The sequence below is a fragment of the Emydura macquarii genome, unplaced genomic scaffold (assembly GCF_026122565.2).
Source record: "Emydura macquarii macquarii isolate MOO-44397 ecotype Brisbane River unplaced genomic scaffold, CSIRO-AGI_Emac_v2 contig_2246, whole genome shotgun sequence".
Taxonomy (NCBI): Eukaryota; Metazoa; Chordata; order Testudines; family Chelidae; genus Emydura; species Emydura macquarii.
This window is the reverse complement of record NW_027132383.1, coordinates 1,855,153-1,986,347: the sequence shown is the minus strand read 5'-3', so window position 1 is coordinate 1,986,347 and position 131,195 is coordinate 1,855,153. Positions and strand designations below refer to the sequence as shown.

Here is a 131,195-nt window from a genome sequence, read left to right as displayed (position 1 = left end):
AGAAATGATAACGGATGCCCCATCCTGGAGTAGCACCAGCCATCGCGCCTGGTTTTGTCTCCATGCTGGCTGAGGGACAAGCAGGGAACTGTTCGTTTTAAAGCTGGATGAACGAGTTCCTACCAGTGAAGGGAGACCTGGTGCAGCCAGCAGGATGGAGACACCCTGGAGGGGAGATGCCGGCAAACAGCGATAGCCACGGACCCGCCGGCGCTGGAGACAGGCGCTGCTGTGAGGAGCCAGCCAGAGATGGCCGAAGGAGTGGACGAGCGGAGTCCTGAGCGGCGCAGCGGGGCCGGTGACTGCACGAGAGGACAAGTTTGTGACGCTTGGGGACAGAGGGAACAACCCCGAGCCGTGCCGCAGGGCGGGAGCAACCTGCACACGGAGACAGGGCGCCGGGAGGCAGAGGCAGGCCATGCCCGCCGGGCAAGCAGCCCAGCCCCGGGCTGTGTAACCGGCCCAGTCTGGAGTAAAGCCCCGGCACCAGTGGGCCGGGCGCGGGTAACCCCTGGCTGAGGGACCCTGGGGCGTCAGTTAGTCGTGTCCAGTGTTGCTAGAGAAACGTCTGTAACCTCGGGAAGACGTGTCAGACCCGTGGACGGGGCATCGGAGGCCCTAGGCCAAGCAGCGCGCAGAGTTTAACGGCCTCCGCCCGATCCGCCCGACCCGCCCACCGCGTCGCTCGCGGCCCCTGGAACAGCCCGACAGGAGCCTCGCCGGGGAAATCCAGTAAGAATCCACGAAGCGGGGGCCGGGCATTTCACACGCTGCGGACGAGCCAGTCCTTTTCCTGGCCTGGGACCGCAGCCGAACCCAGGAGCCCAGCCCCGGCCCAGTGCTTCCCCATCCACCCTGGCCCCGTCTTCCTCCGGAGCCCAACGGGAGCCCGTCCCAGCGTCCCGCCCTCGCTGACGACCGGCTGAGGCCTGAGCCTGGCGGCCATCTGTGGGAAGGAGAGTTCTGGCCGCCTCGGTGACCCCGTGGCAGGCGGGCAGCTGTCGTTATTCCTCTCCGCCTTGGGGCAGCTGCAGAGCCACGTGCACCGAGCAGGGGGAATGGCTCCCGAAATGCCCTGCGGGACTGGCCCAGCCCACCCGGACCCCGTCACCTCATCACATCCTGCCTCAAACTCTCCTTCGCCAGCCTGCCTCTGGAAAACGTGGCCGTGTAGGCGGCTGCTGGCTGAGATCACTGCCTGCCACGCTTCCCTGGCACTCCCCCGTCCGTCCGTCCGTCTGCACCTGATGCCTCTTGTCTGATCCTTCGTCTGGAAGCTCTTTGGGGCGGGGGTTGCCTTTTTATTCTGTGCCAGGCACAGTGGGGCCTGCTCCGCAAGCGGGACACTCCGGCACCACGCGACACAGGCAGTAAATCATCGACATCCCCCGGGGACAGCGCTGACCGAGGGGTGCGGGAACGGTGCGCTCCCCCGGGGGACAGGGACACGTTTCAGCGCCCCTGTCCCGGGGACGGGCCCGGGGTGACACAGGCACCACGACGCACAGTGAGCGCCGGGGAGAGTCTGCGCTCACAGAGCCCTCGGTGCCGTGGGTTGGGGGATCCGGCTGCGTCTGGGGACTCCTAACACTTTGCGCAGTCCTAGGGCACTCCTGGATCTCCCCCCTTGAAGCATCCGGGTTCCACAGTTTACTTTGCCCCACTCCCTTTCAGTGGGGCTGTAGGAGGCTCCGGGCCAGGGTTAGGTCAGGCTGTGGGGGGAGGTCAGGGCACATCTGGCTAGCGGGGCGAATCTCATCCATCAGCTGTTCTCGCGGGGCCCCGGCCACGCTGAGCCCCGCCCACCGGATCAGAAGACAGCATCCGTCCATCCGTCCGTCCATCCATCCGGCGTGGGCTCGGCCCCAGAACTACCCCGGACAAGGCATGACTGGACCCTGTGACTCAAATACAGACCCCTGCCCCCCCACACCCAATGGGAGGGGGCAGCAGGGAATCTCCTGCAATGGAACGTGGCCAGGATGCGGGTTCGCACCAGGCTCCCGGGAGCTTTCCTGGCCCCAGAGGGTCAGGGGCGCTTTGGGACGCCTCCTCCAACAACCGGCAACCCGACGTCTCCTCGCCCCTCGGGCCTGGATTCCCGTGGACCAGTGAACGCCGGCTGGTGCATAGGCCACCCTGCGTCCCTGGCTGCGTCGTCTCTGCTGCCGGGGAGCCCCGTGGGGGCTGGAGCCTGCAGCCCCGTCTCCGAGAAGTGGGGCCATGGGGCTCGCCCTGGCGGAAAGCACGGCCCTGGGGCCGAGCAGAGCAAGAGGAGCACTGGGCTGCCAGTGAGGGGGGGACGCTGGAGGCAGGCGTGGGGCTCCCGGGCTGGGAGCAGCCGTCTGGGGCTGGAGCGAAGACCCGGAGGCCAGTTCTCGGGGGGGCTCAGCCCTGCCTCCCGTTCTCCTTCCCACGTGGAGCACGAGACGTCCGAGCCTGTTCCCGTCCGAAGCCCGGCTGGGCTGAGTCTGGGGGCAGCATGACGCGGGGCAGGGCTCCCCACCCGGGAGCTGCAGGCGGAGCGTGGCCCGTCTGGGGCTGGCCGCTGCAGAGGCCCCCCCCTCACTCTCTAGCGTCCCCCTCTGGCCAGAACAGGAGCAGCACGCAGCAGGCGTCTCGCCCAGCTCCGCTCACCCACCTGGGGCTGGCCGCACTGCCGGGGGCTGGCCAGCACAGGCAAATGATGGGCACGCTTCAGCCCTGCCTGATGGATGCTCCTCAATCCCAGACCACAGCCCCCTGCTAATCCCAAACCCTGCCCCCCCCCAGCTCTGCTGGTGCCCCTCAGTCCTGACCTGCAGCCCCCCTGCCCCGCCACTACTGCAGGTAAAACGAGGCCCCGCCCCCCAGAGGCTTGGCACGCAGAGTGTGGGGACGCCCCTGCCCGGCTCTCCGAGGGCTGGGTGAGATGAGACGCGTCCCAGGCCTGTGCCAGCAGCTCACGCCCGCAGTTACACAAAGCGCTTTTGCTTTGCTGTTTGCTTTTATCTGGGTTAATCCCGCCTGAAGAGCTGACGGCGGCCCGTGGCTCCGGGCCAGGGAACAGGTCCAACCGGCTGGGAGCCTGGCAGCTGCGGGGCGCCGCTCAGCGTCTTAGCAGCTCCTGCCTCTCTGGGGTCCCAGCGCTGGGGGGTGGGAGCTGCCAGAGCAAGCAACTCTGGCCAGCCCTGTGAGAGGGGCCCTGGGGCAGCAGGGGTGGCCCGTGCCCGGGACGGCAGGGCTGGTGCTGTCCCAGGACTAGGGGCTTAGAGCAGCACTTCCCCTCTGCAGCGTCATCCCAGCCCAGTCCCCGTGGCTCGGCGTGGGGCCAGGATGGACGAGGGGGTAAATTCCCAACGGCCTCGGCTGCCGTCACCCTCCCAGGTTCCTCATTCCAGCAGCCAGGCGAGAAACAAATAAACAGAGCCATAAAAGGCCCTGCGGCGCCCTGGCTGGCAGCCACCAGCACTCAGCCTCGCTCAGCGCCTGCAGGATGGGCCCGGGTGACTCAGCCCTGGAGCGACCTTGCCCCATAGGCCTTTCTCCAGGAGGTCCCTGCGCTCGGCTGCCTTCAGGAGCCAGTTCTGCCAGCATGAGGCCTCGCCCGCGGCATCGGCTCTGCCCTGCTCCCGTGCCCACGGCCCCGTTCTTGGGTGAACTGGGCCGGGTGCCGCCTGCCCAGCCCCTGCGCTTCTCCCTCGGCTTCCCACCTGCTGGCGCCAGCCCTGAGACCCTCCCAGCCCGTCCCCAGTTCTGGGGCAACACCCCTGGCCTGCTGGACCGCGGACCTGTTCCCAACTGCCCCTCACTGCCACGGCCTGCAAATCCGTGCCCTGGATGTCTCCTCCCGCCTCCAACCACAGCTGCCCAGCTCCACCTGCACCCCCCAGGTTCCACACCCGCCTCCCCAGCCCACACCGGGCTGCACATGCCGTGGTCACCCTGTGACCCGTCCGTGCCTAGGGCAGCCACCTGAAAATGCCAAGGTCAGGGCAGGCTGCAAAAGGAGAGCAGATTCTCCCAGCGCTGGTGGGTGGCACTGAAGTCAGACTTCCCAACCAGCCGCAAACTGCACTTCTGAATCCCCACAGAGGCCAGTACACAAATACACACAGCCCCCTTTACTGCGTCGCAGCTCCAGGCTCCCAATCAGACACTGGGTCCAGTAAAGAGACCAGTTATTTAAACTCTCTGCTCTGTACTACAAAGGTTCCCTCTGACCCCAAAGGGTCAGCCACAGCTGAGCAATATAAGTTTGGATCTTACCCAAAATCCCACGCTGCCAGCCAACCCTTTAGTAACTAAACTGAAAGGTTTATTGTAAAAAGAAAGAAAGAAACAACCGATGAGAGAAATGTGAAAGGATGAAAGCAATCAGACACATACAATTGATTGGAAAGTTCATATCTATCAGGTTTCTGGTAGGATTGTGGTGTTTGCAGGCTTGTACAGTCCCTCTGGTATAATCCAGTACCTGTGTGGGTCTCAGTCCTTTGTGTCACAGCTTTAGTTCAGTTGTAGATGAGTTGATCCAGAGGTAGCTGGAGACTGAAGACAAAATGGATGTGGGGCAGCTGCCTTTTATGTCCTTTGGCCCTTGCCATGCGGCTTTACAGGAATAAGATGGAGTCCAGGGTCACATGAGCAAGTCCTGGTGACTCAGCAGGTGTATCCCTGGCTTCTCCCCCTGGGCCCCTTGCACCTGGGAATGTCTCAATGGGCCATGAAGCAGGCTGGTGCTGCAGCCACCCTGCCTGGGGTGTCGCCCAGACACACAGCACAGTTTGAAATACAGACACATCAACCATCTCCATCACTTCCATTACACACAGAACACATGAACATGGACATCCTCACCTGACTTAGCGCATCACAGCCTTTCCAACGTACCCCACACGGCACAGCCCACAGGCGTTATGATGATTTTGACACACTGATGTGCCCCCCCCAATGCAGTCAGCGTGACACCCCCTCTCGTGAGCACGTCCCGCCCTCCCACCTCGCCCTGGCTCTCCAGGCCCTGCCGTTCCCTCCTGGCTCCCATCCGCATGCTGCCTTCCCTCCACACTGCACTGCCTTGCCCCGTCCCCACTCCGCCCCACCTCTGCCCGCCTGGAACGAGCCCCCGTTCACCCAGAACAGGCTGGCTGAGCATGTGGCCTCCTCTTTGCTGCTGGGCCACAGAGGGGATAAGAACCTACTACTGCTACCTAGTAGCTGCCTCGCCCTTTCGCTCCAGTGCTGGAGGCGCGTGCGTGTGGTGCGGGAGGGCTGGGTCCAATTGGTTTTGTCCCTGCCTCTGCCCCCCATCGCTGCTCTTACACTTCGTGCGAGGAGCACAGTGCGACGGGGAGCCTGGCGGGGGGGGGCTGGGCGTGCGCTGGCGCTGCAGAGATTCACGGATCCCAAGGCCAAACGAGACCCACGCCAGCTAGTCTGAGCTCCTGCTCCGCTCAGGCCAGACCCCTGCCCCCCCCCGTAAATACTCCTCAGTGCAATGGCTGCAGTTGCCCGGCTCCCCTGGCCGGCGCTCCCAAAGTGCTTCCCAAACAGCGACTGTTCCTCCGGTGTAACCTGCCACGCCCGCCCGGCGGGATACAGCCAGGGCCTAACCGGGCACCGGCACCGCAGCACTTTGAGCCGGGCCGGGCCGCGTCAGAGCCCGGCATGTGGCCAGAGGTCGAAGGAGGGCCACAGAAATGCTCCGTGGGCTGGAGAACAAATCTTCCCAGGGGCAGGGGAGCTTCGGGGGCTCAGCTTCTAGAAGAGGACGGAAACGCTTCCGTCTCACTGACGTCTCTGAGCTCATCCTCAGGGAGTGAGGTGCCCTGGCCTGCGATGTACAGGAGGCCGGACTAGATAATGGTCCAGGAAAGCTCTGCGAAGCCGGCTCCCGGCAGGCCAGGGCAGGGGCTGTGGTAGTTCCCGTGGACATCAGCTGCCTTGTTAGTGGGATGGATTCACGGGGCCGGGTTTTTGCCCCTCGGTTTCCAGGCAGTTAGCACATCACTGTCCAGGATCCAGCCCCCCTGCCGCTCTTCAAAGAGCACAGACAGACCGGCAGCTTTCATCGCTCCCCAAAGAACGAAACAGCAGCAGGGGATCCCTCCTGTCCCCATGTCCCAGGTGCTCAGCCGTGGGGAGGAGCTGTGTGCCGTGTGGTAGCTGGGTCGGCCCCAGGGCACTAGAGACACGGTGGGCGAGGACCAGTGCCTGCTGCTGAGAGAGGCGAGCTTCCGAGCCACGCAGATCTCTTCCTCGGGGACCGGTCCTCAGAGCATCCCGGGTCTGGTCCACACGACAGCCCTAGCTCAGTGTAAGTGCATCCCCAGGGGTGTGACAAACCCACACCTGCGAGTGCCGTGGTTACACCGACCTGACCTGACCCGACCCACCCTGTGGCTAGCGCTGTGCCGACAGGAGAGCGTCTCCCGCCTCTCGGCGTAACCCCGCCGAGGGAGCAACCCTCACCCGTCACTGTAGAGCCTCTTCATTGACATTCTGCAGCAGCGCCGCCGAAACGTGGCCATGCCACGGCTAATACCCGCACGTTGCAAGGGCCAGCCCCGGAGAAGTGGCCCATTAACCCCAGAGGGCCATGCCAGACACGCAACTGCAGCCGTCCCCTTCGCCACAGGCGCTCACTGCGGGTCTCATCCTTGTTACTGGCCCGCGAGATCCCCTGCCCGGGGCAAGTCCCTTACCCGCGGGGCTGGCTGGGGCCTGCTGCGCATCCCACACGGCACGGGGGCCCCCCACCCTTCTGGGCCTGCCGGCCCATTGAAACCCTCCCCCCTCAGCCCAGGGGCTGGGGCTGGGCGCCTCCCTTTGAGCTGCCACCTGCACAGCCAACACAACCTCTCAGGAGAAAACTCAGCGCAAAACCTCCCGAGAGCAGGCCGGGCCCCCAGATCCTCTGCTGGGTGCAGCCTGCCGGCCTCCCTGGGGTTGGGATGGGCTGGGACGGGACGCCAGGCCAGCGTATCGGTCACCACATGGACCAATGGCACGGCCAGGGGCTGGAGCATGGCCTGCAGTGCTCTCCCAGGCAATGGGAGCCTGCAGCTGCCCCCCCAACGCACCTGTGCCCTGGTTGGCTCTCCGCCCCCCCCTCCAGCTCACTCCGCCCGTGCCACCCTGCCCGGCCGCCCTTTGCCCGCCTTTATCAGCTGCTGGGAGGAGACGAGCTGACGGCTGCACGGTCCCAGGGACCGAGGGAGGCGCCTAAACCCACTGGGAGCCGACTCTTGGCCGGGCGCACTGGCTGCCCTTCCAGCGTGGCACCTGCCCTGCCCTCCGTGCTGAACTCAGGCGCCCCGGGAACAAGCAGGCCAAAGGGGCGAGGCGGATCCAGCTGCACCGAGTGGCTGGGAGAGGGAGGGGGCAGGGCCTGCCCGCTGTGAGATGGGCAGAAGCCCCAGGGGGAACCAGCCTCCCCCCCCGGGCGGGTGGGCGCAGTCACCCAGAGCGTTCCTCCCCCCCAGTGCCAGGAGAACACGGGACTGGGGACCGACGAGCGAGGCAGCAGTTCTGCAGAAAAGGACCTGGGGGTAACAGTGGATAAAAAGCTGGATATGAGTCAGCAGTGTGCCCTGGTTGCCAAGAAGGCTAATAGCATATTGGGCTGCATTAGTAGGAGCATTGCCAGCAGATGGCGGGAAGTGATTATTCCCCTCTATTTGGCATTGGTGAGGCTGCATTTGGAGTATTGTGTCCAGTTTTGGGCCTCCCACTACAAAAAGGATGTGGACAAATTGGAGAGAGTCCAGCGGAGGGCAACAAAAATGATTAGGGGGCTGGAGCACAGGAGTTATGAGGAGAGGCTGAGGGAACTGGGCTTGTTTAGTCAGCAGAAGAGAAGAATGAGGGGGATTTGATAGCAGCCTTTAACTACCTGAAAGGGGGTTCCAGGGAGGATGGAGCTAGGCTGTTCTCGGTGGTGGCAGATGACAGAACAAGGAGCAATGGTCTCAAGTTGCAGGGCAGGAGGTCTAGGTTGGACATTAGGAAAAAGTTTTTCACTAGGAGGGTGGTGAAGCACTGGAATGGGTTACCTAGGGAGGTGGTGGAATCTGCATCCTCAGAGGTTTTTAAGCTGCGGCTTGACAAAGCCCTGGCTGGGATGATATAGCTGAGGTTAGTCCTGCTTTGAGCAGGGAGTTGGACTAGATACCTCCTGAGGTCCCTTCCAACTCTAATATTCTATGATTCTATGATTCTCTGCTCTTTCCCCCTTCCCCGGAGTTACACTCACATGCCTCGTTCTGGCTGCTGATGCAACTTGGCCTCCTTCCCTGAAATGTGACCCCCCCACCCCCCAGCAACAGCCTCCAGGCCCCACGGACTCCGTCCCCCTTCGCAGGGATACTTCAGTCCCAAAGCCCTTTCCAAAGTGGGACAGGACCATTGCTCTACAGGCCGGGGGCTGGCCCAGGCTCCAGCAGCACGTCATTGGCACCCAGGGCTCCTGGCTTCGTTCGGGGCGCAGCCGTTCTGGGTAGCAACACCCCTTGGTAAAGTGCAGCCTCCCCACCATGCCCCATGCAGCACGGCCTCTCGGAGCCGGCAGGCAGGACCTCGGAAATGATAGCTCTGAACGGCTCCAGTCAGCTCAGTGAGGTGTTAACTCTGAAGCCTAATGATGGCCCAAGACTAACTTTGCTCGCTGTAGGTTATTTGAACCGAGACACCCCAGTACAGTGGGCCCATAACTGAGATCTGGGCCTGCGTCCCCACTGCCTCCCTTGCCCTCTGGCCCTGGCTACAGAAAAAAACATTTCAGAGCCAACTGTGAAGAAAAAGGCCTTAGATAGTCCTTGGCCTGCCGGGCAGGCTCTATGACCTGCAGTAAATAAACGTTCCCATTGCCCCGGGGAGGTGGGGATAAGAATCACCGACCTCTGTGCAGAGATGGGGCAGCTCACCCAGCGAGGGGGCTGCCAGGGCAGAGGCAAGGACAGATTTGCGCTGCTTTCGCACAGCCAGCCCCAGCGCCTTCTCCTCCACTTGTTCAGCTACGGAAGAGCCAAAGGAGCCGGGCGCCCTGGCTCTGCTGTTCGCAGGGAAGCCAGCTGTCCTGGCCAGCCGCTGGCAGCTTGGCAGGGATCTTTGCAAAGGCTGAACTCGGGAATTCCTGACCTGGAGTGGGCAAATCCCTTGGGCTCTCCCTCGATCTGGTGGGCGGCTGGGCAGACTGGACGATGTGAACAGGAGAGGGTCCAGCTCTGTCTCCAGAGCCCCACAGCTGTGCCACAGGGGCTGCAGCTAGCCCGGGTCTGCCATGGGGACCCAGAGACTTCTTTCCATGGTTTGAGCTGGGCAGCACGGCGGGGACGGGACGTCACGGAGCCCAGGGGTCCTGGCAGCCTGCAGGGATGGGCAGGGCCGACCCGTGCAGCGCAGCATGGACGGGGGTCGGAACCGTGTTCCCAAAGCAGCTAGCAGCTCTGGCCTTTGGCAGCCCATGTGTCAGACATGGCCAGGCCCATCGCCCCTGCCCTTTGGTAATCACGCCCGGCTGCAACAAGGGGGGGATGGGCAGGACCCACGGCAGGGTCCGTGGGACCCAGCCCCAGGCAGCACGGCAGCAGGTGCCAGCCGAGAGCAAAGCTGCCCCACTGAGCAGAGAACGCAGGGCTCAGGAGTGGCCAGGCCTGGAGGGACGACCTGTCCAGAGCAGGGTCTGCCCGGGGCGGGGAGGATGAGCGCTGCCGGGGCAGGGCCTGGTTTAGCCTTAACCTCTGTGTGCTCAGGTTCCCCCCTTGGCGAGCGGCCGTGGGGCTGGAGGGAAAACAGCAGCAACTCCTTAATGCGCAGCCTAGACGGTGCTTTCCTCTGCCCCCAGGCCGGCCATTGGGGTGCTGTCTCTGCACAGCACAGCCCCCCAGCCTGATGGCACCCCCCCCCCCGCACCCCGAACGCTTTGGGCCGCGGCCCAGTGCAAGGTCAGGCAGTCATGCCCTGCAGCTGGCTCTGTGCTGCGGCAGACGCTTCTGGCCGCTTCTTGCTGGGTCCGGATTCCGACTGCGGTGGAGAATTGTGGGGAGGGGCAGGCAGGGCCCAGGCGGGGGGATACGAACAGTCCCCATGTGTCCCTGCGCTGCGCCAGGGGATGCTGTGCGGCCGGCAGGGCTGGCACTTCCCCAGCCACTCAGCCAGGAATTCGCACGGCTGGGCGCAGCGGGAAGGACAGCCCAGCACAGCCCGGCCCAGCGAGGCTCATTGTCTGTGGCCAGGCAGGCTGCACGGAGACAATGCGGCTCCGCTGAGGAGCCTGGTGGGAGCGGGAGCTGGCTGGGGCGTCTCAGAGAAGGGGGCCTTGGAGAACCCAGGCCTGGGCACGCTGGCGGGGGGGATGGGGCAGGGACGTTGAGGGCTGAGTGAGAGGCTGGGGGGAATGGGAGAGCAGCCAGGGGAGAGGTGCCGGGCGGTGCCTGCATGGGGTGGGCCGGGGGGTTGAGTCTGGTGTGCAGTGAGCCCTGAGGGCGGTGGGGGGCCTGCAGTAGGGCAGGGGTGGGGGCTTGGCTCCCAATGACAGGGCCTGTCACTTGAGCTCACGGGGATCTCCCTCAGCTGGCACGAGTAGTAGGTCCCTTATCCCCTCTGCGGGCCCTGCCCCAGGGGGTGCCATTGCACACTCCCAAAGCCAGCGCGTTACGTTAGCTCCTGCCTTGGCTCAGCCTGGGCCGGGAAGGCCAGCGCATGTGACAGGGCCGTGGCTCTCATGGCCTCTCCCTGGACCTCAGCCCCGCTGTGATGTTCTCCTCCCGCAATCCGGACTGGCGTGTAGCTGTCTCGCCCCAATTCTTCACTCTGGGGCTCCGACTTACCCCACTTTGCTGTGTGAAGCGCCCACTCCCGGGTCAGCCCATGCCCAGCCTCCTGCTGTCATCGGTCCCTGACCAGTGAAGGAGCACTTTTGGCCTGCCACTCAGGGGATAGACCCCCAGCAAACACCCCCAGTCCCAGATGCAACCCCGGGAACTGCTGTCTTGCAGGGTTCATTGCTGCACATGGCCCCTGCAAGCTCATTACATTGTCTGTCAATGTATCAAAGACATCGCTAGGCACCAGCTCTGTCCCGCTACGTGAGGTCTCTGCACACACTGAATCCACATGCCATGTTTTAGATACAACGAACAAATAAGCTTATTGACCACAGCAAGATTTGAAGTGATTCCAAATCCAACAAATATAAACCGAAAGATTAATCAAGGAGTCAGTCACGATGAACTAACAGATAACGCGCATCTAAACTCTGAGCACTCCGGTCTCTCTCAGTCCCTAACACTAGCTTCTCTGTTGTCTATTAGCTTCTACCCCAGGCTGGTTGCGATGCGTCTTGCAACCAGGCTCCCCCTCCCTGTGGGTAGGTGCCAGTCCTTGATGTTGCTTGGGAGAAAGATTCCAGGGGAGCCAAGAGACAAAGACGCTTCTCAGCTTTTAACAAACAAGTTTCTCCAACACTCCCAGGGGTCAGGTGATCTGCCCTGTCCCGGATATGGGCCTGATTTCTTCCACTTCAGCTCACAGGTGCTTGGGCCAGTCCATTGTTCCTGCGTGCATGCCTCTGCGGGGCGTGGAAACACAGCCTGTGCTGTCTGCCTCTCTTCAAACCATGTGAGACACGTTTGGGGACAGGACACAGCCGAGTTTCAGAGCTGTGCATACGTGTGACATTGCAGGAGACACGCTACCAGCACAATCACGTTCAGTGTGCCAGGAGCATTGCCAAAACACCTCACACGGCACACTTTGCATCAGACAAAGCACACTGACACTGTACGGGTGAACATGAATGAATAAGGATGTACATGGGGTACAGCGTGTCACACCCCCGCCAACGCAGAGTAGCTGCGGCACAGCGTTCCAGCCAGAGATTATTGCGGCTGCAGCTGGGGCCGGGGCCAGACCGAGCTCACCCCTGCCAGGCACAAAGCCTGGGCAGAGCAGGGGCTGAGATTCCCACTCCGCGGGGTGAGGAACGGCCCAGGAGGAAGCGCTGGAGAGCTGCAGTCGAAGGGGAAAGCCCCAGGCCGGTTCCCAGCTGCCTTGCTGCCTCTGAGATCAGACACTGGGGCTCCGCAGGGGCAGGCGACTCACTGCAACTGTGAACGGAGCAGCTGAGACGGGAGTTGTGCCATGCCAGCCCTGTGCAGCCCAAGCGCTGAGCTGCAGGGTGGGCTCCACCGACAGCATCGCCCAGCGTAAAGACTCCAGGATCAGCCAGCGTAATGTGCCGTGCATGTCGGGTACAACTTCCACACAGGGCCACCAGACACTGGCAATCAGTTCATTCAGCCTCACACCCCCCGCTACAGTGAGGCAGTATTTTACAGATGGGGAAACTGAGGCACAGAGCAGGAACAGGGCGCTCCCAGCGCCACACAGTGAGTCAGCGGCAGCGACATGTGTAGAACCCAGGAGTCCCAACTCCCAGCCCCTTCTGCACCCACTGGCACGCCTTCCCCTCCAGAGACGTGAATAGGACCCAGGAGTCCTGACCTCCAGGTGTCCGCTCCATGCCTCCTTGCCCCACCTGTACTGCGTGGAGACGCACAGTGCCCCCCGCAGGTAGCAGGGGCTTGTGGAGCACTAGGGGACTGAGCAGGCAGGTAAACTGAGTCTGGGAGCGGGCCAGATATGGGCAGACCCCCAAGGCAGTCAGCCTGGGCAGCGATCAATGGGGCAGACAGAAGCCACACAAGAGCTCCTTGCCTGGGCCCTGGGGCTGTGCCCTGCCCCACCCCGCCCCTCCTGGCACACATCCCGGCCTGTAAGGAGACCTCGCAGCCAGCACAGCTGCATTGATAGAAGCCGAGCCCTTCGCCAAGCCGGGTCTTGGGTTCATGCCTGGCTCCCTCTGCCACATCACCCGTGAGGGTAAATGCCAAGGGAGTGTCTCAGGGCGTGACGGGGCGGGGGCTGGTCTGTGGCTCCCGGCTGTATGGAGGATGGAAGGAGCAGCGCTGCTTAGAATCATAGAATATTAGAGTTGGAAGGGACCTCAGGAGGTATCTAGTCCAACCCCCTGCTCAAAGCAGGACTAACCTCAGCTAAATCATCCCAGCCAGGGCTTGGTCAAGCCTCAACTTAAAAACCTCTAAAGATGGAGATTCCACCACCTCCCTAGGTAACCCATTCCAGTGCTTCACCACCCTCCTAGTGAAAAACATTTTCCTAATGTCCAACCTAGACCTCCCCCCTGCAACTTGAGACCGTTGCTCCTTGTTCTGTCATCTGCCACCACCGAGAACAGCCTAGCCCCATCCTCCCTGGAACCCCCTTTCAGGTAGTTAAAGGCTCTCCCACAAGCAGGTTGTTATGGGGCCCAGGGAGGCTCCTGGCGCGAGAACTTACCCTGACCATGCCTACTAATAACCAGTGTCTCCTTGGCCCTTTAAGGGGTGGGGGGGAGCCCAGAGCTGGAGGGGGGGGGGGAATTCCAGAGGCAGGTGATGTCACTACCCAGCCCCCTGTGCTGGCAGGGCCTGCCTTTAACCCTTTGTATTTCTGTCCTAGGCCGCACATTTCACCCCGTCCTTACACTAGAGCATGGAGGTCTCAGGTCTGGGGGAGCAGAGTACGCAGGGCCCTGCATCGCTCCAACGCAGCCCCAGCGGCAACGTCCCAGAGCCGCTCGGGTCGTTAGGGAGCGGCCGCGCACATCCACCCGTGCTGGGCTGCTCCACTGTGGTTCCCTGCGGCTGGCAACCTGGGCGTGAAACAGGAGCATGTGTGTGAGTGTGTGAGTGCGCACATGCGAACACGGGTGTGCCTGTGTGTTTGTGAGACAGAGACGTGGCCGAGCGCCAATCCCTGCTCCCACACCTGCCAGGAGGTGGTGCCTGTGTGAACCCCCAGGCAGGGGATCTCCAGTGACCCCACATGATTGGTGTTACCCCCGCCCTCCGCCTGTCACAGGAAGCCTGCCCGAAACATGGGGGGGGGGGTTATCCTCCTGGGGCCCCCAACAGAACACAGCCTTAGGGGCTCAGAGCTGAGGCAGAGGCCACACCCTCCCCTCCCGTGGGCTCCGGGTGCCTCCCCATAAGCAGAGCCTGGCCCTGATCCCAGCTGTCCTGGCAGGCCCTGTTACCCCCCCTCCCCATCTCCTCCCGCTAGGGTGTGTGACCCATAGTCCCTCTGCCCAGCTCCCCGTCCCTCCCTGTCTAGGGATGGGGCTGAAGGGACTTGCTGGGCTGCCCGGCCCCCTGGGACTGCAAAGACGCCTCCTATTCACAGCCTGGGAAACCTGGCTTCCTTACCCCACCAGTGATGCTTCGGTGTGTAATTCAGCAGCGTAACAGTGCTGCCTGATGGACAGTTGGGGTACTGCAGCGTGGGGAGGCTGCTCCGGCTCTGGGGTCAATCCCAGAAAGGGGTCAGCACGCAGGGAGGGAATTCAGGAAAGAGCAGCAGGAACCATTGGGCCCAGCAGCAAGTGGGGGGTCAGGGGAGGATGTAGGTCAGGCACCCAAGAGTACAGGCCTGAGAGACTGTGGCCCACGTGGGCTCAGCCACTGGCTAGTCAGGTGCAGAAGCCACAGCCCCACCCGTCTGAACCGGAGAGCCAGGCCCTGCAGAAAGGGCCACGTGCCTCCCAGCTGCAGCACTGCTCCCCTCTCAGTGCAGCTGGATGAGGGGTCGGGAATGTGCCTTGGAGGGACCTGAGGTGGGGGGCTAACTTCACGGTGTGGTGGGGAGCCCCACCCCAACCATGTGTAAGCACCTAGGGGGCACAGGGCGATAAGGAAAAACCAACGTGGATTTGTCAAGAGCAAATCATGACAAACCACTCACATTTCCTCCTTTGACAGGGTCCCTGGCCTCGTGGAGGGGGGAACTGTCGACGTGCTAGGGCTTGATCTGAGTGAGGCTTTTGAGACAGTCGCCCATGACATTCTCACAGAGAAAGAAGGGCACTGTGGCTTAGATAAAATACCTAGAAGGTGGGTGCAGAACTGGTTAAAAGGCCGTACTCAAAGCCGTGTCATAAATGGTTCTCTGCCACACTGGGAGGGCGTAGCCCCCGGGGCTCAAGTCCTAAGTCCGGTCCTGGTCAGTGTTTTCATGAACAACCTGGATAAGGGAGTGGAGAGTGCGCTTGTAACATTTACGGATGACGCTACGCTGAGCAAGGCAAGCACTTTGGAGAGGAGGGCTAGAATTCAAAACGACCTTCACAAATCAGAGAATTGGTCTGAACTCAGCAAGATGAAACTCAATAAAACAAGTACAACGTACCACTGGGAATGAGCGACGGGCTGGATCACTTGATGATCACCTGTTCTGTTCATGCCCTCTGAAACACCTGGCATGAGCCTCTGTCAGAAGACAGGACACTGGGCTAGATGGACCATTGGTCTGACCCACTCTGGCTGTTCTTATGTTCTTAAGGGAAGACAAGACGTAACGGGCTGAATCTGCAGCAAGGGAGATTGAGGTCAGATAGTAGGAAAAGCTTTCTAATGCTAAGGGTAGTTAAGCTCTGCAATAGGCTTGCAATGGAGACTACGGAATCCTATCATTGGAGGGCTGGACAAACACCTCTCACGGATGGTCTAGGTTTACCTGGGCCTGCCTCGGCATGGGGGGGGTGGAGTCAGTGGCCTCTCAAGATCCCTTCCCGCCATAGGTGACGTGAGGGAGTGCAGGGCACACAGAGTCACATGCCCCCCAGATTTCTGCCAGGGCAGGAGTTGGGCTGAGCACAGCTAAAGGACACCAGCAGCTAGTGCTCCCGCTGAGCCCCACTAGCTGGCACCCAGAGCAGAGAAGCAAGACCGGGCTGGCAGCCCAGTGCCAAATGGGGCACGGGGAAGCCTGCTGAGTCCGTCCCTTAGCCGGCAGCGGCAGTTACCGGCTCAGGTCCATGTCTGGACTAGCCTGCCTGGAGGGCATAGAAGGGACACAGGGCGTTGGGACAATGGGGAGGGGGTGAAGGAGCAGGGCCCAGGGGTGATGGGTGAGGGTCTAGAGGAGGTAGCGGGAGCCTAGGGGGATCAGTGGGGGATCAGGAGAGGCAGTGGTGGCTAGGGTGCCAAAATACAAGTTCACCCACGGTGCCATTTCCCTGGCAGGGTCAGCCTTAAGGGTGAGTGACGTGGTCAGCGGCACAAGGTGCTGTGGTTTGGGAGGGCACCGTGGTCAAGAGAGTATTGCTGGAGGGGGTCTTGGCAATCACCAGGAAGTCATCCCAGCCGGGGCTTTGTCAAGCCGGGCCTTAAAAACCTCGAAGGATGGAGATTCCACCACCTTCCTACGTAACCCATTCCAGTGCTTCACCACCCTCCTAAAGTTTTCCTAATATCCAACCTAGACCTCCCCCACTGCAACTTGAGACCGTTGCTCCTTGTTTGGTCATCTGCCACCACTGAGAACAGCCTAGCCCCATCCTCCCTGGAACCCCCTTTCAGGTAGTTGAAGGCTGCTATCAAATCCCCCTCATTCTTCTCTTCTGCAGACTAAACAAGCCTAGTTCTCTCAGCCTCTCCTCATAAGTCTTGTGCTCCAGCCCCCTAATCATTTGTGTTGCCCTGAGCTGGACTCTCTGCAATTTGTCTACATCCTTCCTGTAGGGAACAAAACTGGACACAATACTCCAAATGTGGCCTCACCAGTGCCGAATAGAGGGGAATAATCACTTCCCTTGATCTGCTGGCAATGCTCCTACTAATGCAGCCCAATTTGCCGTTAGCCTTCTTGACAACCAGGGCACACTGCTGACTCATCTCCAGCTTCTTGTCCACTGTAACCCCCAGGTCCTTTTCTGCAGAACTGCTGCCTAGCCTGTCAGTCCCCAGTAGGGATGTAAAAATTAGTTTAATAAAGAATCCGTTTAAATGTCCTAAGAACAGAATATTTAAATGGTTAAATGTGGGGGGGAGGAAGCCATGTTGAGCTCGACTCCTCACTGCCAAGCCAGAGCTGCCTAGCTGTGGCTCACTGACCACGTGTGCAGAGCCGTAGCTGGGCAGCTCTCACATGGGGAGCTGAGCTGAGACCAGCTGCAGCTCCACCCCGCCTACCCACCCCTCCCTCCCCCCCGGTCTCTGCACTTCCCTGCCAGCAAGAGCTGTCTAGCTGCTCGTTTGTGGGGAGCCGAGCCCAGCTACTACTCCCCCCCCCCAAGTTAAAATGGTAATCATAGAATCATAGAATATTAGAGTTGGAAGGGACCTCAGGAGGTATCTAGTCCAACCCCCTGCTCAAAGCAGGACTAACCTCAGCTATATCATCCCAACCTCAGCTATATCATCCCATTAAAATGTTTAAACAGCTGATTACCGTTTAAATGTTTAGGCTTTTACATTCCTAGTCCCCAGTCTGTAGCTGTGCATGGAATTCTTCTGTCCTGAGTGCAGGACCCTGCACTCGTCCTTGTTGAACCTCATCAGATTTCTTTTGGCCCAATCCTCCAGTTTGTCTAGGTCACTCTGTACCTATCCCTGCCCTCTCCAGTGTATCGACCACTCCCCCTAGCTTAGTGTTATCTGCAAACTTGCTGCAGGTGCAATCCACCCCATCCTCCAGATCATTAATGAAGGTGTTGAACAACAACACCCCAACAACAGTCCAACAACAACACCGACCCCTGGGCCACTCCGCTTGTTACCGGCTGCCAACTAGACATCGAGCTGTTGATCACTATCCGTTGAGCCCGATGATCTAGCCAGCTCTCTTTCCACTTTATAGTCCATTCATCCAACCCATACTTCAACTTGCTGGCAAGTATACTGTGGGAGACAGTATCAAAAGCTTTGCTAAAAACAAGGTATATCACGTACACCGCTTTCTCCACATCCACAGAGCCAGTCATATCATAGAAGGCAGTTAGGTTGGTCAGCCATTACTGGTCCTTGGTGAATCCATGCTTACTGTTCCTGATCATCTTCCTCTCCTCCAAGTGCTTCAAAATGGATTCCTTGAGGACCTGCTCCATGATATTTCCAGGGCCTGAGATAAGACTGACAGATCTGTAGTTCTCCAAATCCTCCTCCTCCCATTTTTTTAAAGATGGGCACTATATTTGACTTTTTCCAATCATCCAGGATCTCCCCTGATCACCACAAGTTTTCAAAAATAAGGGCCAATGGCTCTGCAATCACATCAGCCAACTCCCTCAGCACCCCGGATGCATTGCCTCTGGCCCCATGGCATTGTGCATGTCCAGCTTTTCTAACTAGTCCTGAACTTGTTCTGTCAGCACTGAGGGCTGCTCACCTCCTCCCCATTCTGTGCTGCCCAGTGCAGTAGTCTGGGAGCTGACCTTGTCTGATAGAGAGAGGCAAAAAAAGCAGAGTACACTCTTAATATTGGCATTCCTTTATACCTGAACCTTATTTTAAATCTCTACTCTAAAATGAAACTATTAAACAAATTAGCTTTAACTTCTTTCCTATAAAGAAAATGTAAAATCCCCAAAGCCCTACCTTGCTAAATTGTCCACTCCATCTCCAGTCAAGTAACAAAAACATCAAGTGACACCGCATACTTAAAACCATATGGAGTCTCAAACTGAAAACAACCCAATTAAAGCAGAGCTTAATGTGCAAAGTGTGCAGTAAAACTAAAATTCTCATTTCTTACAATCTTCGTAAGAAAGTAACCCAAGCAGTGTTATCAAACACTGGTAATTTCTGCAGTGTGATACTGCAGTGTACAGCCAGAATGATGATGATCAATTCTTCAAAGCAACCATGTATTAGTAGGCAAAAGAAATCGTAAGAGGTCTTTGCTCACAAAAGGTAAAAATACAGAACGCAATGCTAATTAAAGTGAAACTGCCCGTTAACAGATGTATATAGGTTATGAAGTTTCTTTAATTGTGGAGCTACAACAGCTGTTCGGTGCTAGTGCCGTCAGCATCACCTCACAGGAACATGGATGCTCCTGTGGTCAGAGCATTGGACTGGAACTAAGGATCTCCTGGCTCAGTTCACAACTCTGCCACAGAATTTGTGTGTGATTAAGATCAAATAACATTATTGGTTTGTGCCTCAGTTCCTCATCTGTAAAGTGGAAATCAATAATACTTCCTTATTTCACAGGAGGTTTGTGAAGATAAGCTCATTATTATTCACAAAGACTCAGATGCTACAGCGGAGCAACATCATTACCCAAGGAAATTATGTTTTATCATTCAATTCTTTCAAAACTAATGTCTTCATGCAGAGTTATGCATCACATTGTGACTTTAATCAACAACAAAAAAGACCAACGTGACACCACAATCTGCTGTTGTTTCAAAGACGTATGGAACAATGTCCATTACACAAGAGGCTCAACTATCTGGATACAAGCCCTCTTGGATGGCAGGTAGGTGCTAAATTTGGGAGGGCAGATATTGTAAACAGGAAATGAACACAAAAACTAGAACTGTATTTAAGATGGGCCCAGTGCTGTGAAGTGTTGAGAATCCCTCAATCACACTGGCACTCATGATTTAAACTTCCGATCTTTTCTTGCTGGCGCCACAAGCTCCTTAGCTGCTTCTGTCTTCAAAAATCCAGCAAACTCAGCACATCATTTTATAGCTGAAGTGCACAAATAGCTCAGCTTTCACCTAGTCCACTTGAAGCCGATTCCTTTAATCAGTGCACAAGATCTTCACAACACTGAAAATGCGTTCCAGAAATGCATTGCTGGGCGGTATGGCAAGCACATGCTGCACAATTCTAAGTAATTTCACTGCCTCGCAGCACTTAAAGAATTCTACCCATATCTCAGAGACACTGAGTCGACTGTGGCGCTCTTATTGCTGCTGACACAGTACCAATTCAGCATCATTTGTTGAACTCTTTAGGATCGGGAGCACATCATTCAATAAACACATTTCTGTAAATAGTTCATCTCCGTCCACTTCAATGTCCAAGTTTGTAATCAAAGCACACAATTTATCTAGCTCAAGAAGTCGGTCCAGACTGAGTGGCGCACACAAATTATAGAAAGAGTTTTCGCTGAAATCAAACCACTCTTCCAGGTACTGTAGCACACGCATGTGAGCCCATCGGGCATCTCCAGCACATTTATTCTGCTCGTTAGGTGGTAGTTTCTTCAAGAACTGTGTCACTTGTATCCACAGAAGCCTTTCTCTTGTCAATTCTGAATCTCTCGTCTCAGCTTGTTGAATGTAGCATACAATTCCATTACCTGAATGTGATCACTTTCAAGAACCTTTATGGTGTTGTTAAATTGGCTCATCATGTTCTGCACAAAGTAGATGTACAGCTCAGGAAGTGTAATAGTTTCACTGTCGGACACTGCGTCCTCTTGCTGAGAAAGAAAGGCCCATATTGCGCAGCTCACATTTTCCTTTCCTTTTCTCACAAAGAAAGATTTGAATGCAGCCCAATTCTTCAGTAACATATCTACAGCAGGAAAAGGGTTAGAAAATGTGTAGGTACATGGTGTAAGATTTCTGAATACTCTGTCTCCATGAAGTCAAAGAACTCTCTAAGTTCACTGAGATTCTTTGCAGTGGACGAGAATTCACCGAAAACCTTGATGACCAAGTACTCTACATCGTAAGAGGGCATTTTTAAGACATGTTTCGCTGTATTGTGTATTACGTGAGTGCTGCAAAGCCCTGGCACAAGGTTTGGTAAATCCAACATTTGTTTTAGGTGCATGAAAACCGACTTGTTTTCTCCACAATTGACAGATGCATTGTCTGCTCCATATGCCACAATTTTATTACGTATCAGACCAGCATTTTGAAGACAACTTCTTAAGTTGTTTGCAATTGCCTCTGATGTTTTGTCTGCATCCTCAAAAAGTCTATAATAGACGTGCAGCTTCCCTTCTCTTTATTAAAATAGCGGACAACAACTGGGAATAATTTTGTGTTTCCTTTATTAGAAGCATCTGTTGCTATTGAGAAAGGTGTTGATCCAATGTCTTGCACAGCCAGTTTCAATGAATGGGGTGCTAATACATTATTGATCAAACCTCTGCTTTTGTTCTTCCACAGTGAATTTTGGATGCTATCTTGGAATCAGGGAAAATGGAGTGATACAGCTTATTTCCACAATCTTGAGAACGGTAGCTGTGGTGGCGTTTAACTCCATATGTTAAAAGCAATTCAGCTGGGCACATATGTTGCTCTTTGGAGGTATCAGTCTCTGTGAAGACTTTATCGATAGTACTGGACCACACCTATGCTTGAACTTTGATTTTGTGACCCTTTGTTTCTGCATGATGCCTGATAGCTTTTACAGAATCAAACTTAACTGTGAATTGAACATGACAAATAGAACAATATGCCGAGTCTTCACTTGCCTTTGTGAGCCAATTCTGATATTTGGGGAGTTGCAACCATTCATCTTTAAAAGAGCACAGCCTTCGAATCTTTTTCCTTTTGGGTTCTGTCATGATCTTAAGTGATCTAAAAGTCAAAAAAGAGTTCTACAAAAAGTGGAAACTAGGTCAAATTACAAAGGATGAATATAAACAAATAACACAAGTATGCAGGGAAAAAGTAGAAAGGCCAAGGCACAAACTGAGATTAAACTAGCTAGAGACATAAAGAGTAACAAGAAAACATTCTACAAATACATTAGAAGCAAGAGGAAGACCAAGGACAGGGTAGGCCCATTACTCCATGAGGGGGAAAAACAATAACAGAAAATGCGGAAATGGCAGGGGTGCTAAATGACTTCTTTGTTTTGGTTTTCACCAAGAAGGTTGGTGGCAATTGGACGTCTAACATAGTGAATGTCAGTGAAAATGAAGTAGGATCAGAACCTAAATTGGGGAAAGAACAAGTTAAAAATTACTTAGACAAGTTAGATGTCTTCAAGTCACCAGGGTCTGATGAAATGCATCCTAGAATACTAAAAGAGCGGACTGAGGAGATATCTGAGCCATTAGTGGTTATTTCTGAAAAGTCTTGGAATACAGGAGAGATTCCAGAAGACTGGAAAAGGGCAAATACAGTGCCCATCTACAAAAAGGGAAATAAGGACAACCCGGGGAATTACAGACCAGTCAGCTTAACTTCTGTACCCGGAAAGATAATGGAGCAAAGAATTAAGCAATCAATTTGCAAACATCTAGAAGATGATAAGGTAATAAGTAACAGTCAGCATGGATTTGTCAAGAACAAATCATGTCAAACCAACCTGATAGCTTTCTGTGACAGGGTAACAAGCCTTGTGGATGGGGGGAGGTGGTAGATGTGGTATATCTTGACTTTAGTAAGGCTTTTGATACTGTCCCGCATGAAATACAACCTAGATGGAGCTACTATAAGGTGGGTTCAAAACTGGTTGGAAAACCGTTGCCAGAGAGTAGTTATCAATGGTTCACAGTCATGCTGGAAGGGCATAACAAGTAGGGTTATACTGGGATCAGTTCTCGGTCCGGTTCTGTTCAATATTTTGATCAATGAGAGTACACTTATTAAATTTGCAGACGATAACAAGCTGGGAGGGGTTGCAAGTGCTTTGGAGGATAGGATTATAATTCAGAATGATCTGGACAAACTGGAGAATTGGTCTGAGGTAAACAGGATGAAACTCAATAAGGACAAATGCAAAGTACTCCACTTAGGAAGGAATAATCAGTTGCACACGTACAAAATGGGAAATGACTGCCTAGGAAGGAGTACTGCAGAAAGGGATCTGGGGGTCATAGTGGACCACAACCTAAATATGAGTCAACAGTGTAATGCTGTTGCAAAAAAAGCGAACGTGATTCTAGGATGTATTAACAGGAGTGTTGTAAGTAAGACACGAGTAGTAATTCTTCCGCCGTACTCCGCGCTGATTAGGCCTCAACTGGAGTATTGTATCCAGTTCTGGGCACCACATTTCAGGAAAGGTGTGGACAAATTGGAGAAAGTCCAGAGAAGAGGAACAAAAATGATTAAAGGTCTAGAAAACATGACCTATGAGGCAAGATTAAAGAACTGGGTTTGTTTAGCCTGGAGAAGAGAAGACTGAGGGGGGACAGGATAACAGTTTTCAAGTACATAAAAGGTTGTTACAAGGAGGAGGGAGAAAAATTCTTCTTCTTAACCTCTGAGGACAGGACAAGAAGCAATGGGCTTAAACAGCAACAAGGGAGGTTTAGGTTGGACATTAGGAAAAGCTTCCTAACTGTCAGAGTGGTTAATGACTGGAATAAATTGCCTAATGAGATTGTGGAATCTCCATCACTGGAGATTTTTAAGAGCAGGTTAGACAAACACCTGTCAGGGATGGTCTAGATATTACTTACTCCTGCCATGAGTACAGGCGACTGGACTAGATGACCTCTCGAGGTCCCTTCCAGCCCTATGATTCTATGTCACCTCTCATTAGTCTGACTCAGCAGTTTAGCTGCCAGATAAGAGCGTCGACTGTGGACGCCACATGCTAACACAGATGACTGTTGTTACCTGCTGGCTAGATATGTAACTCTTCAAAGGCCAGTTGCTCCTCACTGCTTGTGGCTGCGCACTAAAAATGTAATCAAAGATTTAATCAAATACATTGTTTTGACAAATATATTACACTAATTTCAGGTTTTATTTGTTACAGGAGGCTAGGAAAAGATATAAAATTGCAGTAACTGACTTTTGACATCCGGTCAATACTTCTGACCGAAGACTGTACAGGTCCCCTTCAAACTGTACTTATATTATATTATCCTCTGTAATTTGTCATGAGCTATTTTTGTGTTTTCAGGGCTAAAGTTAACAGAGGTGTTTTGACCAGCGTGTGTAATATGCAATTCTGGAAGGACACCTCTGTGTATTTGCACCAGTTCTATTAGCAGTGCCCTGGGAACAGCATTGGCTGCTGCAGCTAGCACATCGCACACAAAACGGCATGCTGACGGGTTCCCCCTTGTCTATGTTCACTAGAGTATTACTGAGCCACGACAAAATAATGTGAAAACCATAAGATAACAACTTCATTTACATTTGATCCTAGCTGCTCTCAGGAGTAACAAATCAAGGCAGGAACATATTGACCTAGTGAGTTGATGTACTAAGAGATTATGAATTTGAGACAGTGAAACACCCGCCCAGCAGAGAGCCGGCATCTTAGCGGAGTTAGAAGGGAGCGCATAACCCGACCGGGCAGCCCCCGCGCAGAACAGGGTTAGATGTACCCGGCAGCGGGGCCCTGCCAAATCCCACTCCCTTTGGGTAGACGTGAGGCTCAGGACACTGCGAACGCCTGCCCGGTGATGGGTTCGGATGTGTCACTCTGAACTGCCGGCGTGTGACCCTGCGGGGCCCCCCCAGAGGGCTGCGGGGGTGAGGGTGGGAGCGCTCGGGGATTTGAAGGGGTGCAGACGTCGCCATCCTCATGTCTGCGATCCTGGCTGAGGGCAGCGAAGTAGTGGGGTGCCGAGCTCACCTGGGGGGGGGGGGGCAGCCACACCCGCGGAGAGCCCTGGGGCCGAGCCCCTGGTGCAAGGCGCTGCTCGCTCCGGGGCCGGCTCTGGCACGGGGCTGGATGTCAGCGGCCGCCAGGCGTTTCCCGGGCTGCGAAGGGGGCAGGGCCCGGCCGGTCGGTCCCGGTTCCCCTCAGACCCTGCAAGCGACGGACGAGCTGGGAGTGGGGGCGGGGTCCTGGGCCGGGCTGAGGGGCCGGGGGGGTACAATGGGGGGGCGCGGCAGGCCCCCAGGGTGAGGGCCGGGGTCCGGGCGGCTGAGGAGGCGGCGCCTCAGGTGACGCTTCTTCCCCCATCCCCCCCCCGGGCGGGGCGAGTCTCCCCGCGCCGCAGCCGCCAACGGCACCGCGCCCTCAACTGCCCGCGGCCCGGCTGGCTTCGCGCGCGCCTTTCCCGCCTCAGCCGCCCCGCCCCCCGCGCCAGGCAAGCCGGGCCGAGCCCCGAGCGCCCGATGGGCTGCTTCAGGCCTGGCGAGTGGAGGGCCCGAGCGCTCGATGGGCTCCGACGCCATTTTGCCGGAAGTGAGAGAGGAGCGGACCGGAGCGGACCGGACCGGCGGAGGATCGGGAAGGCAGGAGCGAGCCCGGCCGCGGCGAGTGAGTCCGGGTCAGGTCGGTGACTCGCGGCTCTGGGCCGCTGTCTGGGCAGGAACTGGGCGCGGAGCTGCTCGTCATCCGCGGCCGGCCGGCCGGCGCCCATCGGCCGCTGGGGGCCCCGGATCGGGCCCCGGGCGCAGGGCTCCCCCCCCCCCCGGGTGTGTCGGGCCCGGGCCGCCCCTCGCCGTGGTGCCGGGCCTGGCTGGGCTCGGCGCTGCGCCGCCCCGGTGGTGGGAGGAGCGGCCGGTTCGGTTCGGGCGGCGGCCGCGCTGGATCCCGGCTCGGGTTCGGGCCCGCCCCGCTTGGGAGCGCTGCCGGGCCGGTTCGGGGTTCGGGGCCCAGAGCTCGGGGCTGCCCGGGCCGCAGCTGACGCCGCCTCTCTCCGTCTTGCAGAGGCGTCGCTCACCGCCCCGAGAGCCGCCGGCGGGTCGGGGCAGGGCAGGACGGACCGAGGATGTTCCACGGGATCGCAGCCACCCCCGGCTCCGGGGTGGGAGGTGAGTGCGGCCGGCCATGGCTCGCTCCCACGGACACCCGGCCTGGCCCGGCCCGGACTGATGGCCGCACAGAGCATCCTCTGCCAGCCCCGGCCCCTCACTCCTGCAGGGACCCGGGCCAGCCGTGGGTGGCTTCCTCCAGGACCGGGCCTGTCTCTGCCCCTCGGCTCCCCGCGCAGAGCGGGCCGGGTCCAGCCAGGACACGGGTTTATTGCCAACGCTTCGTTATTGCTGCTCACCCCAAGAGCTGAGCGCCCCTGGCTGTGCGGAGCTACTTCTCCTGTTTCCGTTTGGAACACACCTGAAATGGGTTTGGTCTCCCAGCTCCCCCCCTGGGACGCCCATCCACACCCTAAAGCTCCCTGGGCTCAGGGTGGCGGGAGGCTGGGGGTCAGGACAGAGATGCCACGGCAGAGCTGTGCATGGGGGGCACAGGGCCTGTCTCCACCTGGAGCTGGCTTTCCGCAAACACCTTCAGGGCCCTTACGACGTGGACGGTGAGCAGTTGTTCTCCGTGTCCACTGAGGACAGGCCAAGAAGTAACGGGTTTAATCTGCAGGCAGGGCGGTTTCGGTTCGCTGTTAGGGGCAGGTTTCTAATGCTGAGGGTAGCTGAGCTCTGGGACAGCCGTCCAAGGGAGGCGGTGCAATCCCCGTCAGTGGTGCTTTGAAGAACAGGTTGGACAAACCTGTCAGGGATGGTTTCGGTTTACTTGGTCCTGCCTCAGCACGGGGCTGGACTCGGGGACCTCTCAAGGTCTCTTCCAGCTTTGATTCTCTGTGATTCTCCCCGTGTGTGCCGTACCTGGTTCCCTGCCTAGAGCAGTGCTTGGTGGTCAGCAGGAGGTGTTGGGATGGAAGGGCTCTCAGACGGCTTCAGTGTACTGGAGCTGGTTCTAGGGTTTCTGGATGCTAAGAGCAGCGAGTGGGTGAGGAGCTGCCACACTAGGCCCTCATAAGACAGGGTGACAAGGAAGGAATTGCATTGTGAGTATTGCTGGAAGGCCCTCGGGGCTCCTGCTGCCGGATCCATTGATGGGTTTCCCTCTTTTTCAGCCCCGGGGAATAAGCCGGAACTGTACGAGGTAAGTAGCACATTTCCTGTCGTGTTCCCTCCTTGTTCTGTCTTTGGCCAGGAATCAGACAGACCCACCACAGACCGTCCAGTGTAAGTGGGGTTTGTGCAAATGGACACCTACCCCTCAGTCCTAGGGGCATTCAGGGACCCCAGAATCTGAGGATACTCACAGCCCCGTATTTCCATCCCATTATGGGTTCCTCCAGGAATCCATCTTCGCTGCCCCTTGGAGCGGACGCAGGAGGTTACGTACCTGGCAGCGCCATGCCCCCAGCCTGTCCCTGTGCGTGGATTTCAGTTCAGAGGCTGTGACGTTACCTGACGTGCTGTGTGTGTCTGTCCTTGCAGGAGGTGAAGCTGTATAAGAATGCACGGGAGCGAGAGAAGTGAGTCGACCCCCAGCAGAACGTGTTTCCCTGGGGTCACGAGGAAGGGGCCCGCATGTCCAGGGAGTTCGCTGCTGTCTGCAGTGAGGTCCTGGCTGTGGAGATGCTGGGGCTGGTGGGGAAGGGAGCTCTCTGTTCTGATGGCTTACCCCTGCCAAACCAGAAAAGACCTAGAGCGCTTCTGTCCTGACTCTGCCATTGGCCAGTGCGGGCTGCTTCCGAGGATAAAGGAGTAGGTGGAAACGTCCCCGTGACCTGCAGCGCTAGAGCCTGGGGGTGTGGCAGGGTGAGGGGAGGGGGCCCGTGGGATGTCCACTCTCACAGGTTTCTGCCCTCTGGTTTCAGGTACGATAACATGGCTGAGCTGTTTGCTGTGGTGAAGACGATGCAGGCTCTGGAGAAAGCTTACATCAAGGACTGCGTCACCCCCAATGAGTGAGTTCCTGGCTCTGCTTTTGTTTCCAGCCTGGCTCCCCTGGGGTGGATGGGGTCCCTCAGCGAGAGCTGTCTCCCTCGCTGTGTCTGGGGAAGGGGCGTTAGAGTCGAGCAGAGTGACTTCTGCTCCCCATCGCTCCCTTGGGGAGGGAAGGTGCTCAGGAAATCATCAAAACCCCCAGTTACGTCCCCCTGCCCCCCATTTGCTGGGGCTAGGCAGCATAGTTCCATCCAGTGAGGGCCTCCAGTCTCAGGCCTTGGGGCTCCCACCCCTTCCCTGGGGGCTGTTTTACAAGTGAACTCATCTCCCCCTACAGAAGCTGCTTGCTCATTTTATGTCCTCAGCCTCTGTCCCTCCCCGTCCCCACTTGGATCAGCAGCCCCTGGCTGATTGTAGCTGTTCTTATCTGGTACTCTCTGCCCCGCCCTGCCCCAGGTACACTGCAGCCTGCTCCCGGCTCCTGGTTCAGTACAAAGCTGCCTTCAAACAAGTGCAGGGCTCCGAGATCAGCTCCATCGATGAATTCTGCCGCAAGTTCCGGGTGAGTTCCATTCCGTTCCCCCCACTGCAGCGTATGGGGCACTGAGACGAGAATCTCAGGAAAACCCCTAGAACAGGAGGGTCTGCATGGCTGCCAAGCATGGAGCCGCAGTCCTAGATGTACCACGGCTGGCTGGTCAGGCACTGCTCCCCAGAGGGAGGAGAGAGAAATCTCACATCGATCCATTTAGTCCAAGAAATTCCAGAAAGGACCATGGTGATCATCTGCGATCATCTGACCCCTGTATCGCCCAGGCCAGAGAACTGCCCCGGATCATTCCTAGAGCAGAACTTTAGACAAAGAACCCGTCTGGATTCAAAAAGTGTCACTGCTGGAGAATCTGCCATGCCCCTTGGCACATTGTTCCAATGGTGAATTCCTCTCCCGTTTGTCTGGGTTACCAGGAGGGGCATCTGAGCTCACACACCCCTCAGCTTCCCACCCAGGGCCTGGACGGAAGGCGCTCTCCTCCCTCGCCCCAGGCTAGCACACGGGGTGGAACCCACGTCTCACGGGTTGCGCGTCCCCGGGCTCTCCATAACTGTCCCGTCTCCTGCAGCTCGACTGCCCGCTGGCCATGGAGAGGATCAAGGAGGATCGGCCGATCACCATCAAGGACGACAAGGGCAACCTGAACCGCTGCATTGCTGACATCGTATCTGTACGTTGCTGCCCGCGGCGCGTTGTAATCCCTGCGTCTAGTGCTTCTGGGACTCTGCGGCTGGGGCTGGCCTGGGCTGTGTGTCCGGAGGGGCTATCCTAGGGCAGTGTCCTGGACTTGCCCTTCTGCCTTCCCCCCCAAGAGAGGGCTGGGCTCAGGCAGGGCTGTTTCCCTACTGCCCAGGCCTCGGGTGGTAGGAAGGGGCCTTTGCTGAGGCATCTTTTCTGTCTTCCAGCTTTTCATCACAGTGATGGATAAGCTGCGGCTGGAGATCCGGGCCATGGATGAGGTGAGTGTGTGGGGGACACAGCCAGGCGTGAATGTTGACACTCACTTTAACCGGCCGGCCGGGCTCCCTGTGTACTCTGCCTGGATCCTCCGCCCCAGCTGACTTCCCACTGCTGGGCCGCCTTGGCCAGGAGAGGGGGGGGGACCAGCCTGCAGGGCGATGGGCCGGTGCCTCTGTCCTAAGCGAATTGCGGGTGGGGTGCGACTAGTTACTGGGGGCAGCACCTGGCTGAGTGGAGAGGAGCGAGGTGGGGTCGGGGCTTTCCCAGCCAGTCCTGGGGCAGGAAAGGCTGCGGCTGGCGTGAGGTGACCCCCAATGTTTGTGCGCCCAGATCCAGCCTGACCTGCGGGAGCTGATGGAGACAATGAACCGCATGAGCCACCTGCCCCCGGACTTCGAAGGGCGGCAGAAAGTGAACCAGTGGTGAGTGGGGCCCTCGGCTGGCGTCTGGGCGGGTCGCTCCAGCAGGCGTGCGGCTGGGAAGCTGGGCCCCTGACCCCGTGGCAATAAAGCGTGTTCCTCCGGTGCATGAGAGCTGCCTTGGGGGCTGGCTCGTTGGCAGAGCACCTTAGGGCCTGGCTCCCTCTGCACTGGGAGGTCAGGGCCCCCCATGCTGGGGGCTGAGGGGAAGATGACCTGTGGCACCAACCCTCCCAGCTCTCGGCTTTGCTCGGGGCCCCTCCTGCTGTTTATTCCCTGCTCCTCTCCCAGTGCTAGTGCTGGCTCCAACGGCAGCAGTCAGTTGTGGCTGTGACCCACCCGACTCTCTTCGGCAGGCTGCAGACGCTGAGCGGGATGTCTGCCTCCGACGAGCTGGACGACTCCCAGGTGCGGCAGATGCTGTTTGATTTGGAATCGGCCTACAACGCCTTCAACCGCTTCCTTCACTCCTGAGGAGGCTGGGCCTAGCGCCCACCCCGGACTGGTCTGTAGCCGCTCGGGGCCAGAGGACTGCCTGGCTCCGGTCCCCAGGCTCTGTTCCCCCTGCCGGTGGACTCGGTACCCCATTGTATGGCACTTCTCTGGGCTGGGCGGTGGTGACTGTCCCTAGTTCTCTCCCCCACCCCCCCGCTGCTGGGCATGGTGCTGCTTTTCTTCATTCAGGCTCAGACTGTGCCAGGGCGTGTCCCTCTGCTGGCCTGCGAGCGGGAGACCTGGACTAATAAAGCCCCTTTCGGTGATGTCCCGGCCTGCTGCGTCTCGGGGTGGGTGGGGGCTCTCTGGAAGCAGGCTGAGCGGGTGCTGGGGTTTGGACTCAAAACAGAAAATAGAGCAGGTGCAGCTAGGCCCTGGTGCGGTCAGATTGCCCAGCATGCTCCCAGCTGGCTGAGGACACGGGGGCACTAGGTGAAGGCCCCCGGCCAGCCATGGGTGGCTCTGTGGGGAAGTGGTTCTCCCTTCCCCAGTACTCCACAGTCCAGGGGGGGGAAGCACTCAGAACCTAGGAGGTGAGGCGGGGGGGGCGCACGGTGTGTCAGCAAGAGGGAAAACCCAGGCAGGCACCCTAGGCACCCCCCCCCCCCCCTTGTGCTGCTGCCTGAGCACTAGACCTAGCAGGCAGAAGGTAACCGCTGCCACTCTGGATGTTACAGCACTTAGCCAGTTAACCCACAAGTGTGTGCCCCCCAGCAGCATGGACCCGCCCCCCCAGTGCTGATGTAGCGGTGAGACTAATCCAGCTCGCTTAATGGTTGTGTTTTCCATCCCGAGCAGGTAGATCAGGCAGCTGACAGGGGGGAGGAGGGGAGAGCACCGGTGTTCCTGCTCCCTGAGATGGGGCAGGGGGTAAGGGGAAAATCCCCATCACTCCCTGCTGTTGGCACAGGGCAGGAGAAGAGCAGCACAGACAGGGCCAGAGCAGCAGGAGGAGGAATGCAGACATTTATTTACCAGGGTTAACCAGTCCCCCCTTCCCTCAGCTGTGAGCAGGGGCCAGCCCGCCTCGTGGTCCCAGGAAAATGAGGCAGCTGTAAAGTCAATAAATATCTAATGTCTGAGCTGGCCCTAGTGAGCCCCAGCAGCCTGAGGTTTGAATCTGTCCATTATGGGAAGGGGGTGAACACAGCCCCGCGGAATGGGTTTCAGAAAGGTTATTAGAGAAGAAATGTAATAATATTACCCACCGAGTCACTCGCCCAGGGCCTCCAGGTGCCAGTTCCCCCAGCAGGGACCTTCCTGCTGCTGTAACAGTGATGGCCTGAGCCCTTGCTCCAGGGCAGATGCTGCACCAGGAGACGACGCCCGCTGGGGGTGCCAGCTGCTGAGAAGGCTTGGCCTGTAAGTGATAGGGCCAGGCTCACTGCCTCCTTTGGACACCGTGGAGTCCATTGATCCAAAGCCGAGTGCTCCCCGGGGCGTGGATGGTTTTGCTGAGCCGAGCAGGAGGCCAGCAGGCCCAGCCCCGCAGCAGAGTCCAAGGCCCTGCCTCCTTTGGACAAGCGGTACCAGGTGCTCCCTTCTCAGCTTGCAGGGGGGCCGGGCCGGGCGAAACTCCAGGCCCCCACACGGCAGGGCAGAGCAGAACGGCTGCTGGCACAGGCCCAGCCAGTGCAGGTGGGTCCCTCCTACACGCCAGAGGCCACGGCCCCCAGAGGATCAGCCTCTCCCGTGCCCCGCGGCAGCCGTGCAGTGTCCAGAGCTGGTGAAGGAGGCAGCAACGCTGAAGCCCCGAGGGATCTGTCGGGCGACAGGAGACAAGGCCCCTCACACACTCTTGCAGAAGAGCTTGTGCTGCCGGGTGACTGCGCAGAGAGAAGTGCTGGCGGGGCCGTGCCAGGACTCGCCCACGTCCCGCTGGTCACTGCTGCTCACCTGCCGGCTGCAGAGCCGCAAATCCCGCACGTCGGCAGAGAGCCGGGCCCAGGTGGTGCTGTCCAACGGGCCTCGCACCCTGCAGCCTGCGGGGAAGGGAACAGGCCATGGGGGCAGCAGAGGGAGAAGCAGCAGCAGCCTCCCTACAAAGGGAACCTGCTACCCAGGGAAAGGGACAGCAGCCTGGGTGATCGCCAGGGCCTCTTCTGGCCTTAGCCAGGACACGCACAGCTGGGCCAGTACCCCTTGCTATCGGCTGCAGTCTCCCAGCCCTGGGCCCACCTGCTGCCTCTCAGTCCTACCCTGCGCTCTAGGCACCAGTGCCTGCAGAGGAACAACTGGGCCGCAGCAGCTGGTGGCTCTGACACCCCCCAGGGTTCACCAGGGGCACTCGGCAGCTGATGGAAATCCCCATGCTAGGCAGGGAGCCGGCCCGGGCCTACAGCCTGTACCTCCGTCCCCTCCCCACCTGGTCAGGGTCACGTCCAATGACAGGCCCAGCAGGGACCAGGGACCGCGGGGAAGAGCCTCCACGCTGCATTTCTCCCCCACCACTTTCCTTAGGGCCAGGCAGCAGGACCCTTCCCTGGGTCCCTCGGTGAGCCGGGGATCTCCGAGCCCTTCACCCTCTCACCTGCCAGGCTGAGGTAGTGGAGCCCCTGGTTCCTTTCCCCCAGGGCTGACAGCAGCATCCGCAAGCCCACAACGGTGATCCCCGGGTTCGCAGCCAAATCCAGCGAGACCAACGATGGACAAAGGGGGAGGCACCTGGAGCCAAGAGGGAAGGGGCGAGTCAAACAGGCCCCGTCCGCTGCGCGCTTCTCAGCCCGTGCTCCGCTGCACCTCGGGTCAGGGACAGTCGGGCCCCCCATCACCAAACAGGCCAGACCCAGCAGGCGTGGATTGCCAGGGCCCCTTCCAGGGTGAAGGTCGGGGTTCAAGCTCCCAGTTCAGCTCAACAGCACAGCCCCTCCCGCTCAGCGTCAGGAAAACATCCCCTCCACCGCCCCAGAGTCCGGCGCTGCCTTTACCTGGCCAGTTCCATGACAGCCGCATCGCTCAGGTGGTTCCCGGACAGCGTCAGGTGGGTGAGAGCACAGCCCCCCTGGAAGGGAACAGCAGGGACCTGAGCCCAAAGCCACAGCCCAGCCGCAGGGGGCTGGGGCCAAACCCCCTTTCACGGCAGGGCCAGGAGCCATGGACTGACAAATCCCCACGGGCGCAGAGAACGGAGAGACGCCTAACGGGAGAGCTGCTGGTCCAAGTCCTGGTGAGCCCCCCTCATCCCACAGGCGCTGTCCCTACCCCGCCTGGGGCTGGCAAAGGGGCTGGCAGGGCCCGGGGCCTATTACCTGCGTCAGGTACCTGACCACGGGATCCACGAGCGGCTCCTCCTGCCGGGCAGCCACGGAGCCGATCTCCAGCCGGCCGAGGGTGGCGCAGGGCAGGCTCCCGAGCAGCTGCTCCAGCCCCGCGGCGCCCAGGGCATTGTGGGACAACACGAGGGTCTTCAGGTGCACAGCTCCTGGGCCAGGGCCCACGCGGGAGAGAAAGAGCGAGTTAGCAGCCAGCCTGCGGCCCCAGGGCCAGGGCCAGGGCCAGGCATGTGGGGAGTCCCTGTCTGCAGCAGCATAGCTGGAAACATAGGCCTGGACTGGACAAGACCAGCAGAGCAGGCGGCCACGGGGCAGGACCGAGAGGGGGTCCTAGGACGGGGGCACGCAGGAGCTGTGACTCCGGGTGTCCGTAGAGCTGGGGCAGGACCAGACAGCGAGAGCCGTCCCCGTCCCCACAGCCGAGGGCTGTTCACGGGGGGAGGTCCCCTCCTCATGGTCTCTCTGGGGCACCTCGCATGGAGCAGACTCTGCAATCGCACACGAGGAGGTTAGCAGTGGCCTCTGCCCCGCCCGGGGGCGCTTACCTTCCAGGCTGCTGGCCAGCAGGAGGCGGTAGTGCCGCAGGAACGCGCCGGTGAAGCCGCAGGCCTGCAATCTCAGCGTGCTCAGGACAGGGCAGGCCTGAACCAGGCCGGCCAGGGCCTGGCAGCTGCCGTCTCCCAGGGGGTTCAGGCTGAGATCCAGCTCTTCCAGGCTCTGGAAGAAGAGGGGCGGAGGGATCACCCCCATCCTCTGGGGCCTGCCCCCCCAGCCAGTGTCCTCAGACAGCCTGGGGGCAGGGGGCTGCATCAGCCTGATGGCGAGGGGCACAAGGGGAGAGGGGACAGTGGGGGCCAACTGCCTCCCACATGGGTGGTCTTCCCTACGTGACACAGGGACCCTCACCCCCAGCGCCTCCCCCCAGACCCCATGGCACCCGGCCAGACGCAGCTTGCTGGGACGGCGGGGCCGGGGCAGCGCCTCAGACTGGTTGGGGCAGCCCTGGGACAGAGCCCGAGGACGTTGCTGGGCACACTGTGGGGCAGAGCGGCCACAGCCGGGGGGGAGGGGGGGCTCCCCCCAGAGCGGCTGGGGGGGGCAGCACACGTGGTCCCAGCCCCTGCTCATGGCTCAGGCGTGAGGCCAGAGCCCCTTCTGCCCCCCGTTGGGAGGGGATGTGGGAAGCGCACCCCCCGCCCTACCTGAAAGGCCGTCTGGCCGGGCAGCCCTGCCCCCAGGGCGCGGAGCCCCTCGGCACCCAGCTGGTTGGCCGACAAGTCGAGGAGGGCCAGGTTGGGCATGGTGCCCAGCGTGGCCAGCAGCTCGTTGGCCAGGTCGTCGGCCAGCCCGTTCCCGGCCAGCCGCAGCTGCCGGATGGAGGTCTGCAGCTTGAGGGCGCGCAGGAGGGGGGCGAGGTGGGGCCGACACAGCGAGAGGCCGCAGGCGCTGAACGAGGGGCCCGACTCCTGCAGCTCCATGATCTCCAGGAGCAGCCGGTGCTCCCCTGCAACGGGGAGACAGGGCGTCACGGCGGCTGGGACGACCCGGCTGCACGCACAGCCAGCCGCCAGGGAAAGCCCCCCCACCCCGGGGTCAGCCGTGACCGAGGGCACCCGCCAGCTGCTCCCCGCGGCTCTGGAGCACGGAGCGTCCTTCAGTAGGGTGCGCGCCGGCCGTTCTGTGGCACAGCCACGGGGCGAGAGCTGCACCCCCCGAGCCCTCCTCTGCCCCGGCAGGCGCAGACCCTGGCCACAGCCAGGCCTGGAGACAAAGGGACTTGAACCCAGGTTTCCCAAGTCCCAGGCTAGCGCCCTGACCACTAGGCCGTCCTTCCTCCCTCCAACCTGCATTCCCCCACCCAGGGGCTCTCCCTACCCAGCTGGGTGACCTCCCCGGGCCTGACACAGGCCAGCCAGCCCCAGCTCCTTTCCGGCCCGCTGCGCTCTCACACCCAGCCTGCCGAGAGCCGGGCTTACCCACGGCCAGGCTGCGGCAGGCCTTCCTGTACCGGTCGGCCAGCGGGGGCAGCTCCCAGGACTGCACCTCTGCAAACACCTGCAACACAGAGCGGAGCCCGTCGGCATGGCAGCACCCGGGGCGCCCAGCCAGCCAGGCGCAGGACCCAGGCGTCCCAACCACCCAGGGGCCCAGACGCCACGGGGAGGGGCCCCATCCGAGCCCCCGGGCAGCCTGCAGGGGAGCCCCGTGGGCCCGCCCCAGGCCCCGCTCACCTCTTCATTGCTCTGCAGCACGTCCACGATGAGGTCCTGGGCCGCCAGCAGCGCCCCCTCCTTCTGCAGGGAGAGCCGCGGCAGCAGGCCGCAGGCCTGGTAGTAGCGCTGGGCCGCCTGCTCCGCCAGCCACGCCACCGGCCGGCTGGCGCTGCCACTGGAAGGGAAGGGCAGGGGCTGAGGCAGAGCGCCCCCCGCAGGCCACGACTCTGCCCCCAGCTGCCACCCCGCTCCCCAGGGAGAGGAAGGCACTGAGCAGTCCCCCCCGTACCCTCCTAGGGAGGGGAAAAATCACATCCTGCTCACAGCGAGTCCGCAACCCCCTGCCCCACGGGGACGGGCCCCAGCCACTTCCGGGAGGGGCTCAGGCTGCTCCATGCCCCGGCCTGGAGGGGCAGCACTGCACCCGCCCCAGGGGGTGGGGGGCTCCAGGAGGACACGCGCCGGCTCTCACCTGTGGGGCACGGGGATGAGGAAGACGTTGTCCTGGACCCGGACCCGCACTCGGATGGGGGGAGGCAGAGCGGGGGCTGCAGCAAGCGAGGGGAGCTGGGGACAGGAGAGGGGAGTCAAGGCACACAGGATACCCCAAGGAGCAGTCCCAGGGCATCATCTCCCCCCCCCCCCCCCCCCCCCCCCCCCGACGCCCCACAGCCGCCCTGGGCACCTCACCTGCGGGGCCTCCCCGCTGCCTCCCAGCTCACTGGCTCCGGGGCCGGCGGCTGTCTCCTGGGTCCCCGGGGCGCGGCCCCCCCGGGTCTGGCCCAGCACCGTCCTGTCGACGATCTGGGTGAGGCGGCTCTGCCGGGCCCGTCTCCTCTGGGCGGGGGCCGGGCGGGGGGCCGCGTTGTCGCTTTCCAGCCCCGAGGCATCTCCAGAGTCCGAGTCCGACTCCCTCCGGCCCCGGCGGCTCCTTTTGCGGGGCTCGCGGCTGGCCCCCAGGTCGTCCTCCAGCCAGCTGTCCCCCACGTACTCCTCGGCTGGGATCAGGGCCGTCCTGGCGGGGGCCTCGGATGGCGCCGGCTCCGGGCCCAGGCGGGACTGGGCGCTGCCCACGCTACGGATGGCTGCTCGATACTCGGCCCAGCTGTCACGGGCCGGGGCCAGCTCAGGCTCCTGCTCCAGGAACCCCGGCGTCCGGCTGCCATCCTCCCCCGGCGCCCCCTGGTCCCAGAGCCGCTGCCTCTTCTTGACGGGCCGGAGCGGAGTCATGTCATCGTCCGGCTCGGCCCCGCACTCCGGCCAGCCCCTCCCCACCCCGCAGGGCTCCGGCCCCGGCCCGCCACCCTGACTCCGACGCTTGCAGGGCGGGGGGGGCTTCTTGGAGGGGCCCCCGTTCCGGGGCGGCGTGGCCAGAGTGGAGGGAGGTGGGGTGAGAGGCTCCGAGAGCTCGGCGTCGAACAGCTGGCTGTGCGGGGGGGGCTCGGCCGCCTCCGGCGCTGGGGGGGGAGACAAGAGACCCCGTGAGCGAGGCCCCGGCTCCCAAATCCCCCTAACCCGGCGTCAAACCCCGCACAGCCAGGGACCGGGCAGAGCAGGCAGACAGGAGGGGGAGGCAGCCCCTGGCTTCGGGGCCGAGACGCTCCCCGGGCTGGCAGGGGCAGGGACTCACCCCCCCCCCGGGGCAGGGCCGGTCCTGCTCGGCAGCGCCCCTGCCAGCGGGTCCGGCAGAGCGAAAACGAGGGAGCTGCCCCCCCTCAGCACCTCACCTCGCCCCGCCACGGCCTCCGTGAGCAGGCGCTCCATGGCGCGGCAGCGCTGGCGCGTCTCCTGGTCCAGGTCCTTGCCGTACATCCTCACCCACTCCTGGAGGGTGCCCAGCGGGCTCAGGCCCTGGGGGGGGTGGGGAACGAGATGCAGGTGACGGGCATCAGTGCAGGCTTAGACCCCAGGTGACCCCACTGCCAACGTGGGCCCCGGGAGCCGCGCCAGCCCCTCCAGCCGTGCAGAGTGCACCCGCCTCATGCCCCCAGTGCCAGCCCCCGCCGCGCTCCGCCCTTCACCTCACCCTGGCGTTCCTCAGCACGGCCGAGGCGCCCCTCCGGAGCAGCAGCTCGGCCACGTCGAAGTGGCCGCAGTTGAGGGCGTCGTGCAGGGGGGTGATCCCCTCGCAGCCCGGCCCCCCCGGGTCATCGACGGAGGCGCCGCGGTCCAGCAGCAGCCGGACGATCTCTGGGGGCAGGAGCCTGCAGTTACCGCCAGGCAGCGGCCAAACGACCCCTCCAGCCCCCTTCCCCCTCCCCCCCCCCGCTGCCCAGCCGGAGCCCCCCCGGCGCGGCTCACCCAGGTGCCCGTGGTTACAGGCCTCGTGCAGGGGCGTCCAGCCGCAGTAATCCCGCGGGTTCAGGGGGTGACCCTGGCGCCAAGGAGGGAGAGACACGATCAGGTCCCGGGGTTACGCGGAGGCCCCCGCAAAACGCGCCCGCACGCCAACCCCTGCACCCACCTTCCCAGCGCTCCCTCCAGCACCCGCTGAAACATGCCACTGCTGGGGGGGAGCATGGGGGGCTGGCCTGAAGGTGCTCTGCAGCGCAACCCAGCTTCACGGGGCTGCCCGTCCACCCACAACACACCCCCCCCCAGGGGCAGGAGCAGGCCCGTCTCCCACCTGCTCCAGGAACAGCTGGACCTGGCGCAGGTTCCCGTCGATGCAGGCTCGGTGCAGCGGGGTCTCGCCTCGGTCGTTCCGCCGGTTCCACTGCAGGGGGAGGAGAGGGGCACCCGGGTCAGAACCGCCTGGGGGCACCAGAGTGGAGCCAACCCAATTGCTGCTGCCCCCCCTCCCCCCACCCCCCAAGCTCCACGCAGCCCTGCGAAGTCTCCACCCGGCTCCCGAGCAGGAGAGACTGGTCCGTGCGGGGCGAGAAAGCGGCGCCCTGGCCTCACCTTGCTGACGCGCCGGCGGCCGGGCACGCTTTTGCTGTAGCCGTCCAGGTTGTTCTCCTCCCCATCTGGAAGACACACGCCCGCCGTCAGGTCCCGCCGCGCCGGCCCGGCGCACTCGGGGCCAGGTTCTCCAGCTGCCCCCACCCCTCCCCGCGGCCACGCGCGCTCACCGCTCTCCGACAGCTCCAGCTCGCTCTCCTCCGCCGGCTCGCTGTGCTCCGGCCCCTCCGCCTCCTCCTCGCCGCTGTCACTGGCGGGGCTCCAGCCCTGCGCACGGCACAGCTCCTGCAGCCTGGCCAGCGTGGCGGGGGCCTCGGGGCTCCCCCATCTCTGCTGCGCGGCGTGAAGGTGCCGCAGGATTTGCCGCTGGGAGACGAAGGGAGGCGGTGACCGTCACCCGGCCCTGCCTCCCCCGGAAGGGGGCCCAGGAGAGGAGGCAGGAGCCCCCGGCTGGGGGTGGGACGCCACCAGCGCCGCTGCAGTGAGCGGGGCAGGGCACCGGCCGTGGGGGGCAGCCCCCAGGTCCGCCAGCCCTGGCCTGGCCCAGCAGCAGGGCTCTGAGGGCGAGGGACGCTGGCCGGGCGGCACTTGCCCTGAGCCCAGTCCCAGCACCGCAGCTGCACTAGCCCCAACCCCCCACGTCCCCCCCGGGCTCCTGGGCGACGCGGGAAGCAGCGTCTCCTGGCAGAGGGGCAACGCAAGCTACTCCAGGGCACCTGCAGTGAGGGCAGCCAGGAGGGGCCGCGGGTGGGGCCAGAAAATGGCACCTTCAGTCGCAGGTCCCAGCAGCAAGGTCTAGTGGTTAGGCCAGGGGCCTTTTCCCCCCTCACCTGCAGCCTGGGCTCGCCGGCCCGCTCGGCGCTCTGCAGCGCGCTCCCGAAGCAGGGCTCCAGCTCCGCGTAGTCCTCCCCGGCCTCCTCCCTGGCCAGGGCAATGTTCAGCCACGTCTTCCCCTCCTGCGGCGCAGACACAACGGGTCAGGGGCCGGGAGGAGCCCGCCGGCCACCAGCCCAGCCCTCCCGCGCCGTGGGGCCCCGCCTGCACCCAGCTGCCGAGCAGGGGGGCCCCGGGCACAGCAGGGTGTGATCGGGGCGGGAAGGGGGGGGTCCATCTAACGGGACAAGCGCACCAGAGCTGGGGACTCCGGGCCCGGCCCCGCCGCCCATCTCACCTCCAGCGGGTTCCCGCGCCGCAGCGCCAGCTCCGCCTGGTAGTGCTGCACGGCCCGGCCGTGCTCCTTCAGGTCCCCGAAGGTGGCGGCCAGGGAGACGTGGATCACGGCCAGCTCCTGCTCGGGCTTCTGCAGGGACTCGGCGTAACACAGCTGCCCGGGGAGACAAGGTCCATAGTGCACACTGCCCAGGGGCGTGCGCCCCACCCGGCCTGAATCCGAGGGGGAGCCTCTGCCCTCCGGCGACCTAGCCCTCCACCCCGCCCCCCGGCCTCGGGCACCGGCCGCCCCGACCCACCTGCCTCTGGTAGAACTCCAGGGCCCGGCGATAGTCCCCGTGCTTGGAGAACAGATCCCCCAGCTGCTCGCACAGCCCCAGGGCCGCCTCCAGGTCGCCGGGCACCGCCTCCTCCAGGGCCTCCTGCAGCTGGCTCGCCTTCACGGCTGCAAGAGAGGCCGGCCGCGTGAGCAGCCTGCGCCGGGGTCGGCTTCCCAGCAGCCTGGGTTCCCCTCTCTGGGGCTCGGAGCAGGCAGCACCACAACGACGGGGGTAACACGGGGACCACGGCACCCCCCCCCCCCCGCCCAACCCAGCCTGCAGGCCTGGGGGCACCAGCCTCCTCTGGGAACCTGCTGGGCTTCCTTCCCAGCCCCGGCTGCGTCAGGAACCCACCAGGAGCCCTGCCCCCTGCCCGGTTATTTACACCAGGCCTCAGATCCACTGTGAGCCGAGAGTCGCCAGCCCCCCGCGGCTGGGCCTCCTCTCCTGGGGCACGTCTGGGGCCATGGACGGGGTTCGGAAGGGAGGTGGCTGAACCCTGTGACAGGAGCCGGACGGCCCGGCCCAGCCTCGTGGAGTTCAGCGCCGAGCCCCCGCCCACGCGCAGCAGGGCGCTGGCGGCTCTGCCCCTCACCGTATCGCAGGCTCCTGCGGACGCTGTCGCGCTGCTCCGAGCCCAGCACGTAGGCCTTCTTCAGCGCGCGCCGGGCGGCCGCGAAGTCCCCCAGGCTGAGGAGCACCTGCCAGGCAGCAAGGCACCGGGCTCAGAGAGGGGGCGCGTGAGCCCCCCCCCGTGCATGACCGCTCCCGGTGCCCCAGGAGAAAGGGCACCCCCTGCCGGCGTGCGTGGGGAGAGGCTGCCCCGTTGCCTCCCCGCCGCTGTTCCCACGGTGGGAGGGGGTCCCCACGGGTGCAGAGGGGGGCAGCTGGGTGGGCGAGGGCAGGCCCCCCCCCCGGCGCTCACCTGGGCAATGCTGGCGCAGCACTCGCTCTCCAGGCACTTCTCCTTCATGGTGTGGGCGCAGTCCCGCGCCCGCTCCAGGCAGCGCATGGCCCGGGAGTGCTCGCCCGCCCGCAGCTGGATGTTGCCCAGGTTGAAGTAGGCCCGGTACAGGTCTTCGTAGAGCCGCGTCTGCCTGGAGGGAGGGCGGGTCACAACCAGCGAGATCACCCCCCTCAGCCCGTGCGTACCCGCCCCACCAAGCCCTGGGGCCCCGCTGCCCCACGCAGCCCCCTGGGGCACAGGAGGGTGGGCCCGGGCTTCGGGGAAGCCCGAGTGGAAGCTCTGCGCACGGGGCCGGATCCTTACTCCGAAATGAAGATGCTCTTTTTGATGTAGTGGCTGCACTTGGCCGGGTCCTTCATGCTGTCGTAGACCAAGCCCAGGTTGAGGTAAAGCCGGGTCCTCATCTCGCTCAGCTCCCGCTGCGGCACCGCCCCTGCGGGACACACCCCGAGCCAGCCCCGTTACTCCGCCGGCGCCCCAGCCTCGGGCCCGCCCAGCCAGGTCTGCACCGGGGAACGGCACACGGAGCCGGGCCGAGCGCCAGGGGAGCCGCCGGAGGAATCGCAATGGATCTCAGGGGCCGGAGGGGTCCCGGCCAGCTGGGCACACACAGGCCGTGCTCTGGGGCAGAGACAACGGGTGAGCTGTGGGTACCGGGCTGCCACAGGGGGAACCCGACTGAAGTTTCCTCCCGGGGCCGCTCCACGTCACCAGCTGGCAGCCCGTCCCCTCGGCGCCCCGCCGGCAGCCGGGCCTCACCTTCCAGCTTCTCCTCCAGGATGGCCAGGCTGTTCATGAAGGCCTGCTCCGCCTCGCGCAGCGCCTCGCCCGCCTGGCCGCTCTCCGCCACGAACATGTAGGTGCGGCCAATGGTGGCCCAGGCCCGCTGCTGCTCGATGTGATGGGAGAGCTGACGGGCCAGCTCCAGATGCTGGCGCTGGTGCTGGGGGTGGGGCAGGAGCGTGAGCAGGTAGCCACGATGCAGCCCAGGGGACCCAGGCTGGCGCTGAACTGGGTCTCCAGGTCTGGCAGCTCAGGGGTTCACGCCACATGCCCCAAAGTTTCCAGTTATTCCCCCCATCCCTGCCCCGCTGCAGACAGCTCCCCTCAGCACCCCCACGCTGCCGCTGTCGGGGGGCTTCCACCCCCATTCTCGGGGTCAGCCAGTCCCCCGCCGTCCTACCTTCAGCGCAGCCTCGTAGTTCTCCAGCTCGGCCAGGCGCTCGCCGATCTTCCGGTGCGCCACGGCACAGCCGATGAGGTCGTCCACGCTTTCCAGGAGGCGCAGCTCCTGCCGGTGCTCCTCCAGCGCCTCCCGGTAGCGCCCTGCCGGGAGCAGAGAGGGGAGGCCGGTGAGGGGCAAGCGAGCCGGCTGGCCGAGGCACAGCACACGGTCCTGCCGTCCCCGCGCGGCACAACCCAGCCGCGGGGGAGCCTGGCGCGCCGAGAGCGCCTCTCTGGGTCCAGCTGGTCGGCACTGGAGACTTGGGAGCCCTGGAGATTGAACCCAGCTGTGAGCCCCGGACAAGGCACAGCACAAGGGGAGCCAGAGGCCCATGGGACTCGCCAGGACGGATCACAGCCCAGCCTGGCACCTTCGTCACCTGGTTTTGCAGACACGGGACATGCCGGGGACGGAACGCACTGGGACGTCAGTAACGCCTTCGGCATGGTGCCACCTGAGACCTTAGCTCAATGAGAAGATGGGGAGAGGTGAGAAGGACCTGGTGAAAGGGGAGGAGGCAGCGGGCTGCGCTGCAGGTGAATTATCAGACTGGAGGGAGGATCCTAGCAGCGCTCCTCACGGCTCAGCCTGGGGCCCAAGCCTGGTCAGTATTTTTACTGATGCCCCTGCAGGGCAGGGCAGGGCAGGGCGATCTCAAGGGCAGCGCAGGGCCCCCTCCCTTTATGGAGAAAGGGCTCTCCAAACCCCATCTCCCACAGCGTCAGCCTTGGCCACCAGCGACAGACAGGAGCGAGCCAGCCGCCCTCGGCCACCGGGACCCACTCACCATGTCTAGCCAAGATCTCCCCAAGCTGGTTACAAATAGCAGCTTCCTCCTCCAGGTTCCCGCTCCTCTGGGCCTTGTCTTTCGCCTTCTGGAGATCTGTGGGGCGGCAGAAGAACCATTAGCACCGGGTCACGCCCCTGCGGCCCGTTAGCACCGCGGCGCAGTCGGCGTTCTAGCTAGGTGCAAAGTAACATCCAGACTGGCCAGCAAATTACCACGTACAGGTTTTTCTAGGACCCCCATCACCATAGAAACTGACCCCCAACCTGTCTGCGCAGTTCCTGCCTGGGGGGAAGCATCGTCAGCTCTGGGTCAGATGGGGGCCGAGTCCCAGAGAGGGGCGGCCAGGATTTGCCCAGGGCAGCCCAGTCAGTTGGTGTCAGAGCCAGGAATTAGTCTAGGTCCCCCCAGTGCATCCTTCCCACTCAGAGCCTGGCCCCGTCCCACCCGGCCGAGCTAAGGGCAGGGCCCACGAGCTAGGCCCAGGGGGTGAGCTGCCACGACCCCCCTCTTGGGCCCTGTCCTCTCACACCTGGCTCCAGCTCCCCCATCGGTCCCAGCTCCCCCCCTGTGCCAGTCCTGACAATCCCGCACCCAGTGGGGCTCCCCCTGCCCCAGGACACCCCCCAGGACACCCGCCCCCCAGTCTCTCCACTCACTCCCCAACCTGGGCTGACCAGACAGCCTGACATCAGGGGCTTTGTCTTATACAGGCAACTACGCACCCCCCACCCCAAAGTGTCCCAGCTCTTCACACTTCTTCCCTGGCTCCCCAGCCCCAGCCCCAGGAGCCTATCTCCGAATAGCACCCTGACACCTGCCCCCCTGCACCACCGCCCCCAGCCCACCCCACACACCGCCCCCAGCCGCTGCACCCCCCCCCCAGCCCACACACTGCCCAGCCCCCAGCCCGCGCACCACCGCCCGCCGCATCCCTCTTAACCCCCCGCCCCACTGCCCTCCGACCCCCCCAGCTCTGCACATCGCCCCAACCCCAAACCTCCTCCCACCCCACACCCCTGACCTGAACTGACCCCCAACCTCCTCCCCCCTTCGCACACACCGCCCCCCCCACTGTCCTCAGGGCTCCCCGGCCCCCCTCACCCCGATACCCCACACATCCCTCCGGGCCCCGCACACCGGCCCCCCCAACCTCCTCCCGCCCCACACACACCCCTGAGCCGCCCCACACATGCCCGCCCGCCCCTCCGCTCCCCCCAGCCCAGGGGCCCGGCCCGGCCCGGCTGCTCACGGCGGATCTCCCGACTCCGCTCCGCGCTCATCGCTCCGCCGGCTCCCGGAGCCAGGCCCGCTCCGCTCCGCTCCCGCGCCGCGTTCACACCGCGCCGGCCCCCCAGGCGGCCGCGCCGTTCCCATTGGGCGCCGCTCCCCAGCGCGCTCATTGGCCCTCAGGGACCACGGTCACAAGACAGCGAGCCAATCACAACTGAGCGGCCCCCTCCCCCTCTAGTCCCGCCCTCAAGAGGGGCACATTCTCTCTTCTGATAGGCTGAGAAGGAAATCCATCAAGGGGACTACAACTCCCAGCATGCGACGCACCGCGCGCACCCTCCAGAACTACAACTCCCAGCGTGCCGCGCGACCACGGCCCAGGAGGCCCCGCCCCGTCAGGCAGCGTGGCATGCTGGGACATGTAGTCCTGCGCGCAGGACCGAGGCGGGACGGGGAGGCACGTGCTGTATCGTGCTGCTGCAAACGTGTCTGGCAGCGGCGGGGCTGGGGGGGGCAAGGACCCCCCCTCGTGCAGTGTCCGGTCACCGGCGGGGCGGGAAGAGCAGCTGCTGCTGGACGAGCTCCGTGAACTGGACCGAACCGGGGGAGCTGCTGGGCGGCCAGGTCGGTACCGGTACCGGTACCAGCAGCGCCCGGCGGGGGTGCCCCTCGGACTGGGGGGGGGGCACTTTACCCGCGATCCCGGGGGTGCACTGCGGGCCCCGCTCCGTGCACGTGCTGCACCCGCGGCGCGGCTGCTCCCGGGCCCGGGACTGTGGCTCGGCCAAGGACGTCCGGCCCCCGCCGAGCCTCCGGGCAGCTCCGGGTCAGGACATGCCGTGCCAAAGCCAGGAACGAGACAGGAGGCCCGTGTTCTGCTCTGCTTTGCGCAGCTCCGCCGTCCCGTGGAAACGCACGCAGTTACTCCGGATCCACAGCCGGAAACGTCTCGGCACCCGGCTGGCCTCACCCCGGGTGCCCCGGCTCCATACCCGAATCCTCTGTGCAGGGCAGGGGGGAGGGGCTGCGTTTGGCAGCATGTCGGGGTGCCAACTTCCTAATTGCTGCTTACGGGACCCCCGGGCTCCGCCCCTTCCTCCAGGCCCCGCCTCTGAAGAGCACCCCCTGCCCCCAGCCCCTCGCTCTGGGGACCCCCGCCCATTAACCCCATCCAGCTGCTCAGACTCAGCACTCAGCAAAGGTTTGGACAACAGATACTGGGTGCATGAGTCAATGTCGTACACAGAAAAAAAAGATCAACCCTGCCACACACCTGCCTGTTACAGCGTCTCTCTCTGGCTTGAGGATGCTCAGGAATGGCTGGTAACTGACATGTACATACAAACATTTCCTGTGATGGGGTTGTGGGGTTGGATTATGAACTACATTCTCTGCGTGCTCTCTTCTGGGTGGGTGTTTTACTGCCTTAAAAGTTAAAAGAAAATTGACAAGATATTATCTTAATAGAGTTGACTTACTGCAGAGTTTCCCAGCCGGTGAGCCGTCAGGCCTGAGCAGGCGGGCCACAGATTTTTTTGAAAAACTACTCGAAGAGTTCTGGATTGGCTCATGACTATTGATCAGTTCATTTGGAGACTATCTGGTGGTGTGCCTCAAACTAATTAAAGGTATCAAGGTGAGCCACGGCAGAGAAAAGGCTGGGAACCACGGAGTTAATATATCAACAGCTTAGTGCTTCGTTTTGTTCATCCTGAGAGCAGCTAGTATGAAATGTAAATTCTTTGATAGTTTTCACGTTTTGTCCTGGCTTAATAATTAATACTCCAGCAAACACAACAAACGGGAACCCGTCAGCATGCAGTTTGATGTGTGATGTGCTAGGTGCAGCAGCTAATGCTGTTCCCAGGGCAGTGCTAAGAGAACTGGTGCAAATACACAGAGGTGTCCTTCCCGAATTGGATATGACACGCGCTGGTCAAAACACCTCTGTTAACTTTATCTGCCCTGAAAACACAAAAATACCCCATGACAAATGATAGAGGATAATATAAGATAAGAACTACAGCTTGAAGGGGATCAGAAGTATGACCAGACACCAAAAGTCGGTTACTGCAATTTTCTATCTTCTTCTAGCCTCCTGTAACAACCTGAAATTAGTGTAATGTATCTGGCAAAACAATGTATTTGGTTGAATCTTTCATTCACTTTTTTACTGCGCAGCCACAAGCAGTGAGGAGCAACTGGCCTTTAAAGAGTTACATGCCTAGCCAGCAGGCATCCACAGTGAACTACGTTAGCATCTCGGCATCCAGTCGACACTCTTATCTGCTGGCTAAAACTGTGCTGCAGTTAGACTGGTGCGAGGTGAAATGACGGAACCTGAACAGAAAAAGATTCGAAGGCTGTGCTTTTTTAAAGACAAGTGGTTGCAACTCCCAGGGTATCGGAATTGGCTCACAAAGGCAAGTGAAGACTCGGGATATTGTTCTATTTGTCGTGTTCAATTCACGGTTTAGTTTGATTCTGAAGGTGCTATCAAGCATCATGCAGAGACAAAGGGTCACAAAATCAGAGTACAAGCACAGGCGTGGTCCATTAATATTGATAAAGTATTCACAGAGACAGATACCTCCAAAGAGCAACATATGTGCACAGCTGAATTGCTTTTAACGTATCATGGAGTTAAACACCACCACAGCTACCGTTCTCAAGATTGTGCAAATAAGTTGTATCACTCCATTTTCCCTGATTCCAAGATAGCATCCAAAATTCACTGTGGAAGAACAAAAGCAGAGGTTTGATCAATAATGTATTAGCACCCCATTCATTGAAACTGGCTGTGCAAGACATTGGATCAACACCTTTCTCAATAGCAACAGATGCTTCTAATAAAGGAAACACAAAATTATTCCCAGTTGTTGTCCGCTATTTTAATAAAGAGAAGGGAAGCTGCATGTCTGTTATAGACTTTTTGAGGATGCAGACAAAACATCAGAGGCAATTGCAAACAACTTAAAAAGTTGTCTTCAAAATGCTGGTCTGATACGTAATAAAATTGTGGCATATGGAGCAGACAATGCATCTGTCAATTGTGGAGAAAACAAGTCGGTTTTCATGCACCTAAAACAAATGTTGGATTTACCAAACCTTGTGCCAGGGCTTTGCAGCACTCACGTAATACACAATACAGCGAAACATGTCTTAAAAATGCTCTCTTACGATGTAGAGTACTTGGTCATCAAGGTTTTCGGTGAATTCTCGTCCACTGCAAAGAATCTCAGTGAACTTAAAGAGTTCTTTGACTTCATGGAGACAGAGTATTCAGAAATCTTACACCATGTACCTACACATTTTCTAACCCTTTTCCTGCTGTAGATATGTTACTGAAGAATTGGGCTGCATTCAAATCTTTCTTTGTGAGAAAAGGAAAGGAAAATGTGAGCTGCGCAATATGGGCCTTTCTTTCTCAGCAAGAGGACGCAGTGTCCGACAGTGAAACCATGACACTTCCCGAGCTGTACATCTACTTTGTGCAGAACATGATGAGCCAATTTAACAACACCATAAAGGTTCTTGAAAGTGATCACATTCAGGTAATGGAATTGTATGCTACATTCAACAAGCTGAGACGAGAGATTCAGAATTGACAAGAGAAAGGCTTCTGTGGATACAAGTGACACAGTTCTTGAAGAAACTACCACCTAACGAGCAGAATAAATGTGCTGGAGATGCCCGATGGGCTCACATGCGTGTGCTACAGTACCTGGAAGAGTGGTTTGATTTCAGCGAAAACTCTTTCTATAATTTGTGTGTGCCACTCAGTCTGGACCGACTTCTTGAGCTAGATAAATTGTGTGCTTTGATTACAAACTTGGACATTGAAGTGGATGGAGATGAACTATTTACAGAAATGTGTTTATTGAATGATGTGCTCCCGATCCTAAAGAGTTCAACAAATGATGCTGAATTGGTACTGTGTCAGCAGCAATAAGAGCGCCACAGTCGACTCAGTGTCTCTGAGATATGGGTAGAATTCTTTAAGTGCTGCGAGGCAGTGAAATTACTTAGAATTGTGCAGCATGTGCTAGCCATACCGCCCAGCAGTGCATTTCTGGAACGCATTTTCAGTGTTGTGAAGATCTTGTGCACTGATGAAAGGAATCGGCTTCAAGTGGACGAGGTGAAAGCTGAGCTATTTGTGCACTTCAGCTATAAAATGATGTGCTGAGTTTGCTGGATTTTTGAAGACAGAAGCAGCTAAGGAGCTTGTGGCGTCAGCAAGAAAAGATCAGAAGTTTAAATCATAAGTGCCAGTGTGATTGAGGGATTCTCAACACTTTGCAACACTGGGCCCGTCTTAAATACAGTTCCAGTTTTTGTGTTCATTTCCTGTTTACAATATCTGTCCTCCCAAATTTAGCACCTACCTGCCATCCAAGAGGGCTTGTATCCAGATAGTTGAGCCTCTTGTGTAATGGACATTGTTCCATACGTCTTTGAAACAACAGCAGATTGTGGTGTCACGTTGGTCTTTTTTTCGCTGGTTAAAGTCACAATGTGATGCATAACTCTGCATGAAGACATTAGTTTTGAAAGAATTGAATGATAAAACATAATTTCCTTGGGTAATGATGTTGCTCCGCTGTAGCATCTGAGTCTTTGTGAATAATAATGAGCTTATCTTCACAAACCTCCTGTGAAATAAGGAAGTATTATGGATTTCCACTTTACAGATGAGGAACTGAGGCACAAACCAATAATGTTATTTGATCTTAATCACACACGAATTCTGTGGCAGAGTTGTGAACTGAGCCAGGAGATCCTTAGTTCCAGTCCAATGCTCTGACCACAGGAGCATCCATGTTCCTGTGAGGTGATGCTGACGGCACTAGCACCGAACAGCTGTTGTAGCTCCACAATTAAAGAAACTTAATAACCTATATACATCCGTTAACGGGCAGTTTCACTTTAATTAGCATTGCGTTCTGTATTTTTACCTTTTGTGAGCAAAGACCTCTTGTGATCTCTTTTGCCTACTGATCCATGGTTGCTTTGAAGAATTGATCATGATCATCCTGGCTGTACACTGCAGTATCACACTGCAGAAATTACCAGTGTTTGACAACACTGCTTGGGTTACTTTCTTACGAAGATTGTAAGAAACGCGAATTTTAGTTTTACTGCACACTTTGCACATTAAGCTCTGCTTTAATTGGGTTGTTTTCAGTTTGAGACTCCATATGGTTTTAAGTATGCGGTGTCACTTGATGTTTTTGTTACTTGAGTGGAGATGGAGTGGACAATTTAGCAAGGTTGGGCTTTGGGGATTTTACATTTTCTTTCTTTATAGGAAAGCAGTTAAAGCTAAATTGTTTTATAAAAGTGTCATTTTCGAGTAGAGATTTACAACACGGCTCGTAAGGAAAAGGGAACGCCGGCATGTAAGAGTGTCAGCTGTTTATACTTTTTGATTTATGTCTCGTCATTAAATAATGCAGCTAGATGACCAAAGTCTAGTACAGGATTCTGCTCGTGGAGATGAAGTCAACATTCAAACACTGACTAAACTGTCACTTTCCTACTATCCTCTCTGTTAAACTGCAGAGTGAACTGTGAGTGTAGAAAATACCAGAGAGAGGCAAGTAAAAACATGAAGCCATAATTGCTGACTAGAAATAGCTAGCGCTGCGGTGATAGTGCGGTTACTGGTGTGCCCGTGCTAATGAGTTATCCAATCCTTACGATTAGTGCTGCAGGCGCGTCAGGAACAGCCGGGGCGGGGGGAGGCGCTGTAGCGCCCACTTTCGAAAAATTGGGAAGCTGGCACCCGTAAGCTGGGAAACCCTAGTGATGACGTCAGAACTGGCCACCCCAGCTGTGGAAAAATCACAAGTCAGCCCCTCAAAGTCACGTGATCCATCAGTGCCCCGTTGCAGACTGGACGCCTCTCCTTCCTCTGCAGGCAGATCTCACACATCAATGCAGGGAAACACTCAGCCTCTTCTTTCCCCCACCCCCAGCCCAGGTCAGCATGCACCTCTGGGCCCGGGGGATGTAGCAGCTAGGACTCAGGGGAGTTTTCCTTCCCGCTCACTGGTCCAGGACCAATCCTTAGCAGGGGGGCCTGAGGGCATTTGGACTGATCCCACTAGCAAGTTTCTGCCTGGCAAATACCCCAGCTTTGGCCCTCAGCGCCTGCCTGTCACCTCCCTGATCACAGCAGTGAGTGTTAATGATGTAAAACGCTCCAAAGCCAAGCTCAGCAATTCTGCACTTTCATTGGTCCCTCCTGCCTGGTCAAACACACCCAAGCAAAACCCCGGCCCGTGTCCCTGAGATGAATGCCATCCCCAAGGAGGAGAAATGCTCTGGCGTGTGACTCCTGTACCCAGCTGCTCCCCACACACACGGGGCTCAGTGCAGCAAGCGATCACCGGGCGTTGCTCACACAGCCGGGCTCAGCGGGAGGAGGCAGCGCTCACACAGCTCCTGTCTCTGCCCAGAAGCAAGAGCTCAGCCCCTTTCTGGACCACGAGATGGATTAGGTAGTTGTAGATAGCCCAAGAGAGGCTGCGGGGGTGGGGAGGGGGCGTAATCAGGCACTGACTGTTTCAGGGAACCAGGGCAGCTGCATGGAAAGGGCTGGAGACACAAGCACAGCCCCTCGTTAGAAGGTGATGAGCCTCTGCCACAGCCTATGGCCGCAGGGACCGTTCAATACACTGACTAACCGCGGCTCAGTCACACACTCCGGGAGCACGGGCACAGCCGTGGTGGGCGTATCTGCCCATCAAACCAACTCGGAACCTTCTGCTGATCCCAGCGGGAGGAGGCCTGCACCTTCCAGCCCCTGCTCACACTGGACGCTCCCTCGTCCCCAGTGAAATCCCACGGCCCCAGCCAGGACCTTTCTGACCATTCAGGCGAGCCAGCGACAAACGCTACCCATGGAGCGGGGCCCACGGCTGACAGAGGTGATTATCTTTAGCAGAAGGAGCCTTTGCAGAGATCTGGGGGGGGCTTTTTAAACAAAAAAACCCAACCCAAACCCCGTTTACATGTGTCACGAAGGATACGGTCGTTTTATGCCATTCCTAAGAGAAAGCAGCCAGCACCGGGGCTCAGCGTCATCCCCTATGCAGCCTGGAGCCTCATTGCGCCTCTGTGCCCGAAGGGGGCGAGCGCCCTGCCCACCTGGCCCACGCTCACTTCACTGGAGGGATCTGGTTTTTGTAAATCATGGACTTTAATTCCCTGGACACAGACCGGATGCCAAGTCTACCGCACTCAGCTGTGGCCAACACAGCCTGAGAAATCCCAGAGCTGCCCTGGCATGAATGAGACGGGACTAGCGCTCTACATATTTTAATTTAGCAGTTCTGCTTTCTCTCAGGGCTAGTTTTCCTCTTTCTTCTCACTCTCTCTCCAGTAACCCACCCCTATTCCACCCAGTCTCTTTCCTCCACCCCGCAGAGATTTTTGCCAGTGTTATTTTTTCACAATCCACATTTAGACTCACCGCAGACAAAACAAGGTCACTTACCAGGAACGGCGGTTCTTCGAGACGCGTTGCTCATGGCCATTCCACTACAGGTGAGTGCACGCCTCCGTGCCCGGCCACTGGAACTATTTGGAGGGGTCCATAGTAAACGCAGCCCTTCTTGCTGCCACCCCACGGCTCCCTGCTTAACGGGACGTAGCTCAGCTGCCGTTTTATGAAAATGTCCCCAGAGCAATTGGCTCCACGTGGATTCTTCTATGTAATAAGTGTTGAGTGACCCCTAAACCTTTGCTGACAGCTGGGATTTACAGGGCCTCTCTCCCGTGTGGGTTTTCTGATGTGCCCTGAGGGATGATTTCTGGCTGAAGCCATTCCCGCACACGTCACATTTGTAGGGTTCCCCCCCCGTGTGGGTTCGCTGATGCTCGGTCAGGTTCGAGCTGCTGTTGAAGCTTTTCCTGCAGGCAGTGGCTTTGGAGGGTCTGTCCGCCAGGTGGATAACCTTCGCCGGCAGCTTTTCCCACACTCGCTGCCCCCACAGGGCCTGTCTCCCATGTGGATCCTCTGATGCTGTGACCGAAGCTCTGCCCGCCCTCAGGGCACATGCAGGGTCCCTCTCCTGTATGTGTGATTTGAAGCTGAACGAGTGCCGAGCTGTGACTGAAGCCTTTCCCGCATCCGGTGCCTGTGTAGGGTCTCTGCCCCGCATGGCTCCTCTGTTGGACCCAGGCCTTGAACTGGCGTCAGAAGCCGACTGGGAGCTAGCGGAGGGACTTCAGCAGGAACGTGATGTGCTCAGCACCCTAGACTGCAGAAGAGGCAGGCAGCTTCGTTCTGACCAGCTGAGCCTGTGCATTAGCTTTCAGCTGCAGAGACAGTGATTGACGGTGATGCAACGGGGCGGTGGGTGCCGGTGGCTATTAGCCAAACTGGCCAGGGAGGCAACCCCATGCTCTGGGTGTCCATAAACCTCTGACTGCCAGCACCTGGGACTGGGTGACAGAGGATGGATCATTCGATACATCGCCCTGTTCTGTCCATTCCCTCTGAAGCACCTGGCATTGGCCACCATCGGCAGAAAGGACACTGGGCTAGCTGGACCCTGGGTCTGACCGTGTGGCTGTTCTGATGTTCTTGGGTGACAAAATGCTGGGGGCTGTGCGCCTTCAGTGAAAAGTGAAGGCAGCATCATGACTAGTTCTTCGGTTTCTATTCCCTTTGTGACTCTTGCTAAATTCTTGGCCCCAGCACGATCTTGTGGCGGGGAGTTCCACAGTCTGGTCACACATCACGTGAACCAAGTATTTCCTTTTAGCGGTTTTAAACTTGCCACCTCTTAAATGTCATGGACAGACGCCTTGTTCTTGTGTTAGGAGACAGGGAGAGCAGAAGATTCTGTGCTGCCTTCTCTAGGATTCAGCAGTCCCTAGACTTTGATCCTGTCCCCTCTTGTTCAGGTCCTTTGTAAGGTAACAATCCCGATCTTTTCAAGTCCTCTTTGTGTGATTTGTCCAAGTGTGCAGATTACAGGAGGCTCAGAGAGGCCTCACGGAGCGTTTGCCGGCTGGTTCTGGATCCAGGTTTTGGACAAACCCTGTGCAGTTCCCTTTGCTAAGGTTCCCTTTCTCCCAAGTGATGGAAATGAATCGTGTCTGGATTCTCTTGTGACTCCAGCAGTCGAGGGGCTTGCAAGTGAAAGCAACAAGACATGGACGCCCCTGGGGCTTTATCCAGAAGCTGCCCAGGGCACTGGCCAGCAGACGGCCTGGACCAGGCAGCATATATCACAGCAGCGAAGAAACCCTCCAGGAAAGTGACAGAGTGAAGACACGGACCATGAGAGGAGTGACTGCACAACACTGCCTGCCAGCGTGGGGAATCCTGTAATGCGCTGAGTGTGGGAGCTCACCCCTTATCGCATGGCAGGAGAGCTAGGGAAATGCAGCCGAGATGGAGCTGCTATAAGGTGGGTGCACAACTGGCTGGAGAACCGTTCCCAGAGAGTAGTTATCAGTGGTGCACAGCCAAGCTGGAAGGGCGTAACGAGCGGGGTCCTGCAGGGATCAGGTCTGGGTCTGCCTCTGTTCAATATCGCCAGAGATGATTTTGATAATGGCACAGAGAGTTCACTTATTAAGTCTGCGGACGATACCAGCTGGGAGGGGTGGCGAGTGCTTTGGAGGACAGGATTATAATTCAGAATGATCTGGACAAACTGGAGAATTGGTCTGAGGTGAACAGGATGAAACTCAACAAGGACAAATGCAAAGTGCTGCACTTCGGAAGGAACAATCAGTTGCACACACACACAACGGGCAATGATGGCCGAGGAAGGAGAACTGCGGAAGGGATCTGGGGTCACAGCAGATCACCAGCTAAACATGAGTCAACAGAGTCACTCTGCTGCAAAAGAAGCGAACATGGGTCTGGGCTGTGTTAGCAGGAGTGTTGTGAGCAAGACACGAGCAGTAATTCTGCTGCTCTACTCGGTGCAGACTAGGTCTCAGTGGATAAGGCCTCAGTTCTGGGCGCCACATTTCAGGACAGAGGTGGACAAATTGGAGACAGTCCAGAGAAGAGCAACAAAAATGACGAAAGGTCTAGAAACCCTGACACGACCTGTGAGGGCCGATTGAAAACACTGGGTTTGGAGAAGAGACGACGCAGGGGGGCCAGGATAACAGTTCTCAAGTACATAAAAGGAGGAGGGTGAAAAATTGTTCCCATTAACCTCAGAGGATCGGACAAGAAGCTTAAACTGCCGCGAGGGCGGTTGGGTTGGACATTAAGAACAACTTCAGGCTAGCTAAGCCCTGGAACAAATTGCCTGGGGAGGTTGTGGAATCTCCGTCACGGGAGATCTTCAAGAGCAGGCGGGACAAACCCGTCAGTGATGGGCCAGTTATGATGTGGTCCTGCCTTGAGTGCAAGGGGCTGGCCCAGATGACCTCGCAAGGTCCCTTCCAGTCCTGTGCGTCTCTGATTCTATGTGGGAAAATCTTTGGGTCAAGCTCAGGCCTTATTAAGCTGCAGAGAATCTACTCGGAGGAGAGGCCAAGTAATCGCAGAGCCGGTGGAGGCAGCCTGGCTCCGATGTGAACGCTGCTGGAACACACGCCAGCGAGCAAACTCATCCGTGCGCGGAGGGCGGGAGAGCTTCAGCCCAAGCTCAGCTCGCAGCAGACACCAGAGAGCTCCCGTGGGAGCGAGCATGGAGCCCTGCTGTGCGGTCGGAGGCCGTTCTCTGCAGCAGGAAGCAGCAGCCGGGAGCTAAGAAGCAGAGTCGCGTCCTCACGTGCCATCTAACCTGCATCAGAACAATGTAATGCCGGACTGTGAAGGAGGCGCTCCTGTCCTGTCCTGTCCTGCCAGCACCGACCGTTAAAGGAAACCTTGTCTGGTAGCATCTGTCCGGCGAGGAACCACTGACCAACGGCTGTGAAATCTCGGCGTCTTTATTGTGTGCCTTTATGGCCCCTACGTCTCGAGTGTTCATCTGTATGCTCTCGGTCTGGTTCTTTGATTGGTTCTAGCTGTTATGTAGCTAATTTGGGAAGATTTACATCAGCTCCGGTGGTGGGCTAGGGTTGATTAAAGGATTGTTTCCCGGTATGCTAGGACTGGTCAGAGAATTATTTCATAATACGTCAGTAAAAGGATTGGTGAGGGTATAGCAAGTTTCACTATATAAACTGGGGTGTAAGAAGGAGACCAGCTGGGAATAGAGAAGAATAAGAAGGAAAGACGAAGATGAACTCGCCTCCAAGACACAGCCCAAGATCAGAGCTGCTAAAATCCTCTGCAGGACCGAGACGTGCAGCAACTGGAGCCCAGACGAGACTGACCTTGCGTAGCCAGCAGGGAAACTCCGCCTGCCTGACTAGGGCTGGTGAGCACAGCCTGGGATGCTCAGCATGTGTGTTCTGCTTGGGGACTGTTAATAAATAGGGGTTATGGACATTACTGCGTCAGGCTCTGTCCCTGGGAAAACGCCCTGCAACCGGCAGAGAATTGAGCTCTGAGCCCTAGGAAGTGGGAAAGGGCACGGGGACCTAAGTGAACCGGGTTACGCCTGGAGCCCACGGACGATGGGGAAAGGTGAGGTGCCCTAAGTATGCAGGTAACGCTACCGACGCCCAGCTTGGAGAGAAGGTGCAGCCGGATCTCAGGGCTCACGGCACGCCAGAGAACCCGCCGGCTGCAGGCAACGCAGGAAAGGCCATGTACCAGTGGATCCGTGTGGGAGAGCGACCGTCCGGCTGCCCTGGCCACAGCAGCAGGTTCCGCTGGCGCTTGGCTCACGTTGGACCCCTGAGACGCCACGCGGGGGAGATCCTGCAGCCGCTCCAGGCTCCAGGGAGAGGTTGGTGGCTGAGGAGCCTCCTGACGGCTGCAGTGCGGGGTCCTGAGGGCAGGAGTTGCTGTAGCTGGAACTCGCCCCTTACCAGCCGCATAGAACCAACATGGGGGAGAGGCCCTGCAAACATCCTGTGCGCAGGGACGGCTCAGGGCCAGCTGCCCTCTCCTCCCACACCCCCGGGAGCAGGCAAGGGACACCCCCCACATGCACCGAGTGCAGGAAGAGCTTCTGGGGGAGTGCCACGTGGGGCAGAGAGCCCGGAACTGGGGCAAGTGTGGGAAGGGCTTCACGCACAGATCCTGACCAGCGGCCCTGTCGCGGTGACACCTGGGGGATGAGCTCTGTGCAGAGCTGCCCCTTTTATACACGGGGGAGTACTGGGGGGGGTGGCAGTTTCCCAGGAAAGTCTAGTGTAGGACGGGGGCACTGGTAAATACCAGCTTAAACCCGGGTTAAACGGGGAAACTGGGACAAATAATTGCCCCCGTGTCCAGCAAACGCAGAACAAACCTTTCCAAACGGAGGGATGGACGCCGCCGGTCCACTGCAGCCAGGTTGGTCTGCTGGACCTGGCCTGGTATCCGCAACGCTGCACGCGTCTGGCACCCTGCCCGCGCCTCTGCTTCATCAGCACGTTCCTATAACCAACCCTCGCGCCTTTATTGCGATAACACTGAAACCGACCCATGAGGCAGGACAGGGAACGCCCCAGACGCACAGACGTCCCAGTGGGCAGGGCTCTAGTTACTCCAAACTAATCCGCAACCAAGTGCCTTGTGGGACCCCAGTTTGAAGATGTGACTGTAGAAGACCCCCCTGTAGGTGTCAATCCCTGAGGGAGGCCACACCCCCCGGCTACCGTAACTGAAACGATGCGTAATGTGGTTTGCGTTAATGAAACCGGTTTTGAAATAGAAAATGCCTTAAACTGGGATTACTTCGGTTTTTTTCGGGCTAGTAAAAAACCTGGTAAAAAGCACATCTGGTAACGCCCGTGCCAGCCTGGCAGGGAACGCACCCAGACGGGACGCCCGAACGGCCGTGCTGAATGCAGGAACCAAGTCACTGCGAGCTAGGCCCTTACTGGTGTGGGTGACGGCGGGACGCCGGGGGGGGATCAGTCCTGCAGCCGGTTTTCTTCAACATCTTTATTAAAGATCTGGAGGATGGGGTAGATTGCACTAAGCTGGGGGGAGTGGTAGATACCCTGGAAGATAGGGATAGGATACAAAGTGACCTAAACAAACTGGAGGATTGGGCCAAAAGAAATCTGATGAGGTTCAACAAGGACAAGTGCAGAGTCCTGCGCTTAGGACGGAAGAATCCCATGCACAGCTACAGACTGGGGACTGATGGGCTAGGCAGCAGTTCTGCAGAAAAGGACCTGGGGGTAACAGTGGATAAGAAGCTGGATATGAGTCAGCAGTGTGCCCTGGTTGCTAAGAAGGCTAGTGGCATATTGGGCTGCATTAGGAGGGGCGTTGCCAGCAGGTCATGGGAAGTGATTATTCCCCTCTATTCGGCATTGGTGAGGCCACATCTGGAGTATTGTGTCCAGTTTTGGGCCCCCCACTACAACAAGGATGTGGACAAATTGGAGAGAGTCCAGCGGAGGGCAACAAAAATGATGAGGGGGCTGGAGCACAAGACTTATGAGGAGAGGCTGAGGGAACTGGGCTTGTTTAGTCTGCAGAAGAGAAGAGTGAGGGGGGATTTGATAGCAGTCTTTAACTACCTGAAAAGGGGGTTCCAGGGAGGATGGGGCTAGGTTGTTCTCAGTGGTGGCAGGTGACAGAACTAGGAGCAATGGTCTCAAGTTGCAGTGGGGGGGAGGGTTGTGACGTAGACCCACAGGAACCGGGCTCTGGAACCCCTCAGGATGCAGCCACTCAGGGCTCTAGTGCTCAGAGTCTGCCCCCTCGGCTCTCCATACCCCGTGCAGCCGCCTCCTGACTCTGGCCTCGCAGCGTTCAGCATCCCTGCTCTGCCCGAACTCCCCGAGTCCCCCTGGCCGGGACCCTGGGGAGCTCCTACGCCCCCAAAGGAGACATGCACCTGCCTTGCTGTCAGAAGCGATTCCCAGCCCGCGTGGCAAACAGGAGGGTTGATTAGTTCTCAGGAGCACAGCGCAGGAAGACTGTTAGCAAATGAATCAAAGATTACAGCAGCGACCAACAAAAGGGCCTTGGAGGCTATATTCTCAGACCCTGCTGCCCCGAACCCTCTGACAGGGGACTGGCTCTTCCAGCCAGCCACACCTCCCCCAGCGCTGTTCCCTGGCCCCTCCCCAGACCTTTGTCTCCTTCCCGGGCAAGGTGTCGACCCCCCCCTTGTCTCCGCCTGCTGCCACCTGTTACAGCTGATTGACCCAGGGCAGAGGTGTCCTGGCTATTGTCTGCAGACATGGGGCTGGGGGGAGGCCCATCCACCCTCCAGTGACCTCTGCAATGACCACGCACCCGGGTCCCATCACCGAAATACATGAGTAATATATGGGGAAACTCAGGTACACCCACAGCACTCAGAGAAAACCCCAAGAGTGTCTCCACTGTGTCACAGAGGTCTAGGTTGGACATTAGAAAAAAGTTTGTCACTAGGAGGGTGGTGAAGCACTGGAATGGGTTACCTAGGGAGGTGGTGGAATCTCCATCCTCAGAGGTTTTTAAGCTGCAGCTTGACAAAGGCCTGGCTGGGATGATTTAGTTGGGGTTGGTTCTGCTGTGAGCCGGGGGTCGGACTAGATACCTGCTGAGCTCCCTTCCAGCCCTCATCTGCTGTGGTTCTAGGATCCAGGTGTTTGACCACCAGCTTCGATCATTACAGCTGCTCTCTACAAATGAAGCCCCGCACCCTGAAAAAACCTCCAGCTTGCACAACACACAGCAGCTACACAGGTCAGCATGACCACAATCCCCTGGCCTCTGCTGGCTCTGTCCTAATACGCAAAGCTCTGCAGGGGACTGGTGCCAGCTGTTCTAACAGTCACCTCTGCCTGCCCTCCCAGCGCGGGTCTGTTCAGTGGGAAACAAAACTGTCCAGCAAGAGGACAGTGGAGTGTGGGAGAAAGAGCTTTGACAGCTGAACTTCCGAGTGCGGCAGGCTGCACCTCACCCCTCGCTGATCTGTGTCACCGACTTGAGACTTTTTCAGGAAGGGCTTCATGAATAGACACACAAAACCCAACCAACTTCTCATAGCAGAGGAGGGTGGGAAGGGACCTCAGGAGATCATCTAGTCCCAGCCCCTGCTCACAGCAGGACCAACTCACTGACCATCCATCGCAAAGGCTGCTGGTGGAAAATGATAACAGAAAACCCAGCCGCTCCCCACAGCCGTCACGACATCAGTGCGTAATATTATCTGGCTCGTACATAGTCGTTAGCAGTCAAGCGCAGAACACTTTACAAAGCAGGTCGAGTAATGAACATAGTAAATGGTCCAGCTGTTTAGTCTGATCACACTGACTGTCTTAAAGCCATAGGCAATTAAGAATGCTTACATGACTTCATGATCTACAGGGGGGGGGGGGGGGGGGGGGGGGGGGGGGGGGGGCAAAGGGGGATAAAAACAGGAACCGCCGGAACCGCCAATGGCGGCTCGGAGCACAGCTCCATCTCGTACGGCGCGCTGAGAGTGGGTGCGACCAGCTGCGTTGGGGGAAGGAGCCAGAAGCTCCCGAATGCACAATGATGGGACAATCGGTTCGTCCAAGTTCTTCCTCACCCCCGGCATGGAACTAGGATCGGAGAGACCAGGAAACTGGATATTTTTATTCCAGTAACATCTAGAGACTCGGTCAGGGTGAGGACCTCAACCCCAAAAGAGTTGTGTTTTTATGTTTTTAAACTGTGTGTGTTCTTGTTGTCCCTGTAACTGTCCAATACTTCGCTGGATTCTGCTGAGCTCCTAGACTCTGGTATCTTGTGGCAGTGAGTTTCACGGGAAATGCGCTGTGTAAAAACCTTCCTTTTTTCAGTGTCTGTTGCCTTGTTCTCGTATCAGAAAAGGTAACTAGACGTGCCCAATTCTTTTGGATACCTACATCCCGCCTCTTCTCCCCTCGAAACAGCCCCACCCTTTCTATAGAGTCTCTTCATGCCTCTGACCGTCTTCACTGTCCAACCCTTCACCTCATCACTTCCTGCTGCGCCATTAACGAGCTGGGGGTGACCAGGCCTGAACACAGCACTGGACTGAGGGCCCACCATGGAGTTATCCAACGACGTATTTTCTACATCCTGATGGCGTTTGCCTTTTGACTACCACTGAGCAGATGTCACTGGATTGTCCCCAGGAATCCCTCCGCCTCCCTTCGTTTAGAAGCCAGCACTGGGCATGAGTAATTCAAGTTACTCCTTGCAGTGTGTATCACCTTGTGTTTGTCAACACTGCTCGGTCTGCCATCGCACGGCCTATCCCCTCTGCTTTAGGTTCACTCACGCAGTCTGATTCTCCCCCCCTCCCCCGGACTTGGGCTGCGGGGTCTAGGACATGCTGCGATTCAGAGAACCAGAGACGGGGCAGGTGAAGCCAGGCTGAGAGGGGTGTAGACACATCTGAGCTCCTGTGTGGGGCTGGCTGTTAGCTCTCCCGAGCAGGCTGCCTTCGGGACATTACACAGGGCTGTGGCTGGGTGCCCGTGCAGACGCAAGCCAGGCGCGCGGCTGTTCCATGCCGTGCATGCTTTGGCTGGAATTCAAGGAGGTCACTTGCCAGTGTTCTCACCATTCCTGGCGACCGTCACGGCACTAGTGGAATCAACTCCTTTGACCAAGGGCGTGGCCTTGTGGTGCTGCCAAGGGTCAAGTTTCCTCCAGGGAGACTCACGGAGACGGAGGGCTGGCAGGGATCCTGAGAGGTCACCTAGTCCAGCCCCCTGTGCTCAGGCAGGGCCAAGTAAACCATAGCTAGAACGAGCGTGAGCTGCCCCTGCAGCAAAGCGGAGCTGGGCTGCAGGCCTGCCCAAGGGACAGAAAGCCTGCATCCCTGGGCAGCGGCAGATTCTCCAGAGCGAGGTGGATGACTAGCAGCAAGGTTTGGTCAAGTAAACACAGACGCAGGTTTGCTTTTGGTTTCTCTCTTTTTTTTACTACAGGTACATACAGGAACTATCCAAACAGAACGCAGACCACAAAAGGAACAGAATAAATCATTCCCGGCAGCCTCAGAACCATCCCTCTCCAACATTTTTAGCGACGTGTCGTGCTCAGGGAACGGGCGGAGGCGAGTTATAGCAGCAGCCAAGGCCGGGGCTGCATGTGCTTTCTTAGCCGCACTCCTCGGTCCTGAGCGGCAGCGGTGCTCGCTTTTCCCATCCCAAGCCTCCCTGATTCGGCTGCCAATTGGGCCACGCTGGGGGCTGGTTCTGCAAAACGAGTGGCCGGAGGCTGGACTGATACCCACCCATCCTCATCTACTTTGAAGACCAGGGTCCAGCTGTCAAATTAACCCTCTTCCCTTCCCCCTCCCCCTCCCCGACACGTCAGTTCTATTCTCTCTACACAGAATGAACTAAAGGAACAAGAACACAAATAAAATCAGGCCAGTTACAGAGAGGACGGACGATCCCGCAAAACAAACCATTAGCTTTTAAATTATTTTAATTCTACATTCACTAGTTAAATAAATTACCCACAGTAAATACTGTAAGGAGGTTTGTGGTCTGCCCGTCTTCAGCCCTGGCATGAAGAGACATGCTACAATCTTTATTTGTCTAGTACCGAACTAGACATGTAAGGCTCAGCTACTGTGTATGAATTTTATCATGTCCAGTAAGGACAGGGTGACCTATGCAAAGGAGTTGAGAGACGAAGGCAAGGGGAGAGAGAACAGCTTTGAGAAAATTTGATTAGTTAGAATTGTTTGACCGTCACAAACAGAAAATCGGTTCAGTTGAGTCCGCCTGGCGAGTGGCCAGGGACTCCTGGACACAGACACTGATTCAGGAAGGCATTTGAAACCCGCGAACCCAAAGGAAGCAATGGATATTGCTCTTGTGGGATGCCAGCTCTAACAACTGGACTCTGATGAGTGACCCCCGTTGGAGTCCCCACTCTTCCGGGTACTCACCCTCACTCCAATGCGCTTTGCTCAGTCTAATGCTGCTGTCAGAGATGTGGCTACACAGCTGCTCCTCCTTTCCTTCCACACTCTTAGAACGAATATTAATAAACAACAACTGCTGTAATACTGTCCACGGTCCTGTCTTTTGGCTTCCAAAGAGATTACCTGCCATTACCTTAGTGAGAACATCCACAAACAGTAACCGCAAGGCAAGACTATGCATTCAGTCCCATTCAGATACAACTTGGTGATGACATTCCCCAGGCCTGGGCCAAGAAGACGGGCCCATGCTGACGCAAATTTAAGTCCGCCTCTGACCAATGATCTCATCCCCACGTGAGGGGGGATCTTTCAGACACGCTGGACACATGGCTATTCCAAAGCACAATTCCTTGCGCTTACAGGAGAGAGGAATCGAGAGGCCAAATGGGAACAGAAACATTCAGTGGTAACAAGAAAAGAGAAAGAAGGAGAAAAGTGGCGGCAACACCTCTCAAACGAAAACCCACAGATGCATTCATTCAACTAGCATCTGATGAGGACCGCAGAGGAACGTTGCTGGGAAGGGAAAGGGTTCCACTTTTCCCACAGCCATCCTTTGACAACAATGGCAGATATTAAAGGCACAATAGCAAACAGTATGTAAAACTTTGACACAAAAGAGGAGTAGGGAGACAGCTACACACACAGAGGACAGTGATGGGTCTCTGCCTGGACAGACTTGTCATGTGCGGTCCATGGCACTGGGTATGCTACTGGGAAGCACCCTATGGTGCAGGAGATGCAGAGTCACATTAAATCACAGCTGATGGGCTGGGTCTCAAGTCGCTGTAACATCGTGAACCCTCAGAGATCAGGCCCATTTCATTCAAAGTTGCCGTGTGGCATCTTCTGCTCAACTCTGCATCTATCGCACAATCCCATTAAATGTGCAAATTGGAGATTCCTGCCTGAATCTATGGAAGAGAGTTGCATCAAAAAATCTGTTCTGTCTGAATTCAAGGCCTAACAGTTTTTTCTTTGGAGAGAAGACTAATGTTCCTGCACCGATTATCCCTGTGTTGCGTAAAATGGCGGTGGCTTCCCTATCTTCCTGGGGAAGATGGGACATGGAGATTACAGGCCTTGGGATGCAGGGATGCACTTTAATCTCTGCAGCAGCACTGTGCACTGGCAACTAGTGTACCCGAGTTGCATCCCTCAGTTAAAGAGATGAGGACGGCTGCATCTGTCTCATACACTCATTAGGTGGGGACCCCGACCCCTGTAAAGTAGCCAGTGTGACACTCAGCTGGGCACCGCTGGGGGATCTCCTCTGACAGCACTACAGGACGACTCAGCCCTCACTGTGCATCATCGAAAGTAACGTGCACAGGAAACCGCCAGCCATCTTTCCCATCAATCAAATGAAGATAAGCAAAACTGCCTTCTGATGTGGGATCCAGTTACCTGGGGCAAGAGTCACCAAATAAAAACCAGTTTACCTTCAGAAACTCACCAGCACGCACCCTCACACTTCGGGAACAGGAGAATACTGTCAGAGATGAAAAAATAGTAACTGGGACTACAGTACTAAGATCAGGCCACAAACAAGTTCAGACCTGCAGGATTATACCAGCTTTAAAACCACAGGGGGTGGGGTGGGGGAAAACCGTTCTATCCTGAAAAGTTTGCAGGCTGCCACAAATTCTCATTAGGTAGCCCAATGTGCTACAAAACGAGTCAGTCAGCAGGTAACTTTTAGAAAGGACAAGGTGGTGTGGGGAAAACCCAGTGTGCAAACGACACATGGATCGAACCCAGAGGAGTCAACAGGATACCACTGAACTGAATCTGAGACAGCCACTGTTGAGAAATACGAGACTTTCCCTTTTAGGGGCATGCGGGGGTTGAACAGTTCCCGTTTTTAAAGACATGAATCACTACAAGCAAAGCTGAAGAAGGATCTGTGCAGTTGCCCATCCTTTGAGTAGCAGAATGAATACTCCAGAGGATTTGCCTGAAGTTCTTAGGAGGATCTTCAGGGCTTCCGAACAGGGAATGACGTCTCTTTGCCATCTCTTGATGTGTTCTCAAGCCTCCTGGGGAAGAGTTGTTCTGAGCTTTCAGGGTGGAAGGGGAACTCCTCGGGGGCAGGATTTCTTGTTTAAGTTCATTTACAAGCACGCGTTTCTCATATGCTCAATTTACTTTGGAAAGATTTTACCCCTTAATTTAGTTCTTGGAGGGAGGGGGAGAACTATGAATGGCTTCAGTAGCTCACGTGAATGCAGGGCACCTTTGTGTTTTGAGTCTGTGCTGATCACCAGCCCACTACATAAAGCTGCTACTGAACTATCAATAGCGCTGCTGCCGGAGCTTGGATTTCTTTGGTCACCAGGTTCAGCAGCAGTTGTCTCAGTAGAAAGCACACGACTATACCAGCTGTTATAGCAAACCAGTGCTGGTTATAGAGAGATCAACGCTCCCTAGTCTATACTAAATGGAAAGTGTCAGGTACTGCAGCACATTCCTAAGATGACCTTTAATCACTATAGAAAATACTTACCCTCCTGTCTTTGCAACAGTGAGAAAAGGGCATAGGGAGATGAGAAATATACCTACCTGGTGCACTGACATGGTGGCTTTAACTAAATTCTCATACTCTATCACAGGACTTACTGTAGCAGTTCTTTCCAGAGAGACGCACTGTGCCTAGCTGCCACATGCGGTATTTTCCAGTTACATTAGGATAGGCAAATCCTTCCTCAAAGTGACTCAACTCTTTCCACTAAGTGTTGAGCCTCTTAGAGCCTCAGGACAAGGCAAGTCGGTACCAGCGCTGGTCGTCTTCACTTCCCAAAGTCAGAGCCAAGACACTTCTACGTCACTTTTGGTCATTCAGATTCCAATGCCGATACTGTCAATGCGACGGCTGTACTCTGCGTAAGGTGATCAGAGGTCTAAGTGTCCATGTCATCCAACAGGACATGCTCCGTCACGCTGAACATGGGAATACTGGAACCCCCAATACTCCAGTAGGATCAATAATCCGGTGGATATCTAGTCCCGTTCAAAGCAGTAAGTTTGAACGAGGACGGGTTCAAAGAGCTATTGCTATTCACAGAAGGAAGTAGAGGTCTGTACAAGACTGCACTGGAGTTCTTGCTCTTTTCAAAAAACCAGGCGCTATTCCTGTGGCACTGTCTGAGCCAGTGAGCTACCACACAACGGCCCCTGGCGGAGGGGAATTTTCGTTTCCTTGATAAGCCCTTGTGCACTTGACACCAAGGAACAAACTGTACTACAAACTGAACTGCAGGCTGGGACAGTGGGAAGTCAACTGCAATGCAAGCTCCCTTACCATGACCGAGGGGAAGCCTCCATCTGCCCTGGTGTTTGACACTGGACTCCACTCTAGACTTTGCCAAGCATGGGACTCCGAGCTTGGCCAACTTGTTCTGAATGCTTCTCCTGCGGGCACCGTCTTTCACGGACTGGCTTCCGGCCTATCCTGTAAGCGACTAGATCTCAGGAAACAGCACTAAAAGGAGGCAGCTTTTGGCGGCCCCCTTCCGTGTTGCTAATACAAAAGAGAGGCAACCCCGAGACCGCCCGTTTTGAAAACATTTACATTCATCTCACACACACACAAAAAGCTCCTCTGAAGTTTCACAAGGTGTCTGTCCTGTTCTATGGGCACTGTAGTGTTGGCATCATTCTTAGACACTCAGAACCATCACCAAATATAGTCTCTGGCCTTCTTGCATGCCATGTCGTTTGTCAGTCTAACACGTAGCATGCGACAGTAACGAGGAGTAACGGGGCTCATGGGAAAATGGCTCTTTGGTATTTAATCAAAAGAAAGCTACCACAGATGTTATTCCTCTGAAGCTACGGAGAAGCCTATATAAAATGACAGCTTACTATTCTAGCAAGTCAGTGTTAGACATTTCTCACATCTAGGACTACAGGAGCTGAGATCCTACTCTCCAGGTGAGGGCGGGGAGAGGTGAAGGAAGAGGCTCAGACTCCAACCTCCACACTAGACAGGAACACCAGTAGCTAGGGGAAAGGGTTTTGTTTTAAACCCCGCTTCCATTCTAACTGAGCATTTTGAAGAAACAGCTTTTAAACTGGCAGTGATACCTTCATTCTATGAAACTCTACGACTCTTTAAAAGACATCACTAAGATTTCAAGAAACTATTCAAACTATTAACTAGGCTTCATGCTATAAACATTCTCCTATTCCATGGGCACAGCAGACAGACTTACCAAGTTACCAATAAAGGGCTCAAACTCCCCCTGGCCAAGGCCTTTAGCAAGGCCAGGGGGAGAAGGTGAGAAAGCTCAGATGGAAAGTTGACATGATTCAGAATGAAAACCCAGGGCAGAAGGAGCTTCATTACAGAAAGCAAAACAGTAACAACTCCACCGTAGGCAGCATCTGCGAGAGGTTTTCATTATTTACATCACACCCAATCCAGTTATTCCCTAAAAATAAAATTATAGAGCATGACTCCAATGGGTACGTTTATGAGGTGGCTGATTTTGAATACACAGTATTAATGAGCTTGTGATACAGTTTTCATCCACCACCAGTAATACCCCACATTTCATTTTCTTAAAAATAGTGTCAAGTGAAATATCCCTGTAGATCTCTTCACAATTTGGTGAACGGCTGCACTATCCCTGTCCATAAACATGCTGTATATATTTCATATATAAAAAATATGCTCACACTGTAAAATTGCATAATTACTAGAAGAGCCTGCAACTCGTTTCTTTTTTCTTGTTTCCCAAGAAACTCAAGTTTTGGCAAAACTGCAAAGGGACAGAATTTCACCCTGCATTCCGAAAAGTCTGCAAGAATTTAGGTTTGGTTTCTACATAGGTCCTCGTCGTGTCTAGATAAAATCTCAACCTGTGCTATACTGCAGGGCTGAAGGAAGCATGAAGTGTAGAAATGATCTCGGGATTGTTTCTTCATGAAGTGCAATACAAAATGAACTAGAGATACGGTATTTTGTTTGCAGCATTCCAGGGAGGTGATTGGGGGGGGGGAAAGGGAAGGAGAGAGACAATGAACCATTCTGATCCATTCGCCATCAGCACTGTCTTGATGAAAATGCTCCAATAACCCATTCTAAATTACTCAAGAACAAGAGCATCTTCATGTAGGAATTACCAGGAAAGCCCCCTCAGTCCAGAAGGTTCATGTCACAACTCCAGGGGAGTTCCAGGAGAACTCAGCGTGTCTGCTTTTCATAATCCTCACTGTGCATACAAACCATGGCAACGGTTAACTCAGCTGGACCAAAAGGTTGGGGCAAAAGGAATACGGAACGAAGGGTTAGTTTATACCAACTAGACACAAATGGGGAGTCTGGTTCTTTGGAACGCTGTCACACACAATGCGCTGCGGCTACGTCGTTTCTCCCCACCGCGATCCCTTTCCTACAGAAGAATGGAACGTCAGCCCAGCCAGCACAAGTTCTACAAAAATCCCCAAACACCCCATTTGTGTTTGCTGGGAGGGATGTGTGTGTTTCATTTGAAACCCTCCCCCCGCCCCCTTATTTTATTCTAGTGATACAACAGACAGAGGACCAGACTGCACAAATAATAATGATGAACTATGCTCTCCCAAGCCCTAAATCACAGCTAGACTTGTCTCTACGCTCCCCACCCTGAAACCAAAACGGGAAACTGACATTTATCTAATTCACTCAAGCCAACATGCTGTCTGTAGGGAGGGGGAGAAAATAACGCCGCCTCCCTTCACAGCCCCCAGCCTGCCACATGAAGATTGTGCACTTTACCATGACAACATAACTCTGTCTATTCACAACATGCTGAAATGCGTGGATCGCTGGCTCCCCAACTTGCCCTCACGACAGCATGCCAAGGCGATCTCGCTATTCTGCCAGCACCTGCAGGTTTGCCAGCTGCCATCCCCATGCGCCAATCCTCGGGACGGACCTGGCTCCATTCTTGTCTGTCCCTTGAGGGGGAAGGGGGAAGGAAAGGAAGGCTGTGACTGCTTACGCTGTTGCATACACATGCAGACATTTCGTTGTCGTCATTTCTCCTTTTAAAATGACCAAATTACTGTGAAATCACAACTGGCACAGGCAGCCGTACGAGGTAACTATGGTTCAGTGGTGCTTTTCTTGGTAACTTCCAGCATAACTCAGCCTTGCCTATTTCTGTATCTGGAATATAAAAAGCCGCAGGTTGATGTTCTTGGCTGCCAGCAGTTTGTTACATTCCACAGAGTCGATGATGGGAAGTGGCACGTACTCAGTCTCGTTGTTCTCATTGGTGAAGATGAAGTGATAGATCACGGGGTTGATCTTCACGTCGTCGTAGGGCCCTTTGAGAAGCAGGAAGGAACACTCCATCGGGGAGCTGATCTTGCTTTTCAGAATGAGCTGGAAGGAGAGGGTGCGCTTGCAGGACAGGTTGGGGTTGCGTTCGGAGTCGTTGACTCGAGCTTTTAACACCCAGGTCTGGTTCAGCACGGTGAACCTGGGCGTCTCGTAGTATAGGCGCGTGATGAAGTCATCTGTTCGATAGGGGCGGAACTGAACTTCTGCAACAGAACAAGAGGGTGGGGGAGAAAACACAGACAGACAATTAACCGGAGCAGCTGGCAGCCTGAACAATTGAGCTCGAGTTACCTGTAGTGACTGTGCAGACCTTCCTGGACATGGCATAAGGATGCAATTGGGGCAGGGGGTGACCACACAAAGCCAGCTAGTGTCAGGAGAAATGGGACTTCTCGGGAAGGAACTCAATGCACTTTAATAGTCAAACGAAAACCGTAAATATAGGAATCACTTCCAAGATACATAAAATTGGGGGAAGGGTGGGGTAAGGGGAAAATAAAATACAAACAAGGTTAATCAAATCAACTGAATACACCACCTTCTAAACATAGGGATTGCCACACTGGGTCGGAACAGCTAGTGTAGTACCCCCTCTCCGACAGTGGCCAGCATCAGATGCTTGTGAGGAAGGCTGAAGAAACCCCATTGGAACAGTTAATCCCCATTCTGTGATGAGCTTAGGTCTGGAGGCATGAGGGTTTATATCGCATATATCTGCATATTTAGCGTAACCGTGAATATTCTGAGTATCGGTGTCTAATCCTTTTTTCTTAATTCTTCGCCTCAGTAATATCTTGTGGCAGAGAGTCTCACAAGTCACCTGTTTTGTTGTGCAAAGAAGTATTCCCTCGATCAGTTTGAATTCGTTGTCACAAGGTAAAGGACAAACTAACGTTAGCTTGTGGTGAGTGGGTGGTGCACACAGCACACAATTATACCTGGTCAGTTGCCTAAGCAGGTCTGACCGACATTAATCTGCTTAGAAACCATGTCAGCAAGAATGGCGAGATGGATGGGCTCTTTCCACTTGTTTGGAGAAATACCTTGCGATCTGTTGATGAAGAATGAGTCGAGGGAATGGGCAATAAGAGTGCAGTGAGGTCAGTGTTGTGGGAAGCTGTAGCTGATCCTAGGTATAAGCTCTTGGGGGTGCCAACACTGAGGTATGGAGTGCACAAAAACAAGCATCACACGCAGACAGGATACAGTTCAGATAACAGAACACGTTTTATTGGGAGTATGCATACAACTCTGTCAACAAGGTAAAAAGGCACAGTTATGCATCACCACAGTGCAAAACCAGAGAACACGGCATGTGAAACACAGACCTTCAGGTTTCAACTAAGGTACAGAAAATCCCAGGTTCAGATACATAAAGAAATGTAACAGTACATTGGGTAGAGACGGTCCAAATGCACTATCAAATCTGAAATCCAGCCAAACCTTTCAAGGCACAGTCCGCCGTCAGTCCATGAAACCCTTGGGTAGCAGAGTCCATAGCACAGAGAGTTTGGCAACTCTCACTTTTGAACAAGCACATAGTTTCAGTGTTTTAAGTCTTTGCTGTACAAACCATGGAAGCTCACAGCACAACTACAAGTACAACGAACCTTTGGGTGCGTTTCATACATGTTTACATAGTCTTCAGTGTTTCCGGAAGAGTTAGGAAAGCACAGCAGGCAACACCTGGACAAAGGAGGTGATCAGTTATTCAAGCTACACAGCATTTGTAACTCAGTGCTTTGGCGTACGCCATCTTTCTACTACAGAATCCTACAATAACAACGCTCAGAGTCCAGCTGCATCTCCAGGGATCAAGAAGGACTACTGCTAACACACAGCTCTCCTCAGAGACGACAATGTTTCCTAGGTAGTCACTGCTTTGGGCGTGGGGGTGCAGTGTTTTAATTGCATCTCCAGTGTCACGGAGAGCTGCTGTGCAATGCTCAGCAGCACAGAACGCTACTGCTTCGCCCCGCTCTCAAGGGTGCCCCGCTGAGCTAACTTATCCTACCAGGCTGGGCCCCGAAAGCAGCACAGAGCAAAGCTTGGACATCTCAGCATCTAGGTAACTTTGGTTTGACTCGGTCTTGTTCAAAGTGTAGAGACTACCATGCTGGTAGAGATACCAGGACTTTGGCTTCCTTCCTTAGCACCAGCTACTTACGTATGTCCGTTGGCAGCAATGGACGTAATGCTAGGAAAAGCCAGAACTTGGGGCAAGCAGATCAGCTAACAAAATTGGTCCATTTTTCATGGCCTGAACTCCCAGCACAATCCATTTGCCACACACCGGCCTAGATCACTTTCACTGAGGACTCAACTTCAGATTTAAAATGCAAAGTGATCAAGGCAACAGGATCCTAGACTGGCTCTAATCGCAATGAAAAAAATCACCTTTCTACCTCAAGTGAGAGAGGCAAGCAGACCTTGCCCAGTATTAGACTATCACGAGCTTCTGCCTGCAGCTCCCTTCTGGAAGAGCAGAGCATCCATTGCTCCTCACACTGGAGAAGGAAGGCCAGCCCAAATCAGGAGATCTTCCCTCTACGCTCCTCTCTGTGGGGCTGGTAAAATATTTGTGGTGAGGGAAATGTGCTTTCCCCACCCAGGCCCTTCCCCATCCAAGCAAATCCAAACCCTCGTCACAGTTTCTCTTCCATATTATTTGCTTCCAAGTACCTCAAGCAGAAAAATCTTAAACAGCAATTCTCAGGGCCTGGCTTTAGACTGACCTGCCAGTAAAGTAACCGGCTTCCCTGCATGTTTTATTGCACTGTTTCTTAGTTAATTCAAAGTTCATTTTTAATCCCTCTTTCCCCTCAGCCCACCCTGAGGAATTACCATATGAGGCAGACAATAGATGGCTTTGCACTTGGGTTTCTCTTTACCCCAAGGAAAAGCAAGAAGAGGAGGGTACTCAAGTCTGAGAAACCGCACCGTGGGATTACTGTGAGCGCTCTCCAGATTAATACAAAACGAACATCACAGAGACCCGAGAAAAATAAATTAAGCTTTCTGAATAGCTCACCAAGTGTGTGACCCTCCAACAGGAACCAGAACGGAATGTGAGGAGCTATCACTCCCGTTCAGTGGAAACAGGAGGCCTAGCACGTAGGGTCAATGTGTGTGGGCGTGTCATTTCAGTGATTGCATGTGAAGTTATTAATACACTGGATTCCAGTTGGAAGGATGTATCAGATGACGGACAAGGATTCTGTTAGCTGAATGGTGTCAAATTTCATTTTCACTTGCAGTAAAACAAAGAAAACATCACAGGCAACACAGGTTTTAAATTATTACTCTGGTCTTGTCCGTCAATCCGGTGGATGCAACTACAGCACCTTACCTGCAGCTAAGAAGGGGTCTTCCTCCACATTCGACACAAGTACCGCTCAGTGGACTAGCCATCAAGGGAAGCAGCTCCGTAAGAACTGAGGTCAGCTCCTGCCCAGAGCCTGAGCATATAACCTCTGGAACAGGTCCAGTCTTTCACCAGTCCAAGGCTCGGGAATCCTGAATCAAAATCCCACCTGACGCCAGGACAATGAAATCTGCTGCTGCTGCTGCTGAGCCAACACTTAAGGTTTCATACCACCCCTCCATCTCTGCCCTTCACCGAGAAGGGAACACAGACACGAGCTAACCCAACTGCCAAGCAGACAGGGAAGGCTTCTCGGAGAGCACTACTGGGACAGACGCATTGCAGCTACTGTCTGCTCAGCAAAGACCAGCTCTTCTGCTTTACACACTGGCACTGTGCATCACATAAGAAAAACAGGCTTCATCAGTACGCAGATGACATTAGTGCCAAAAAGAACACACTGAAAATATTGTGAGGAGGGGCTGGTTTTGCCCAAGAGCCTGTCTGAGTGATTACCTGTATAGCCAATCTTCTCGAAGCTGAGCAGGCTGAAGATGCTGTTATACAGCTGCATTTCTTTTTTATGGGTTTGGTCCATTTCATCCAGAATCTCCATCAGTTCATTCCCAGTCTTTGTGGGGTGAGTGCACTCCGCTTCATGCACCGTCAGCTCATGGTACGGACCCTGCCAAGGGCACCCAATCCGCTTGTATTTGCACTGAGTCACCCTGTGACGAAGAGAGCACAAACAAGAGTACTTGTCTGGTTCGTAGACAGACGCTGCACCATGGAATGAGATGCACTAAAGGCAAATGACACTTTATGAATGAGAAGACTTATTGTCTGCTCAGAATAGAGCTTCCCAAAGTAAACCCGACCAACCGGCAGAACAGTAGCTGCCTCACACATTACTAGCCTTTATCACTAAATCTCTGGGCCTCAGCATCCCAGAAACTTCCGCCCTGCCAAAGAGGCCTAGGCTTTTGCAAGCTAGCATGTTTGGCTGCAGTCATTCATGCTCAAACTAACCCGCTGGCCACAGCAATGGCGTTCGTAATACTAATCTGGGGTGGCATTTTAGAGCGTGTGTGCTGGTACAGTACCTGGCACTGCGCCGTCTCACCAGGATTTATTTAGCACCTGTCATTTTATGAGATGCCAAAGAACTCTACGGACCGTTTGCAGGGATCTCTCCACCCACCACTGAAAGGCAGCAAGCCCTGGGGTGTAATAAGGTAGCAAGTGTCCTAGACCAGCAACACTCCCTTTGAAAAGCACTTGTGTAAAGTACAGAACATACAACTGAAGTGACAGGAGGTGCCTTTCAGACTGGATTTGAAATGGAGTTTGAAAAGATGTCAGGGCTGACTCCCTTTCTACCGCAACGAGAGTGATGGATTGTCAGTGACCACGTGTGGTCTGGATTTTAAAACGAAGACGTCTGTAGTGCCATGCTGGGGCATAGCCTCCGTAGGAGTCATGGGACTGGTGCCATTTTGCCTACTGAGACAAGCACACAGCTTCCTGTGAGGGGCCACCCAACGAAACACTGACACACTCAACCCCGGCTGGTTTACTGGATTTCAGCTGGTCGCAGTACTAGAGAATACAGCTGCAGCGCTCACGTGCACATGCAGTACAGTAAGTCTGTATTCCCAACAGCGCTGTGTAACTGGACTGACATGCTGCAGTCTAGCCCGTGCTCTCTGGGCTAGTGGAGTCTGTCTGAAAGATGCATCCTGCAGGCTTTTGACTGCTTAGAACGTCACAAGGTCAGGAAGTGAGGGAGGATGCATGCAATAGGCTGGGACAATGCGCTGCCTCTGCCTGGGAAGGCCAAGAGATAAAGCGTTGAAAGCAAGCACGTGTAAATCTCTTTGCTCGGAATGCTGCATCACAACTCTGCTGACTTAAGTAAAGCAACTTGCAGTCAAGACAAGAAGCTTCACTTTCATGTTTTACTGTGTGTGACCCGCAGCCAGACCACCTGACAAACAACAAACATTGGAAGAAGGAGCTCGCTACAGTGTTCTACTGCATCCCCTGCTGTTCCAGCCCTACATGCTGGGGCTCGTGCACATTGTCCCCTTGTTTTAGATTCCCAATGATGGCCCTCCTACTGCATCTCTTCAGAAGACTATTCTGCAGCCTAAAATATCTCACTGGTGGGATGTTATCATTCTGTATGTTTCTCAAGTGTAATCTCATTGTACTTGCTGCCCATGCTCCTAGTCAATCTGGCTCTCAATTTTATTGTCCTCCCTGGGATTTTGTAACATCAATTTAAGACAAATTAAATTCAACGTGTTTTATCCCACTCTATCCTTAAGGAAGATGGTCTATAAATCTGGAGTAAACGCCACTCTTTGTGGCAAAGAAATACTCATCCCCACCTGGCCCTGACCCAAGACGCCTTTCACTGACACGCCTACAGCAACTGGGAAGCAAGTGAGAAATCTGAAACCAGCATCGGCTGTAAACAAGGGGCAGTCCAGCTACCCTCTGGCCAGTGCTACAGCAGTGACCCCTGATCAGGCGGATGCAATTCTTGCTGGTTTACCAGCTTTCCAAGGCTATTTTCCAGCAGACAAACCCACCATTGGCCAGATGGTTTCTTCCTCCTGATGCTTTTACACTGTCACTCTAGGGCAGTGGTCCCCAAATTTTTTTGGTCCCGTCCCCTCTTACCCGGTCCTCACCTCCACAGGAGCTATGGTGGGGAGCTGCAGCCGGGCAGGGCTGTGGTTGGGGCTGGAGCTGCGGCTGGGGGCAGAGCAGGGCTGGGTGGTGCTCCCCCCCCCGTGGGGGCTGACCCGGGCCCTGCTGCGCCACCCCAAACGTTCCCCCATGCCCCTCTAGGAGGTGCACCCCACAGTTTGGGGACCACTGCTCTAGGGGTTACTCTGTTCCCTTTAAGTATTGCAGAAGACCAATCCGATCAGTTAGTGGGGGTGTTACGAATCTGCCCAAGCCAGTGTGAATCTGGAAGGTTAGGACAAGGGAGAGAGCTGTCCTGCCTGGTTGCACAGGGGTTTACTTGATGCCCTACATTCCTGAAGTGGGAGTCAGTTCCTCTGGTCTGACAAACCCCACGGCCTCCCCTTAGCTGCTAAACTCACCCTGCAGGTGAGTCTTGGTCGCTAGTGCTTGGAACCACAGTTCAGAAGCACCATAAAACATTCACACTTCGGCTAACCAAGGTATTTCAGACCACACTCTTCTTTGCGTGGCCTGCCTGCCTTCAGACAGGGCCATCTGAGTAGCAGCCACTAAAACCCAACCCAGCGGTGAAGACCACAATGAGTGAAGGCGGGTTGTCTTTGCAGGGGTTATGAAAGCATCTCATGCCTCGCTGAACAGAAGATCAGACTGTTTACCTGTCCTGGCACTCCTCTTTCTGGTGTCTCTCCAGAAGGGAGCGGGGAAACTGCCGCGTGCAGAAGCCACACTCTGACGGCAGCTCACTCACTGCTTTTTCCACAGCCAGATTTCGGCAGCACAGGGTCTTACTGATCTCACAACGGCAATTGGGGCACGTGGCCTGCTCCTCCTTCAGCCGGGCATCTGCTAGTAGGTGGATAAAACAGCCAGCGCACATCAAGTGACCATTAGTACACTGTGAAGAAGGAAAGGGAAATGAAGCTTCAAAGACCTTGTGGGAACGGATGTACCAGAGGTTTACTTTACTCCTCCACCATGCTTACACTCCAGTTTCCCTTGTATTTTGGTTTTAAACATATGCAGTTTTGTTGCACACATGTATGTATTGCAGTTGTCTGGTTCACTGATGTGATAGACAAGACAGCAATACAAGAAGAACTTATTTTAAATGCATGAATATACTAAAGATGTCAGTAAACTAGAAATAGACCTGTCCCCTTACATCAGCATTGCAAAATTTAATCTTTAAATAAAACAAAGGAATCTGGTTTCTTCCACGGCAATCTTGAGAGAAACACAGAAATAGCAATTCCCTGCTGTCAGTTACCATCTTTAGTAATAAGGGGTGGGAGCCCATACTGCAAACTTGTCAAAATGCTTCCACACTTATCAGAACATGCCTGGATGCTACCCCGGCAAAGATCAGAAACTAGAGAGTAGGACGACTTTCACTTCTGACTCATCAGCACCAGGGCTTCAAACCAAACAATGCAGGAGGGGAAGGAAGGATGCTAACGAACATGAATTTCTGACTTGGTGGTGCTATTATCTTAGTTCTCCCCATCTGTTTGACGACAAAGGATAGAACGTGAGGGCTTAAATGCAAGGCTGGATTTTTCCCCCGCTCTGTCAGTCAGATAAGCCTGGCAGAAAGAGTTCTTGCTTTCACTTTGGTTAAACATGAATGGCGTTAAGATTTAAACTGATGGCTCAGCTTCAGACATGGAACAAACAAATGAGTAGCCAAAGAAGAGACATGCTGACAAAGGCATCTGGCACCCAGGAACGGTCAGCCAAACAGTGCCATTTTTACTGGCTTTATTCTCTTAGCTCCAGAACAGAAAACAAATGGTACTTCCACCCTTCCTTCGAGTGAAAGATCGCTTTGGAACAGCCTCGTGGGGGACCCCCCATGTTGAGGAAGGCACGCTCTCTCCTACGACACAGCAAAAGGACTCTGTACTGTATCTCATTGCAGAACAGACATTTTACTCTTCCTTTACTCAAATGCAGACTGCATGGAATCCAGGCATAGGTCATTCCCAGCCTGACCTGTGTATCGCGTGCTTAACTAGCAGCCATTTCTAAGCCTTGTAAGACAGAGGAGAGCTCCGGAAGTCTTGTCTACGGAAGCCCATTAGCAATGGACAAAACTGCACTCCTGCCAACTCTCCAGTTTCATTTCACACACTTTTCAATATGCTGGAGCCCAACCTCACCAGGAGGCAACCGTTCTCACCATTAATTCAGTTAACAAATGGTTTCCTTGGACTGGTACTGAAGACAATTTAACTGCTAGTGTAGACAGGATGAAACTGTTTTCCACACCATTACATAAAGTGTTTTTGAAAATAAAGTTTCTCAAGTCAGAGACGACCCAGAGAGCTTCCGATAAAGGTGCTTAACATAGTTGTCTTTTTCCCATGTTAATAGGAAAGTGAAACCCACTGATTGATTCATGCACTGCAACAGTTACTATGCAAATCACACACAGGACCAGAAGAATACTGGTCCTTTCCTTAAAAATAAAACCCTATAGGCCTCCTCTACCCCTTGGGCCAAGAAGTCCTTCTGCTGCAGTTGTATTGAGCCCCTTATCCTCCAGGGGTGATGGCAACATCCCAAAAGCAGAACCCCACGCTACCACAAAGCACCTGATTGTGCAATCCCGCACACCGGGAGGATGTGTCTTCCTGACCCCATTTGGCGATGAACTTACGCCCCAAAGCATAAGAGCCGGATAGCTACCTTGTTCTATTCAAAGCAGGCCAGATTTCTACCAGTGTGTGCTACAATGCCCACAAACAGCACTTCAATTACCACAAAACAACCGAAAGCAAATTGTATGTTACCACATTGGCTGGTCAAGGTGAAGCATGGGGGAGCTGAGCTTTCCACTCAGCCTGCAGCATTTGGAGAGTGAGAACACGTTGGTTGGAATGTGCTAACCAACACGTGTAACACACCTTCTAGCCTAGTCCAGTAAAGACAGCCTACCCTAAGGAAGCCTGTGTTGCAACTCCACTTACTCAGTCTTTGAAGAGAGCAGTTTTGAAATGTTTACAAGTCTATAAATACTAGGATGATTTAGCTGAGGTTAGTCCTGCTCTGAGCAGGGGGTTGGACTAGATACCTCCTGAGTCCCTTCCAACTCTAATCTTCTATGATTGTTCTGTCTCAGCAAATCCAATTGGCTATTTCATTTTTACCAGGGTATTCTGGAAAGCAAACAGGTGCTTTGTACTTTATATGGGAAAGCTGTAGCAGAAGAGGGTGCTTAAGAGATTACACACAAGGTCACCTTTCCCTGAACAGGCGATAATTAATTTGATCCATTTTCAGACAAATATCACCAGCAGGGTTTGCCGTAGCAATACCCACACTGCCACTTTGCTGGTCCTTTGCTAGAGATCTGAATTTCAGGCAGAATCACAAAACTGAAATGAACACTAGCAAAGAAATGAGCAGGAACAAATAAAGACAGCACCTTGCTAAGAGACAAGTAAAGTAAAAAACACGGTCACCCTTAAACCGATGGGGATCCCCCTGGGCCATTCTCTGGCTCTGAAAGTCAAATAGCCAGAGGTGGTCAATACTCATGAAACAATGAGGCACCAACAGAACCTTTAGGCAGGCTCTAGGATTCCTCAGCCAGTTTTATATTTGGCTACAGATTCTAACATGCTTCTGTCCATTCCTGGACTTTTATTTGCAAGTTCCTGCTGGCTCTTTAATTCCTCTTTGCCTTACGTGTAAAAGCTTACTTGTAAAAAAAAAAAAGTTTGACAAAACCCAAGACAATCAAAGAGACTCAAGCCTCTCCATTGCAGTGATCACTGAAAGGCAGAAGAGGGAATAACATCATTGCATCTAACCAGGGGTCAATCGTATTCCACCCTGGCCACTGAGATTTAGCGACATTTTATTAGTGCAAGTCCTAGTGTAAAATTCCTCAGACTAGCAGAGTCATGTTCCATTGACCCCTGGCTAGTACTCGGGAGTTTAAAAGCTCTGGCGCAGAGAGCTGCCCTGTAAAGAAGTTAAATGGAAGAGAGACTACAAAGCAACTATTCATCATTGTGTAAACACTTTCTGGAAAAAAACAGAATCCAGCAAGTCAGATGTTGTTGCACTAGTAGCAAGATTGCTCTGTCCTCGCACTACTGGACAGCTGCCACGTCACAATCTTCTGTTTTCCTTCATGAATCCAATTTCCTTAAAGAGGTTTACCCTACATGCCAAATTCTTTTAGACAGGCCTCAAGCACACAGTAGTATGCTAGGAAGGGTGTCAAGCAGTCTCCAGTCTCACCCACGTCTTGTTCTTATCCATTATTTATATGACAGGCACCTAGAGGCTCAAGAGAGACCAGGGCCTCAGTGTGCTGGGCGCTGCGGCGACAGAAGGAAAGATTGTCCCTAATCAAAATAAACAAGACTGACAGGGAGTCAAAAATGGGGTACAACTTACAAGCAAAGGGAACAAAGTGACAGTTAAATGGCATGTTAGTGCCATGGTTTATTTTTATTTAAAAATGAGTGGGCTTAGTTTCCCTTCCTTTATTTTTATTTATCATAGTAACTGTTATCACAAGGGGGCTGGGAGAGGAGGGAAGCGAAAAGGAAAACACACAAAGGCAGGAAGAGTGGTCGGGATGGAGGGGACCCACAGCGGGCAAGGGAAATGAGACCGAAATGAAGAGACTGCCTGGGAGCAGGTCAGAGCAAGCGGCCCATCAGCAGAAGGGAAAGACTGTCCAAGGAGAACTTCATACTCCTTTGGGTAGGCACTGCAGTTAAAGAGAGCCTGGAGCACAGACGCTGCTCTTACAACCAGCTGACACAGCCCTGATTCTATCCCCCAGTGCAAACCGGGTTGGAAACTTGCCAGTCAGAGGTCACAAAAGACAGAACTGGTTTCTCCCACGCTGTGTGAGACCTGACTGCATTCCTGGCCAGGCTGTTGGCAAGCGGCAGGTTTGTAATTTAATTGCATCTGGCAGGGCAATTCCACCCTTCCCTACACCCCACCGCAGAGTCTAGGGAGGAGAGAATGACTCCCAAGTACAGTAATTAGTTGGGGGGAGGGGAAGAAGCCTGTTTTAACAAGCTTGTAAATAATCAGATTACCCGTAGCACTGTGAGCCGCACAGCCTGACTGCCCAGTGCCTGAGTTCTTGCCCAGAAGTCCTTTCCTTGTGGTATCAACTATTTGAAATTCACTAGTCTCAGTGAGTTTCAATGTGCAGCTGCCTCCCTTATCAGGAAAATATTAATGCAGGGGAACAATGGCACAATCAAATAGACAGTTAGTCTATTTCAGTCTATGCAGTTTCATTCCCCAGACTCATTTAAAACCGTCAGGAATGAAGCGCAGCTTATGTTCTGCTTAGCCACTCCCCCCACCCACTTAGCAAAGCCTCCCAGTTTCCAGCAACAAGGGCATTTTCCAAACTGCCCCCTCCTGTGTTTTGCACCACTGCACTTGGAAAGATGAGTGACCCAACTGATGACACTGAATGACCAAATGCTAAACCCAAGTTTGTCTGACTGTGGCCCCGTTTCCAAGTCCAGAGTGTATGTACTCTCAGATGAGGGCTCTCCTCCGACTGTCAGCGTGGTGATGACCGAGTCATAATGTTTCTGTGCTAAGTTCAGCTGCAGATTTACCTTGGAAAGTTATTTTTCCTCTCTGCCCCCACTTTCTATAAGAAAAGTACCTGTCTCCCAGACGCTGCCCACTATAACACACTGCTGGATTGCTCCATATCAAAGGCAGCAGAGACATTTCTCATGCAACAGCCCCACCTTCCAGAAAAAAGACAGGTATAACTCTGGCAAGTGTTCGAAAGCAGCCATCCCCAAGAGCTGAAGAAGGAGGGTGCATGCCAAAAAGTGACATCTGCAAAAGAAATAAGGGAACACGAAGCCTCTCAAGCCAAAGCCCCCAAATTTCCATTGGGGCTAAAAACTGCATGAATTCACCTTCTTCTGCATCAAATGGGAACTAGTCGGTTATCCGAGCCCTGCTCAACATCTGGTCAGTTCTGCATCAGCTTTCAACATGCCCCGTCTCACCTTCCTTAACACACAGGCGGCTTCTGCTTCAGCAAGGTGCTTTTAAACATTTGTTCTGACTGAAAAAGGACCTACAAATACAAGTTGCGCTTGTGCCCTTTTTGCTCCTTTATTGTACATTAAGGGATAACACAACGTTCTTCTGCTTGTTTCTTACATAAGAAATATCAGGAATCACCATTTTCTCTAGTCCTCCAAACCATGGTGGATTGATTTAAATCAAGGCGATGTAAATAAGCAATTTAAATCACGATTTGATCACCAAGTGGAAAGCCTCGTTGATTTAAATTGTCCATTTTAAATCAACATTTCAATTTGTACTTCTGTTATTTTCTAAAGAAAAGTGCATTCTCACTGGCAAATATAACCATTAAAACATGTTGATTTACCACTAAACAGAGCCTGTACACTAGACTTGGTACATCTTTTCATTACCAGGAGGGTACACCACTAGAACTATACATATTTATTTAAGCAATTTTATAGCTTAATATTTTGAGATTCTTATCCACTAATTGTACATTTTAGTAGGTTAGAAAATGGTGACTGATATATTGCTTATTAACTAGATAATTAACATTTTGCTCATGACTTGTGTCAAGCTGCATTAGGTTGGTAACTGGAATTTAATTAAACACACAAAACAGAATATACAATTTATTTTTGTTAAACAAAACAAGCCCTTAATACAGTACATGACCTCTTATGCCACATTTATAAAGCTTGACTTCAAAAGATACATGTTTTCCGCCTATTCTCTCTTTATATAGACAAGCTGCCTTTAACTCAAAGTTTTTGATAGAGGCTAAAGGATGCAGTATATTCATTTATTTAACTGTTTTAAGAGATTATAATAAATTTGGGGCTTAATGTAATTTTGTATTAAATTCAGATTTCAGTTTAAACAGATTTATTTTTTAAAAGAAAAACTTATAATTTAAACATAATAAAAAATCCAATTTAAACTTTTTAAAAAATTGATTGTATTTATTTATTTATTTAAAACATCCATTTTTATCTACCCTGCTCCAAACACTCTTTCAGCAAAATGTTGATGGAAGTTTTCTCGGCATGCAGAAAGGAGGGGGTTTTGGATGATTCACAAAGAGCTTTTCTCCCAAGGGGGTGGTTTGTGGATTTTTTTAGTTTTAAGCTGCCTGACTTTAAAAAAAAACAAACAAACAAAAAAAAAAAAACACTTCTCATTACCCTGGGTTCAGTCTCATCATGTAATAACCCTCATTCCAATTTTCTAATCTGCCAGCAAAAACTGGGAAGCCAAAACTGAGTGCTGATATAGAATCATAGACTTTAAGGTCAGAAGGGACCATTATGATCATCTAGTCGGATCTCCTGCACAACGCAGGCCACAGAACCTCCCCCACCCACTCCTGTAATAGACCACTGACCTATGAATGAGTTAGTGAAGTCCTCACATCATGGTTTAAAGATACAGAGAATCCACCAGCAAGTGACCTGTGCCCCATGCTACAGAGGAAGGTGAAAAACCCCCAGGGCCTTTGCCAGTCTGCCCTGGGGAAAATTCCTTCCCGACCCCAAATATGGTGATCAGCTAAACCTTGAGCATGTGGGCAAGACTCATCAGCCAGACACCCAAGAAAGAATTCTCTGTAGTAACTCAGACCTCCCCCATCTAACATCCTTTCACAGGCTATTGGGCATATTTACCACCAGTAGTCAAAGATCAGTCAATTGCCAAATTAGGCTGCCCCAGAATACTATCCCCTCCATAAACTTATCAAGCTCAGTTTTGAAGCTGGCTAGGATTTTTGCCCCCCTCCCTGCTCCCCTTGGAAGGCCGTTCCAGAACTTCTCTCCTCTGAAGGTTAAAAACCTACATCTAATTTCAAGTCTAAAACTTCCTGATGACCAGTTTATATCCATTAGTTCTTGTGTTCACATTGGCACTGAACTTAAATAATTCCTCTTCCTCCTTAGTATTTATTCCTCTGATGGCTTTATAGAGAGCAATCAACCTTCTTTTGGTTAGGCTAAACAGCCAAGCCCTTTGAGTCTCCTCTCATAAGGCAGGTTTTCCATTCCTCGGATCACCCTAGTAGCTCTTCTCTGCACCTGTTCCAGTTTGAATTCATCTTTCTTAAACATGGGGGAACAGAACTGCACACAATATTCCAGGTGAGATCTCACCAGCGCCTTGTATAACGATACTAACACCTCCCTATCTCTGCTGGAAATACCTTGTCTGTTGCATCCTAGGACCACATTAGCTTTTTTCACGGCCACATCACATTGGCGGCTCATAGTCACAGATATGTCTAACACAAGCTAGAAAAGGACCATAATAAACTTTAGAGAAAGCTGATCAAGCTAAGCGAATGCAAAACGTAACAGGAAACAAAATTCAATATTAATAAATGCAAAGTTATGCACACCGGAGGAAAAAAACCAAACCACTCACACACCTTAACAGGATTCTCAACTAACCATCAACTCAGGAAAGGAACCTGAGCATCAATGCAGACAACTCAAGGAAGAGCTGAGCTGAAAAAAGAAAACACGATACAAGCATGCACAAAGAGTGGGACTGTGTGTAATACAGATAACATTAGAATGCCTTCATATAAATTAATGGTGAGGCCTCATCGGGATAATGGGTGCACCCCCCCTCAGAATGGATATTGCACAGCTGGAGGGAGTTCAGAGAAGAGCAAAAAGACGGTTCAAAGAGCTGGAAAATCTCTCCTCTGAAGAGCAACAGTTACCTCAGAAACGATACGAATAAGAGGGGACGTGATAAAAGGATATAAAATGAGTGGTGGTCTAGAGAAGGTAGATCGGGAGCTTCTGTTCTCCATCTCAAACACAAGAAAAAGGGAACATTCAGTGAAATTTTAAAAGGTGGGAAATTCAAAACCCATAATAGAAAATACTTTTTCCAAGCAATGTGTAATTAGACTGCGGAACTCATAGCCACAGGAAGTCACTGAGGCCAAGAATTTAGCAAGATTCAAAAGGGACTGGACAATTATATGTATAACACAAGTCTGCAGAGTGATAAGAGTCAGTGCGTACAAATTTTGGAAAGACTAAAACTCATACTTAAACTGATCTATAACTATTAGGGATTAGGACAAAACCTAATGTGAGGAGCAGGTTATCCCACACCTGCCTCATGGGAAGTTTCTTGCTCCTTCCTCTGAAGCAGTGCTTCTGGTGTATGTGTACCCCTGCGGGTACACAGAGGGTTTCCAGGGGGTACATCAGCTCAGCTAGATATTTGCCTAGTTTTACAACAGGCTACATAAAAAGCACTAGCGAAGTCCATTCAAACTAAAATTTCATACAGACAGTGACTTGTTTATACTGCTCTATTTACTATACACTGAAATGTAAGTACAATATTTATATTCCAATTGATTTACTTTATAATTATATGGTATAAATGAGAAAGTAAGCAACGTTTCAGTAATAGGGTGATCGACACCTGTATTTTTATGTCTGATTCTGTAAGCAAGTACTTTTTAAGTGAGGTGAAACTTGGGGTATGTCAGACAATCAGACTCCTGAAAGGGGCACAGAAGTTTGGTAAGGTTCAGAGCCACTGTTCTGGATCATCTGATGCTAGCCACTGCCACAGATAGAGACTCGACTAGATGACCTTGGGTCTGATGCACTCTGGCAATTCCTACATTCCTAAAAAGGTGACCCTGCCCAGCCTTTACTCTCATCGGAGAGAAAAACACAACTCTATTTTTTGCAAGCCACTTCTGGGTTCACCAATACAGAAAAAGGTGTTTCACCGATCTCTGCAGCTCCGCTATGGTCAAAGAGCGATCGTGTAACCTAATACAGCTTCCTCCTGCTTTCAATAAAAGCAGTATAGCACCATGACCAATCATCTTTAATATAACCGCTCACATGATCTTCTCAGTGAATGGAGTTTGAGTGGGAATCGTGATGCTGTTACTCTCAGCCACTAGTAATTCTACACTGCAGCATTCACAGGCTGAGAACCAGGATACTACTCGCGCTGCTTTGCTCCAGCCCGCATTGCTATGGCATCACTCCTGTCTGCGACTTCCCACTAAAAGTTGTCAGGAAACAAAGACAAAGCAGCCAAGCCCGAGGAAAATAATAGACCCCCAAGTGAAGAACCCTACAAAGGTATCTGTACTCTGCCACACAAACATCGGACACATGGAGAAGGATCAAAGACAGAAAATAACTTTAGGAATATCGCAAATGCTCTGAGTAAGGAACCTTCCGGGCCACGCCAGCGAATCCAATAAAACCAGGGAGAAGACAGCTATCCCTCCTCAAACCGAGCCCTGACAAGCAGGAGATTACATGACTCACTCAGACCCACTCCAACAAGGGTAAACCACAAAGATTACCCCCAACTCCATCCAACAGGGTTTTCGTACCATTACATACATGGCGACAGGCAGCGTGCAAAACGTTTGCTAGATATTTGTAGCTATGCCGCACAAACAGTTGGCTTCAATTTCTGCAGCAGGCTGCTGGGAGAGACCTAATGATCCGTACACATGGTAAGAGGAGTCCACATCCCAAGTCTTCAGGCTGCCCCGGTGCATAGTATGATCATGGTGCAGACTGGTGGGGGAGGGAGCGGTTTGTGGAAATGGGGGGCGGTAAGGTGTGAGAGCCCCTGTGGAAGTAAGCCCAGCTCTGGTAGAGCAGGATTTCAGGGTCTGGAACTCTTTGCCAGGAGAGACAAGACAGAGCCCAATCCTGACTGGTTAAGACAAGAGCTGAAGACACCTTTCTGAAAAGCTCTCCAGCCCCAGGAAGGGTGTGCGCCAAAGCAGGAGCTTAGATAGCATGGTGAGTAGATGCCAGACCATCTCAGAACTTGGAAACTGCCCCCCCCCACTGAAATGCACACTATTCAGAAGCAACAGGGCTTACGACAAGTGTGTCTGCAAACTTAATTAGCTCTAAAACTTGCATTCCAAGGTGATAAGCACTTTCCACAATCTCCAGACACCCACATCCAGTCTTCCTAGGCAGGGGTGTGACAGAAAGGCTGCAGAAACAGGAAGGCTTTAGACGAGCGAGGGAAAGCTAATAAGCAATCTATTCTCCAAGTCATTCAGCCTTGATATGAATTGAAATTTGAGTCCGACAAAGCACTTCCTGTTGATCTCTGAAGTTGTTAGACTAGTTAGTGTACATGGGCCATTGCAAAGCTTGGCTAACACTGGATTGATTCAGGACATCAGCTCTAGCTACGACCTCAGAAAAGAAGAGCTGCAGCCTATCCCCACACTGTGCTCACACCAGCTGCTCAAACATCAGGGGAGCTCCAGGAGACAGCATAAAACCTGTGAACCGGGGATGTTCCTCTCAATCCCAGCGTGCTGCACACGTTTCATTCACTCCACACCAACAGCTCTGACAGAACAGTGTCAAGAGCTCTAGGCAGGATCTAGCTCTCCAGTGAGAAGTCCAAAATATGGGGAATTGTGGAGCAGCCTGCAGAACTTCAGGCAGCTCAAAAATCACAAGGAGTTGGGTAATTCTCCAAGGGCCAATTTTTATTCGCCCAGTTTTTGGAGTGAAGCGGAACACCTACCAACCAAGGGCGCTGCTCTGCAGAAGGGCCAGCACCACAAGGCCCCGGTGAAAGTTTCCAGAAAGCCTGGAAAGCTTCGGCAAACCTCAGAAAACGTTTGACTGTTTTTAAAGTTGTGGGAAAGGCAAGCGTGCAGGAGCTCAGCGACCCAGCACTAGTCAATGCACAGTGCAGCACGGACAGAAACGGCTGTAAACACAGCAGTAGCAACCCAATTTATAGTAACAGGGAGCCACAGGACAGGGAGGGGAAGCCAAAATCTAGGTACACAAGCACTTCGAGTCAAACACGACCACAGCCCCATGAATAATGTGATTATGTGGCTACAAAAATAGCCATATCACTCCTCCACTCCCCTTGTAAATACATGCTGCCAAACTGTACTACAGTACCTAAGCTTCTCGTTTTGTAAGAGCGTCTTTAGTCCTTTTGGTTGGGGAAACAAGCCCTGGAATGTAAACCAGATTTAAACCCACATTATACCTGTGTGGGTCTGCGGCCAGCCTAGATCAGCTGTAATAAAGAGCACGTGTTCGCGCCGAACCCTGCATTAACACCGCTAGAGCGCGTTAGCATCAACATCAGCCTAACACACTATCCATTGCTAAATGCAGTGACGGGCAAGGGCTAGTTACTGGCAACAGTGACCAGGGTGAGGAATGAGGAACAAGCCTCCCCCCTCCTCACCACATTTAAAGTCATCCCCACCCTTACCCGAAAGACGAAGGGAAACGATTACCTTGTAGTGCAGATAAACAGCAGCATGAAAAACCTCAAAACCCTCCTGTGTTCCAACCGCCCCCAAACAAGACGTCTACTTCCCTCTGTTCTGGATACTACAGCCAGAGATGTCCCCCACCACTGACATCTATCGGGCAGCAGCAGGCTCTGAAAGCTCCCAGCTTCCTCCCTTCCCCAGAGTTTTTGCAATTACAGCAAACTAGTATGTGGAGCACAATACACGTGTTATGTTCGCACAAGGGACGCTGCACTGAACTGGCAGTAGGGCCATGGGTCCTGGCCTTCAGCTGCACAAGTTAGACTGACCAGGCTGTGACGGACACACGGCCTCCAACGTGATTTACTGCAGAAATAAATGGTTCTGTTCACTCCTTGACAAGGGCCCAACCAGAACTGCTACACTAGCCCTCAGCGAGGCTGCTATACCACCTTACACAGCAGGCATCTATGACCAAAGATCCTAGGACTATCGCAAATTGGCGTGCAAGCAGCGCTCAAGAAACTCGGCCGTCAGAGCTCTGTCTGGGACGGTCAGAGAAGCCAAGGACAGTTGGGCAACATGCCCCACTGAATTTCGATGGAAGTTGGGTGCCTAACGCCCCCTCAGTGTCTTTAAAAACCCCAAGGTAACAATTACTTGGTGACTAAGGGGGAGGGGATACCTGACCAATGCAATTATTTGAAGGGGGTAACTACTGGAAGCTGGAGAGCGGTGCAAGTGGTGATCAACTCCCAGCAGATCCCGGGTGCCCTACGAGTGTTATTTGGCGAACTGCCCGACAGGTGCATCTCGCAATGTGTTGAGAGAGCAGCGTAGCTGAGCCTTTGCAAGAGTTCAAGTACCCGCAGTGCCCCCCAGCCCGCTGTCCAGATCTGCATCAGCTGGACTACTGCCCCCGCCCTCCAGGTGGGAAACCTCTAAAGCAACAGCAGCAAGGGTGCGGAGACCGTCTGGCCGCCAGAAACAGAGAGGAGCGCCGCAGAGTTCATCACAGCTGGCATGCACCCACCCTCTCCAACACAGCCGGGACGCGCCTGCTCTTCTTGGGGGGATGAGGCTCACCCGGTGCAATGCTGATTTTGGGTCCAGGCTGTAAGCCATGGAGCAGTGGGCTAAGGGGTTTAGGAGCAGCAGAGGACCATAGCTGCATGCATTCAGAATGAGGAAGCAAACCCAGCTGGCCCAGTGGTAGTCAGGCCATGACGACAAGAGCACCCCTCCCCAGAGAAGAGTGGAGATTGCGCCATGGAAGCTGGCTAGCTGCTGGCCGACTCCTCTGTGCACAGGCAGAATCACAAAGCAAACGGCGCATCGGAGTCATGCAGGGCAGCACCCATGCTGCTGAAAGGGTATGTGAGCAAGGTGGCTGCTACACCAGAGCCACCGCTGGAAGCCAGGAGTGTCACCCCACCCAGAAGTTTATTAACAGCAAAGAGATGCTAAACTTTCAAGTGCAGGCAAAAGACTGTTCTCACGGTGCATGGGTCATTTTCCTGTTAGCGGGCTACTTGGTGACTTCACCCCATGCCACATTCAATCACAGCCACTCCTGTCTGTGCTCGGCCGATGGAGGTAGGGGGGAGCTTGCAGGAGACACAGCAGGAAGAAAGAGCTGCTACGCCCCAGCGGCAGGTCCACACCTACTGCAGCAATCACACACGCCTGTAACATTTACCTAACATGCAGACATCTTTAGTGAAGAGAGGAGTAGCCAGGCAGCTGGACAGGCATGAAGCAGGGCACACAAAGTTACCTGGCAAGCTGTTCACACAGACTGCCCGTTACAACACACTTTTAAACACACAAGGGAGTGGAGCACACAACTGCGAAGTGAGTAACTTCAGTACAGTTTATTCCCTGGGGAGATGCAGCTGGGTGTTTGTAAGTATTAAACATCCTTTATTATTAAATCGTTTCTCTATTTGTAGGGGAAAAAGTTAAAGCAGGTATTGTAGGTTTCACAGAGGCGGGTTTTATATGGGATTTATATTCTAGGAGAAGGGCATTTACAGAGGATGGAGTTGTAGGTGCAATTGATAGTAAACAGTAACAGGGATGTGCAAAGTGCACAACATTTGTTTTAAAGAGTTTATTACACAAAAAAAGCTTGCAGGCCAGCCACAGCATCAAAAACTGCACCACACAGGAAAGCAAGAGCAAAAGCCACAGCAATCCTTACACGTTCCTTCTTTTCAGGCACGTTTGCTTGTCCCCGCTCTTGCAGACGGGCAGCGAGCCTGCAGAAGAGGTTGAGAGGATGCTTTAGAAGAAAGGATAACAGCTGCTGCTCTGCCCCAGTTGATACCCACTTATTGGGCAGAAGGAAATCTGGCCAGTCAGGGGGGGAAGGGAGAGGGGTCAAGGCAAGTTTGTTTACAGAATTCCCAGGGGAACCATCGGTCCTCACTGGGCATCTCCTTCTTGCTCTGTATATCTTCCTGCATCACGTCTTTGTCCTCCTGCCTGCACTAGCCCCGACCCTCCTGTTTACTAAAATTTGGGCCCTGCCTTTCAACGGTGGCCCTCCTCTTCTGTTTGAGACTGGAGCACTCAGTCCAACTATGAATGCTGCTGATTTTCATCTTCCTGCAGTTCATATTTTTAAGTGGTTCCAGAACTGGACTGACATCACCCCTCCCCTGGGCTTGCAGGGGGGTGGCCATACTGCAGGACTACACTTTAAAACAAGGGGAGGTGGGCACCACCACAGCCCCTCAGTCCATTGGAATACCAGGGAAAGCGCTCACAGCAATTTCAATTCAGCACTGAATTCCCAGGCTTACTTGGAATCCATTTCCTACACACAAAGAATTGAGACACAGGCCTTCACCCGTACATAGTATAGTACAAGAATGAGGCAACTAAGGGGAAGGATGGGGCATAGGACAGTCACTTCACTAAATAAAGACTTGATTGAAGGCACATGGCAGCATGATCCTTAGGTGTCCCTTTGTGGCAGCTGGGCTGAAAGTACCATACGACATCACTGTTTCGGCCCTAGTGCTCACAGGAATTCTCTCTTCAGACTGATGTGGAGGTTGGTTTCTTTGATGGCTTCTCCTCATTTCTAGCATCAAGTCAGAGCCCAGGGCACAGCTCAGCCAGGAACCGTGTGGAGGAGCTCAGCACTTCTGCCCTGGTTGCTAAGAGCAGACCAAGAAAGGAATGGGAACTCCAAGGAACTGGAGCCAGGAACGCTGGGAATAGGTTCTGCAGCCAGTGCTTGTGCCACAGAACCGGGCAGGGGGCACAGCAGAACAGGGGCAAGTGGATATTTCGACTATTACAAACATCACGGGCAGCATGCATCAGAACCCGGACGATTATTCCCTGGACGTGCATGATAAGCCCCAGCTGTACAATAAAAAGCTGCATAGCTGCTACACAGGGATTCTGTCCTCCCCATTCCTCCTCAAGCCAAAGTGGCTCAGCTGCCAGCTCTGCAGCCGTGAGGATTCTACGTCCCACCAAAGAGATCCTAAAATACAATGGGCCTCTCTCAGCCCCATCTCTGTCCCTCAGTACACGCTGCTCATGGGGCCTCTGTTCTCTCCTTCCCTCCCTCTCACCATTAAGCCACAAGGCAGGTTGTGTGATGAAGTAATGGTGCTGATGTTTATACTTAGACTTCTGTGAGGATTTGCTTGCTGCTGCATGATATTTGGTTAAAAAAACCAGACTACAAATCAGCATAACTCAGACTCATGACAGACTAAAAACTGGCTGACGGGTCTCCCAGTGTAATTGTGAACAGGGAATCATCAAGCAGGTGTGTTTCTAGAGGGTGCCGGGGGATCAGTTCTTGGGCCTGTGCTGTTTAACATTTTAGGGACCTGGAAGAAAAAATCATTACTGACAATTTGCAGACAACAGAGTGCGGGAATAGTAAACAACAAAAAGGACAGATACAGAGCGATCTGGAGCACGCGGTAAGCTGGGTGCAAGAAAATATGCATTTCAGTATAGCCATGTGTAAAGTCACACCTAGGAACAAAGAACATAGGCCATGCTTTCCGGATGGGGGTCTCTATCCTGGGAAACAGACTCTGAAAAAGACTTGGTGGATAACCAGCCAAACATGAGATCTTAGTGCAACGCTATGGCCAAGAGGGTTAATATGATCCTCGGATGCATACACAGGAGTAGAGGTTACCACCTCTCTATTTGGCATTGGTGTGATCACTACTGTGCCCAACTGTGGTGCCCACGACCAATGACAACCTGGAGAGGGTTCAGGGAAGAGCCGTGAGACAGACAACACGCCTCACTGATAGTCAAACTGAACAGCAACAAAGCTCCTGAAGTGAAGGTTAAGGGTGATGTGCTCACAGTCTATAGAGCACCTACCTGGGAAACACGCTGAATAGAACATGCAAAGGTGTAACAAGATCCAGTGGCTGAAAGATGAAGCTAGACAAATTCAGATTAGAAAGCCAGTGCAGATTTGACAGTACTTTAATTAATCAAAGGTCCTGGTGGATTCTCCCTTACTGGCAATTTTCCAATCAAGGTTGGATGTTTTCCTAAACGATCTGCTCTCGCACTACCAGGAATTCGTTGAGAGAAGCCCTGTGGCCGGGGTTACATGAGATGATTCATAGATTAATGGTCAAACAGGGTATGATTGTGATCAGCTAGCATCCCAGGCTCAGAAGAGTCTGTCCCAAAGATTCGGTGCAGCTCTTTGTACAACGAGCAGGTTTTCCACCCTGACCCAGCATGGACCTTCAGCCCATTTAGCTTTCAGCAGCACTGCCTGCGGCTCCCGGCAATGGCCATGTCTGCTCGTTGTTCAATTCTCCAGCTGCACAGTAAGGCCCTGGTTCTAATTCAGGACCCATCTGTATGGCCTGTCGCAACCCAGAGGACCCCTCCTCTCCCCCAGAGACATCCCCAGGCCCAGGCTTCAGCTGGGGCTTGAAGCTAAGTTGCCAGACACTGGCCAGCTGGGGAGCATGACCCACCAGCAACTGGAGGGAAGGGCGATGAGCTGAGATACCTCCAAAGAACACTGCCCATGGGGGTGGAGCAGGAACGGGGGGGGGGAGGAGAAGAGAAGAGGAGTGCGCAGGTGCAGTAAAGGGCCTGTGGAAAGGACATTGGGCCGATAAGTCTGGGGCAGGAGTGGCGAGCCAACAGCTCCCTAAAAGCACACAGCCCATGAGAGTGAGAGGGTAAAGAGGTGGGGGGTTCTGGGGTAGTGGAGACAAAATGGGGACTGGTGGAAGGAGTTGGGATCAGAAGGGGCTGGAGTGTAGGAGGGGAAGATCTTGCACTGTGGTTCTCAACCTGTGGGCCAATCAGCACACAGCTGCGGCCCACGTGACATCCTCAGGGCCATACAGCTAGTACTGGATGGTAAATAGCTTGAGAACCACTGGCCTAGGGGGGATGCTAGGATGGGTGGTATGACAGAGTGGGAAACTGCCGGCTGTGGGGGAGGGGTACCCTGGGGGGCAGGACGGGTTGTATAGCAGATGGGGTGTCATCCAGGGTTGCAGAGCCTCTCAGGTTTGGCCCAGCCCCCCTAATGGGGGGGGAACTGGCCAGGCCAGACATGAGTGAATGGTGCTGCAACCAATGGAGGGGTGGCTGGGCCAAACCTGAGCAGCACTGCAACCCACACCCCAAGTTGTGACACCCAGAGCAGGGAGCTGATGCATTTTGGGTTGCAATTAAGGTGCTGCATGTGACTGAACTCAGGTGGCCCTCAATTTCCTCCTCCTCCTCCAAGATGAATACCAGAGTCTGCCTCAAACCCACTGGCACCGTGCTCAACGGATGGGTTCCTCGGACATACCAGCAATACAATCGGTTTTGTCTGGTCACAAACCAACATGTTGGCCACTGTGAAGCTAGCAAGCAACTGAGCTCCAGCGCATGTGGTGCTATCGGTGGCTTCTGGCCAACCTGAGCCTTCAGCAACAGAGGTCACAAAGTAAACCTGTTCATTGCAGGATGCCTACTGGCGCCCCTCGATCTACGAGCCGTGAGCTCCGTGCAGACAGGCACTGCTGGAGACCGGCACAGCGAAGACCACAAGGCATTTATCCTTGCTCAAAGCAAGCCGAACGTAAAAGGTGGTGGTAACACCTGTCCCCATGGAGAGAACTCGTGGATGCGATACGTCGGCTGCGAGACCACCTGGCGGCCAGCATAGCGCATTTGTTCAGACCACTGGCAGGACACTTCACGAGCAGATTCTCCCCCAGCTGCCACAAGTTCAGACGTGGGGGATTTTTCAAAAGTCAGTGGGAGTTGGGCACCTAATCTCCTTTGGCACGTCTGGAAAAAAAAATCTTTCCCATTGACTCCATCCATTAAAGCATCTCAATCCCAAGCACAGGTGCCTCTAGCACGTTGCGAACAATATATATACCCTGCTTGAAACGCAGTCATCCAGAGCAGAGGAAAGCTGCCAGCTGGTGCGCAGTACGAGGGATAAGCAGGGAAGGAGAAAGTCAAGGAAAAACAGGAAGATTTCCTACCCAAAGCCCAGAGAACAGGTGTGTCCTTAAAGTAAGAGTTACAGAAAGAGCGAAATGGGGCACAATTGCCATCCTTCCGCAACCAAGTCCAAATACAAAGTGAAGTGAAGTGACTGGCCCAGGCTAGGCGAAGAAACATCAGCTGTGAAAAGGAAACCACCAAGGTGTCCCACTGTCCAGGTAACAGAATTCTAATGGCCCCAACTCTAAGACGGGCTGTTCTTCTAACAGTTCTGCTCTAGGAATGACCTGCAGGCAGGTCTCTGGCCTGAGGTACACAGGAGATCGGACTGGATGATCACAATGGTCTCTTCCGGCTGTGGAATCTATGAACTCATGAAACTGTAGTCACAAACCAAGTTTAGTTACAGTCTGCAAAGGACAACAGCTTGTCTGGAAGAGTTCATTAACAGAAGTGAGACCTGATCTCCATTGAGGCGTGAGCAGAGCAAACAGCTGCAAACAGCTTTGCATTTTCCATTTTATCCTCATTTTGTTCAGGAACCTTTGCCAAGGTGCAGAGCGCCTCATTTATGGTTTCATTTGTAACACACGCACCCGCCGCCTAAGCCCCTGAGCACATCTACATTGAAGTATGTGAAGTCCAATGTAGTTCCAGAGATACCTTGTCCCCCTTTCCTCCCGAAGGCAAAGACGACCATCACTGCTCAAGGTGGTCCCAAGGTCACGAGAAAGACCACTAAGAATGTCTTCAACCAGTGGCTCCCAAACTGGGATTCATGGATTAGTAACCCAGAGTCCTTTCTGATAGTCAGTAAAACACAGCAGATGAGCGGTTGGGGGTGTGGATAAGGATCAGAAGTGGTTCACAAAGGGATCATTTATGGAGTGGGTCATTAAAGTAGCTTGATAATTACTGTGTAAGTAAATCCTTTTGCATCACTTTAAAGTCAAGGGAAAAGCAGCAGAGAGGACACCATTCACTTGTGTCCTACTGTCTCACTTGGTGACAGAAGTGATTTATTCAGAGCTACACATACCAAATGGCTTACTGAATCCATGAGCCAGGAGGAAGACATGCCGTGAAGAGTGGGTCTGCAGCTTGCCAACTGACCTGCAGGCTGTGGAGATGCATAACCATTTCACCATAGGTGCTTTCCAAACTTCGGATACTACTGTACTGTGAAAGCGGGAGCAGACGTCACATTCACAACAGTCAAACAGCCTCACAAGAAGAGCCATCAGCAGTGAGTTTGGGCAGCCTAGATTAACCTTTGCTCTTACTCATCTGCTAATTGCTGCTCTCTCCTGAGTAAGCTCTAAAAAGGGAAGCAGGGAGGAAGGAAAGTAATTCTAAAGTTTCAGCCAGTGAGCCAACAATAAGACAGCAGCCAGTGGGTCAGCCAGCAGGAATTCATTAAAGCTCTTGCCTACAGCAATCACATCAGACTGACGGAAGCAGTTTAATCTACACCCCTGCAGCAGAAAGGGAGATTGGAAAGGCTTGATCCGGCAATGGAGAAGATTAGTGATTTAGCTGCTTAAATAATTGTTGCAACCCTGAAAGGTTGTCGATATTTTTTCTGTAGATCAAGAGCACATGCAGCAGGGCAGAGGGGGTGTGCTGTAAAACACGGAGACTCTTGCCCCGAAGACGACATCTGAAAGAAGCCATGCATCAAAGAGACTTCGGCAGTGTACAGTAGTCACAGAAAAGAGTTGTCTTCTGCAACCACTGCCATTTGCTCTCCTCCTCCAAAACACTCTTCTCTGCAAGATCTTTCCCCCACTCTTTTCTTCTCTGGAAATTATCAGTCACACTTTATATTAAGGGTACTTTTATAAATAATTAATAAAGGCGTAATAAATTATTGATGTTTAAATACATGGTTATAGATTGTTACAGTCCAGCACACGCTAACTTAGCACGATCGAAACATGTTTATAAAAGGTTAATAAATGACAGACGGTCTACACTTTTTAAATGTGCCATTAATACAGATCTATGCCTGCTATGAGGCCCAGTCAGAGGCCATAAAGCATACGCAGTCCCCAAGGAGGGGGACCCTTCTCTGGTGCACTGCTCTCCTTTTCCCACCTCTCTTCTAATCTCCAGTCTCATTTCTTTACCTAATTTATGACCTGACCCACAAAGCCCAGGACATCCAAGACTCCTACTGTAATAAGGTCTGGATGCTGATGGGTCAGGCCTCCAGACTGTAAACTCCTAAATGCAGGCACAGCGTCATCTTCAGTATCAGCAAACCACTGGTGGTGAAGGAGTGCCTGAAATCCAACAGCAGTTACATGCTTAACATGAAAAGATCAGTGCATATCTGCATCTTTAGGCCCCTAAAAACCTCTGAAAACCTAGCCCTTAGTCTCAAGAGACAAGGCCTTGAAGAAATGTTGCTCACCCGTCAGTATTTCCTACACTGGGGATGTTTAGCTGGAAAGTATTACACTCAAAGTTCTCTAGTGTTTTCTACTTTAGAACAAATTAAGTGCCAAAAAATGCAGTTGGGGGGGGGGGGGGGGGGGGTGTTAAGATCTCAAAGGCACAAGTCACATAACAGAGTTTGAGTTCCCTACAGTAGCTTAACTTAACGACAATGTGTCTAGTAAATGCCTGTGTTACTGGGTACAGTAAGAAAGGTCGCAGAGAAAGTTATAATGCCATTCGCTGGCTGGAAATTGAAGGCAGACACATTCGGATGGTAATAAGGCATACGGTTTTAACAGAGAGGACTTACCCACTGGAACAAGTTACCAAGGGTTGTGGTGGATTCTCCATCACTGACCATTTTTAAATCCAGACTGGCTGTTTGTCTAAAAGCTCTGCTCTGGGAATGATTGGGGGCAGGTCTCTGGCCTGTGTCCACAGGAGGTCAGACCGGATGAGCACACTGGTTTGGAGTCCAGGAATCTCGGACTACACCTGAAGCATATGCAGTGCAGTAGCACGCGGAGGCCGCAATCAGGATTGGGACCCCAGTGTACTGCATATGCTCAGAAAGGCCTAGGTAGTTGCTGTGGGAACCCCAGGACAAATTCTAACTTGTTTTCAGTTTCTCAGTTATGAATATCCAGTTGTTTGCCCATATCTAGCTAGGTTTTAACTCACTATTCTGCCACCTCAGAAGCAGCCAATGGGGTGGGGGAGGAGACCAACCAAGCATTTAAAGCAGTGGTTCTTAACCTTTCCAAACTACTGTACCCCTGAAGCCTGAGTCCCACCCCCATGGGGCTGAGGCATGTAACTTAGTTTCATGGCGCCCCTGTGGCTCTAGGCAATTGCCTTTCTTGCCACCCCCAATACCAGCTCTGCACTTGCGACCCCTCAACCCCCAGGTTGAGAAACACTGATTTAAAGTGATAAACATCTGCACTAAACTGACTCAGCTGTGATGTGTTTCCTTCAAGTCCCACTCTGCTGAATAGGGGTACCGCTGCCCTTACTGTCTTGGAGAACCTGTTCTCACTGCCTTGTGCAGTTCTTCACTCTGAGGAAGGCATGAGGTCACAGAGGAATTTTGGGGGGCTTAGCAGTTTCAAGGGGTGTGCTAAACAAACGGTGGCCCGGGTCCCTACTGAGGTGGGAAGAGTTTGTAAAGCCAGAACCAAACTGGCTGAGCAAGCTAAACAGTAACATTTGCAAACTTAGCTGTCTAAGCATTAACTAGCTCATCTACAAGCTACTCTGCTCCTAAAAGCAGCAGCTTTGACACTCCCTTGTCTTTAATTCTTTAAAAAGCTTTGACACTCCCTTGTCTTTAATTCTTTAAAAAGCTAGGAACATGTCTAGAATTAGACTGTAAGGCTTTCAGGGCAGGGACCATTTCCTCTTTGTACCACAAAGCACCAGGGCTTGTCTACACAGCGACAGCCAGGAAAGTGAAGATGAATTAGTTACAGGTTTGGCATAAAAGCTCATTATGAACCTCTCATTCATAAGTAAAGAGACGTGAGCTCACTCTAGCTTAATTCCCTGAATGAAAGCATCCATACAGAGGTTAAAGTGATTTAACTTCACACCTTTAGTTAATTCATCTTTACTTTCCTGAGCATCCCCATGTAGATAAACCCATGAGAATTATAAAAACTACTTAGCAGCTAAAATACTCAGGATAATTTATTTCCAGCTTTCAACCATAAAATCAGCCATCCCTGGGCTACCGTTACTGAAGAAAAACACATGCGCTCCACCTTGGCCACCCTGCTGGGCCACTCATTTACCTGTGGATAGGAATCCCAAGGTTCCATACTACATCCAAAGGGATGGGTAGTGCTGCATATCAACGCTAAACTAACTGTAAGCAATAATAGTGTGGTTAAAGGCCGCTGGACTACTCCCTCCTCCGGACACCTCTCCTGTGATGCATTGCAAAGCTACCTTGGAAAAACCTAGACTCCACAGCCTACCTGTTCCAATTTTTGCTTGCCTGAGCTACCTACCTACCTTCTTATAATTGTAGAGCAAGGTATCTGATAGTCCACTCATTCACCTGCTGATCACCAGGTTTCATCAGCATCTATATACCTGATTGTAACTAAAAAGCGTCAGACATTAAATGTGCACATCATGGTGACTTCAAAAGAAGGGGTGCGCTGGCTTCCCTGGTTCTTACTGTAGCATTGGACTAGTATTAGGTCCCCACTAAGAATCCTTACAGCAAACTTGCAAAAATCAACAGTCTACTGGCCTCAGCACAAAGCATAACAATCCGTCCCCTCCATCTCCCTCACAAACAGTGATTACAAATGTACCTTGCTCTTCAGTTAAGAGAGTCAGCCCAGGCAGGATGGGAGCGTAGATTTTTCTAAGGTTGCTCTGCAGGACGTTTCACCTAGTCTAGTTGGTTAATAAGGGTTTCAAGTTTACTACACTGAGAATTTTACAATAGGGCATAGTAGACCCATCAGTAATACTTTTCCACTCAAGACACCAAAGCGCTTTACCAATAATGAATTAGGGGTATGTCTTCACTGACGGCATCAAATTCGCTGCCGTCAGATTGATGGAGTGGTTGGTGAAGACCTGCTCAATGGATCCAGAAGTTGACACATTAAAACCACCTCATCCAGTGGCATAGCGCTGCGTCAACGGGCATGCATTTCCCGTAGGTGAAGCACAGTGAAGATGCTGCATAGAAGGAGTTACGAAGTCAACGGGAGTTGCACAAGCTACTCTACGCAGCTTGCATAACTCCCATCGACTGCCATCGAATTTCAAGGTAAGCGTAGACCTGGCCTGAGTCTCAACACACTATACTAGGTAGATAACCTCATTTTACAGGTGGAGAAAGTGAGGCACAAAGAATAAGTGACTTCTGCAGAATCATAGCAAGCTGGTAGCACTGCCAGAACCAGGATCCAGTCCTGTGCTTTAAGCCCAAGACCTTCCTTCCTCATTCACGACAGCCCTCATCTTTTAATGGAGTAGTCCATGACCACAGGCAATGCTCCAGCTCGCGCCAACCAGCTACCTGCAGATCTTAGAACTGAGGGCATCTGCAGTCTTCTCTTCCTGGTAAGTTCCAAGTACAGCTCACATCTAGATGAGATTTGGGTACCCCATGTCAGAAAGCTCCAACTTTTCCCTACACGCTTGTGGCAATTCACAAGTATTCATAAATATATGCTCAGTAGTGGCACATACGGACCCCTAGTTTAGAGATGTGGAACCAAGGCATGGAGAGTAAGGGGTCAGCCTAAAGCGTCGCAGTAAATCTGGAGATAGGGGTTCAATTCCCAGCTCCACCAGAGGTCCAGTGCATTGTCTTAACCATTCAAATTCAGCCAGGTGGCTAGAGAGATGTACATGAGACTTCAGGGAAGAGGCATGTGAGAGGAATAAAAAACACAAGCTCCTTGTGGCACTATTTAGATACCTCCCCCAGTACATACAAAGCTAGCAAAAGCAAATCAACAGCAACTAAACAGCCTAAGCCACTAAAGAGGACATTTACAAGCAAGCACCAATTTCATTTTGTGGGTCTGCACAGACACCTCTTGCTATTCATGGCTCTTTTAGTTTCTCGGAACATTTTAAATGCTCCTAACTGAATGTGCCAAGGGAATTCCTCAGTTGCTAAAGCGCCGCAGACTGGTTTGCACCAACCTTTCCAAAAATCACACTCATGTTTGCTTTGCTAGCCTATAAAGGCGGCAGTAATTTTGTGGCAATCCAAAACCTTGAGTGCTCTCATCAATAATGGGAGCATTGTGCTGCGCTGCCAGAGTTCCCGTCGCATGGCAGCCAGCAGCAGCTTGTCCTGGTTTACCTATTCTCTGCAGGGAAGGAAGGTAAAACTGAATTATTTCCTCTTTCAGGGAAAACAATTCTCAGGCACCAGACAAACAACTGATAGTGGGCCCAGCAGAGGGAAAGGCAGTTAGTTTTAGAATCAGCATCTGACTTGTATTCCCACGCACCGTTTTTCCTCCCAAGGAAGCCTAATAGCAACAGACAAAGGCTCAGACAAGCCAGTTTTAGTGCAAGTTCTTTTACAAGCACACATATCAAGGCAAGAGTCATCCATTTATCACCATTTATTTTGATTAAGTTTAACTGTGTACACTTACATTTCTGCTAACAGATCTGCTATGAACACTGCTTCTCTTTACAGCAAGCAGCCATTTTACATGCTACCTGGAGCCTGTAAAACTTACCACGAATGATACAGCTGCACATAAACTAAACCTAGAAGTAAAAGAGCTCCCTTCCCTTCATTGAGTCAGCACAGCTCTGCCATCTTATGCTACTGTCACATTAGCAACAGTGTGTAGATATTATTAGGGTCTGATCAGCGAAGTGTAACCTCACCAAGGCAATGACCTTTGCATTTAGGTTCTTGGCTAATTCAAGTCACACACTCCTACCATTCCCAGGCTTTCAGCTCACACTCTGCTTCACACAGTTCAAGTCCACGGCGATTAAATGCAAGTCATACTAATCGTCTAAACATCAGATTTCTTCAGTTCTCCTTCCTATCTACTTAGGGTTGCCAGCCCCCCAGGATTGTCCTGGAGTCTCCAGGAATTCAAGATGAATCTTTAATTAAAGTTTGTCATGTGATGAAATCTCCAGGAATATGTCCAACCAAAATGGGCAACCCTAGGTCTACATACTTCCAGCCAATCAGCCTATGCAGCATGGAAGCTGTCACCCTCAGATCCAGCAAAGGATGGGCAGCCCTGGATCAAAGCCAAAATAGCGCCAGGAGGTCAGCATCTCACAAAATGGATGCTGGCCATACTGGTGCTGCTCACAAACCTCTGCAGATCAGCCCATGTTCCTGCAGCACTAGTACAAGGAGAAGTGCATGATTTGCAGATTGAAGAGATAACTGCTTGCTTGCAAAAGAGGTGGCAAAATCAAAAGCAGAGCTGAGTCCTGTCAACAACAAACACCTCCACACGTATTTACATAACAGACCCATGCAACGCCCTGAAATTTCTGTCACCTCCACTCACGCTGTTCCAATAAAACCCTCACTCTGATGCGAGTCGGTGTGGGACATGCAGCTGGCAGCAAGCCTGCAATCATTGCCTTCCACCATCACACACTAATCCCACCCACTGGCAAATTCAGGCTGAAGTAAAATGGGTTTTTGTTTTTTAAAAGTAGTATTTTTGTTTCTATTCTATAGAGGTCTGTCTTCTTTCTCCGGCTAACCTGATTTCAGGCTAAGGGACCAGTCACTGGGGCTATTCTATAGGTCAAACTATTTCACTAAAAGAGTCAAAACAGGATGGGATCGTCCATGATTAAAACAAGGCACCCCTCCCCTCCAGGGGACACAAGTCACCCAGGGGAAGCAAACATCCTGAAAGCTGACAGTCCCTAGGGAGAGGCATTTTAGCCTGCTCCTTTCAGTCGGAGTAACAACTAGGTCCCTCTTTTTGTCTGCAAAGACTTTCCTCCCCAGAATTTTATCTACTGGAAGTTGGTGACTCGGAGCCGTGGGGTAGGCGGAACACACCCTGCAGGAGGAGGAAGTGATGTTGCCCTGACTTTGGGATGGGGGGGACACAGAAAGAGCAAGGAGCACACCTCAGATACTATCTGGGGAAAGGCCCTTGGGGAGTGACCTTGGGAAAACATCTACCCCTTTAGTGATCAGCAGACTGAGGAAGAAATTACTGACTTCATCTTCTCTTTGGCCATCACTTTGCTCAGGAGCAGGGCCTATTTCTCAACCTCTGAGAAAGGTGGAGGAAGCCATAACCCAGAACAGGGCTGGACAAGAGCCAGACACCTGCCTGCTGGGGTTGGTAAGGGGAATCTGAGGTAGAGTGCAGGTGCAAAACGCAGGCCTTGGGCCCAAGCACAGACCCCAGAGCAATGGGGTGCACTCCTCCTTTCAGAAGCCGGGTTACGGTGTGATGGTCCCATTGGGGAATGGGACCTAACAGACCACGGCCATGGGCAGGTCTAGACACCCCGAGAGGGGATGGAGATAAGGTCTTGGGAGAGGGGCCAGGAAGACAGGCTATAGGAAGGTCCAGGTCCATGCAGCAGGGTTAGGGAAAGAAGAGTGCACTGAGCTCCCACGGGTGGGTACCTCGTGGACTAAGATCACGGACAGGTGGAGGCACGCTGTGCAGGGCTATGGAAACAGGGGATCACCAGGGGTGGGGGATCAGGTCTGAGGGTACTTGGTAGATGGATGCTGTAGCCAGGTCCAGGCATGCTATGGAGGGAGGACAAGGTGGAGGGTACCATGCAGACAGAAGAGCAGCCCCAGGCACACCATGAAGGGAATGAGGGGACCCAGTAGAAGACAGGGCCCAGTTCCAGCGGGGATAAGGTCCAGGGAGCCAGTACTGGGTAGATGAAGGCCTTAGAAAGGTCCACACACACCATATGGGGGTCTCGGTGTATGGGGGAGTCCCAATATACAGAGGACTTAGGCACCCCACAGGAGGTGGTAGGGACAGTGGGGTGAAGGGGCCCTGGGGGAAGAGGAGATTGCAGGAGGGCAGTACCCGGCAGATCCAGGCCAGGTACATTGTGCAGGGCACAGAGGGTTGGTGGAGGTCCCAGGGGTGGGCAGGGTGACGGGATGGGGGTTCCAGACAGTACCTGGTAGACGGAGGCCGTGGGCAGGTGCAGGCACCCTGCGTGAAGGATGGTAGGGTCAGTAGAATGGGGGGTCCTGGCGGGTTAGGACAGAGCCCTGACAGGGAGTACCTGGTAGACCGAGGTCTTGGGCAGGCCCAAGCACACCATGTGGGGTGGGGATACGGGGACTTGCAGGGGAGGGCTGTAGCTGATAGACCACGGCCATAGGCAGATCCAGACACACTGTGTGGGGCAGGGAAGTACTGGGGGAGGGAGCAGTATCTGTTAGACTTGGGCCTTTGGAAAGTCCAGGCACAGCATGCAGAACAGGGGTTTCTGGGAGGGTGAGCGTCCTAGGGGGGCTGTCGGGGGCCAGTACCTGGCAGATCAAGGCCTTAGGTGGGTCCAGGAACACACCGTGCCTGGCAGAGGGGTCCCGGGGCTGTGTGCGGGGCGGGGGAGTTCCGGGGCAGGGGGTTACCTGGTAGACCCAAGCCTTGGACAGGTCCAGGCACTGTACGGGGCCGGTCCCAGTGGAATGGGGGTACCAAGGGGATTCCAGGGGGCCCACTGGGGAGGTCTCAGTGGGATGGGGGAACCAAGTTGGGGGTACCAGGGAATACCTGGTAGATTCAGGCTTTGGACAAGCCCAGGCAGCCCATGCAGGATGGGTCCTGGTAGGATGGGGCTACCAGAGGGTTCCAGAGGGCCCAGTAGGGATACCAGGGGAGGGTGGTACCTGGAAGACCGAGGCCTTGGGCAGATGCAGACACCCCTTGTGGAGGGTGGGGGGAACTGGTGGGTTCCGGGAAGTACAGGTACCTGGTAGACTGAGGCTGTGGGCAGATGCAGGCACACTGTGCAGCGTGGGGAGGTGGCAGAGGAGTGGGGGGGGGGGTGGCGGCGATACAGGGGGGGTCCTGAGGGGATTCCAGAGGGGCGGTACTGGTGGGATGGGGCTACCAGGGGGTCCGGTACTGGTACCTGGTAGACCGAGGCCTTGGCAGGTCCAGGCACCCCGTGCAGGGCGGGGGGTGTCCCGGGGACAGGGGGGAGGGATCCCGGGGGTACGGAGGGGTCCCGGGGGGGCGGTACCTGGTAGACCGAGGCCGTGGGCAGGTCCAGGCACACCGTGCAGGGCGGGGGGGGGGGTAGGGGGCGGTACCTTGATCGCAGGTCCAGGCACACCGTGCAGGGCGGGGGGGTACCGGAGAAGGGGGGTACGGGGGTCCCGGGGGGCACGGGGGGTGTCCCGGGGGGCAGTACCTAGTAGACCGAGGCCTTGGGCAGGTCCAAGCACACCGTGCAGGGGGGTCCCGGGGGGGGGGGGGGTGTCCCGGGGGGCGGTACCTGGTAGACCGAGGCCTTGGGCAGGTCCAGGCACACCGTGCAGGGCGGGGGGGGGGGTACGGGGGTACCGGGGGGGGGGGGTCCCGGGGGGCGGTACCTGGTAGACCGAGGCCTTGGGCAGGTCCAGGCACCCCGTGCAGGGCGGGGGGTCCCGGAGAAGGGGGTACGGGGGGTACCGGGGCGGGGTCCCGGGGGGCGGTACCTGGTAGACCGAGGCCTTGGGGAGGTCCAGGCACCCCGTGCAGGGCGGGGGGTACCGGAGAAGGGGGTACGGGGGGGTCCCGGGGGGGGTCCCCTTGGGCAGGTCCAGGCACACCGTGCAGGGAGGGGGGGGTACGGGGGTATCGGGGGGGCGGTACCTGGTAGACCGAGGCCTTGGGCAGGTCCAGGCACACCATGCAGGGCGGGGGGGGGTACGGGAGAAGGGGGGTCCCGGAGGTAGGGGGGTCCCGGGGGGGGGGCGGTACCTGGTAGACCGAGGCCTTGGGCAGGTCCAGGCACACCGTGCAGGGTGGGGGGGGGGGTACCGGAGAAGGGGGTCCCGGGGGGGGTCCCGGGGGGCGGTACCTGGTAGACCGAGGCCTTGGGCAGGTCCAGGCACACCGTGCAGGGCGGGGGGTACGGGGGTACCGGGGGGAGTACCGGGGGGGGGGTCCCGGGGGCGGTACCTGGTAGACCGAGGCCTTGGGCAGGTCCAGGCACACCGTGCAGGGCGGGGGGAGTACGGGGGGGTACCGGAGAAGGGGGGTACGGGGGGTGTCCCGGGGGGCGGTACCTGGTAGACCGAGGCCGTGGGCAGGTCCAGGCACACCGTGCAGGGAGGGGGGTACCGGGGGGGGGGGTCCCGGGGGCGGTACCTGGTAGACCGAGGCCTTGGGCAGGTCCAGGCACACCGTGCAGGGCGGGGGGGGTACGGGGGTACCGGGGGGGGGTCCCGGGGGGGCGGTACCTGGTAGACCGAGGCCTTGGGCAGGTCCAGGCACACCGTGCAGCACAGCACCGAGTACAGCCGCTCCTCCAGCTTCACGCTGCCCTCGGCCCCGCCCGCCCCGGCCACCTTCAGCCGCTTCTTGGGCGGCGCGTCCGGGTCCCCGGCGGGCTCCGCGTGCGGCCGGGCCCCGCCGAGCAGCAGCCCCGGCTCCTCGGGCCCCGCCGCCGGCCCCGCCGCCTCCCCCAGCCCGGCGGAGGGCGCGGCGGCGGAGGAGGAGGCGGCGGCCGGGCCCCCCCCGCCGGGCTCCCGCTCCTCTGCCCCGGACATGGCGCCGCGCGCCCCGCCCCGCCCCGCCGCGCGCTGATGCTGCTGCCGCCGCCCCGCCGCCGCTTCACCCCGCCACCGCCGCCATCTTTGTTGGGCCTCGTCCCTCCGCTGCCGAGCCGGAGTCCCCGCCCGCCGGCCGACGCGCCGCGCCCCCTCCGCCAATCAGCGCGCGGCGGGGGCGGCCCCGGCGCGGACACCGACCTATCGGCACAAAGGTCGCCGCCCCGCCCACTGGCCGGGCCCCGCCCACTCCGCTGCCTTTTTTTTTTTTTTTTTTCAATTGAACATTTGACGGACCCGCAGAAGGAACAAAACAGCGGGGGGCGGGGGGGTTGGGCGGGGCTAGAGGTGGGCAGGACTTCCTGTGGAGGGGGCGGGGCTAGAGAGAGGGAAGAGGCTAGGGAGGAGGGGCAAAACGGGGAAGGCGAGGGGCTAGAGGGAGGGGCTAGATGGGGGGGAAGGGGCCAGGGAAGAGGCTAGAGGGAGGGGAGGAGAGGGAGCTAGAGAGGGGGGAGGGATTGGCTGGGTAATAAGGGGCGGGGCTAAGAGAAGGGGAGGGGCTGGAGAGGCTGAGGGAAGGGGTGGGGCTAGAGAGGGATGGGGAGGGGCTAAGGGAAAGGGAGGGGCTAGAGAGTAATGGGGAGGGGCTAAGGGAAGGGGAGAGGCTAGAGAGGGATGGGGAGGGGCTAAGGGAAGGGGAGGGGCTAAAGGGAGGGGCTAAGGGAAAGGGGGGGCTAGAGAGGGATCAGGAGGGGCTAAGGGAAAGGGAGGGGCTAGAGAGGGATGGGGAGGGGCTAAGAGAAGGGGTGGGCCTGTAAAAGGGATGGAGGGGGGTGAGACTGGAGATAAAAGGGAGCTACAGCTGCTGGAGGGGCTGGTCTAGCAAGAGAGGGAGGGCAGGGTGGGGCAATGCAGGAGCTGGCTGGGGAAGGCAGGGCCAGGAAAGGATGGCAAAGAGGAGCAGCTGGGGCAGGGGCTGCAGAGCCTGCAGTGGGCACAGCAGAGGCTGGTTGGCCTGGCAAAGCCCAACAGCGACATACCGACCCCCCATGCCCCACTTCTTACCTTTTATTCTCCTTCCCCAGCTCTCAGCCTGCCCCACTGCACTGCAGTGTGGGGAGGGCACTTATCGTTCAGGCTGACATTAAATGGGTGCTTTCCATAGGCCCTGCTAACCCCGCTCAGTTACTGGGGTCAAATCCCTCCTGGCTGGAATAATTGAGCAGAGAGCTGAGATGGGGGAAGCCTGGCCCTGCAGGGCCGGACTGGAGAGCCTGCTCGGTGAGCTGCTCCCATCCTCATGGATTTCATTAAGATGTGGGTAGACCATGGGAAATGCACGTGGGCCAGGAAACCGTCCCTGTCCTCACCCGCTCTCCCCTGCACAACTCACACCTGGCTCCTGCCCTGCCAGAGCTGCGGTCTACTGCAGGACATAAAAGGAACCAGCCCAGCTCAGGAATGTTTGTCATAGGAACTCAGTGCAAGGAGCCAGATGCGCTTTCTGATCCATCCTTGCCACCCCCATCCAGCCCCTGAGCAGAGAGGCAGCTCTTGGGTGGGTGGGATAATGTCACGTTTAAATGTCTGCTGAGAGCCAGGCTGAGAGGAGAAGAAGCTACTGTGGAATCAGCTGGGCCTGTTGGCTCCCAAAGACCTCAGCTGGACTCCTCTGAGCCACATGACATATCACACAGGCTGGGATCTAAAGCCAGAAGACAATGGAAAAAATCCCATCTGATCCTTACTAAACAAGAGAAGGCTCTAACCAAACAAACCACCCCGCAGTGATTCCTTGGGACCCAAATGAAGCCTCCATCTGCCATGCACACAATTATGTTTAGGGTGACCTGCTTTCCAACAACGTTTCCCTGGAATTAGCTTGGTTCTCCCAGATGCACGAAGCAGAGTCAGACCGGTCCAATAAAACCCCAAGCACTGGCCTAACCCCAGTCCAGCTGGCTGCTTCTGAACTGAACCGCAGTGAAATGATTAGCAGCACTGCCATTTAAAGAACTGTTGTTAGGCTGTGGAGTTCGCACCTCACTGAAATGGATGGAGCATGGAGGCTCCTCTCTGGGTGGATCCTGCAGATTCTGGGGGGCCGCACTGCATGAGGTCATCTTTGCAACTTTTTCTTGCGACCACAATTAGAAAGTTAGGGGTTGTAAAGGAACGCTTACATTCTGCAGTAAGCACTAGAGCCTGTGGAGAAGTAAATAAGAACCTAAGAACATAATAGATAAATTAATCAGCAATAAGTCACCAGGACCAGATGGTATCACCCAAGAGTTCTGAAGAAACGCAAATGTGAAATTGAAGAACTACTTCCTGTGGTATGAAACCTATCATTCAAATCAGCTTCTGTGCCAGATGACTGGAGAATAGCTAATGTGATGCCAATTTTTAAAAAAGGCTCCAGAGGTGACCCAGGCTGAGGGAACTGGGCTTGTTTAGTCTGCAGAAGAGAAGAATGAGGGGGGATTTGATAGCAGCCTTTAACTACCTGAAAGGGGGTTCCAGGGAGGATGGAGCTAGGCTGTTCTTAGTGGTGGTGGATGACAGAACAAGGAGCAACCGTCTCAAGTTGCAGTGGGGGAGGTGTAGGTTGGACATTAGGAAAATGTTTGTCACGAGGAGTGTGGTGAAGCACTGGAATGGGTTACCTAGGGAGGTGGTGGAATCTCCATCTTTAGAGGTTTTTAAGCTGTGGCTTGACAAAATCCTGGCTGGAATTATTTAGCTGAGGTTAGTCCTGCTTTGAGCAGGGGGTTGGACTAGACACCTCCTGAGGTCCCTCCCAACCCTATGATTCTATGATGTGGAAGTGTCAAAATTTTATCTTTGTGACCAAGTTATAGGAGCGGGCTCCTCCCTGCTTGTTGACATAGTACATCCCGGTGGCATCGTCCTGAACGGCCTGGCCCGAGTTGTATCAGTGTGCTGGAGCTGAGGCAAGATACAACAGGGACGTTTCCTGTTCCATCCACAGTCCCTGGATTGTTAGCAATCCCAGATGCACTCCCCACCCTACGAAGGAGGCATTGGTGACCAACTTTCTTGCAGGAGTGGGATGGACAAAGGGAACCCCTTGACGCACATTGTCCCAAATTATCCACCACGGCAGGGTGTTCAGTATTTCTGGAGGCACTCATAGAAGAATGTCTAAAGAGTGGTAACTTAGATGACAGACTGGTCTCAATCATTGCTGGAGAGGGCGGAGACGCAGTCTCGCATGCTGCACTATATAGGTAGATGTGGCTATATGGCCTAATAATCTCAGGCACACATGGACTGTTGTGGTAGGATGTGACTGGAGGTCCAGACACAGCTGCTGAATTGTTGGGAATTGTTTGCACGGCCGGAAGGCCCTCAAACTCGCAGAGTCTAGCATGGCCCAAATAAACTTGATTTTTTGTGTAGGGTTCAGTATTGATTTCTCCGTGTTCAGGATCAGCCTCAGTGGACCGGAAAGATCCAGTGTGAAATGATCATGACTGAGGACTAGCTATTCGGACTTGTCTCTTACTGGCCAGTTGTCCAAGTGTGGGCATAAGAACCTGCAGGGACACCTCCACACCACCTCAGGAGCCTTAACGTGGGCTCCTGCCACAGGACCCTATCAGGATCGGCCCAGCAGGAAGTACAACCCAGCAGGACCTGAGTGGCAGCTCCTTGCAGCCCACTGATTGGCTGGCTCCGGTACTTAATCCAGGAAACCATGCCGGGGGTGTGGCTGGGCAATAATACAGACTGCCTGCCTGTCCTGCCTCAGACCCTGCACATGAGAGATCCCAGACTCTGACCCTCCCTGCTGACACCTGACTCGTGGTTTACCCACTGGCCTGTCTCGGACGCTGACCCTCTGGTACCCGACAGCCTCTCTGATCACGAGGTCTGACCGCCCACGACCTGGTCGTGACAACGGGAAGACATGACTTCCATTCCTCCTGAGATGGGCAGTTGCCACTGTCATGCCTTTGGTAAACATGCACGGCGCCAAGGACAGGCCAAAGGGCAGAACGGTGTGCTAGTAACATTAACTGCCGACCAGGAATCTCAAGAACTTCCTGGGGCCCGGAAAGACAGACCTGCGCAAATAACAGCGCACCAAACCAGCCGCTGTAATTCATAGAGGGAAGAGCAGTGGCCACAGTAACCCTGCGGAACCTTATATAGCTGACGTAACTGTTGAGTTTGCAGGGATTGGGGATAGGTCTCATTCCACCCTGCGCCTCGGGGAGTCGGAAGAATTGGGAATAGAACCCTTGTCCAGCACGTTGATGGGGGACCCATCCATGGCCCCCAGGGCACATAGCGTCTGAAGCTGGTGAAGAAGCAGTGTCTCATGACAGGGGTCCCGGAAGAGGGACGGGTGGGGGTGGTGGTGTGGGGAACGGACAGCAATTGTCTGGCGTGATCCAATCCATTCATCCATGGTTATTGTTTTCCAGGCACAGCAGCAGTGGGCCAGCCTGTCTGAGAACTGAGGTGATGGAGTTAGGAATTTTACAATTGATCTGCCGCCCCTTACACGCAAGTCAAATAGGCTGTCTGCCCAATGATGGAGGGGGAAGGAGGAGAGGGGGCGCTGAGTAAAAAAGTAGGAGGACCACAAAGATCTCTTGTGAGGCCTTTTTTCCTTCCTGGGGTAGTCTCGCCTTGGTGGGTAAGGTGTCTGTCTAAAACCTCTCTGGCCGCAGTATTACTGCTATTGTTGCCCAGTAAAGAGGCATCTCTTTGATGCTGGGGTATAAATTCCAACAGAGCATCTCTAAACAAATGGAAGGTCTCATCCGTTTTGTCCGAAAACAGATCGACCATTGAAAGGAAGGCCCTCCGCGCTCTGTTGTACATCTGGTGGCAATGCTGAATTCTGCAACCGCGATGCTCTCCTCATCATGCCAGCTAAGTCCTTGCAGTCAGCCCTGGACGTCTTAGCCACCAGTCAGCCCTCCATCACAAACACCTTGCACTCCTCCCTAGGAGACTCGTGCAGCTACTCCATGCATTTTGCCACAGAGTCCCAAGTTACATTTCAAAAGCAACACCTGCTGCGTTGCAATTCTCATTTGCAAGGAGGAGGTCAAAGACATTTTCCTGCCCATGAGATCCAACCTCTTTGTCCTTGGGCATGGATCTGTTTCTCCCTGTAGGTGATTCTCTCATTGGCTGCCGTCACAAGAAGTGAGCTGGAAACATTCAAATCCCTGAGCCTTGCCCGGTTCCCATAGTGCCTTATTAATCGGGACAGCTACTCTCCCCATGGACGCGGACTGGCAAACCTCCACTAATTAGTGCGTGTTTTCCTGCACAAATTCAGCCTCGACACCCAAGGCTAAGGCCAACCTTCGAAATCCTCCGGCCCTGGAGAGGAGGCAGCCAGTGTCATGGTGTTGTGTGGGGAGGAGGAGGACAAAGGACGAAGAGTTGCTGGCTGCTCTTCGTACAGTACCATCCCCTGTGCAATGGCCACAGGCTGTACCTGCTCCGAGGTAGCATCCTCTGAGTATGCAGCACGGGGGCTGCGCCACGGGTCGGTTAGGCGATCTTACCCTGGAGCAGGCTGAAGATTGGGATCTGAAGGAACAAGGAGCATCCCAGGGATTCCAAGGCCACTGTGGATATGGGTAAGGCATCGGGGACCAATAATTAGCGTGCCAAGAGCTCCTATGCCTAATGTGTGATTGGAACTAATCCCAGCACCGGTCAGCATCGGACGCATGTCCGGACCGAGCTGAAACTGGCATCTGGGACACACAAGGGGGGGGGAGGAAGATTTCAAATTCAACCCCGACGAACCCCCAAAGTCATCCAGAGGTAATGGAGGGTCAACTCCCAGCGGAGCCAGCCACCGTCCAGCTTCATCCGAGGCCCAATATGCTGACTGCATTGGCTCTGAGGTCAGGAAGGGGCCCTATGGGTTGGCGAGGGCAATATCTTCTCGCTCGGTACGGACTCTGAAAGCGCCGGCGGCGGCACTGGTCTTGACTTTGGTACAGACTCTGGCGTGGGTGCAGCCGGAGAACTGGCCAGTACTGGTACAGACACCAATCGAGGCAGGGTGTCCAGGCTTACGTGCGGTACTGAGGACGGTGTCGGTGCAATGGTCATTGATGAAGGCACTACCGTTGTCTGTTCCGGGGTGATTGGAGAGTCTGGGATTGAGGGGCATGATAGGTCTGATGCTGCCCAGTAGGCCAGGGGCATGGTCACTGGTGGGGCTGAAGATGTCAGTACTGGATTCATGCATGGTGCAGGAGTTGAATCTGAATTTTGCCTCGGTACCAGGGAATAGGTTGAAGGCCCAACTCCCTCATGGGTACCCAAGCAGCCAGTCAGCACTGATTCCTGCAGAGAACAACTCTCTCTGAGATCTGGAGTGGCCGTGTTCCGACTTAATGGTCCTTTTTCTTGGTGGAGCCCTCCTAGAATCCGGCTAGAGGCCATCTCCGCGTTCTGCCGCGGAACATCGGTGCGTTGAGGCTCTGATGATGGCCGAGGAGCTGGTACCATCTCCTGTGCTGATGTAGGCCGCGTGGCTTGCTCCATGTGGTACTGCTTGAGTTTCAAGTCCCTTGCCACCTGCATCCCTTTCCCAAAGGACTTTCAGATGGAGCCCCTATCCTTACCGTGTCCCTCTCCCAGGCACAACAAACACGGCATGTGGGAATCGCTATTTGGAATAGCCCCTCACGTGACGGGCACCTTCACCAGGGAACTGCAGCGAACTACACGAACCATCTCCAGCTCCAGCGAACTAAACTAACCCACCCACCCGAGGTGCGCTTACTAAACAACTATTTACACAACGGTCTCTGCAATCCAGAGGTAAAAGGAGGGTGTCCAGAGTGCTCCAACTCTAGCTGTGGGCAGTAAGAAGGAACTGAGGGGGGTCAAGGTGGCGCTGACCTTATTCAGCCAGGGGAGGGCTGTGAGGCAAAGGGCGGGAGCACCGCCCCGACGGGAACTGCTAGGCAAATTTCTCCGGTTTTGGGGTGCTGGGATCGCACATATCTGAGTGGGGTATGTCTGCAAGCATGTGAAGAACAAAGAGCCGGCCAGGGCCGGGGGGTTCCTGGGATTGGTAACGGGGCAGGGATCCTGTCACTTCTAGGGCATCTAACTCCTACAGAAGGGCAGAACTACGTAGCGGCTCATGCGCCGATACCATGGTGACAGAGGGCATTCTGTAATGATTTATGCAGACAGACGAGGTCAGCAGAGAGGACTGCAGGTCAGGACTGCTGTATGGGGGTGTGTGTACAAAGGGTGATGCAGAATTTGCCTGCCTTTAATAAACCCAACAGCTGCTGCTGATGTTTAACCTCATCAGTGAGGAAAGACAAAGGAAACACAGAAAAGTTCAAACCTTGTTATGGAAGGGTCTAACTGCACAGTGAGTATCCCAGGGGCTGGGGAAAGCTGTCCCAGCGTACAGGTGAGACTCATCGATACCAGCATTGCCTACGGCTAGAGATACACAAATGGATCAGGCCCAACCACAGCATGAATATGGGTAAGAAACTCAGATAGGCCTGGGAGGGTTCCCCAAGCTGCTTTTCCACACCCTGAATGGACGGCCTCTACATGGCCTCTTAACACATAGCATCAAAATACGGACAGCCAGATGGCAGGACACCTCGCTTCCCTGGCAGAACCAGCCATGCTGGTTTGATTTTGAATTAAACCCGAGACTAGCTGGTTTGGGAGCTGTGCGGCCAAGGAGCCCCTGAGAAAAACCAAGCCAGCTGCAGAAGGGGCAGCCAGCTCTGCCCACAGCAGCAATGGTGGCTGCTGGTGCACGGGTTTCAGGCTGCAGGAGGGACTGGGGGCGTCTAGGTGCCCTCCTTCTGCAGCAAGCAATCATCTTCCGAGTGCAAGCGGGCATGGGGGGAGGGAGCGAGAAAGTGCAAAGGCTAAGGGAACAAACCTGCCGGGGTGCCAGGGAATGGACGTGGGGCCCATCCCATGCCCAGGAAAGCCAGTGGAGGCTTGCATGGACCACAGGGAGAGCTGGACCAGCCCCTCTGGGAGCTAGGAACCCGGTTACAGCCAAGATGTCCGATACCCACTGATGACTGTCTAATAGCCCCTGCTGGACATTCTGTTCTGGCTCATGCGGCACGTGACTTGCGGCTCCGGTTGGCACATGGGAGGAAGTCCTGCCCCACACGGGAGCTGGAGCAGTAACACTGGTCCTGGCCACCCTGAAGCCTGGCCCTTCTCACAACTTCAGCCATAGCACCCTGGACTTCCTTACATGGAAAGGTCAGAGAGGAATCTCATTCCTGATGTGACTCCACCATAGTCAATGGCCTTACGCCCAGGGGGGTTTAGCCCAGTGAGTGTAACAGGGCAGTAGCAATGTGCCAGCTCCGGCTCAGGCAGATAAAGCCTAGGTCCCTCAGAACTTCCTCACATTCTTCAGGCTGGTTCTCGGCACACAGAGGAGCAAGCTGGAGAGCTCAATGTTGCCTTAAGTGTTTGTGCGGGCAGTGGGGGGGAGTGAGGGGAAGCTTTCCCAGGGGTTATAAGGGACATTCAAGCTGATTTCAGCAGCTTGGTTTGAAAGTGTCTTCCCTGGCATTTACGGGGTCTCCGCTGAGGATTGGCTTTACCAAGCAATGGAGGAGAAGCAAGTGAAAACAGCACGGCAGCCATGCCAGCTCCCTTACGAGGGCGCGTTCTTGGGTTACACTCGTAGTGCGTGTCTAACCAGAGAGCTGGAGCCACGCAGCGCTGCCGCCGGCAATCGCCCAGGCAGAGAGGTGCAGCCAGCGTGCTTGTGCGACTCCTCGCTAACACACACACAGGGCAGGAAATACTTTATTTCAACTGGGTTCACTTTGGGAATTTTCCCTTTTCAAGTGAGGAAATTAAATGCAAACCCAGCTAGTGCTCAAGGGCTTATGGGTGCAAGCGTCAGGGGAGCACCGTCCGCATGGCAATCAGAACTACGTGGCAGCAAGTCACCATGGGACATGGTCATCCAAGATACTACAGGCCACTGGAGGGCACGCAGAACTTTTGAGAGTGAAACGTGCCAAGCGCTCAATAACAACGTTATCCTTTCAGGGGAGCTGAGTTAACAATGGGGTGGGAGGGAAAACGAGTTCCCTGTAAATCCTCATTTCATTTAATGCAGGAGTCAGTTAATGACTGGAATGAAATTAAGCAAAGGTAAATGCAGACTGGTCGGCAGGAACAATATCCTGTGGAACGGGCTCTCCAGGGCAGTGCCGCGATCCCCATCGCTGGAGGAGATGGACCAGGCACCCACAGTCTGCAGCAATAATCAGGCAATGGCTCGCTAGGAAACGGACTGGCAGGTCCTTCCTGTCGCCACTTCCCGTGAGCCTATGACTGAATAGCCAGCATCTTCCCTGAGGCGGTAGCAGCAGGTGATGCTTAACCAGCAGAAACCCAGCAACAGAACTTGAGGCCTGTAACCCCGCCGGGAAGGCTGGGGGTCTTGTACCAGCTGGCTGCCACCAGGGCTCCAGAGTCGTGCGCATCTTCTCGCCAGCCCAGAGGCCAAAGAAGAAATTCAAAGTGCTTGGGAGCAGCAGGAGAGTGTTTGTCTGCCCCACCGGGGCCACGCCAGGGAACAGCAGCAAACAGGACAGCTCCAGTCTTTGGTATCCTCCTCTCATCTAGCATGAGTCAGTTACCAAGTCACAGGCAGCTGCAGCAACGTGCCCCGAGCCTGAGGGCTGCACCCAGTGCAGGAATGTACATCAGACTGCAGCCATCAACGTGACGGTTCAACTCTGCATGCAGTGCCCACCTCAGTCCACGGGCCAGGTCACACTGCATGCTGGGAGTGGTAACCTCTGCGCCAAGGAGGACAGCAGCCACAGACCACACTGACAACTCCACAGAGGGCACCTTGGGAAGTGCCACATATCAGTCAAGGTCAACGTGCTGTGTCCTCAAGGCCCATTGAAATGCTAAGTTTCCTGCTGCCAGGAGACAGCTGAGGACAGCTTCCTTCCTGAGCATCAGCAGTCTCTCTGCCTGCACCCCAGACAGGAGGCCAGCAACGCTCAGCACCAGGCTGCCCAGCATCCCGTAGAAATTCATGGTGAAAATGGAAATGATGAGGATGGTGATGGAGGCCACCAGGGTGACAGACTGGGCAACCATGGCCCTGCCCTCCTCAGTGAAGTACTCCAAGCCCGTGGCCAGCAGCAAAGCTCCTCCCAGGAGGATGTTGGCAGTGGAGTGGTCACCGTTCAGCCAGTGGAATCCAAAAGCCAGCAAAGGCAGGCCAATGACGGTGGAGACCCAGGAACTGGACTGGGAATCTGCTGCCAAGCTAAGCCCGAGAGGTGTCCAGAAGAAACCAACTGCTCCCACCAGTGCTGCCAGGGCCTGGAGGAAAAACCCTGCGGCAGCCCCGCGATTTATCTACAGACACACAGAGACAAGCAATGAGCGACAGCCCAGTCATAGAGAACTCAGCCACACAGACAAAGAGATAGCTTGGACATCCAGGGTAACAGCCTGAGGATCCATCCCTCCCAGATTCATACCCAGAGCTGCATCATGCTGGCAACGCGAGTGTGACGTTGTCTGGGTAAGGGGTGACCGTTTATAATATTATTGATGTCAATATTGCAAAATGACAGTAATGTGTACGAGATGGGTCATGTCAGGTACCGTTGGGAAGGTTAGAATTCGCTAAGATTGAGAAGCATGTTTATGTGTGTGTGTCAGTTTTGTATTATAGCTTCTACACGTGTCTGGCATATTTGTACTTCAGCTTGTGCAGCGTCTCTGGGCAACAGCCCATGGCAGCAGCACTGAGCCTGCTTAATGGCCCATTGAGGGAACTCACAGGTATAATGAATCCAGTGAAAGAACCCAGGGGCTGCACCTTATGAGTCACCAGGGCATGTAAGAACATGCCCAGGGACAGGGGACTCTGAGGCTTTTCCATGCCATTTGCTGTGTGGCTGGGTTTGAAACAAGCCGCATGGCAGACTAGTTACCTTCATTCCTTCCTATCTCTGGATCAACTCGTCTACAACTGAAGCTGTGAAACAAAGGACTGAGACCCATCCAGGTACTGGATGTACACCAGAGGGACTGTACAAGCCTGCAAACACCACAATTCTGCTGAGAATCTGATATATATGGACTTTAATGTCGCTTGGATGTATGTGATTGCTTTGACTATTTAACATCTCTCTTCTTATTTATTCCTTTCTGTTTATAATAAACCTTTCATTTTAGTTACTAAAGGATTGGCTGGCAGCGTGGTATTTTGGGTAAGATCCAAACTTATATTGATCTGGCACTGTGGCTGACCCTTTGGGGTCAGGAGAACACATTTTGGTAAAGGGAATAGAGTTTTAAACAACTTATTTCTTTACTGGACCTAATTGCTGACTGGAGCCAGAGACTGAAATGCAGTAAAGGGGGCTGTGTCATTTTTTTGGTTTAGTTTCTTGGTAACCGGTGTGGGGGAGCAGAAGCACTGCTGGTAACTGGTTGGGGAATCTAACTGCAGTGTTAGCCCCCAGTTTGGAAGAATCTGTTCTCCTTTTGCAGCCTGCCCTGACCTTGGCATTTTCAGGTGGGCTATCTAGGCACAAACAGGTCAGCGAGAGTCCATCCCTCATTAGCTCTGCTGCTTTCTTCTCCACATGGCTCCTCACAAAGATCCATTAGGAAGAAAATCTTTGCTTGTGTTCCTTTCTACGTCTGGTGCAACTGTGAAACCCCTTTTTCCCCCTGAACAACTGCCTACCCCCAAAGCGGCTTCCCCAGCCACCGATGCCACGTCTTGTCCCTACAAACCACTTCTGCAAACAAATCACCCGGAGTGGGCGAAGCACATATGCCACCAAAGAACCGAGGAGTCAGCCGGTAGACCAGAGCACACTGAACTTGAGCTCCAAGACTCCTTGTGCGACTCATGACACCTATAAGCATTAAGCTAACTCGCAATCAAGTGCTCCAGGAAGAAACCTGGTAAGTTATCACTGTGCTTGAGAATCTGTTTGTCCAGTGAATATGGGGGCAACCAGAAGTGAATGAGGTAAAACGGAGAGGGCTTCTTGCTAGGCCATGGCACCAGCGAACAATGCATTGATTTGTTCTTTCTCCGTCAGGTGGGAGACACTGGACACTTCTGTGGTACGAGGAAGACGCTAGCACATTCCTGAGCTATGCGCCGCCCAGACACAAAGGTCTGCGTGTCCCTACCACTGCTCTCACCTGGAAAGTGCGCACGGCCGAGCTCAGACACACGGCACACAGCCCGACGCTGGAGAGAGCAGAGCTCCACTCAGCAGGCCTGCCAGCCATGGGGGCAGGGGCCTTATCCACCCTGAAAGGGAGAGAGCGGGGTTACGGCTTGCGAGGCTCTCTCCGGGGGTGAGGGGCGCAGGGCTCGGGGCCCCGTCTGCCCCGCAATCGCAGAGAGGCGCTAGCCCCGGCTCAGTCTGCTCCGGCAGGGCGCTGCGGAGGAGTCCAGGCAAAACCCAGCCCCTTGCCCAGGCGCAGAGCCCGTCCCACTGCCGCTACCAGCCAGAGCTTCGCTGCCATTGCCCCGCCGGGCTGCCGGCCAGCCCCCGCCCCCCCCCCCCACCGGGGCACCCCCCCCTGCCCCCAGGGCATCCCCCCACACCGCCCAGCCCCCCCCCAGAGCACCCCCACCGGGCTGCCATCCAGCCCCCGCCCCCAGGGCATCCCCCCTGCCCCCAGGGCCAGCCATCCCCCCCCCCACACCGGGCTGCCAGCCCCCGCCCCAGAGCACCCTCCGCCGGGCTGCCAGCCAGCCCCCACCCCCAGGACACCCCCCCTACTCCGGGCTGCCAGGCCCCCCCCCGTTCCAAGCTGCCAGCCAGCCCCCGCCCGCACTCCCAGGGCACAGCCCCCCCACTCCAGCCCCCCCCGCGCACTCTGGCCGCACCGCTCAGCCCCCGGCCGGCCCGGCCCGGCCCCAGGCGCCGCCAATCGTCCGCCCCCCGCCCCCGAGACAAAGGCGGGGCGCAGGCACTTCCGCCCACACAAGCCCCACCCCCCGCCGCTCTGAACAAACATGGCTGCTTTAGCACTTCCGGGCCCGGCAGGCACCACTCGACGAGGGCAGGTCATAGAGGCCCCGGCCGGGCTAGAGAGTCGCAGAGGTGACCAGGACTCAGGAGAGGGTGCGCGCTTGTGCCGGGACAAAGGCAGCGCCGGGCTGGGCGCCCCCTGCAGGCCTGCAGGAGTCCTAGCAGCCCATCGTGGAACAAGAGGGCCCACAGGGAGACCTCGGTTGGGGCAATAAGAGGAGGGTGGCTGGTACCTGCTGCGGGCGGGAGCCTCCAAGGCTCAGGGTGCAGGGCAGGGGTGCACATAGCCCATTACCCGGCTGGGCTGGGCTGGGCTATGTCTGGCAGTGCCTGGGGCTCAGGGCAGGACTGGAACCCTTCACCCAGCTGGTGCAGGATTCTGCTAGAAAACCGACCCCCGTGGGCCGGTCGTGCCACCCCTCCCCAGACACTGAGCACCCACAGCCTTCGGGCCCCCATGGGCCAGGCCACCCCTTCCTGGGCACCGCGCGCCTGCAGCCTCAGGGTCCCGGAGGAGGCCAGCTGAGAGCCTGCCTTGTGCCAGGAAGGGACGCCAGGCCTGGCTGTGACCGGCGGGACGGACTGGGGACCAGCCACGCTGGACAGGGTGTGAGAGCATCTCCCTGAGCCGGTCCCGCTGCTAGAATGCATCTCCTGCCTTATCTGCTCTGCGGCCACTTGTTCCCAGCACGGCTGCTGGCTGGCTGGCCCCGGGGTTGCTGCGTTGCCTGGTGGCTCAACCTGCCGTCGGTGCCCCTAGAACTGCTGTGAGCGGGACGGGATCTGAGCTGGCGCTGGCACCCGCCCGCCGGGGTGCCCTGGTCCTTTGGGAGCAGCCAGTCTGCGAGCGACCAGCGGAGCAGGGGCCTGAGGCTCAGGGGTCTCAGGGGTCGGGGAGCGGGTGATTAGCCTGCAGAGAGAGCAGGGCCGGGCGGGCAGGGCTCACCTTGCCAGAGCTGGGAGAGGCAGGGAGCTGAGCTCCGGCAGCCAGCGAGGTGTGTGCCCCCCGGCCGGGTACCCAGCGTCCTCCCCTGGGCCCGGCCAGGCCGCCCCTCTCCGGCACGGAGCGCCTGCTGCCTGGGGACCCCGGGCCGGTCCCCCCGCCGGGGGCATCAGCCATCCAACAGCTTCGGGTCCCCCTGGCACCTGGAGCTGGAGCAACCCCCGCCAGGGCAACACCCGCCCCGGGAGCCCGGCTGCTGGGGGCTGGGATCTCTCGGCGCAGGGACCCCGGCCGGCCCCAGCTCCCGCCCCGTCGGAGCCGCTGCCGCTGCCCCGAAACGCTCCGCCCCGCCCGGCTCCTCCTCGGCCAGCAGCCGGCGCTGCAGTCCGGGCGCTCCCGGCCCCGCTTCCCCAGACCAGCCCGGCCCGGCCCCCGGTGCGCTCCCCCAGCCCGGCCTCCGGTGCATTCTCCGGCCCGGCCTCCGGTGCGCTCCCCCGGCCCAGCCCGGCCCCCGGTGCGCTCCCCTCCCGGCCCCCGGTGCATTCCCCGGCGCGGCCCCCCGTGCGCTCCCCTCCCGGCCCGGCCCTGCAGCTGCTCGTGGCTCCCCAGCGCGGACAGCCGCGGAAGCAGAGCGGCTGCGCCCCAGCTGGGGCCGGGCCCGGGTCGGGGTCGCGCTGCTGCCTGAGTCTCTGGTCCCTGCTCCGAGCGCCACCGTGTCCGGGGCCTGCCCCTGCCTGCGCCCCGTGCGTGTGTCCCCTGGCCTGGGGAGCGACCCCGGGCTTCTTGGTGCCCAGCCCCCGAGGGCACCCCTCTTCTGTGCCGTGCCCAGCCCCCCGGGACACTCCCCGTCCCTGCCCCGCCCCCTGCAGCGACTCCCGGATCGTGCCCATGGGCATCACCAGGTTGGCGGAGGTGATTAAGGAGGAGGCTGCGGGGGCTGTGAGCGCCTTCCCTCTGCGACACTATCGAGGTGAGCAGGGAGCGCCCCCCACCCCTTCCGCAGCCTGCGGGCACGGCCCCTCCTGCTGCCCCCCGGCGGGAGGGGACCTGGGGGCTGGGGTTCCAGAGCAGAGAGCAGAGCGCAGGAGGCTGCGAAGGCGTGGGAGTGGTGGGGGACACACCTGGAAAGCGGGGGCGGAGGGGGGAGTGGGGAAGCAGCCCCGGGGGTGTCATGCACCATGACGGGTGAGTCCCTGGCTGGGCAGCCCCAGAGCAGCCAGCTCTTTGGGACGGGATGGGGTGAGGGGGGTTATGCCCGTTCCTGGGGGAATAACCCGGCTGTTCCCGTCGGCTCCCCAGGCCGGGTCGTAGCCCTGGACGCTTCCATTGCCATTTACCAGTTCCGCACGGCCATGCCGAAGATCTGCAACCGCAACGGGGAGAACATCAGGTGAGCGTCCCACACCCAGCGCTGCCCGGCTCCCCCAGGGCCGCTCCCTGCTCCCAGAGCCCTCGGGTGCAGCTTCCAGCACCCCCTGCCTGGCCAATGGGGGTCGTCTTGCTGAGCTCGCTCACCCGGAGACGGTCAGTGCCGGGGGGCCGGTGGAGGGTGGCTCAATGCATGGCAGTGTGGCCCAGTGGACTGCCCACTGACCCCCTGCGTGGCTTTGAGCAGCCCCCTTCCCCTCTCAGTGGCTCAGTGATGGGGTCAGGGCGCCGACCATGCTGCCGGGGGAGCTGGGAGGCTGACAGACAGCAAGTGTCGACTCTGTCGTCCCGAACGTGCACCGCGCACGCGGGTCTGTGACTCCACGTGGGCCCGCCTCGTTCCCAGTGTCGCTGTGTCAGAGCGGCTCCCGCTGCTGGGCTCTCTCCGTCCCGCGGGGCACCATGGGGCGCGGGGGCAAGCTGCGGGCAAGCTGTGAGCTGCCCGGCTTTTCGTCTCAGTCACTTGCAGGGGCTGTTTTACCGGACGCTGCATCTCCTGGAAAACGGCATCAAACCGGTGTTTGTGTTTGACGGGCGGCCCCCTGACCTCAAACAGCCACTGGTTGGTATCAGAGACGTGCTGGGCAGGGGGCAGGGCTTAATTTGTGCCAGGGCTGAGCCCCAGCACCTCTGGGCTTGCCACATCAGTTACTAAAGTAAAAAAAATTGCTTGAGCCCAGCCCCTCTTTCATTACAAACTAAGCACATGTGGGGGTATGGTATCAGGGGGTCTGTGCCTTTAAGGGCTGAGCTTCCCAGATAGAGAGTCAAGGCAAGGGGGCTGTGAAGCTCTTCATAGAATCCTAGAATCATCAAAGATGAAGGTTGGAAGGGACCTCAGGAGGTGTCTAGTCCCACCCCTGCTCAATGCAGGACCAACCCCTACTAAATCATCCCAGCCAGGGCTTTGTCAAGCCGGGCCTTAAAAACCTCTAAGGATGGAGATTCCACCACCTCCCTAGGTAACCCATTCCAGTGCTTCATCATCCTCCTAGTGACAAAGGTTTTCCTAATATCCAACCTAGACCTCCCCCCTGCAACTTGAGACCATTGCTCACAATGGTGACCATTGGACACAATACTCCAGATGTGGCCTCACCAATGCCGAATAGAGGGGAAGAATCACTTCCTGTGATCTGCTGGCAATGCTTCTACTAATGCAGCCCAATATGCTATTAGCCTTCTTGACAATCAGGGCACACATGACTCATATCCAGCTTCTTAGCCACTGTTACCCCCAGGTCCTTTTCTGCAGAACTGCTGCCTAGCCCGTCGGTCCCCAGTCTGTAGTTGTGCATGGGATTCTTCTGTCCTAAGTCCAGGACTCTGCACTTGTCCTTGTTGAACCTCATCAGATTTCTTTTGGCCCAATCCTCCAATTTGTCTAGGTCACTCTGTATCCTATCCCTACCCTCAAAGGTATCTACCACTCCCCTTAGCTTAGTGTCATCTGCAAACTTGCTGAGGGTACAATCCACCCCATCCTCCAGATCATTAATGAAGATGTTGAATAAAACCGGCCCCAGGACCGACCCCTGGGGCACTCCGCTTGTGACCGGTTGCCAGCTAGACATGGAGCCGTTGATCACTACTCGTTGAGCCCTATGCTCTAGCCAGTTCTCTATGCATTTTATAGTCCATTCATCCAGCCCATACTTCTTTAACTTGCTGATAAGAATACTGTGAGAGACCGTATCAAAAGCTTTGCTAAAGTCAAGGTACATCACATCCACCGCCTTCCCTACATCCACAGAGCCAGTCACCTCTTCATAGAAGGCAATCAGGTTGGTCAAGCATGACTTGCCTGTTGTAGGTCACTTACGGGCGGTCACTGAAGTGCCCCAGGTGCAGTATTATAAAGCAGAGCACTGGCAAGCACTGAGCGATGCCTGAACACCGCAGATGGCCAGAACAGCCAGCTGGGATGCTGCAGCAGTTGGGCTGGGGTGGAGGTGAGGATTACACAGTGATCGTTCTCTGTCCCAGCCAGCAGGGGGTGCTGCAGTGATTGGGACAGGGGCTGGGGGCAGATATGCAGATGTTCTCTCTCCTAGCTAGTGGCGGATGCCTCTTGGCCCCGGGTGGGAAGGGGATAGCGCGTCTCTGCACGCAGAGGCTGTAACCAAGAATCCTTTCCTTGCAGTTGGCCAGGCGGGCAGAGGTTGCCAGGGCTAGGAGAGACACTGCAGGTAAACGTGCCGCATTGCAAAGCAGCCAGGGGTGCCTGGCTCGCCTCATCTCCCCTGCCCCAGCAGGGCCCTCACCTGCCCCTACCTGGCGGAGAGCTCCCTGGGTTCCTGCAGTGCCAGCATTGCCTTCTCCGGTGGTGGTGGTGGTGGTCAGCCCCTTTCCAAGCGGCCCCTATCTGGGTGGCAGGCCTAGTATCAGGGCCTTTGCTGTCCTGGCCTGGGGTCTGGTTTGGACATGCCACACCTGTCTGCAGCATCAGGGGGCACTGTAACTCATTATGGGGGTCCCCACCACAGCAGGAACCCCTGACCTACTGTGATGGGTCCCCCAGGGTACAACCCAGACTGGGGTACCGCTGCGCCCCCTCACTCTCCAGCCTGGACTTTCCTCACAGTGCTTTGCCAGTGACCACCAGCAAACCCCTCCAGGCGCTGCAGCAGCATGGGAGGCCACACAGCCGGCAAGATCGCATGAAATGCTCCCCCAGCCACTCACGAATCTCACAGAGAGGGGCACCAGCCAGTGCGCCCCAGTGCCCTGCCCTGCCCCGCCCCCAAAGATGCACCGTCCTGCCTGACCAGGATCAGTCTGTTACCTAGTCCGTCCCCCCCTCAATGTGGAGAGGACATACACTAGCTTATGATAACGGAGCTGAGATCTTCCAACACTTCAGCCGAGACACACTGTTTTAGTTAAAATATAAAACAGATTTGTGAAGTACAGAAAGATGGCTTTGAAGTGAGTATAAGTGGCAGGCATAAGAGATCAAAGACAGGTACTGAAGAATATAAAGATAAACGCACAATCTAAATCTTAAACCCGATCACCCTAGGCAGGCTGTAGATGAAGCAGTTTTTCCACCCCCCTGGATGTTTCAGTTCTCAGCATACAGGCTGCTCTGTCAAGCCTGGACCACCCAGTCTCTTTATCTTCCAGCATTCTTGTTGCTTCCAGCGTAGGTGGGGGAGAAGAAAGGCCAAGGCCTGCAGCCCCGGCCCTTATGTTGTATCTTTTGACCATGTGCCTAATAGACATTAGTCCAGGCATGTCCGGTGGGCTCTGCTGAGTCACCAGGTTGCTCCATCCCCCCCATTTCATATGCGTGAGACATAGAGTTGAGCAATCTCCATTGTATAGTCTTGTGCAAATGTCCTTGTATTTTAAATCCTTTGTTACAACTCCTTTGCTGGGGTACGGTTGCTGAGCCTCTCCTCAGCATGGTTGCCTTCTCTGTGGTTACTAGAAAGCTTACATTAACCTATTTCAATACCCGCAACATCTCAGAACTTGGCACAGACGGGTGATGTGCATATTTTGACAGAACAGGGGTTCAGCGGACCGTGACTGGTTGTTAGATCTCCAATGTGACATGTTTAGTATGAGGGACTTGCAGGGTGCTGCTTCGGAGTACAGTGCATCACACCCACATTCCTCTGCTGGTTACAGAGTCCCGCCTGGCGGAAAACTTGCCGCGGCCCCTGAAGCAGGATTGCGAGACCCTGCTAGGCCACCTGGGTGTCCCCTATGTGCAGGTAATGTGGCCTGGGAGAGCATGGGGTTGGGCAAAGGGGCCGTCACGTGGGTCACTGGGGCTGCTCTCTGGGCTCCCCAGGAGAAGGGGAGAGGCCCCATGCTTGGGCGAAGCATGGCTCAGCACCGACCCCAGGCAGCGGAGGGCTCTGGCAGATCACATTGGTTGGTCTCCGTGCTCTGCAGGGATGGCCTGGGGTGGCTGTGCTGGCCAGAGGGAAGGCGGCTGGGAGTGACAGAGCTGCTGGGTGTCACTGGGTAGAGATGGGGGATGTTTATCTAGCGTCTACACAAAGCGCTGTCGGGAGGGACACGAACCCTTGACAGAGGCAAACCAGGGCCTGTGATTTAAAGGAAGCAGTGAAAGGTGGTTTGAGCAAGGGAGGGGGAGGAGGGGCTGGCAGGTCCTGTGTGGGGCAGGGCAAAAGGAGGGTGCAGTCCCCACGTGGGTGCCAGCAGAGTCGCTCTCTGTACCCGTGCTCAGGCTCCAGCAGAGGCAGAAGCCACCTGCGCAGCTCTGGTGAAGTCTGGCAAGGTTTGGTGCACGGCCACGGAGGACATGGACGCGCTGCCTTTCGGGAGCCTCCGCCTCATCCGCCACCTCAGCTCCAAGCGCAACTGGTGAGTGCCCGGGGGCCGGGGAGGGGCCGGGGCGGGTCTGAGTCCTGCCAGGGGATGGGGGGAGGAGAGCGGGGATCCAGGAACTTCTGGCACCTTGGAACTCCGGGGAAGCTCCAGGGGACTGGGGTAGAACTAATGTGCCAATATTTTAAAAGGGTAAACGGGATGACCAGGGTAATTCGAGGCCTGTCAGTCTGACATTGACCCTGGACAAGATAATGGAGCGGCTGCTCCGGGACTCAGTTAATGAAGAATGAAGGGAGGGTGATGTAATTAATGCCAATCAACATGGGTTTATGGAAAATCGATCCCGTCACGCCAACTTGGTATCTTTTCTGGTGAGATTACAAGTCTGGTTGATAAAGGCAATAGTGTTGATGGAACATACAGCGACTTCTGTTCGACGTTTGACTTTGTACTGCGCCTCATTTTGATGGAGAAATGAGAACGGTATAAAATTAACACGGCGCGCAGTGAACAGACTCAAAACTGGCCAGCTGATAGATCTCAAACCGGGGAATCCTCATTGAGCAGCTGTTTGTAGTAAGTCTGCACAGGGATCGGTTCTTGGCCCTGCACCATTTACCATTTTTATCAGTGCCTGGGAGGAAAACATAAAACCGCCACTGCTAAAGTTTGCAGATGACACACAGATTGGGGGAGTGGTAAATAACGAAGAGGACAGGTCACTGACACAGAGTTGAGCACACGCAAACAACAGTGTTTGAATACGACTGGATGTTAAGTCACATCTCGGAACAAAGATGGGCTGTGATTACAGGAGGGGAACTCGACCCTGGGACGCAGCGACTCTGGGAAAGATTTGAGGGTGGTAGCGGATAACCGGCTGACCATGAGCAGGGAGCCTTGCTCATGGTCTGTAGTGGGAATAACATGATGGGACCAGAGATTTGACAGCAGACTAAAGTCTAACGTGGTCCAATGGCTCGAAGTTGAAACTAGACAGACTCAGACTGGAAATAAAGTGCAGGGTTTTAACGGTGAGGGTTAAAGCCATTAATCCCTGGAGCAACTTCCCAAGGCTGTGGTGGATTCTCTCTCCCTGGCCGTTTTTAAATCAAGGCTGGATGTCCTTCTGAAAGATCTGCTCTGGGTCTAACAGGAATTGTTGGGGGCAGCTCTCTGGCGGGTGGTACAGCGGAGGTCAGACTGGATGATCACAGTGGTCCCTCCTGGCCTGGGAATCTATGAATTTTTGGAGGAGGAAGTGAGGAGGGGACGGTGGGAGAGCCATAAAGGTGCCCACTTAGCAACGGGCAGGTGCTGCGGGTTGGGTGGTGCCTGCAGTCAGGTCACAGCCTCGGGCAGGAAGAGCAGCCTGGGCTCCCAGCGGCTGGCCACCTGCTCACCATGCGCTGGTATAGCGCCGGGTTTGCACTGCACTGGGCGTGGGGAGCTCACTTCCACCGCAGGGCGTGGCTGCAGGGCTTGGTGGGTTCTCAGGGTCAGGCGGGCAGGAATGGGGGCTTGGCGGGGGGAGGGTATCCCAGGGGTCAGGGGCTCTCATGCTGCTCTCTGTCTCTTGCAGCGAAGTGGAAGAGTTTTCCCTGCCTGACATCCTGCAGAAGCTGGAAATGACTCAGGAGCAGGTGGGATTGGCGGATGGATTTCGTTGTGTTGTGCTGGCGCTTGGGGCCCCGGTGGGGGAGCAGAAGGGCCCTGCGCTGGGGGCAGCCCAGCCTCAGAACGAAGGGACGTTGACGATCTAAGTACAGGAGACGGGGTGGACGCAGAGGGAGTGAGCGACGGGACAGCCCCAGGGAACAGGGAGACGACACGGGCCAACGGGATTTTCTCGTTCCCTTGTGCTGCCCCGTGGGTCTGTGGCACGTTGACCAGGTGAAGCGTTGCTGGGATGGGGAGGTGACCATGCGGGCGCAGACTGTACCGCTGCCTGCAGTGACTCTCAAGGCAGACTGCTAGGAACCGGGGCCCAACCCCCTCCCATTGGCTGTAACTTCGATACTTGGATCTCACCAACCTCTGATCAAGTGTAAACTGCTCAGGCGTGACAACAGCCTGACCACGGAGTCACGGACAGTCCCCTGGATACTCCAGTCTGTCTTGCCACCCTGATGAGCCTGCCTGTGTGACAGACGGGCCCTTACACCAAGGATCACAGTTAGGGTTAGGGTCTCTCTCAGTCCCCAAGACCAGTCATGTACCCCAGGTCAGCTGCCCGTTAAATCTCACACAGCCCTTGTAGCCAATCCTGTAATAACTTCCTGAAGATTTATTACACAGGCAAAGGAAACCAGAGATGTAGTTATAAGGTTAAAGCTGGTAACCAGAGATACCCACAGGAGTTACAATCTTAAGTTTCAAAAGGGAGTAGCAGCTCCTGTGGTAAGCAAGGTCTCTGTGTCCAGCAGGGCTAACCCAGGCTGAGCACTGGGGATCCCTTGCTTCTGCCTAGACACCTGGCCCGGCTGAATCCAAGCAGCAGCGCGATCCGGTTCCTCCCTGTCAAGGGTTTTTCTCCCTTCCCCTCCATGTCCTCTGAGCTGCGAACTCAGCTGACGGGAGGAATCCACTTGCCTGACTCATCCTCGGGAGGGGGACAGGAGGTGTCCCTGGGCCATCCCTGCTGGGCAGGTCGTCACACCTTCACCCTGGCTAAAGCCTCTCTCCGGCCTGTGACTTACAGACACAGCGGCTCATGACGCAGCCGTTCAAATATTCCCGTACGATCAGGGCTCCAGACTTTCTCGCTCAGATCCATGCTGGCAGCGGCTCACCAGCGTTCACAAAACACCCGCACAATGCTCACCGCCGCTGGAGTCATAGCAGCCCCCAGCCTGGTTCCTGCGTGGGTCTGTCTGCCTTCAGCTGAGACATGGGGACCTGGGCACGAGCTGGGCCCTGCTCTGCCAGCGTCACCAGGGTGTCCCGGGATGGCGGGGAGGGGCGCCCCGGGACAGAGCGGGTAGCCATCCAGCTAACCCCCGTGGTGACGGCTGTTCTCTGCTCCCTCGCCTCGGCCTCGGGCAGTTTGTGGACCTGTGCATCCTGCTGGGCTGTGATTACTGTGGGAAGGTCTGGCGGCTGGGCCCAAAGAAGGCCCTGATGCTGCTGCAGCAGCACGGGACCATCGAGCAAGTTCTCCAGAACATCGACCCGCAGGTACCGGGGCCGGGGCTGGGGCCAGGGCCGGCCAGCCGTGTGCTGCGGAGGAGGGGCTGAGCAGGGGGGCTGCGTTGGCCAGGCAGAGGGGGATGCCCGAGAACTGGGCAGGGAGCAGGGCTGCCTGGAGGGGAACGAAGCCCGTCACCCTCGGAGGGGCAGCGGTCCAGCCTCGTCCTCACTGCTGGAGCGGGCAGGGCCCGTTCTGCCTCCCCCGCGAGCTGTGAGCCCGTCAGCGCCGGCTCGCTAGGCTGCACTGCTGAGGTGGTTCTGTCTCCACTGCAGCGCAGGGGGGCGCTGGGCTGCCTTTTGAGCCAGCACACAGCTCAGGCCCTTGGCCATCGACCCGATGGGCATTAGAGATCCCAGCAGCCTTCTCTCCAGGGCGTGTCCCCGGTATCCCAGCCCCGGTAACTCCATTCTGCTGCCAGCCATGGATGGAGGGGGTGTGGGTTCTGCTTCACTCCCGGCACCAAACCATGCTGTGGTGTTGCTGTGCGCTGGTAACCAGCTGCTGGTCCCTCCCCAGAGGTGGGTGCATTTCAGCGGTGGGCACAGTCATTCCTGGGCGTGGGCTTCAGGTTCCTTTGGGGCGCGGGGCGCCCTCGGCTGGTGAACTGCTGCTATTGCAGAAGCACCCGCTGCCCGACAACTGGGACCTAGAGGGAGCTCGCAGGCTCTTCCTGCAGCCGGAGGTGGCTGACCCGGGCCAGGTGACGCTGGAGTGGCGCGACCCCGACCCGGAGGGGCTGGTGCAGTTCCTTGTCCACGAGAAGCACATGAAGTGAGTGGCACGCTGTCTGGATGGGGAGGCAGGCGGGATGGCCTAGAGGGGTGGCTGGAAGCATGGCGTCCTGCGTGTGATGAGTTGAAGGGGTCTCAATTCATTGTGCCAGTGCCCCCAATCCGTCCCCAGAGCTGGCAGCCTGTGGGCTCCAGCCCCCCCGTGCGAGTCTCCAGCCCCTGACCTGGGACTGAACTGGGGTCTGGCCTGCCTTGTGCATCAGCCAGAGAACTGCCCGTTTGGCCCCGGGCCCGGCTCTCCGATCCCCGGGGGGTCGGGAGGCTGGACACGGCTTTGCCAGTGGAGCAGAGTTCCCGGACGCAGAGCTCAGGGGGCCCGTTCCAGCCAGACTCCCCCGCAATGGCTCTGCCGGGGCGCGGTGACTGGGGCGCTGAGCCAGGAGTAGGCCAGGTGCTGAGATCCCGGCACAGTGGTGGGGGGGGGCCCTTGGGGGATTCTTCCGCCCCCCCCCCTTTGGTTTCCATTCCTCTTGCTGTGATGCCCCCTCCCACCCCCCCCAGCCCTGCCCCCACCCGCTGACCCGAGCTCCGTTTCCAGCGAGTTGCGGGTGCACCGGCGGCTGCAGCGGTGGCAGGAGACCCGGGCCCAGCCCGAGGAGGCCCAGCCCGAGGAGGCCCGGCCCAAGCAGCGAGCGCCCCGGGAGGGCAGGAGGCAGCCCAGGCTGGACGAGTTCTTCTCAGCCAGCAAACGGGCCCATCCGCCGGAGGTAAGGGGTGCGCACGCCGGGGCCCAGGCCGGCCCGAGGAACGGGGCAGGAGGTTATCCTGGGCCTGGGGTCGAGATGGGGCAGACAGCCCCATGCAGCTGAGCGGGGTCTTTGGGTCGTCCTGGTGCCGGGTGGCACTGGGCCAGGTGGGCGGGCGGGCGCGGGCCAGGTCTGGCGCCAGCCATCTGCATTCATCACAGCCCTACAGGGAGCCCTTGGCTTCCACTCCCGGCCCCGCTAGCTCCAGCAGGCGGCCTGGGCGCGGGTCAGCCTGCACGCCCTGCAGCGAGGGGCCCCAGACACTGAGACGAGCTGCTCTGACCTCGGCCGCTCTCCTTTCCCAGGTGGCCGGCCCCCGGCCCAGCAGGACGAGACAGAAACGGCAGGCGGGGACGCCGGGCAGCGCCGAGCCAGGGCAGTGAGACGCTGGCCGCGCTCTCTCCCGCCCCAGCGCCCTGCTCTCACCAGCAGGCAGCTGTCGGCAGGACGCCGGGAGTCCGGCGGCTGCACCAGAACCGAATTGCAGCCGCCCTCCCCTCCAACGCCCAGGTGCAGACCCGTGCCGCAGCATGCAACGCAGCCCGGCCGCTGGGATCCCGGAGGCACTGCCTGCTGGGAGCTGGGGTCAGGGGGCGGCTGCGTGGCCTGCGGCCCCTGGGCGCGATGAGGGGCAGGAACAGCCGGCTGGGCAATTGGCTCAGTAGCCCCATCCTGAGAGCTCCACCAGGGGCTGTGGGTCGGGACCGAGGGCTACCAACGGAGCTGGGATGGGGGAGCCCAGGGCTGGGATAGCAGGGGGCTGCGGGTCGGGATTGAGGGGCCCCAGCAGAGCCAGGATGGGGCAGTGATCGCCTTTCAGAACTGTCAGGTTTCGGGGCCCATCCCTGGGCTGTCTGGGCCCCAGAGACACCAAGCAAGGTTACACAGGAGCCTGTGGCAGAGGCAGGATTAGAACCCGGCTCTCCTGCGTCCCTCTCCAGTGCCTGGCCCACAGGCCCGTCTTTCCTCTTGCCCTGGACCCAGCGCCCGGGGGGAGGAAGGCCGTGGAGAGAGTCTGACCGACTCCCTCCCTCAGCTGCCTGGTCCCCCCGCCCAGTGCAGGACCCGGCAGGCCCTAGCTGCCCCTTCTCTGCCCCGCATGGCTCGGCTGCGCGACCTCGGCACCGACCGGCGTCGATGTGCAGCTGATGAACGGTCCCGGTTCCTGGGTCGCCCTCTGCTCCGCAGGGTAGCCTGGCCCATCGCTGTTTCCCACGGGGTGGCGGCCCCGGAGGAATCCTGGCGTCTCTGCGGGTGAGCAAAGGGGCTGCAAGGACAGTGAAGCCCAGATGTGGGGCAGCGCAGCCACGGAGAGGGGGGCAGAGACCCCTGGGGTCCTGCAAGGGGGCAGCAGAGATGGGAGGAGGAGCCCAGCACAGGGAAGATGATTGATGGTTTAGTCAGGTACGTCCAGGGTAAGAAATCCCAGGAGCTGAGAATGGGTCTGGCATGTCCGCACTGCAGCTGGCGTCAGCCTGCGGGGTCCTAGCGGCGCTCGTCCACAAATGGCCGCGTGGACGCTCCGGCTCGGCCTGGACTCTGGCTCTCAGGCCTGGGAGGCCGGGGGACATCTGAGGTGAGCCCTGCTAGCACGGCTCTGTCTGTCTGGGCTGGGAGACTCGCCCCCAGCTCTCCTGTTATCTCCTCCCCAGCCATCCCAGCGGGACACCAGGGCGCCGTCTGCCGGTCCCGCTCCCCGGCCCGTTCTGCTCTGTTCTGCTCTGTTGTGTTCTGTTCTGCACGCTCGGCAATAAAGTCGGAGGTGTCCTGAGCTGGTGGGTGCTGCAATTCAGTCTGATTGGAATTGGTACCGAGCGTCCGGCTGCAGAGCACCCGATAGTCACAGATCCTGCGCCGCCCTGCAGCGTCCACCTGCTCCAGAGACTGCTGGGGTAGCCGGGAGCCCCTCACCCCCACCCTCTGCGCCCCCACTGCCCACAGCACCCCTGCTGGGAGAGGCCAGGGCTGGAGTAGTTTTGAGCTCAGCACCCTGCTGACCTCTATACCTTCCTTGCTCTGAGGGTGCAGCTGGCACCAAGAGCCGGCCGGTCCCA

General features: G+C 55.6%; 5 protein-coding genes across 12 annotated transcripts; 2 read left to right on the top strand and 3 right to left on the bottom strand.

Moving 5' to 3' along the window:
• The first annotated feature begins 24,800 nt into the window (after nucleotides 1-24,800).
• VPS28 (VPS28 subunit of ESCRT-I) lies at nucleotides 24,801-30,036 on the top strand. Of its 4 annotated transcripts, none has more exons than XM_067560177.1 (10): nucleotides 24,828-24,968; nucleotides 25,362-25,465; nucleotides 26,521-26,549; nucleotides 26,891-26,928; nucleotides 27,274-27,363; nucleotides 27,800-27,905; nucleotides 28,465-28,566; nucleotides 28,802-28,855; nucleotides 29,187-29,278; nucleotides 29,632-30,036. In XM_067560177.1, the coding sequence occupies exons 2-10, from the start codon at nucleotides 25,423-25,425 to the stop codon at nucleotides 29,747-29,749; spliced, it is 672 nt and encodes a 223-aa protein (XP_067416278.1). In that variant the 5' UTR covers nucleotides 24,828-24,968; nucleotides 25,362-25,422; the 3' UTR covers nucleotides 29,750-30,036. The 4 variants fall into 4 exon arrangements, with proteins under 4 accessions (XP_067416276.1, XP_067416274.1, XP_067416278.1 ...); XM_067560176.1 differs by having other exon boundaries at nucleotides 24,850-24,983; XM_067560175.1 differs by lacking the exon at nucleotides 26,891-26,928 and having other exon boundaries at nucleotides 24,801-24,968.
• A 1,268-nt stretch (nucleotides 30,037-31,304) lies between these two features.
• Nucleotides 31,305-43,997, bottom strand: TONSL (tonsoku like, DNA repair protein). Of its 2 annotated transcripts, XM_067560134.1 has the most exons (27): nucleotides 43,881-43,997; nucleotides 42,629-42,724; nucleotides 41,800-41,942; nucleotides 41,376-41,559; nucleotides 40,920-41,049; nucleotides 40,575-40,746; nucleotides 40,245-40,350; nucleotides 39,629-39,774; nucleotides 39,331-39,483; nucleotides 38,990-39,115; nucleotides 38,330-38,525; nucleotides 38,160-38,224; nucleotides 37,882-37,971; nucleotides 37,557-37,629; nucleotides 37,282-37,445; nucleotides 36,983-37,106; nucleotides 35,946-36,712; nucleotides 35,728-35,822; nucleotides 35,274-35,430; nucleotides 35,019-35,097; nucleotides 34,245-34,546; nucleotides 33,588-33,759; nucleotides 33,019-33,191; nucleotides 32,698-32,771; nucleotides 32,301-32,434; nucleotides 31,667-31,752; nucleotides 31,305-31,531 (listed from the first exon to the last, which is right to left on the bottom strand). In XM_067560134.1, the coding sequence occupies exons 1-27, from the start codon at nucleotides 43,909-43,911 to the stop codon at nucleotides 31,451-31,453; spliced, it is 4,119 nt and encodes a 1,372-aa protein (XP_067416235.1). In that variant the 5' UTR covers nucleotides 43,912-43,997; the 3' UTR covers nucleotides 31,305-31,450. The 2 variants fall into 2 exon arrangements, with proteins under 2 accessions (XP_067416235.1, XP_067416234.1); XM_067560133.1 differs by having other exon boundaries at nucleotides 31,397-31,752.
• A 16,747-nt stretch (nucleotides 43,998-60,744) lies between these two features.
• Nucleotides 60,745-104,750, bottom strand: ZFTRAF1 (zinc finger TRAF-type containing 1). 4 transcript variants are annotated; one of them, XM_067560113.1, is made up of 4 exons: nucleotides 104,357-104,750; nucleotides 74,861-75,099; nucleotides 72,000-72,211; nucleotides 60,745-68,322 (listed from the first exon to the last, which is right to left on the bottom strand). In XM_067560113.1, the coding sequence occupies exons 1-4, from the start codon at nucleotides 104,663-104,665 to the stop codon at nucleotides 67,931-67,933; spliced, it is 1,152 nt and encodes a 383-aa protein (XP_067416214.1). In that variant the 5' UTR covers nucleotides 104,666-104,750; the 3' UTR covers nucleotides 60,745-67,930. The 4 variants fall into 4 exon arrangements, with proteins under 4 accessions (XP_067416214.1, XP_067416215.1, XP_067416216.1 ...); XM_067560114.1 differs by lacking the exon at nucleotides 104,357-104,750 and adding an exon at nucleotides 103,408-103,438; XM_067560115.1 differs by lacking the exon at nucleotides 104,357-104,750 and adding an exon at nucleotides 103,042-103,053.
• A 5,152-nt stretch (nucleotides 104,751-109,902) lies between these two features.
• On the bottom strand, nucleotides 109,903-117,607 carry TMEM276 (transmembrane protein 276). Its single transcript, XM_067560117.1, has 3 exons — nucleotides 117,591-117,607; nucleotides 116,894-117,005; nucleotides 109,903-115,078 (listed from the first exon to the last, which is right to left on the bottom strand). The coding sequence occupies exons 2-3, from the start codon at nucleotides 116,981-116,983 to the stop codon at nucleotides 114,575-114,577; spliced, it is 594 nt and encodes a 197-aa protein (XP_067416218.1). The 5' UTR covers nucleotides 116,984-117,005; nucleotides 117,591-117,607; the 3' UTR covers nucleotides 109,903-114,574.
• A 112-nt stretch (nucleotides 117,608-117,719) lies between these two features.
• On the top strand, nucleotides 117,720-130,912 carry LOC137161049 (uncharacterized). Its single transcript, XM_067560051.1, has 11 exons — nucleotides 117,720-117,807; nucleotides 119,049-119,648; nucleotides 119,978-120,068; nucleotides 120,566-120,668; nucleotides 122,250-122,295; nucleotides 123,743-123,828; nucleotides 124,311-124,447; nucleotides 125,997-126,057; nucleotides 127,460-127,591; nucleotides 128,224-128,375; nucleotides 129,447-130,912. The coding sequence occupies exons 1-11, from the start codon at nucleotides 117,720-117,722 to the stop codon at nucleotides 129,892-129,894; spliced, it is 1,944 nt and encodes a 647-aa protein (XP_067416152.1). The 3' UTR covers nucleotides 129,895-130,912.
• The last annotated feature ends 283 nt before the right edge of the window (nucleotides 130,913-131,195 follow it).

What these genes read in the sequence shown, in the direction of transcription:
- ZFTRAF1 (XM_067560113.1), bottom strand. Translation starts at nt 104,665, where the DNA reads ATGTCCGGGGCAGAGGAGCGGGAGCCCGGCGGGGGGGGCCCGGCCGCC. An exon ending in CCAAGGCCTCGGTCTACCAG is followed by an intron (nt 75,100 to 104,356) that starts GTACCGCCCCCC and finishes CCTTCTTCACAG; the next exon opens with TGTACTAATGGTCACTTGAT. An exon ending in CGAGAAGATTGGCTATACAG is followed by an intron (nt 68,323 to 71,999) that starts GTAATCACTCAG and finishes GTTCTGTTGCAG; the next exon opens with AAGTTCAGTTCCGCCCCTAT.
- TONSL (XM_067560133.1), bottom strand. Translation starts at nt 43,911, where the DNA reads ATGAGCGCGGAGCGGAGTCGGGAGATCCGCC. An exon ending in GCTGGAGCTGTCGGAGAGCG is followed by an intron (nt 38,225 to 38,329) that starts GTGAGCGCGCGT and finishes TGTGTCTTCCAG; the next exon opens with ATGGGGAGGAGAACAACCTG. An exon ending in CTCATCCCCGTGCCCCACAG is followed by an intron (nt 35,431 to 35,727) that starts GTGAGAGCCGGC and finishes CTTCCCTTCCAG; the next exon opens with TGGCAGCGCCAGCCGGCCGG.
- VPS28 (XM_067560173.1), top strand. Translation starts at nt 24,824, where the DNA reads ATGGGCTGCTTCAGGCCTGGCGAGTGGAGGGCCCGAGCGCTCGATGGG. An exon ending in AGATCCGGGCCATGGATGAG is followed by an intron (nt 28,856 to 29,186) that starts GTGAGTGTGTGG and finishes TTGTGCGCCCAG; the next exon opens with ATCCAGCCTGACCTGCGGGA. An exon ending in CGGCAGAAAGTGAACCAGTG is followed by an intron (nt 29,279 to 29,631) that starts GTGAGTGGGGCC and finishes TCTCTTCGGCAG; the next exon opens with GCTGCAGACGCTGAGCGGGA.
- TMEM276 (XM_067560117.1), bottom strand. Translation starts at nt 116,983, where the DNA reads ATGGCTGGCAGGCCTGCTGAGTGGAGCTCTGCTCTCTCCAGCGTCGGG. An exon ending in CGGCCGTGCGCACTTTCCAG is followed by an intron (nt 115,079 to 116,893) that starts GTGAGAGCAGTG and finishes GTGTGTCTGTAG; the next exon opens with ATAAATCGCGGGGCTGCCGC.
- LOC137161049 (XM_067560051.1), top strand. Translation starts at nt 117,720, where the DNA reads ATGGCTGCTTTAGCACTTCCGGGCCCGGCAGGCACCACTCGACGAGGG. An exon ending in CCCTCTGCGACACTATCGAG is followed by an intron (nt 119,649 to 119,977) that starts GTGAGCAGGGAG and finishes TCGGCTCCCCAG; the next exon opens with GCCGGGTCGTAGCCCTGGAC. An exon ending in TCCAGAACATCGACCCGCAG is followed by an intron (nt 127,592 to 128,223) that starts GTACCGGGGCCG and finishes CTGCTATTGCAG; the next exon opens with AAGCACCCGCTGCCCGACAA.